The sequence below is a fragment of the Cucumis melo genome, chromosome 4 (genome assembly GCF_025177605.1).
Source record: "Cucumis melo cultivar AY chromosome 4, USDA_Cmelo_AY_1.0, whole genome shotgun sequence".
NCBI classification, from domain to species: Eukaryota; Viridiplantae; Streptophyta; class Magnoliopsida; order Cucurbitales; family Cucurbitaceae; genus Cucumis; species Cucumis melo.
Window position 1 is genome coordinate 26,618,912 of NC_066860.1, and position 129,982 is coordinate 26,748,893.

Sequence of the window (129,982 nt, forward strand, 5' to 3'; positions counted from 1 at the left end):
ATAAAGTTTTTAGAGTAGTGTTTTTTAGTTTTAAAATTGTGAAGCAGAGAGTGATAACACAATATAGGAAGAATTATATGGTTTAGAAACTTTCACAAACTAAAACGAAAACAAAAAGATACAAAAGAGAGGCGTTGGATTTTTGTCTTTGATTTTAGATTTTTTGTTTTTTAAAAAGTAGATATTTTTCGATAATCAATTAATTTTTTTTCTTCTTTTTAATTTTAAAAATGTTTTTAAAATGGTAAATGGATTTTGCAAATGGAAAATAAAAGATTTTGAATGTCAGTTTCCGTTATTTTTGGTAAACCTATATATATATATATATATAATTTTTTTAATATTTTTTTATAAAATCATCAATTAATTGAGAAAATCAATATATTATATGATGATCAAATGAGACTTGATCAAAATAATGTGTGAGTTATAAATCCTTATTGATGAGGGTTTGTCTTTGGATTTTCATGTAGTCATTTCATTAAGTACTGATTTACCATTTTGAAGATCACTTGACCAAATAGAAGCTGGAAAAATAAGTTTGATGAGATGAATTTATTCATTCAGATATATAAAAAAGATAACCATTTTGTTTTTTTATTTTTTGTTTTTAAAAATTAACAAATTATACACTTTTCACCTCCAAATTTAAAAGTTAGCAAAAAAAAAAAAAAAAAAACATCAATAACCATTTTACCAATATTTATTTTAGACAATCAAACAAAGTTTTGCTTTTAAAATTTTTAACTTCAAATTAAGGTGTTTCTTGAAGAAAGTGTGAAACCATTGTTTTTTTTTTCTTAAGAAGAAGAAATTGGAAACCATTGAAAAAATTTGGATGAAAAATAAACATAAATTCCAAAAACTACTTTTCTTTAACCAAATGTTTAGAATAATTCCACATTAATCAGTTCAACTCCCTTTGTTACTATCTCCTTGAGTAGAATATAAAGGATGTTTATTTCCTTTTTCTTTTTGCTTTAAGCTCATTATATTAGTTTAATACCCTTAATAAAAACAATTTTTTCCTAAATTTGACCAAATAAATTATAAAAAAAAAACAAGCTAATAGATTAGGTTTATTATTTCAATAAAAATTGTAAAAAGAAAAACAAGACCAGTCCATGAAATAAATAAATAAAAAAAAGATACATCTAATATATCTAATACACACAATAATTAACATACAGATGATATATTATTGATATGCATTTAATATACATTGATATACTCGATACATTCAATATACTAAAAATTGACATATCTTCAAAATAAAAAAAAGTGTGCAACGCCCTAAATATCATATTTTTAACTTGCCACCACCAACGATTTTTCAATAAAATTTAAGTAAAAAGAAATCAAGTATTTTTATAAGGGAAATTGCATAAGATACAAAAAAATTTTTTTTAGAAAAGAACAGTTCATATCACATCTTTTTTGCATATTGCGAATACGACAAATATGATCACTATGAGACGGTTATCAAAGAACTATCAGATAGTTATACACTTTTAAATTTGCTATTCCTGTAATTGACATTAACTCTATTTTTATAAACTTTTTTACTATTTTTGCAAAAGTCCTTTGTTATCATTTGGATAGTGTTGAACAAAAGACTTGGATTGGTAGAGCATGTAGATGGCTGCCCTACAAAATTGGAAAAATAGGAGAAAAAAAAATAAAAAGAAAAAGAAGAATAAAAAGAAAAGGGGTAGAAACATAAGATAATATAAAACAAAAAAAAAATGATGTTTGTTAGGCAGATTTGGGTCAACAATTTATGGCATTTAGTTAATTGGTATCATATCTTAGGAAGTTCTAGAAATACAATGACACATAAACTCACAACCCATCATCAGGTTTTTTTCCCATCTTTCTCTAAATCCCTTATAGTTGGATGTAATTATCATAAACATACACTTCTGCTTTGCTATTTTTTATATAAAACACTGTGAATAATTACAAAAAAAATAGTTGCTATACAAAGTTTTTGTTTTACTTTTTGAGATATATAAAAGTCTAAAACCAAAAAGTTATTATGGTTATAGATCCAATGAGATCTAACCTATAATAATTAATGTTTAGATTTTTTTAGAAATAATTTATTGAAAGAAAATTTTAATAACTATCTTGATTTCTATTCCGAAGTTTATATTAGAGTATATATATATATATAATTTCAAATACCAAAATTAGCAAAATTTTATAACGAGATAAAACTAGACACTGATAAATGATAGATGGTTATTCGTATCTGTCAACATCTATTAGTGGTAGATGATAGTAACCTATCGGTATCGATTAATAATAGTTATTTTTTATATTTAAAAATAACTTTGAATAATTTATATTGGAGGAAGAAATATAATTCATGAAAGATGGACACATTGTATTTACTCAATCTTCTCATTGAAAAGGGAAAAAAAACAATGGAGAGAGAAATAAAAAAGAAAACTATAAAAATCTTTATTGATATATTTAATTTAAAATCCAAGCTTTTATTCTTTAAAATTTGAAGTTTGCACGATTATTTTGTCCTAAATTTTGTAAAGTATCGTCAACAATATTTTTAGATGTGGTCTAATAGATTTTAAAGGTATGTCAGATAATATAATTCTAAACTTTCGATTTTGCATTTGGTATATTTGTAAATTTTAAAAATATTAAATTTAGATACTAAATTGATAAATTTATATAAATGTAACCAAATTGTAAACTATTTACAAAGCTCAAAGTTAGTCATTTTCTAAATATTCGTTTGCCCTTAAATCTTTTTTTTCTTTCTCGCGATCCGTCTTATGCGTGTTCCCGTGCAATTTATGTTGTTTAATCTTTTTATCATTTTTTTTCTTTTCCTCTTTATTTTTTCGCTGCAATTTCTTTTCATCGTCTTTTAACGTGTATAACAAAATAAAAAAATCTAAAAAATAAAGAATCTTGAAAAAAAATCATTTAGATTGGAATAGCCAAATGTAAACGATCGTATAAATAAATCTAAACTAAATAAATAACATAAAGAAATCTATAAAAATTATGTACCAATTTTTTTAAAAAAAAAACATTTAGATTTGGGTCCTCAAATCTGATCCTGTAACAAAATTAAACAATGGAATTGAAAATCGTAGTTATATCTAAATGATCGCAAATAAATTGTAGTCATATCTAAATGATGGCGTATATATTGAATCATATGTAAACGATATAAATTGTAGTGATATCTAAACGATCGCGTATCAAACAATAACCAAATCTACACGATCGTGTAAATTTATTACGCGTTTTTGGAATCGTGGTTGATGGGATATTTTTTGTTTTTTACACGGTGACCCTCTAGATTTCTTTCGTTTTTTGAATTATTGTATAGAGTGTAAATATTTTAGTTCTTTTTTTATATTTTTTAAAAAACCCTACTAAATTCTCATTTATTTAGTAATATTTGATTCTTTTTTTAAAAAAAATAAGGAGTTTTTATTTTCAATTACTTCTCAACGTATATATAGTTTCTACTTTCTTTCCAAGTAATTTGATTCATTTTCCAAAACTTCAGTTAAAATCAGATAACAAAATATATATAAAAAAAAAAACCTAGAGATGAAATATTTGTTTATAATCTTAATTTTTAAAATCCAAAAAATTAAAATTAACATACTCAAATGTCATAGAAAAAAACCTAAACATATAATTCTAAAAGCTAGAAGCCATATACATGCAAACTTCAAAATCCAACGTTGAAATTTCTAACATAATCTACTATTCAAAAAGATCGAAAGGGCAAATTAATGTTCTTCTACATGAACTCCAACCCTTCATATAAACCAAATCGTTATTTAAATAAAAAAATTCACAAATTAAGGGACACATTTTCTTCTTTGCCTCCCCCATATATCTTTTAAACTAAACCATTATTTAAAATTTTAAAAAAAAAAAAAAAAAAAAGGAAAACTTTTGAAGAACTTAAAGAGAAAAATTCACATTATTCATTGTGTAAGCATTGCAAGATTCATGCCTTTTTCTTTTTTTCCATCAACTGCTCCATATATTTAGCAGCCTAAGAGGACATTAACATTCAATCTTTGATTGCACATTTTCCATTTTGCCCTTTGTGGCTAATCAAAACTCTTCTTTAATTTTTTTTTTTTTTTTTTTTTATTAATTATCATTTTTAACCTTAATTATTACTAGTTTATGATATCTCTAGACCAAACCCCACTAAACTCTTATCACAAAATTACAAACCCACCCACTTATCTCATTAAACCCCATTTTGATTCCATTTTCTCTCCATGCACTTCTATTTATTTTAATTCAACCTTTTCCCCCCTCACATGCTAATTAATTTTGTTTATCCATTTTTATTATTTTATTTGAATCCATGTGCTATATGATGAATAAATCCATCAACCTTAATGTCTACATCATCTCTTCTTCTTTTTTTTTTTTTTTTTTAATGTAATCTACTATATGTCATACATTAAAATAAGCTAAAAGTGTAAATTATTAAGTCGTACGGCATTACTTGGCTTTTGAACTATGTTTTTATTACACTTATAGATTATGAAGAATTATTCTTTCCATTTTTAACTCTTTCGAAATTATTTTAAATTACTTTTTTTACTAAGAAATCTCTACTATATTAAAAAGATTAGGTAACATGTCTATTTTGTGCTTACATTTTCTTTAATAAAATTCACATATATCTCTTGTCGAGTAGTTGTGACTTTTTAAGCAATGTGCATTTTCGTTTGAAAGATAGTAGAAGTGACATTTGAGAGATAGTAAATGTGACTTTTCAATTTTTAATTTACCCAATAAATTTAAAAATAACAATAGTTGATGTTGGTGGGACACAAACTCTTTGAGATAAGGTGGTGCAATAGATGCCACTTGGATGCAACTATTCGGACTTGAGGTTTTTTCGTACATCGAATTAGTACCTTCATTCTTCCAAAATATATATATATAACATGCGAAAGATAAAAGAAAATTAATAAAAATAAATAGTCGAAGTTATATTCTTAAAAAAGTAATTTTGTGATAACCGAAATTTAAAGAAAATTCAAACAAAATAATTAATAGAGTGAAACAATGTATTTTTTTGAAGGTTGAAAATTTGATCAGTTTGAAATTGTTTCATTACAGTAAACAATTAAAAATGATGTGGTAAATTAAGGTTAATTAGACGGTGTATATGCAATGTTATTTACATTCATATATAAGATTAATATTGTTCTAACCCTTTAATTTATATCACTTCAAACAATATTATTGGTAGTATTATTTATCTAATTAATTTTTACATGTGATAGTTGCAAAACATCCATTTCCATGAATAAATTAAGATATATATTTCTTTTTACTAACACTAAACATAATCGTTAACTTTATGTACTTCATTGCCTTTCTCCAATCACTAAAAATCCATATCTTAATCTTTAGGTTTATAATATTCAACCGTATGAATTTTCTTTTTTTCAAAGGGAAACAGTGAGAATTTTAACTATTTGTTAATCTATTTCATCTTATGATGAAATAATTTGAAATATTTCTCAAGAATAATATAATTTTTTTATTTTTATTCAAAGAAAATTTCCTCACATACCAATATGTGACGAGAGGCTCCTAATAAAATTGAAATATAATATAATGTAATCAAAATTTACGATGGAACATATTAAATCTAAATTTAATTTGTTCTTACAGTTTTTTTATTAAATTCTATTTTTTATTGTTTTTACTTTCTTTGCTTTTATTTATTTTCCACTTTCAATTCGACGTGTATTTTAATGTTTTAACTTTTTAAAGTACAACAACCTGAGATCATATATCAATTTTTTTTTTTAAGAAAATTAAAATTTTCTAATTTTTAAATTGCCTAAAATTTCTGATCGAAGTTAGCTGGTGAAAAAAAAAAATGTTACGATGGAAGGGTAGAATGAAAAAAATATGTTAAAATAATTAGTGGTTGAGGAATTTATCAATTTAACTATTCAATTGTACGGATGATGATATCGAAAGCAAAGTTGTAAATTTTTAATTAAATTAGTGTGAAGTTATTTATATATATTTGAAATAATCTTATTGGATAAACTACTTTTTGCTAATCAACAAATAAGAAGAAGAAAAGGGAAGGAGAAAGAGTCAAACTTCTTTGAAAGAACACCTAATTGCCCCATCATCATATGTTAAAGCTAGAACCATGCATATGCTTTTCGTTACCAATTTCAAACCCCTAGACTTTTAGGGATGACCCAAATTTGAATATTATTAGTACATGTTGTTGACGTTTTTATGAGATGCTTCAATTTATACGTCTTTGCCTTTGTGTAAAACCATTATGACACCGACGTCTACGTAATCACCTTGTTTATGTACTTTAGCTTTTTATGTCAAAGTTAATTGTTAGTTGACTAACGAATAAGTAATATGACAATGGAACTTGAAAAGAAAAAGAATATGCTTCAGATGAAAGAATAAGATTTCAAAACAGACTATTTTCTTTGTTTTTTATTTGATCTCTTGTAAGAGCTCGACTTTTCTCATGACTTTTAAGTGAGATCATATTACTTGGTGCATAGATGGTAGAAAATAACTTTGGTCATATTGTTCAATTCATTTGAGGAGTTCACTCTGACTGAGGTTTCTTTGGCATATAGTTTGTATATAACCTGAATGTGCATATGAAAAGAATTAGGAGAAATAGACAAAAATGGACCCTTTATTTGACAAAAATGGCCTCCCTTTTTTTCTTCTTAAAGAATTGTCTTTTAAAACTCTTTTACAGGTGAAAAGCCACAAATGTCCTCCCCCGGGTCCCACCCTAAACTCATCTTTAATTTCTTTTAAAAAAATCTTATTAGTTTTTTCTTTTTAAATTCTTATCAATATTTCTCAAAATTATATTATTTGAAATTTTGAACCAAAAATGTTTTTTTCGAATTATTTATTCAATTTTAATGGAAATATTAAAAACATAAATTAACGTTGGGGTATTTTGGGACCAATTCGAATTTTTGGATTGAATTGGGTTGGTAACACAAATGACTCGAGAAGCATTTCCAACACAACCTAGCCGAACCCCAAAAATATGGGTTAGGTTTGGTTATTGAGTTGTATAATTTTATTTTTCTTATTTCTAATATTTGTTAAATTTCAAAATCATTATAATGTTATGTTCATAGATGTATTTCCTTCCGCGGAGTGGGACTTTCTTGAACGGCCAAGCCCTATACATGAATTTCATGCGGAAGACGGAGCGGCATAATAATAGAATATGATCCCTTGATTTATGGATGTTCATTGATTGCGCTTGCACGAAATTTCAGCCTGAAATTATACGCTTCTTTCTCTCGCACTCCTTCGATCATTCTTTGAGCCTTTGTTCATTGATCCTTTTATTGCCAGTCGCTTCGCTTTCGGTTAGTAGGTTCAGAAAGAATAAGAAAGAATAAGATAATCAAGTCATACCTTGAAATTAGCTGCTTTCATCCTTTTTTATTTACTACTTGAACCGCGGAGTGGGCCTTTGTAATCATAATAATCAGACTCCTCGATCATTCTTTGATCCAAAAACAAGGGTCCAGAAACAAAGGTCCTCAATGAATAAGGAAACCTGGGATTTCAGAGTCCTACGACGACATTAATACAATAACACTACACAAAGTTCTAAAACATCTAGAATTACTTAAAGAGAGTCAAATATGAACCAAAATTTCTAAAATCTAAAAACACTTCAAGCATCATCCTCTAAAACTTAATATAAATGTATATACTATCATTAATTCGGGTTGTATTGGGTTGAATCGAATTTTTCAAATTCCAACCCGAAAAGAAAAAGAACCTAGCCCAATCTTCACAATATAGATTAAATGGTCTAGGTTATTCTTACATCTCTACATCGTACGGGAGAGGTTTCAAAAAAATGAAGCAATTAATTATTTTATTTTTATGTTAGCTTAAAACTATTTATGAGTTTGACATGGTCAATCCTTGGTCAAATCAACTACTTTGAAAGAATCTAATGTGCCCATCATATTAAAGTTAGAAATGGAACCTTATGCTTTCTATTCAATTTCAAACCCCTATACTTTAGGACACACCTCAATTTAAATATTAATACACATTTACCTTACGGATGCTTTTGAAATATTCCAATTTCGGATTCTCTATATTATGAACAATTAGAACACATAAAAGTCCAATAATGCATACCTTCATTAAAAATATTATCTTAATTCAACTGCACAAAACACACTTAAGAAATCAATACTATTTAGTTTGTAATGTTAACACAAAAAAACATGTTTAAGTGCTTCTAATTCTTGAATTCATTTTAGACTATAATACTCATTTTAAAGTTTTAAAATATACGAAGAACAAAATGATTCATATTTAACCTAATTTTTTCTTTTAATTTTACGCGTACACATACACTCATACAAGAGATGAATTAGATAGGTACTAGTAATAAACACACATCGGTAGAGTGTTGTTTGAAACAAATTAAGAAAATATGACATTATTTTTGTTGTTATTGGTGCATTGGTTAAGTAAGTGGTAAAATTATTTTATCATTTTTGGATGTTTTGGATGGACATCTACACACATTCCATTCTTTTTTTCTTCCCTCTTTTTGTGATAAAATAAATTTATTTCTCTTGTGAAATTGAGGAGCACAACATCAATACAGAGAAACTATAAAATATAATAATATAATATTATTTAAAATAAAATAAAAGTAACAAAAACATGACTAAAATTAAAATTAAAATTAAAATTGTAATTGTTCTCGATCACTGGTTTAAGCTTTTGGGAGAATCGATGGTTTAATATGCTATCAAAACAGGTTTAAGTCCTTACATTGTCATTTTCTTCCCAATTAAAAAATAATTTTCTTATTGGACTTTTTAAATATTTCAAACTATTAGTGATATATAATTAAGATGTTTAATAGTATAAGACACATGGATTCTATGAAACAACGATGGTAGACACCTAATTAACATATTTATGATAACTTCTTCTATTTCATTTATTTTAAATTTAGAGGGTAGTTTAAATGTTATTGTAAAAATTAGGATTTAATTTTTAATATAGTTATTAATTTGAAATTTGAATTGAATACAAGTATATCATGTAATGTAATAAAAGTGGGTCGATTCTAGACATTAATCCATATAAAAACAATATTAGAGAAACTAATAAAATATTTAAACTATAACTGCTAAACAATTAAAATAAACAAAGACATAAAATAAAGAAATTTATTTGAACACTTGAAAACAACAAACAAAAAATTTAAATATAACGTTGGTGTAACAACTTAGTATATATTAAATTTATTCGCATTTCATATTCGATATTAACGATTAATTGAGTATTTAAATTATATTGTCCTATCATTTATAACAAAATGTCATTAATATAATTTAACTTAAAAAGTGAATCGACAGATAATAAACAACAAATTATCAATTTTTTTACTAAACATTTTTATTTTATGAATATTCAATTACTACAAACATTTTAAATATCTAATCAATTATTTGTAAAAATTAATTACTTAAGAAAAGTAATCTAATTTCAAATTTGTTTTTTCTTATATATTCATGAAAATAATTTTATATTGGTTATTCATTATAATTTTGTTTATTAATAATACTACATTTAGAAGAGAAACGTAACAGATCACCAAATTATTTACATAAAAGTTAAAAGTTAGTCATTTTTTAAATATTTCAGGTCTGTCTTTCCATCTTTCTTCGCGATAAAATCATCTTTCTCTTGCGATTTCTTTCGTCGTCTTACTCCTCGATTTCTTTCATCGTTTTTCTTCGATCTTATTTCTTCTTTCATCTTTTTTTTTCCGCTACAATTTCTTTCTATCGTATTTCTTCTTTTTTGATTTTGCGATTTCTTTCAACCATCTTTCTTCTTTTTTACGTCGTTTAATCTTTCATTGTCTTTCTTCTTTTCTTTTTCTTTCGCTGTGATTCCTTTTCAGTCTTTCTCCTTTTCCTCTTTCTTTCTTTCTTCTTTTATGTCATTTAAATTTGGATAACCAAATCTAAACGACCATGTAAAAAAAATAGCAAAATCTAAAAAATCCTGTATAAAAAATCTTGAAAAAACATTTAGATTGGAGTAGCCAAATGTAAACAATTGTGTAAAAAAAAATAAATCATCGGTAGACAAATCTAAAACGATCGTGTACCAAAAGAATTAAAAAAATCGTTTAGCCAAATTTAAACGATTGTATAGACAAATCTAAACGATCGTGTAGACAAATTTAAACGATTGTATAAAAGAAATAAACGATCATGTAGCAAAAGAATTTTAAAAAATCGTTTAGCCAAATTTAAACGATCGTGTACCAAGTTTTTTTAAAAAATAGTTTAGATTTGGGTCCACAAATTTATACCATCAAATCTAAATGATCGTGTAACCAAATTTAAACGTAACCAAATTAAATGATCGTCTAACAAAATTAAACTATAGAATTGAAAAAATAAATTGTAATCATATCGTATCAAACAATAGCCAAATCTAAACTCGCAAATATATTACGCGCATGTTGTTGACGGCGTAGTCGACGTGACACTTTTGGTATTTTACACGGTGGACCTTTGAACTTTTTCTGTTTTCAAAATTATTTTTATGGTATAAATATTTTGCTGCTTTTTTATATTTTTGATATAACACAAACTTAAATGCAAAGTTATATATTTCAATCTATTTCAAACTAGAAATCTAGGGGTTAAAAGTGTTTAATAAATAAGTCGTAAACTTCAATAATTTACTAATTTTTGGGAATAATAAATCTCTAACTAATGTAATCGATTGGAATATTTAAAATTAATAGTGGTGGTGAAACAAATTTGAGGAACTACTTTTGAGTGGCCACCTCTCCCACAAAACCAATTGCCATTTCTACTTTATTATCATTTTCTTATTATTACTTTTTATTTTTTGTTGTCTTGTTGCAGATAGTTGAACATCACAGTGGACATTTTTTTTCTTGTTAATGTGATGAAAATATAATGTAAAATGATAATGGTGTCATACGATAACCTTAATTAGTTTATCAATGTGTAGATTTTTCTTTTTATTGGTTGAGAAATTATCAATGTTTAGATTAGCATAATCCTACTTTGAACGTAGGATTGCGTTTTTAGGTATCTATGTGTTTATATTTCTATATAATAAGTTTATTAGAATGGAAATGTGTGAATATATATACAATTTATATTTTCTATAAAATGGAATTCATTTATCAATCAAACACACTAGAACAAATAAACTCATCACCAAGAACAAAGGAGACATAACAGCGGAAATATTGTTTCTCAAAAAACAAACCATCACATCTTCTAAAACAGAGGAAGAAGAGGTTGAGCCTAAAAATTAATTTCAAGCATGAGACATTGCAAATCAGACTAGCAAGTGTGTAGCCAAATTACACAACCTAGGACATTTAGAGAAAGTCACAATTCCATCAATTTCAGCTACAAACAACACTTGCACAAGGAAATGACTTAATTTAATAAAGATCATTATCTAAATTCAAAAGAGCTTGAATGCCCTCAGAAGAGTTAAGTTTTGCAAGAGCTTGAATGGTTTTGGAATTTTCATTTTTATAATTTATTTGGATTCACCTAATCTCATTTGTCTTGTAGTTAGAAATTTTTTATACCGAGAACACTCTCAAAATGACTCACAACCACCTAGACCTATTGACCCATAACCTATCTTTAGATGGAAGAGACACTTTTTTTTCCACATTAAAGCAAAGGGTGAACAGTGAACTTCAAGTAGTTGTGGAGTCTAGAGAGAGTTGTGTATTTTTTAACCCACAAGGAAAGTTGTTAATAAATCATAACATGACACTTTTAATTAGTGGAACTCACATACTCCTTAAGCCAAGTCCAAAGCGATAGAACTCACAATTTCATAGCTCCTAAGTACTCATGTCCTACTCACCTAGTATATAGCAACACTAACTAGAATCTTCTAGAGATATTAAATTAGTAGATTAAAATCCTAGAATTATGTAAACCAAAAAAGAAACCTAGAAATATTTTAGATTTTTTAGGATAAAGAATTCTAGAGAATTCTTTTAGATAAAGATAGAGAGAAATATCTAGAATTATGTAAATAAATATCTAGAATAGGTAGAACTCTAGAGATCTCTTTTTGGCTTGGGCTCCAAGGAATTCATGCCTATAAATAGAGGCGTGATCCTCATTTGTGGACCAAGCAAAATCAAAGCAAGTAAGCAAAGTGAGGAAGAGAGAAAGAGAGTTAGTAAGAAACTTTGAGCGAAAGTGAATGAGTGTTCTCTCTAAAGGTGTCCATCATTTGTAAATTGTCTTAATAAGACTTTAATTCTTCCAAGTATGTGTCTCTTTATTTAGTTCCAATTTTTTCCACAAGTGGTATTAGAGCAAGGTTAGCTTAGCCTGCAGTGTTGAAGCTCTTGCAAATCAAGTACAGTCTAGAACTGTGAAGCTTGTTGTCTAGGACACAACTGATCGTGGAGCATTCACCATTACATGATGATGGGAGACCTTCAAGTTGTTGGAGGAATCAAGAAGTTTAACACTCAAAATTACAAAACATGGTCAACATGCATGAAGTCATATCTCCAAGGCCAAGACTTGTGGGATGTTGTAGGAGGCACTGAAGTTAATCCACCGGAGGATGCTGCTGCTTTGAAGAAATGGAATATTAAGGCAGGTAAGGTCATGTTTGTAATTAAAACTACAATTGATGAAGAAATGTTGGAGCACATCAGTATTATGGAGACAACAAAAAAATCATGGGACACGTTCGCCTCACTCTTCTCAAAGAAGAATGATGTAAGGTTGCAGTTTTTAGAGAACGAGTTTCTGTCGATTACTTAAAGGGAGATGACTATCAACCAATATTTCACCAAGGTAAAATCTCTATGCCGTGAAATCTCTGAATTAGATCCTACTTCAACCATTTCAGAATCAAGAATGAGAAGAATTATTATTCATAGTCATAGAAGTTTTATTGCTGCTATTCAAGGTTGGGCAATCCAACTTTCTTAGATTGACCTAGAAAGTATGCTTGCCAATCAGAAAGCATTGGCTAAGTAAACGTCGGAGGTCACAATAAAGAGCAATAATGAAGAAGCGCTCTTTAGTGGCCAAAGGAGAGGTCATTCAAAGTTTCAAAAGAAAGTAGGGTCAAAAGGAGTTGAAGAGACTCCAAAGGGCTCTTAAGTAGGGGGGCTAGTAAAAATGATCGTCTACACGGTCATAGAAAAAAGGGTGAATGTTACAATTGCAAAAAGATAGGCCACTATGCGAGAGATTATCGCTGCAAGAAGAAGATAACAGAAAGCAATCCAGTCGCCTCCCAGGCCGAGAGCATTAGTGAAGAAGAATGGGATGCAAAAGCATGTTGTGTAACCACAGATTCCAACCCCCAGTCGACATCCAATATGGTAGAAAATGAAGTGTTAGCTCTCCATGCAGAAGAGGTAAATTATGAAAATGATTGGATTGTTGATTCAGGATGTTCTAACCATATGACAGGAGATAAGAGGAAGCTACAAAACACAATAGAGCGAGTTGTTGTAATTGCAAACAACTTGAAGTTGCCAATAGCTCACGTTGGCAAAACTATGATAGTGCCTCGTTCTAATTTCAATCAAGTGGAATTAGATAATGTATTTTATGTGCCTGGAATGAAGAAGAATTTGATGACAATATCTCAATTGACTTCAGTAGGCAACTTCGTTGTATTTGGACCTAACGATGTCAAGGTGTATCATAATTTTAAAGTAAGTGGTACACCATTAATAGAAGGACGAAGGATGGACTTCATCTACGTTATGTCAGCAGAGACCGCTTACGTGAACAAGACGCGGAAGAATGAAACAGTAGATTTGTGGAATGCAAGACTTAGTCATGTTAGCTACAGCAAATTAAAGACAATAATAAACAAGTCCATATTGAATGGGTTGCCACAACTTGATATCAGAGAAGACATGGTATGTGTTGGTTGCCAGTATGGAAAAGCACATCAACTACCATTCAAGGAGTCCAAATTCAGAGCAAAACAACCATTGGAGTTGGTGCATTCAGATGTATTTGGTCATGTCTAACAACCTTCAATTGATGGAATACGCTACATGGTGTGACCTTTATTGATGACTTCTCCATGTATGTTTGGGTGTTTTTTATGAAAGAAAAATCCGAAACAATTACGAAATTTAAAGAATTCAAAGAACAAGTTGAAAATGAGTTAGGAAAGAGAATTCAATGTTTACGTTCAGATAACGGGGGAGAATATATCTCTAATGAATTCTCTCAATACTTGCAAAAGTATAAGATATATCATTAGTTAACGTGTCCAAACACTCCACAATAAAATGGAGTGGCAGAAAGAAAGATAGACATCTTGCAGAAGTATGTCATAGCATGTTACATGCAAGTAATGTTCCAAAAAGATTTTAGGCTAAGTGTATGAGAACAACGACCCATGTGGTTAACAGGCTTCCTCAACAAAGGCTTGAATTCAAATCACCTTATGAAAAGTTGTTGAATATCAAGCCAACAGTTGGACACTTCCGAGTCTTTGGTTGTGTATGCTATGTATTTGTACCAAATCATTTGAGAAGCGAGGTTGACAAGAAAGCAATCAGATGCATCTTTGTTGGATATGACAACCAAAGAAAAGGGTGGAGGTGCGTTGATCCTATTAGTGGACGATGCTACACATCAAGAAATATTATATTTGATGAAACATCATCGTGGTGGACACTCGAATCAGAAAAGCCAACCAAGGTTGAGAAGTCTTTCAAAGAAGGATCAAAATAAGAGATAAGTCAGGTACAACAAGCTCCAACAGAAGATGAAGAAGAACAGGCTCCAACAGAAGATGAAGAAGAAAATGACAAAGATGAAGAAGAACAGGTAAGAACACAAAGTCCTTAGCAAAGTGGAATACATAATCAAGAACCACAATTATGGAGGTCAACCAGAATAAGAAAACCAAATTCCAGGTATGTAGATGCAGCATTAGCAACATTTGAAGAGCCAGCAATATACGAAGAAACGTTACAAAGCATCAAATGGAGAAAAGCCATGGAAGAAGAAGTTGATGCATTAAAAAAGAATCATACGTGGGGCTTGGTGTCGAAGCCTAAGGATGTTAAACCTATATCATGTAAATGGGTTTACAAAGTTAAAACATGAGCAGATGGAACAATCGAGAGATACAAAGCTCGATTGGTCGCTCGAGGGTTTTCTTAACAGTATGGTCTGGACTATGATGACACGTTCAGTCCAATAGCAAAGCTCACCATTGTTCGAGTATTATTGGCACTGGCTGCTAGTAAGGACTGGAAGCTATGACAAATAGATGTTAAGAATGCCTTCTTAAATGGAGAGGTGGATCGAGATATATATATATATGGAGCAATCAAAAGGATTTGAGGATAAAATTCATCATGACTATGTCTGCAAGCTAAGAAAGGCTTTATATGGCTTGAAGCAAGCGCCAAGAGCCTGGTACGGAAAGATTGCAGAATTTCTTGTTGAAAGTGGCTTTACAGTAGCTTCAGCAGATTCTAGTTTATTTGTCAAAGCTCAAGACTCAAAGGTCGCAATTATATTAGTCTATGTGGATGATCTAATCATAACAGGAGACCACATAGAAGAAGTTCGACAAATAAAGCAAAACCTACTAGTCTGTTTTGAAATGAAGGAACTTGGAGAACTAAAGCATTTTCTTGGACTAGAGATGGAGTACTCAGAAAAAGGATTGTTTCTTGGACAACAAAAATATGTGAAGGATCTTCTACAAAAGTATGGTATGAGTGACTGCAAGCCAATATCCACACAAATGGAGGTTAACAAAAAGTTCTGCATGCATGAAGGAAAAGATCTTGCAAATCCAACAATGTACCATCAGTTGGTAGGTAGTTTGATCTACCTTACCTTAACAAGACTTGATATCTCATACTCTGTCAGAGTTGTAAGTCATTACATGCAAAAGTCGAAGAAGCCTCATCTTGAAGCAGTTCGGAGAATTTTAAGATATCTTAGAGGAATAACTGAATATGGCCTTTTATATAAGAAAGAGCAGGATTGCAAGTTAGAAGGCTTCTGTGATGCTGATTATGCAGGAGATTATGATACACGACGATCAACTACTGGATACTTGTTTAAACTTGGTTGTAGAGCAGTTTCTTGGTGTAGCAAGAGACAACCAATAGTTGCCTTATCTACCACAGAGGCAGAGTATAGAGCAGCAGCCATGGCAACAGAAGAGAATATGTGGATAAAGCAATTAATGAAGGATTTGCCCCAAGAGATTAATCATGCAACAACTTTATACTATGACAACCTATATGCAGTTTGTTTAGCTGGGAATCTAGTCTTCCATGCAAGGACCAAGCATGTGGAGGTACATTATCACTTTATAAGAGAAAAGGTACTTCAAGAGGAAATTGAAATGAAGCCAATAAAGATCGAAGATCAAATTGCAGATATTTTCACAAAAGGTCTACCCGCAACCAAGCATATGAAGTTTCTGCAGCAACTTGGGATGATTGAAAGACCAATGATAGTTAGTGTTGAGGGAGAATATTAAATTATATAGTAACACTAACTAGAATCTTATAGAGATATTAAATGAGTAGATTAAAATTCTAGAATTATGTAAACTAAAGAAGAAACCTAGAAATATCTTAGATTTTTTAGGATAAAGAATTCTAGAGAATTCTTTTAGATAAGATAAGAGAGAAATATCTAGAATTATGTAAATAAGTATCTAGAATAGGTAGAACTCTAGAGACCTCTTTTTTGGCTTGGGCTCCAAGGAATTCATGCCTATAAATAGAGGTGTGATCCTCATTTGTGGACCAAGCAAAATCAAAGTAAGGAAGAGAGAAAGAGAGTTAGTAAGAAACTTTGAGCGAAAGTGAGTGAGTGTTCTCTCTAAAGATGTCCATCATTTGTAAATTGTCTTAATAAAACTTTCTTTCTTCCAAATGAGTGTTTCTTTATTTAGTTCCAATTTCTTCAAGAGTTCTCAGTCCAAAACGCTCACCAAACATATGAATTGGGTAGTTATCAAATTGTTTGACCTACCAACTTTTGATTATTTTTATTCTGAACATGTGGATAGAGACACTCAATGACAACCCTATTTGTTATATATGTTCAACTCATGCATTCCGTTCAAAGTATGTTATGGTGTTGTTAACCATAAAAATGTAAGTTTTTTAAGGTTACAAAAAATTGCACCATATATATTTCCATAACTCTAACACAACTCTATCACTGCAAACACATACAATTATTACCAATACATAGCCCATTTCTGCACTCCTCGACATATATATATATATATATTCTGCTTAACTCAAACCAAGAATTTTTCAATTTTACATATTTTCAACCCTTAATCGATGTCAACCCAACCAACGAGCAGTTTAAGTTGGTTTAAGTAATTTTTTCCATTTTAAAAGAAAAAAAGTCTTATAGTCATATAGTACACACGAATTTTCCTCATTTTCTTCCTTGATTTTGATCATCAACCCTCTCTTGATTCCAACTCGTTTCTAATGAGTTCATGTCAGAGGAGGGTGTTACATTAACCTTGAACAGCTATCTGCTTACACCAAGTTTGCGTCAAATTTGCTTTCCAGCCAGTAAAATTCCTAATTGTCAGTTCCATTTCTTGTTCACCAATATTAAAAGTTTGGTACTTTTCTTACTTTTCTTTGTTTTTTCCTTTAATGCAAACTATTTTATTTCAAGATAATGCGCGCGAGACATTAATTCAACCATCATCTACCAATAATGGGTCCAATAATACTGAACGTTTGAAAATGAAATGTACTGGTACAGCTTTCTGAAGTAATCCCAAAGAAGATTTTTCTTTTCAAAATGTTATTGAAGTGTTCTGTTTAATAAGGCGATTAGTGAAGAAATTTCAGAATTATGAGTCAATATAATAATAATATGAAAGTTAAGAATGAATCTATTGTAAGATGTGAGGTGGAGTGTTTTTTCGCCACGCCTGAATTTTCAAAATCTCACAACTTCAAGCAACTTGCGTTGTCCGTTGAATCATAGCATATAGCAGTTCAACTACTCATTCCAACACCATATACCAATCTTAATATATTAATATAATACTAGAAAAAATAAATATAAAATCATTTTCAAATATAGTAAGATAAACTCAAATATAGATTTTAAAAAAGTAGAGATATTTTATTATATTTTTAAATATTTTCGAAAACTTTTATCATTCAAAATAAATTTTTAATTATTAAAATGGATGGACAAAAATTGAAAAAAGAAATATTGTAAATCTAATAAATGATTTTTTTGGGTGATTAGTTAATATAATATAATAAGGGAAAACATTAAAGTTACTTTCATTTTTTTTTAAAATTATTATTTCAGTTCTACCCACGTGGACAAAATTTGAAATTTTTGTTCATTTTTTATATCATTGTTTTTCTAGATATTATCATCAACTTCACAATGCTTACTTTGTCTCTAGTTGGTAAGAATAAGTAGTAATGAACTTTATTTGTTCTACTTATAGTCACACTTAAAAGTTAAATTTTGAACATATAGCACTAATAAAAGTATAGTTTAACTAACATTATTAAAAAGTAAAAAATTACATGTTTAAATCTTCTACCCTAATTTATATTAAAAAAAACTTTGAATAAATACTTGAAAAGTGAAAACAGTTGCATTTTTAGAAATATTAATACACAATGATACACCAATGTTATACTTGTTGAAAATATATTTAGAATAATGATAGTAAACTATAGATACAATAATTAATGGTATACTGAGATTATTATTATTTTTAATTAATGAATATTGGTTATCTATTTCTACACTAATGTTATGTTTTAAATGAATTTTAAATGAGTGTTGATAAACTACTAAAACAGCCTATGATGTAATTGAAATTGCATTTTAAAAATGTGTGGGGTTAATTTTTAGTAATTACTAACAACTTTTTACAACTGATAATTATCCAATAATTAGTAACATTATATTGAAGTTTATAGAAAATGATATTGCTTGAATGATCACCATGGCCCACTTGTCATACTCCCTCATGAACCAATCTCAAAATATGAAATAACAAAATACACGAACAATATTAGAACAAAGAAAACACACACACACACATATATATATATATATATATATCTCACTCTATCTTCCCAATCAACCCTCAAAGAAACCAACTTCGTTAAGGTCATCATTTCTTGTATATATAATAACTAAAAGTCATCATGACTCTTAATTAGTAATTATGGTGTGTTGGTTGCTGAGTAACATGGATTGTATTATGTGATCAACATATGCTTTTATTGGTTGTTTCGAGAAACTTAAATTATATATATGTTTAAGTACCAATCAATTTACAATTGGGGAGAAATTAAAGAGTAATGGATTAATTTATTCAGGTTGTCACCAAGTGTGGGGAGCTTAATGCAAAGTGTTTATATTATATTTATGGGAACCATATTATGCTCAGTAGGTTAAGCACTTAGTTTAATTAGAATGTCAATTGTTGCAGTTAATACTAATCTGGGACTCTTGTACTCTTCACTACACCTAACGAGTGGGTTAAGTGCTTGAATAATATGGAAAGATGTCTTTTGAGTACTTGTGATGGATTTAATTTGCAACTAATTACGTCTCTTTCCTCTAAGTTAGGTAACTTCTGATTTATATTCTTGATTATATTTAATTGACTTTTCTTTTGTGCATTTTAATCAAAACCCTTCCCTAAAATTGATTTAGCTCAAAGAGTGACTTGTGAGAAACGCTGAGCATTGGAAGTCTATGCTTTGATCTTGTTTACTATTAAATAAAATTCATTTGATTGAGGTTCTACAAAAACCATTGTGACACATGGTTTTCTCCAATGGTTGTGTCTAGCCACCAAATTAGGTTTAGGAGAACAATAACTTCTCGTGAACTTGTCCATTTCTCACTTTATAATCTCGTCATTCCATTAAATTATTTTCCTATATTAAATTGAGTGTGACACTATATGTAGTAATTAAGGGAATTAGAATATCAATCATAAAGATAAATTAAAATTTGGTATTGTACACTAGAGATGTATAAAGCATTAAACCATCCTCAAAATTTTAATTAAATATTATATCATGTAAATTTATCGACCAATAATTTTAAAATTTCTCCAATAAAAAGGGATTGATATTACAAAAATAAAGTAAAAAACATAATAGATCATTATGATTGAAACTTGGAAAACATAACGATGGTATATTTCACATTAATGATCTATTTATACATATTATTTCAAAGAACATAATTACAAACATAAAACCCTAATCAGACACATATTGTTTTTTTTTTTTTTTTTTTCTTCTTTTCTTACAAACCTAAGAATGTGAAAAGGAATATATGTTGGGGGAAAAAGTAAGGAAGAATATTATAATGATAATAATAATAAGAGGTTGGTAAGAAGCCAAAGGGAAAAGGGGTTATGGCAAAGAAGAGAAGAGAAAAAGATGTGAGATTCTAATATAATCATAAACCTCATTCAAAGGTTGGGATTTGAACACAAATTAAAATGGTATAAGAGAACACAACAAACAAACAAAGAATGTAATTCCTCCACAAAAATGACTTTACACTAATTACTTTTTCCTCACGTGTTTCTCAACTCCATTTATATTTAGTTTAATAATATCACACATGGACTTGTTATTTCACACAAACACTATATATATCCCTATTCTTTTTATTCCTATTCCCTCTTCTTCTTCTTCTTTTTTTTTTTTTTTCTGATCTTTTCAAATACGATTCTAATTCTTTTTCTTAGTTACAAGCGAACAAGTTGTTTTTCTCAATCATGAGTAAATATAATATATATTTTTATAGTTAAATTGTAAAATTGATATTCCTATGATCTTTGAAAACTGCATGCATTAGGTACACTCTCTTCTCTAATCTTAGAGATATTATAAATTGTTTTCTGTAATAAAATTGTGTTCTATCTCTCCTCCATATGAACATATAGTAGATACATTGTTAGCACTAAACCACCATAAATCTGTGAATAGAATATTATTTTACTGTTTCACATTTTACTGTTTTATTTGTTGAATTCATAACTACATGGAAAGTAACTTGAGTCCATCGCATGCAGCATTTAATGAGAAATAATGAGAGTCACAAATATAAGTATTAAAAAAGAAAAGGAATAACAATACGTGGTAATTTGATATTTGATAATGATCTTGAACCAAATAATAGTTTAAAAAAAATGGAAGAAAAAAAGACGATAAAAATGAAAAAAAAAAAAAAAAAGAATAACACAATATGTGGTTTAGGGTATATTTAGACTGTTGGAATCCTAATCAGCAAAGCATATAAAAAGTGAAAAGCAGAATTGGAAAAAGTAGTTCAAAATTACTAAGCAGATGGGACACAGAAACAAAGGGTGCCACAACCATATATGAAAAAGGATCAAATTAAAGCATTCATATACATAATAACAATTAATACTATTCTAATCATTCTTAATTGTAAGGTCTTTTCCCCATTATCATCTTCTCACTTGCTTTATCACACAAACTAAAGCCCAAATATATCAATTAAATTAAACATGATTTTTCAAAAATATAACAATCCACCAACAATTTAAAAAATAGAAAAAAGTATTTCATAATAGAAAATATCTAAAATACCACCGTCAACACCCAATTAATTGGTACTCCCGAGACAATATATTTGGTACACGTTTACATTCTACTCAAATCTAAACGATATTTTTTCAATATTTCTTAAGCACACATTGAGATTTGATTATTTTTTCCAAGCATTCGTTCATTTAGATTTCATCGTTTTGATTTGGGTAGCCAAAGCTATTTAAATTTGATATACGATCGTTTAAATTTGGACATACCAATACTCAACGATTTTTTTTCAAAATCTTTTACATTTGGACAACCACATAACAGTTTGAAAAAAAATTTAAAAAATAGATATTTTATATTTGGTACACAATTTTGAATTAAATGATCGTTTGAAAAAATTTAAAAAAAAATAGATATTTTATATTTGATAATGATCTTGAACCAAATAACCATTTGAAAAAATAAAAGAAAAATTGAAAAAGAGAAAAAGACGATAAAAATGAAAAGAAAAATAATAAAAAAAAAAGATGGAAAGGAACATAAAATCTTAAATATTTAAAAAGAATAGTTGGCTTTATGAGCTTTTTGATTTTGTTATTCCGATTGTAAATATTTTTATAAAAATTTTCCTAAAGTAAATATATGTATGGATTGTTTTGTTTTGGACCGATATGAATATGAATTGATTGAATAGGGGTGTATAAAAAAATTAAGAAGTTTAATTAAATAAGAATTATAAGGTTTTACATAAAAGTGTTATTAATTTAAAATGATACGATAAAGAAAATTAGAGTTAGAAATAAAAATGATGATTAGTTTAAAGAAAATGAAAAGAGAAGAGTATGTTTGGGTTTAAATTTAGGGCAGCAGAAAATAATATATATGGGTGCATAATGCATGTGTGGTGTGGTGTGTTGTGTTGTGTTGTGTTGTGTTGTGTTGTGTTGTGTTGTGTTGTGTAGGAATCAATAATGATTTACGGCGCCGCACTTTTAAATGATGTAAATTCCATATTCACCTTTTCCTTTTTCCTTTCCTTTCCTTTTTCTTTCATTTGTTGACTATTTAAATACTCTGTCCATCCTTTAATCACATGCTCACATCCAATCCCATTTTATTTCCAACCTCTTTTTCTTTTCTTTTTCTTTTAACTAAAAGATACCGCACTTTGCAAATACCTTTAAACAAAATTATTATGATTTCAGATGCATTTTTTAAGGACCAAAAACTAAATAAATTTGAAATAATATCTATATATATATACACCTCTGCAGGTATGATCAATTTTAAGTCTCAAAATTTCAAAAGAACATTAAATGAGAAAAACGACAAACGATGTCATCATTAACAGTTGGTGATGTTTATATTAATTAGTTGGAGAAGAGAAAGGGAAAGTGTGAAAGGATCAAGAGAAGAAGGAAGAGAGACCCCCACTAAAACACAGACTATACGTCTCTACTTCGTTGTTGTTTGCAAATAGCTCATTACTTTTTAATTGAGTGGCCTTTCTTTCTTTTCTGAATTGACTGCTCCTTTTTGTTTTCTTTTACCTCTATCCATATCTAATACAGTTTTGAAATTTTAACTTCTTTTCTTATGATTTGCTTAAGGTGTCTTTTGGGATATCACTCCAAAATAAAAGGACTAATTTATTGATGAAAACTACCTATAAATATCTCCCCAACATAACAATATAATATGTTGTCTACTTAATTTGGACATAAACTCTTGTGGATTTGCTTTTGGTTTCAATCAACAAATCTCATATCAAATGAAGATAATTGTCTTCACTTATATATCCATAATCATACCATTTACTAGCCGACCTAGAATTTCTGTCGCATTCTCAATGTAATTACTTTGCACTTCTCTCCCACCACACTATTTATAGTTAAAAGACCGTAGCTACCATTCAAATTAAACGCATATTAATGACACATCTTTCATACACCAATAATACCTTAATGCCACAAATCTAAGTTCATGCCATGTCTGTCTCAAAAGAAATAATGCTGAATTAACTTTCTATTACTAAACTAACATATAGTTGCATGTCAGAGGAAGGTTGTCTGAGGCATGGGGCTAAATGTTACTTTGGGAATAGTTTATTATAGAGCTTTTGTATAGAAAACCATTCCCAATTTCTTTTTTCTTTTGGCAAAACATAAACTAAGTAAAAAAGGACAAACTTTGGTAGGACCATTTGGCAGGTAAACTCTGCAAGAAAATGGCAAAGAAAAGACAGGCAGATAAAATAAACTAATAACTTAGGCTTAATTAGCCCTCCTTTCATGTGGAGCATCCTTATATCAACTAATTATATTTGTTTACCTCCACAACAACTAAATTTGTAATGAAAATTAGTATAACCATAATAAAGTTTTGTTGATAAACCAATCATAATTGACTATAATAGCAAATATAATTGAATTGCTCTTGATGACGTTTATTTTTAAGTCTATGAATTTTGTCAAATTTACTGTTACTATTATGGTTATTTTTATATCTAAACCATAACGGTAAAAGTAAAACATTAATAGATCACTCTTTGTTCGGATTATGAATTTTATTTATAAATTTAGACGTAGGCCTCATATGTCAAGCATGCGATTGATTGATATGAGTTGATTTTCTATTACGATAAATTGACAAAAGAATAGCTAAATTAATAACTAATTCAATGCAAATAAATAACGACTTGAGTAAAAATAATCTTATCTTAAATCATTCTATGTATGTAATTATAATTAAAAAACTTGTGCTCGAAACCTTTAACCCAACTTTTATATATTTATATATATAATTAAAGCAACCCCAAACTTATATTTGCATATGTCTTAAATCTTGGAGTAATAATATTATTTTTATCATGTCTTCCTTTCCACTTTCCACTATCATTAACAAAATTACTAAATGTCATTCTCAAATTGTGATGGACACTTTCTAAATTGTTGGATGTAAAGGTCAAACTGCAATTTCTAGTTTCCCACTATCATTAACAAAATTATTATAGCAAACTTTTTGGCATTACTCATTCAAAATTATTTAAATGACTAGTAATTTTTCTATCTTGAATTATTTTTTTAAAGTATTTCGTTTTACTTTGGAACCAAATTTATATTTTGAACGAAATACAAAGATTGTCATTTTGTGAAAAGTTTGAAGTCATAGTTTATTCAAGAGAGGCTTCATATCCTCTAATTAATTGCGCTTTAATAAACGTCATTGATGTAACTAAAGCTGATTTTGTATAACAGATTGGGGATTAATGGTTTAATTTAGAATTAATGAGATCATCTCTTACTTGGAAGCTATTAAGCATTTCTCTATCATTTATTTAAATGATGAGGTCAGGAAACCATTTTAAAAAACTAATGTAAGAAGAATAGTGATTAATCGGATAATTAGTTAGAATTCTAGGTTAATCTTTTTTTACCGCATGTGATAGAACTCTATAGGAACAGAACACATTATTCATTTTAATAAAAGATTTACAATCTTGATTTCTTTTAGGATTATTTCTTGAGACTACTTAGGCTCCATCAAAAGCATACATCAAATCACACCATTTTGTTTCAAATGATCATAGAATTGTTTGTTTATTTATTCTTAGGATAGGAAAATGATAATAGAATGAGAAAAATGTGGAGTGCAAAAAGCATGTGCCCAACAAAAGGAAGAGTCAAACAACTAACTACTTCTAACCCAACAAGATCAAACTAAGATCATAAAAGGAGCAAAAGAACTCCTAGTGACAGATGGACACAAAGAGGCTTTGAACTCCCAAACTTCATCATACAAACTCTCAACCTTAGGTTACCTAAATTTTCTACTCTTATCTACTAAATCATTAAAGTCCATATGTGAGTATTAAAATCATAACATCTTTTTCACATTTTTTTTAATTGAAATATTTTATTGATAATGAAATAAAAGGGATAAACCCAACACCAACAAGTGTCTACAATTAAAAGCCTCCCATTAGAGCATAAATATGATAAGCTGAAATGTAAAAGAAAAGCAGTAAAAAGTAGGTATGCTTTGGAGTATTTCATATGACAAATATTGTTATTGTTTAGTTTTAGATAGAAACCGTTAATATTTTGTTAAAAAAAAATACGATTAGACTATTGAAAAGTTTCATAAATACCTATAACTAAAAAAGAAAATGTTAAAAAATCCAAAATTTACGTCATTCTTATTGCCAACCAAAATTAAATTCAAAATTTTAAGTTCAAACATAAAATTCCATAAAATCTCACAAAAATTTGAAAATATTCTTATATTCAAAAGTTTAGAAAATACTCTTAAACTTAAAAAAAAAAAAAAAACATTAAAAATATACTCTTGTCATTATATAGCACAAGTCGTTAATACAGTTTTACTTTTCTCTTCTTTTTTCTCCTATCTCTTATTCAATACAAATGAATAAATAAAAGTGCACACTTTAGTAAAATATGTTGACTCTAATAACAATAAAGATAATAACAAAGCACCCGTTGATTTTAGCATAGTATTTTAACGAATTTGAATGTTAAAAGCTTAGTGTATATAAACAGTCAAATACATTTTTTTATTTGACCAGTTACTATTTTAGAATATTTTAAGGAGTTAAATACATTTTTTTTTATTCAACCAAATACTTTTTTTTATTTGACCAATGATTTAGATTTGGTGAAATTTTGTGTTTTAAATTAAATTTTGTGTTTCTATTTAAATGCTGAAAATTTAGGTATAAAAATTGGATATTTTTTAACCTTTTTAATTTAAGAGTATTTATGCAAGTATTTTTTAAACAAATTTTTATGTTTTCTATCTAAAACTAACCATAGCAATATTTTTGAACCTCTCCTAAAAGTTTAATGACATTTTTTAAACTTTTAAAAGTTTAAAAGTATTTTTTATCCAAATTATAATATTCAAGAGACATTTTTTTATAATTTAGTCAGAAAAGTATGAATTCCATAAAACGATTAAAAGGGAAAAGGAGTCGTTGAAAAGAAGGTCCAAAAGTTTCAAAAGAAAGACCGCAAAAGAGTCAACCAAAGCATCTTCGAAGACCACAATAGTCTATAAAACAAAAATACGCCTCCCAAAACTCATCAACTTTGAAAGTTTGCTAAACTTACTAACCTCTTGTGAGCAATTCAAAAGCTAAATACATCATATGTTTTAGTACTTAACGTTGTAATGCTTTTCAATTTATCCTCATCATTTAAAAAGCGTCCAAATATTCTCTCATATTTTAACATCTTTCAATCTAATCTCTCATTGCATCGCAAAGAGTATCCATTATGACAACACTCTCGGAGAAACTATTCATACAAACCAAATAGGCTTGCGTAGCAGAAACACAATTACTCAAGATGAATATTTGAGAGATAATCTCATAAAAGCGGACTGAAAAGAATGTAAACGGAAAAGCATCTCAACAAAAGTTCCACTCGTGCATTTATTAACGTCAGTTGCCAGTAACAATAGCACAGCAGATTATTCCTTCATGATGCCCCAACTTTAACCAGGTCTTCGAGTGCCTTTGAGATCTGTGCCTCACTCAACCCCTCCAGACGAGCAACCCTCTCAATGCCCATGTCTGCCAAATCAAAAGGAAAAATAATTGGTTGCAGTAACCAAAACAAACATAAAAAGCGCATATTGCAGTCACAGATCCTTCAAAATTCAGCACACGATAACTCTTTCAATATCTAATCTAATATCTAATCTTAAGAAATTTAACGTCAAAAACTCGCGTGATTATTAGCATTCATAAGAAACATCTATTATCATTCACCAAATGTTCCTTGTGATCATGCGCCAAACCAGATGGTTAAAAAGGCAAAGAAAGCACGTCCACTATTTCCAATTTCTAGGTGACAATCTCCCCAATTGTTTGTGGAAGTGTCACTTTATCGCCTCCATCTTTGATCCAAAATCTCTCATTCTCATAATACCATCAAGGTAATGCCAATTCCCACGACCGCAGCTCTCTTTGTGGATTTGCATAAGAAGCCCCTCCTCTTTTTCTCTTCTTCACCTCTACAACATTATTCTAAAATTTGAAGTTTAGTAGGCATGATAATTAGCTAAAACAACAGGGAGTTTCTAAAGGTGGCTGATGATCAACTCTACCAATCATCAAAACCACTAAAGCCCCCTTAGAAAGCCACTTTCGAACTGAAAGAGGTATCAGCTTCAGGAGATTAACATGGAAGATATTGAACAAACACCAGATCCTGAGAAAACCCTTGGAGGGATACTAAAATAATGAAAGCATCTCTCTCTCACTGATACCCTCATCAAATACATGTTTAGGGTTGTGGAAGACAAGTGGTTGTAGCCAATGATTAATATATCGATGTCAATATCGATATCGAGATTTTAATTCTATGGATATATTAATAAAATATCGACATTGATGAGTACTTATGTAATTCACATTAATAATTAAGTTGTTTTACTCCCAAATTAAGTTATTGATATTGTTAGTAGAATTCCTATTCATATTGGACTAAGAAAATGATTTATAAAAGATGATGAAGATATCCATGGATGTTTAATATTGATATCAAACGCTTCAATTTGCAGTTATATGGACATACCGACGGACATTTTCATCCTCTTGTAGCTTTATGACTCGGCTCGTTTGGCTGCAAGTCCACAAGTCTCTTTTAAATGTCATCACAATGGATTCTGGAATCCTCGACCCAAACTTGGGCAAATGCGCATGGAAGGATGAAAATAGTTGTCAAAAGTTCAGACCTTTATTTTGAAGCCACTCATAGGTATTCCTAACATTCCGTATAAAAATTGAAGGTAAAATCCCAACATCTACATTTCCCCCAAGTTCACATGCTTCCTCACTTGATGAGTGTTTCAATCTCTTTTTACACAACAGTCAACAGTTAACCTTTCGAGCAGTCTCCTGACATCGAGTGTACAATTTGCTACCAAATAAATTACTAAAGAAGGGAAAAAAGGTACCTTCCCTAAAACTGAACTTTTCTCGAGAAAGAATGAAAGGCATACATGGCCCACAAAAAGAGCATGAGAGCTTGACAGAAAAACAAGAAGCAAGAAGCAAGAGGAAACCATAAGAGCTACAAAAAGGGCTTCAACCTAACAAAATCAAAATTAGAGAAGAGTCTATTAAAAAACATAATACTTCCTCACTTCATCTCTCCATTTCCCGAAAAAATTTGCCATTCCTCTCAAACCAAATAAGTCAAACAATAGCCCTTCCTAAAGCTGTTCGTTGGAACTTTTGGACAAGCCAACTAGAAATGTGAGTCACTCTACTCTCATTAACGAGAGTCTAAAAGGCAAGATAAGGGCTTTTAAAGCCCTAAGATGAAGTGATTCTTCATCACCTTTTCTCTTCTTGTTTGTGGTGGATGCGCTGAATAAGGTCTTTTTTCCCGATAATTGAAGATTAAATTATTGAGCCGTTTGAGGTTGGTAAAGAGAAAGTGTCTTATCTCACCTTCAATTTGCCAACAACATAATCATTTTTTATTCTAGTATGGAGGATTCATTCTTAATGGAGTGGGGTGTAGTAGGCTAATAGCCCATTTGAAGTAAGGTTTAATTTTAGTTGGAGATTAGGACTAGGATTTCAAATAACCCCTATTATTATCTTCAACCCTAAGTGGGTGTTCGTTTCAGGGGTTAAAAAGTTCGTCGGTCAACTTTTGTACACCACTTTGATGACCGTCACCGGCCAATCTCCAACCACCATTTCCGGTGACTCCACCGACAAACTTCTAGTAACCAATTCCGACGACCACCACCAACCAATCTTCGTTCACCACCGGTCAAACTTGAAAATTTTCAATAAAAACACTTTTAAAAGAGAGTTGTCAAACATGTTTGTGTTTTTATTTTAAGCAAAGTATTCATCAAAAGGGTTCAAATAAAAATGAACTTTTGAAAAACTTTTTTTATAAGTCATTCTAAATACACTCCTAGTTTAATTATAACAATATTTTTTTAAAATACACTCTCATTTTTCTATTTTTTCTTTTGGATTTTTTAAAACTTATAATTATTACTAGATTATCTTTTTTTTCAAATTCTCTCTTCCCTTATTTCTTTAAAATTAAGGTTTACTTCATTGTAGGAGACAGTGCTAGTACATATATGTATATATTTATATATGTATATCTGTATATATGTATATAACTGTACATATGTATATATGTATATAACACATTTAGGGAGAGCTGAAAAAGTAAATTAGGCCACATTTTTTTTATAAAATAATGACTCATTAGACTGCAATTGTGAAATTAAGTATATTTATTTAGGCTATACGTGTAGAAATCCCTAATTTAGTTTGATAACATTTTCATTTTTCCGTTGGTCAATTTAACTGGCTTGAAGACTTAAAATTAGCATATTATGATTAAAAAAGAAAACTATGATCTTTTTTTTTTAAATTGGTTAAAGTAACAAAAGTCTATGGAGTTTTATTTCAAAACCTAATAAAAATCAAAATATCAAAATATTAAACAAATTAACTAGAGAAGTGTAAGGTAATTATGAGTTATATGTTTTATTTTAGAACCCATTTTGTACGTCCAGAAAAGGAAGCTTTACGAATATAAGACATGAATTACATCCGTACAGTACACTTTCAACAATTTCATGTTAACTAAGGTATCTCCGTAAATGACAAAAAAAAAAAAAAAAAAGATAATTTTTTAACCAAAATTAAAATCCAGTTAATTTTATATAAATTAGTGTAACATATAATTTTAATTATACTTTCAAAAAATAATATTCCATGTACATAATTCTTTGTATGATAAAGAACAACAGTACAAAATAATTATACACGATCTAAAATAACCTACATTTAATCATAATTCAGACTAAACAGACTATTATAGTTTGCACCTTAAACACAAACTATAATAACACACAGATTATAATAACTCTCGGACTATAATGACCTAATCTGCATCCCAAACACCCCCTTAGCGATTGGGGGGATTTTTTTGGTTGTGATCTCGGTTCTCTCCCTTCCTCCCACCTAGGTCCCCATCTTAGAGGTAATCCTAAATTTGTTTCTTTTTGGAACAATTGTGGTTAAGCTTAGGAAGAGACTGGCCTCTCACAAGAAATGCCTTGTCTCTAATGCTTGTAGACCAACTTACAATCCCTTTGGTTCTAAGTGGTATTTCCATTTATTATTCCTCTCTATTTGGCGTTTTTTGATTGGCTTGTACGAGCACAGAGAAGTTTGTGCACGATTTCCTTTGGAAAGGGTTGGAAGAGGGAAAAACATGGGCATTTTGTTAGACGGAAGATCATTGAGAGGCCTGTGAGGGGGGCTAGAAATTGGGAACAACTTAAGGACTTGCAACAAAGCCCTCTTGGCTAAATGGCTTTGGCATTTCCACCCTTTGAGCCTGGAACACTTTGGCAAAGAACTATTGAGAGCAAGTATGATCCTCATCTCATCCTTTTAGGTTGTCGTCAGGTAGGGCTAACACACTTACCGAAACATGTGGAAGGATATTTCTTATAAGCTCTCTTCTTTCTCTCACTTGGTTCATTGTGTGGTGGGGAGGGAAAGGAAAAGTATTTTTTGGAAGATCAGTGTGTGAGGGATAGACCCCTCTGTTCTATGTTATTTTCTTTTTGGGAACCGATGCTTTGCGGCACAAGGTTATTAAGAGCAATTGTGGTCCATACGCTTTTTGCTAGGTTTCAGCCGATGAGATTAGAGGCTCCTCTAAATGTCCAGAAATTAGAGTTTTTCATTTTTTGCGCGCTGCATTAACTTCTCTACGTCTACTGAGAATAGGTGTAAAGATCCATTTTTTAGAAAATTGGTGGGTAGGTGGTAAACCTCTTTTGTTCTGTGTTTCCTCACAAGTACTAGCTTTTAGACAAAAGGTTAAAAAGAAAAAATGAATCAACAAATAAAACCCATCCTTGCATTCGTAAGAGTTTAGAAGTTTATATCACTATTATTCATGACTCATGAGTATCTCTCTTGAAAGATCAGCCACCGATATAAACAAGAGTAAGAACAGCTTGTGTTTTCTTTCAATGACAGCGATGGGAAAATGGGACACAGTGAAACTCCCGTGCTACTAATTTATCCTTCATTTATAATGTAAAACGAAGATGTCAGCGTGGGAATAGAACCAGTTGGTTTATTTTACTCGAGAAACCACCGGACCGGTCAAATTTCACAGTTCACAGAAGAAAATAAAAGAAAACTGCAAAGCTTAACAAAATAAATCTAGAACAAATTCGATTAGATGGGCATTTACAACATCCGTGGAAATGGAATCTTCAAAACACTATGACCTGACTATCTACCATGGAAAGAGTATTTTCCATAACTAATAGATGAAGAAAGTAATAATCAACTTCAAAGAAAGACCAACCAGCAGATTATTTAACATCACCAATTACGCTTATCAATCAATTCAAGTATAGCAGAAAATCTCGAAACCTAGAGTGAAGAAAATCGAAACCTAGAAATTAAATCATTCGGGGAGTAGAGGGCAACGAAGTACCATATCTAGCCCATAATTGGGGCTCGATTCCACTGCATTCGCGGATCAAAATTGGAAATTTGGGATTCAAAGTCTTGAGGTCCTTGTAATTTTTTTCAACAAAAGCCCTGACAGAGCCAAAACCATGTTAATCAAACGATGTCTGGAAATAAGCTCCGGGAAGGAGAAGGATTTTGTAGATTTAGAAGGGATCATATAGGCTAAAGGAGAGATTAGAAACGGAATACCTAGCGGGGGCGCTTGAAGGAGATGATTGGCAGAGTAAGATTCGAAGCTCCTTCAAATTCTTGGATAGCTGTCCTCTCCATGCCATTTTCCAACCTCTCTCGCTGTGATTTCGTCACTGAACTTCTTCTGATGAACGAACCCGGACCTTCCCAAATGCCAATCGGCTTTTTCGCCAATGCTAAGTTAAACAAGCAAGGGAATTTTGTTTATGAATCTTACCTATGAGCTCCTTTGATTTACTTTACAATAAAAATTCACATATAGACAAGGATTAAATTCAGTTATAAATGAGACTAAATTTTATAAAAGTAGGAACCAAATTTGTAATTTAAGCATAAACTATAGTACATATTATATTTATAACATAACATTTTGTCCTAAATGTTGTTATAGGCATCTTATATAATTTTGCTCCTTAAAATGCAAAATTAAAATTCTCAATACCATTAAGACATGAACATAAGAGATTGTTTTCAAAATTTGCATGGATTAATTACGGAATTTGAAAACAGTTTCTAGAAACAGAATTCGGTTTCTATTAAATAGACTCTGGTGCGTTTTGGGGAGGGAAAGAGTTATGGAGAAAAAGATTATAATAACCCTAGAATTATGATAATCCTAGTGTGTTATAATAATATGTGTTTGGGAAAAATGTTATTATTGGTAGTGTTATAATAATATGTGTTTAAGAGAGGGATTATGATAGTAGTGTTATAATAATATGTGTTTGGGTGAAGGATTATGATTGTAGTAATTTAAAAAATAATAATAGAATTTGGATTAGGTTATTTAGGTAGGATAACGTAGGGTTGTAAGAGAGTAAAAGAGAGGATAAAATAGGGTTATTTAGGGATTAGATAATCTTAATCCCTATTTATCATATTCCTTGGGTCAAACACGGTTTGGCCCAATTTTCTAATCTTTTTCCTCCTAAAATCCCACCCCAAACACACCCTTATAGATTTTATTATCGCCCCTTAGATTCTATTATCGATATTCTATCAATGTATCATTTATGATAGAATCTAAAATTTTACTCTATTTTATAAATATTTAAAAATAAAAAACTCATTTTTATTTATTTATTTATTTAAATCTCGTTTTACTTAAAAAAGTTATTTTAAAGAATCACTATTTATTTTTAAATTAAGCACTTGACGTAAATTGTAATTAGTTACAAAATAAATGACTAAATTTTTAAAAATTTTCTTGATACTCTTAGCTTACAGAAAAGAAGAAAAAAAATTGTTTACCTTAAAAATTGTTCATCAAAATACAATAACTTTCAACCGTTGCGCTCATTCACTAAAAAAATAATTGCATTAATATTTTTAATCTTTAAAACAAATATTTACAAATATAGTAAATTGTCACAATCTATTAACAATAGACCGTGGTAGTCGAAATATATCAAGTTGTGACAATGTATCAACCATTTTTACTATTTCCTATAATTTTACCTTTCTTTAATCAATATCATCCAACATAGGTGAAGTCGTTTTAACATAAAAAAAAAATGTGTTCTAAGGTAATTTATTTGTGTTAATATCAAATTTGATATAGTTCAACTAGTCAAAGATGTCAACTTGATTCAATGTTTTTTTCTAAATGTCCTAGAGCTTATAATATGATTGCACACTCACTAGCTAGGTTGACGATTTCTCCGGTTTGGAAATCTTTTGTACACTCGGTTTGTACATCCTCTTATTTGGAAGATGGTTTGTTTTGTTTTTGGGATGAGGATATTCCCTTTGCTGCATCCTCGGTTCTTTACGAGGCTCTTGTTACCAGTTTGGTTGTTTGCTTTAAAAAAAATTTGTCAACTTGAGCATGTTACCGAACAAGTTAAGGAACATAAATGTATTGTATCTCACTTTCCACATGTTTTTATCTTCCCTGAAAAGAGAATACTTCGTTAAGTCTGAAGGACAATGGAAAGAATCAGTATATTTTCCACCAAGGGAAATGAGCCAATTAGAAAAATTATTACACCAAACCGTAAACCCCAATCTAAAACATCCAGCTCCCTTGGCAACCTAGTGAGCAAACTACATTCACATTTCTTTTAACATCAACTAACGAAATCGTTCTAAATCCTTTAGCTAACTCCAAAATATCTTCTGTTAAGCATTGAACTTTCTAATGGGACATCGATATGTCATTCATCAGGCCATTAAACAGAGAAACAAAATACAAATCTATAAAATTTAAAAAGTAAAAACATATTGATGTTTTTTTATCTTTTATAACTAATGACGTAACTGTTTGTTCAAACATATTTCTATTATTAGATCATGACTTTTCATACTTATGATCAACATCACACTCATACATACAAAAGATATATAACTTCAACTTGAATATAGTAATAATCAAAAAGTAATGTAATTGTCCATTAAAACATCTCTCATTAAAATGAGATGTTTCATATTTGTCATCTAGGTCACACTCGTACATCAAGAATACATTACTTTTCGTATAACCACATCGACCTAAATAGTTGTGACGAAGAAGGAAATAAGAATTATGAAAAATTGTACGAATAAAATAAAGATGTAAAACTTTCTCCACTTATAGATTATATATAGTATAGATTTCTGGCACTTTTAGAAACGCTTCTAAAAAAGGAAAACAGAAAACATGACCAATTACAAAATACTTTACTTCTAAAAAAAGAATTTTTTTTAAAGGAAACGCGGAGGAACATTTCGAAACTACCTTGAACTAGTAATCACCACTCAAACACACCACCTTCAATTTCCTATTCACTGTGAGAAACTGAACCTAAATTGAGAAATATACATTATATTTTTGCTACAAACAGAAAAAATGAAGTAATTACACAAGAGTAAATGGGTGGATTTACAAATATTCTGTGAAGTTGTATAAATAGTGATCCCAAGAAAGCGATGGAACTGTTTAATAGTTACAGCAATAGCAAGTCTAATTGAAACAGAACATTAAGGAAAGAAGCAAAAATCAGTCCAAACTCCAAAGATGCCACAACTTACGACTCGCTATGCTGTTGTGCGTGTATGGCTCGTCGAGGACAATATTGCGTTCAGATAAGAACCATAACCAAAAGGGTTGAGCAATTCAGAATCATCGGAGCATCCGGATATAGTACACATCCACAGAACATATATATGGGATGGTGGCAAATTGTAAGCCCATGACAACATCTATGGCCTCAAAAGTTTCGGACCTATGTTTGAAGACATCCAAGATGTTACCACTTCCACAAGCAGGTTTAAATCCTTGGATGCTTCAGCTTGGAGAATTTTCGAGTCTACCCCTAATGTGTTTCCCACTTCCTTCGCAACGGTTTCCCAAGGTGTTCCAGCGGTTAGATTGGAAAAGAGCTCACTACCTCTATTCACAGCATCCGCCATTGCTGGTGGTATGTCGGGAAGGCCCTATAAATAAGGAGAAAAATTCTTCAATCTCAAATAAGATAAGAGAACCAAAAAATCAAATCTCAATCCCGTCATCTCTGATCTTTTTGAAAATGGTAATGACAATAAATACTAATAAGAAAAGAGTGTTTCATTGTTCATAGATGATGAAACGGGGTGAGACGGAGGACCTGCTGCAACGGTAACCCATGATTGCCAGGCAACGCCCGAGTTGACATGTCCAGCATTGAACTAATTGCAGACTCCGAGCTAAGCAACTGAGCTAGTATCAGAGTTTCATCGATTGTATCATCTTTGAACTTTATGAGAAGATTGCGGGAGATGCCATAGTATGACTTCACCTGATCAGCATTCCACAAGAACAGGTAAGAGCATTTCTACAACTAGAGTCTACGAATTTCTTTTGCCCTAATTGTGAACTGTAGACCACAGGCACTGCAGGTATTATCCATCCTAAAAACCTTGCAAGCAATTTACACTTCGGTCACAGACTCGAGAAGAACAAAATTGCTACACAAACACAAAATAATGCCACACAGTTTACAGAGGGAGTGAGTCAAGAAGCAAGAAATATGTCATATATCATTTAAGAATTCTCAAAATAATACCATGCCGGAACCCAGCTGCCATCTTTAGAGAATGTAAGGTATCTCTTACAACTATGACGTTATTGAACAAGGGAATGCTTTAAGGCAGCACATCCCTTCCCCTTTCTTAGAATTCGCTACTTAGCAAAACAATGAAAACGAAAGACTCTCAACCTCACCGTTATACTACCCTCCCTTACACGAAAAAGATTCCTCTCACTCTCGTTGGTCACCACTCCCCCAACATTCTTCCAACGTCCCTCACTCCCACAACACAACACACTTCCCTCCACAGTTACATTCCTGCCCCTCCTATACTGATGGTGGCCTAACAGATAACTTAGGCAATCTCAAGAAGTGCCAATAATTTTTCCCAAAGAAAAGTCGCTATTTACTCTTATACTTGGGTAAACATAATTGTGCAATCAGCAAAATTTATTCTATGTCCATCCAATTCTGGACTTGTATGAGCGTTCAAGTCAGCGCCCTTTTCAAATTTGATAAAAGCCAGATAATTAATTGCACAAAATCCAACAATAAAAACACAAAAACCCAGCTATAAAATTAAACGACTTAGAACCAAATGTAAAATATCAGAAGCAGCCAAATAAAATACTTGTGTCCTCGTAGAGCCACCCCCACTAAAGAATAAAAATAGAAAGCTAAACAATATGCATAAATATTTATTTGTTATTGTGGGCAATGGACATACAATTCGTCGAGTTTCCTCCGGCTTTGGAGTAAAATCTTGTCTTCCTCTCACCAAATCCATGTACAAGGGAGGCAACTGCTCAACTAAAGGAAGAACTTGCTTCACTATTGGAGGGCTAAGATTTTCTAATTGTTTCATTGTCATCTCTGCCTGCAGATGCATAAAAACAAGAGACAAGATTCTTGATTCTCGATAAAAACTACCAAACAACAAGGGAAATGAGCAAGATAAATAGAAGACACAAAAAGTGCAGAAAACTGTATAATACAATTGTCTATCATAAAGCATTATCCATCTAAAGCATTAGGTTTGAGTTCTCAAGTAGCCAGAAATCCTATAGTAGATAACAGATAGAAACTATACACCACAATTTTCGTATAAACAAATGTGTTGTGTGTATGCATGCATGTACGTAAATTTTTAACCTATTTATATACATAGGTACGATAAATTTTTAACCTTGAGAAAATTGTAACTCTATTTTTCTCATAAATGTCAATATTAACTACTAAAAAAAATTTGTATATGTATGAAAATATAAAGCAGAAAATAATTTCTTTTAACCTACATTTTAATATGAGATGATGTTTAGAATCCTAAATTCATTTTCAGAGCTCCTGTACATATCGAGCATGTAATAGTTTTAGAGTCTCAAGGGCAGCACATTGGTAAGTACAATTTCGTTCTTTTTTTTTCCAAAATCTGTAGAATGTAGACCCAGAAAGAAAATAGTAAACAGGTTAACCTAGAAAACACCCAACTCATGTTAGTTTATGCTACAACTGCTGCAAAATTGAAAATTATGATTGTGTTTAATCCACTACAAAATATAGTCATGAAACTTCAGAATATCAAATATCTCAAAACTATATTTGGAAACTCTAACAGCAAGCTTTGAAAAAACCATGCACGGTAATCACTAGGATCATAAAAAGATAAAATATCTTACCCCTAGACGAAAAGTCGGTGATGATGCAATTTGTGATAAGAGAGGCCCCATGCTTTGAGCCATTGGAACAAGTACCGGGGAGAACAAAGGAACGGCTGAGCTTGCCTCCTGAGAACAGAGAACTTTTTGTCAATTCTCTAAAAAATAAAGAGGGTGACATGAACAAAGAAACATAACGACACATGAGGAGATTCATAGATTTTTTCCTGGAGGACCATGGTAATGTTTGCTCTTGGTGAGATTTCAAGCCGCTTCAGTTTCTAGGTAGCATCATACTTGGTTGGAATCCCGTTTTTTAGAGGAATTTTTGTAGGTTTGGTTTTCTTTATGTTCTTGTATTCTTTTAATTTTTTTTTCTCGATGTAACCCATTAAAAAAATAATAATAATAAAATGAACATAAAGACATTGATTAACATATTAACAGTATAAAATGTAAATACTAATAAATAAAAATGCTATTGCATAACAAATAACTAAACAAATTTTATATTGGCATAGCATAGACTTATTTTATTAAGAAATTTAACCAGATGCCTTAACACTACTGATCCCTGATGCTAAGGTCTTTTCTCTTCTTTTCCTTTTCCAATTAAGAAAAAACTTCTAAAAAAGAACAAAAAAGTAAAGAGTACACATGCCAAAACATGACAAGCCTACATTGAAAAGATGAAGAGACCACAATCTTTATAGCTCGCTCTTTCATTGGCAATTGGAACCCCACATTTATCAAGTATGGCATCAGGGACCAAAACGCCCAATCGAAATTTCAACCAAAAATTGGGAATCTGCCTAAATATAGTGAACCCAAAGAGGCACTCACTATCATGAAGGGGCATGTTGAGGATACCCACATCAAAAAAATGAAGAAACCTCACAATCTTTACAAGATGCATGAGTTACTCCTCTCTTATTTTATTATCAAAATTATCACCATAATCATGTCCTAGATACTTCTGCCTCTAAATGTAAGGTTCAGTTTTATCAGCTACAAAATTTAGTTGGTAAATTCTACATAAGGTGTACTGTAGGTAAATTCTACACAAGGTGTACTGTATTTCCCGTCTTAAGCATGCACCTCATCCATGTGTTTAGGTGCTACAAAACCTTTCCGTTTTCATGCACTTGCCCAAACACTAGTTCTGATGACCTGGAAAAAGAAGCTATATCTACCCTTTCGTGGTAACAAATGCTCAAACCTGACAAATTGGTATTTGACTTTTCTTTATCCAACCGTATGTTCGAAACACCAAATTCATGTATATGATATATGGCAAAATTACCTTGTTATTGAATGCCATCAGTACATTTCCACTTCTTTCCACAGCATATCTTGATCCTGATGAAGAGATAAGTTAGCAATCTAACCCATTTGATTTGCTGCAAACCAAATCAGTTCCTGACATGACATAAAGAGATGTTATGATACCAATCAAAAGGTGGATGACAGATCCCAGAGAATGGCCAATACCAAAAGTGGGAAGATCTTGTACCTGTATGATTAACTAATTAACTTTTCCCTTCGAAATTTTAGGGGGAAAATGAAAAAGAGAATGTTTCACATCATAAATAAGAGAGAGAGAAGAAAGAAAAAAGAACAGAAAAACTCACTGAGTCAAGAAATGCCCGATGACACCTATCAAATTTAAACTGCACTTCATCCGCAATTAAGAAATAGTCAAATCCACTGGCATAGGGTGTTGCAATAATGAAAACTCCCCTGATTCATAATAGTGTCTGATCAAATCTTCTTCGTTTCTTATTTATAAGTATATAGTCTACAAAGATTTGAAAATCATGGACTTAAAGTCTAGCAAACAATTAAACATAGTGCTACAACTAATCTGAAATTTGATAACCATTTTAAGAAGTTTAACAGATCAAAGGACTATAAAAGGAAGTATGATCAAAAAATCTGGTGCCAGTTAAAGGAACAAAACACTCAGGAAGACAGATACCTGTTCCATCACTATCCAAGTATAGAAAAGATATGTGACCTATTGAAATATTAAATACATAAAAATGATTTCATAAAGAGAGTAAAACTAAAAGCCTCACTTCTCGGAAAGGCGCTCCAAAAACAAGCGATATGTAAGCTGAGGTGCAGCTCCAACAAATATACCCCCAACAAAATGTACAACATATTTTGGGGTTGTGTTTCGTGGTTTGAGAACCCATGCTCCCTGAAATTTTACAATGCAGATAACTTTCTTAAGAATTTCTGAGAAAAGAATGGGGAAAAAATGAAGGCTCTATTTCTTAAAATTCTTCTGTAAAGAAACGCTGAAAATATGTTGTGCCCAGTGGTTCTTCATCCTGATCCTTGATACAAACTTTTTTTTTTAATGAATAATTCAAATTTTATTCAGAGAAAATGAAAGAATACAGATACAAAAACAAAGCCCAAAAGAATAAAAAAGAACCAAAATATAGAAAGGGGCTTCAATCAAGTAGAAGTTTAAAATAAGACCTCAAAAGAATAATACAGAAAAAATTGCTACTGATCTCTAGAGAGAGATATGGAACCTTATGGAGGACCAAACATCATTCGAGGTCCTCTCAAGCCCTCTAAAAGTTCTTCTATTTGTCTCACATCAAAGAACCCACAAAACTATCTACACTCCAACTTGCCACAGAAACGTCCCCTCTTGCAAAAGGGTGGATGATGACGGAATGCTTCAATCATCTCTCTAGATCCCCTGGGCTTGGCAAAGAATAAGCCAAACACCTTGGAGAACCAACCCCTAACTGTTGTGCAAAAACATAGCTCCAAAGAATATGATCAAAATCCTTGCTGTCCTCTTACAGAAAATGCAACCTCCTTTAAATCTGATAGATCTCTTCTGTGAATGATCTGGCACATGAAGAACTTTACTGTTTTAGGAATTTTCAACTTATACAACAAGGTAAAGACAGAACCACTCGAGGGGAAGGGGTTCACCAAACACCAAGAGAGACGCTTACAAGACAAAGGACAATAGAACCCCAATGAAGGAGAGGGAGAGCTCCAAAAATGAGGAAAGAACACCTGCGACCAAGTGATTTCTCATAGACGAGAGTTATTATGAGCGAGGAATTAAAGCGTAAAAGGGTTATCCTTAACCATTTATGCTCCCAAAAATTTTATTCGTCCCACCACCGATAGAACAATGAACAGAATTGGGAAAAGAAATAGAGCTATTTAGAGATATCTTCCCAAGGATCACTGGGAGTGCCTTTAACCCACCCAAGATCCATCCAAAAGGGAGTGGTCATCTATAATTGCTCAAATTGACCTTGTATCATAAGATTTCAAACTCACTAGGGAATTCCAACAACTATTAGCCAACAAATCCTTGTTTCAGGCACTTAAGTTACCTATATATAATTCCCAAAACCCACTGGTTTTTTGTAACCAAAACACCTCTCACCTTACTAAATGAGAGTCTTTCCATTCCTCAATACCTCATAAAAAATTTCTCATAAGCTTCTCCGAGGTATTACTATTTAGTAACCTAACCCAGGATCCCAAATAGAATAATAAAATAGATTGAAGTGCACCTAAAAACTGACTAAATGAGATTAAGTGAACCTCCTATCAAGCAAAATGTTCTGTTCGTGCACCTCAAAATTGACTAAATAAGGTTCTCTTCTATGAGGAGAGCCCACTTCAAATCTCCATTGGGTCCCAAATGAAATGTGTTATTACCAAGGAAAAGCCCTGAGTGAGAAGAAGGGAAACACCCTACTTCACATCCTACAAAATCCTTCTATTGATTATATTGTAAAAGGCTTTCCATGCCCATCGTAACTTGATATATAAGTCTAAGCCGCCTTCCAAAGTTGAGATTCCAGCCCCCACTTTTGTTGTACCCAAGCAAGTTCACTGTCTTGCTGCTACATGGAAAGGAAAAAGGAGTTTTCAACGTTTTTCCACAGTGCCTCTACGGAAGAAATCCTCAAGCCAAAAGAAGAGCAGCTACCACCAGCAGTTCTGGGAGAAATATAGTTGCAAAGGAAATCTGTATGCCTTAGAATGCCAAACCAAAGACTTCAAAGCCAAGCATCAGCAAATGGAGGGAAGCTTGTCAAAGGTGACAATGGAACATTTAGCATCTCATTTTTCCAAGGTGTGGTTAGAAACTCCACAGAATTTCTAAATCCTTTAGAGAGGAGACTCTGTTCCTATCCTTGGTTAAGACTAAACCAAGCCCGCCTTTTTTTCTTTTTAACAAGAAACAAGCCTCTTTATTAAGTAAATGAAACGAGACTAATGCTCAATGTACAAAAGGAAACAAGAAGCATAAAGCTAAAATCTAGGATCAGGAGGTATACCTGGACATCTTAACTAGGTTGACACCCCATAGCAACTTAAAAGTAACATATCCAAAAACTTTAAAGAGGGCATATCCAAAAAGAAACTACAAGTAACATAACAATGTTCTTTCCATAGAACAAGACAAAAAAGTCCTAAAATTTAAAACTTTAAACAGTACAGACATAGCCATCAAAAAACAAGATTGATCAACAAAACTATGAAAAAGATCTAAAGGAAGAATTCCATCGGATCATTTGTAGCCACATCTGCCTCCAAGGACCCACCATGTCAGAATGCAGGGATTTTAATTCATGGAAATAAGAGCGCTCCAGTTCAAGCTAATCTCCTGACTTCAATGATCTGCAAAAGCCTTGGAGAGAGAGGACCAAAGGGATGCATTCAGTTGGGCTGCTTCAAATCTAGTAAACCAAGGAGTTCCCTTATCATGGAAGACTCTTTTGTTCCTTTCAAACAATTGATCTGCCAGCACCGCTTTCACTGCATTACTCCAAAGGAGTTGAATTTTTTTTTTTTTAGCTTTGGCCCCACCAATATCTGTGAAGAATTCCTCGCCCCCCATTTAAGGTTGGAAATGTTACAATCTTTCAGTTGCCAAGATGTGAGCTCCCTTTTCCAATAGGGCCTCCCGAATAAAATCACAAACCATTCTGACAATCGAACAAGTTTTTCTAGGGCTTCAAAAACCAGATGGTAATGGGAAGGGGTAGGTTCAAAAGGACCGCTGGAATGTGAGTGAGTCATCCTCTTTTGAGTAACAACTATTCCACTTACCAAAGGTACTAAAGAGTATTGCAAAACGTATAATTTCCGTGGACTATATGTACCAATACATGTATGAAAAGCAAGGGACTTCAACTCAAACATGAAAATCAATAATAATAATGAAAGATATGGTAATTGTAGTTCACCTCAACTTCTGTCCAATCTTTTAAACCACCCCAGGCCTCTTGTGATTGCCTAACTGTCTCAGTTAGTAATCTGGGAACATAGGAGAAACTTTTTCTTAGCAACGGTATGCAAGAAGATGAACATTGAAAATTAAGGACTCCATTTACTTCATACAAGCGATGATTCGTGATTCAACCCTACTAGTAATTGATGAATGATAGAATGTAAAATGTAATTCATATTCTAACTAAACTCCTTGTATGTGTTTCATCTCCTATGTTAGTTAGTTACACGGCGTTCTGTATGTGTGTGTGTATTATTTTGCGTGAAAACAACCAATTGCTACCAAACTAAATCCTGCTATCAGATCCTGCTGAATAAAAAATGCGCCCTCTCTATGATGCTACCTCTTTGTTGGGAATATTTCTAATACTACGAAAGTACATACTACTATATTATCATTTGATTTATTAAACGATAGTGCCGATGTAAACCTTAAAAGCTGTGGTAAGTAATAAATATACTACTGTAATACAAGAAATTTCCTCCCTCTTATTTATATCCTCACCTTTGACTTTTTTCACTCTCCCCATCCCAAGCCTATTCTGACTCTCTCGAACTCCACGTTCATGGATTTCTAAGGAAGACCCAATTGAAGAGGGGTCAACAACATCAATACACACACATTGCGGATGAATTAAAACAAAACTGAAAAAGAAGTACGGAAAAACGCTGAACTAGCAAGAGTTGACTTAACAAAACAATTATAACTCGCAACATATCCACCAGACAAATTGACTATAATCATGGTAACAGCAACAAAATTCCCCAAAAAAGAAAGAAGAAATGAAGCCCATAACGCAGAAGAAGGAAAAGAGAAGCGGGTACCTCTCAATATCGGAGTAGAGTTGCAAAGCAGTGGAAGTAGAAGGAGGTGGTTGTTCGTTGCCGGAGTCTTGATAATTGCAGTTGATTCGGCTGCGTTGAATGAACTGATGGCGAGATTGACGACCAACTAGAGCTATGGGGAGCTTGAATTTGTGATATCTTTGTGATTGATGATGGAGGACGGGATGGGAATGGGGATGCCGATGAGTATGCGTTGGCTTCAACAGACTGGCCATCCTCTATCTTCCTCGATTCAGATTTGTTTTGCCTTGATTTCAGGATTATTGGCCAAATCATTTCACATCGTATTCCAAATTGTTTTCACAGGAATAACAATTCTTTACGCAAAGTTTTGTTGGGATTATGGAAGTTTGGTCAAAGACTGAAAACTCTAGACGTTCCTCACAAAATAAAATAATAAAAAGTTGTTGCAAGAATAATACACTTTCTAGTCCAGATGGGATAAAGTTTATTTTATATCCCTAAAGTTTTGGAATTATTGAAGTTTTTTTTTCTGAAAACATGAACTTCATTAAATGGGCAACAAAAGCCCACCAGGAAAAAAAAAACTTGATTTTCAAAAATAAAAAATAAAAAATTAAAGAAGAATTATTGTATTTTGGCTAAGATATTGTGCTAACGAAGATAGTATGTGTTCCATTTTTCAATACAATAAAAATAAAAATGGTAAATCAAAGTTCCTAAACAACTAGTTCATATACTATCTTAATACTTCCTCAAGAAATAAAAACTACAATGAACCTATATGTACCCATTTTAAGATTTATGTGTAAGAGACGTATCTGATGTAATCTTCATTTTTCTCTATTCAAGCTGAAAACTCAACAAAAAAGATTTCAATAAACATGGACGTCGTATCAAAACTATCCATTACGAGATAGTAGATAAAAAATGAGAGTGAACTTCAATATAAGCAGAGCGTAAAAGAACCCACAAATTAACGCCAAACTTCATAAGCAAAATATATGTATATATGTATATATATAGCCGTCAGAACTCATACAATCGGAAGACCGTAAAAAATTCTATTATTTTATTTTGATATAACACATAGATTACATTAACAAGATAAATACTACTTTATGCCATGCATCAGCATGCAAAATAACATATTGGAAGAGTTAAGTTGAAACTTCAGTAGACAATTGACCGCTCCTGACTACAGATTCAACAACACGTTTTTCAACTGTACAAGTCTTCATTCGCTGCATCATCAAGTCCCTCACTTCTTGTAGATAATAACAAAGGAACGAATCTATAGTATGAAATTGTTTTTCAACTACCTTCACATTGCATTTTCAGCTGGTTGGGATTGGTATGTTCGCCTCCTTAACTGGGACTCCGTTGTTGGCTGCTGTAAGAAGATTTTGGTTGGATCATTTGGATCAACATATCTGCAAGTTAAACGGCAAGAGCATAATCAAATGACAAATTCCAACTTTCCCATGAAACAAAATTCAACATTACGTACGCATGTCTCATCATTTCATCGACAGGAGTTTGTGCTGCCTGCAATGGATCCACTCGAGGACCTGCATTCATATGTTGATTGTATTGCCTCACTGAAGACAGCAGGTTGAAGAAGAGTGGCACAAAAGTACCGCATCCCCCTTCCTTGAACAAAATCTTAAATGAGTGAGTTGAGTAGAGAGCTCTGTGCTGGTCTTCAGGCACCACCTGTAATAAGGTATTAAATAGGCAGCTAAAGTAGGACTCGGACATACTAAACAAGATGTGGTCTAATAGTTGGCATGCTTACAGGTTCAACTAATCCAGATATATTGTTGCAGAAAAATATTGGCTGGTTAAACTTCTCATCACGAACATAGAGCTGCAAAAGAAACAAGCAAAATATTAGATTGCAATGCAAGAAAATGTCAAATAGAATAACGCAGTCCAATTGCTATTTACGGCTAAAGATTATGGACACATAATCAAAACGGAATATATTACTTCAAGGTAAGGTCGTAAGGACTCAATAATAGGATTATTCTTCAGTCGCTTCAAGGTGATGCCGTGAGAAGTTAAACACATCAATGTGTTTTAACAGGGCCGCCTTTCCACAAAGACTGCCTTTCCACATGTTGGAAATATTAGTGAGATCTTATTAGGGCACAATGCTAGATATATAGAGGTAGCTTGGTTATAAATATAAGGAGCTAGAATTTGTGGAGGAGAGGTCGTATTTTGGTGCATCAATTCATAGTGGGTGGATTGTAGGAGAGACATAGTCATCTCAAAAGGCTATTGATATTGTAATTTCTATGGTATTGCAATATAATTCTTTGCATTTCATGTGCTTCTCATGACGATACTTGCAAACTGCTACAAGATCTAGAGTTCTCAAATAAAGGCAATAGTGCAGATAGTAAGACCAATACTTTTCATGTCAACAAAGCTCTACTCCGTATGACTCAGGAGGTAGGAGATTTATGCAAGAAGAGTAGGTTGTTAAAACGTGGGACGTCTTTTCTTCAAGCTCTGAAGGTGGTATCAAAAGTATGATAAGCTAAGGTTATTGCATAACATGGGGTGGATTAAGACTTTAAAGAGGCCTCGCTTAGATGATGTATAAAGAGGCAATAATTGAAGGAATTGGAGAGAGACTGAGGGTGGTTTCATTCAGTGTTATTAAAAAACTATTATTGGGTATTATTGTGTATGAATGCTCATGTGCAAGAACCCAATGGAAGGAATATTCTAAGTGAAAATTGTGATGAATCACATCCAAGGTGATTGCTGACAGGGTTTGCGGTGATCACCAGCGTTGGAAATGCACAACAATCCATTTTCACTTGAAGACTGAAACAGGTAGGATGGGATTAACGGTGAACACTGAACATTGTGGATGATTTGGCTATCAAGGGAGAAGGACGTATGTGGATAGTCACTAGGACGGAGGGTGAGAAGCTTAAATTTGGTTTCTAAGAAAACAATTGATGCAATGAATTAAAAAGCAAACCAATAGCTAACAGAAAGGAGAAAAATCAATTGGAAATTTGTAGAAGTAATGACATTTATCTTTAAAAAGGCCTATGGTTTGGGGAAATGTAAAAAGTCATAGAAAACATGAGTGGTTTGAGGGAGAAAAATGAAGTGGCATTGAGAGAAATTTAAGTTTCTAGGAAACAAGATTGCTTTTATTAGACTAAATGCGAAGCAGAGCAGTTACTGAGAAACAAAAAGGGCAGGTTAAGTGTTTTAAAGATAGGTTCACAATAAAAAAAGGACGTCAGTCAACTAATTCAGAAGAGGAAGTATTCTTAATACATCCTTCTAGGAATTTGAAAACAAAAAACCTTTTGTTTATCCTTTTGGTTATCCACAATTCAGTCCCATAGAAGACAATTACAAGAATAGTTCATCAAGAAGGGAAGTAAACATGAAGAGTGAAATCCCATACCAAAGGCATGTCGAATGCAGTAAAGACTGGATCTGGTTTATTTGAGACAAAGACCATGCGTACATTTGATAAGTAAATAGTCCCTTTAGCTTTCACACGATCACTATTAGCCCTGCAAAAAAGAGGTAAAACCCATTACGATCATGCCCCATCCCTGCCATTTACAACCTAGTTCATCCAAATTGATACAAAGGTGGTATTTATTACTAGTAAAATATGTCAGAATCGGATATTATATCATTTTTTTTCTTTGTTTCTTTTTCCCTTTTTTTTTTTTTTTTTTTGTTTTTCCTTTTCAGTATAGGGACCAAAAACTATTCAGAAGGGAAAACTGCATAGGAAAAAAAGGAGCAACAAGAAATCGTTAAACTTCTAAAATGCACATAAAAAAATGCAAAACCTTCTGAATCCCTTTAAGAGAAACAAATTTCATTGATGAGTGAAATAAAGGGGTAATAACCCTAAACACCTAATGGTGGATTACACGAAATTTCACAAATTAGGAACTAAAGAAGAATGGCTATAATCAGTGAAAGGGTGTTTACATTTACGCCAATGCAAAGCATGAAAAAGGAGCACATCCATATAATGATCAAAGATATAGGAAGTGTCCCCAAAAAATGCGTCCACTCCATTCTCCCCAAGGAAACCAGAGAAAGACTCAATTGAGAGAAAGCCATAAGATTTTCTTCTAATATGGAAAGCTGCTCCATAAGATTTATTTGCACCATTGACAATCGATTACTAATGAGCATGCATCCAGGTAATTAGTCTTGTGGTTATGTTTCTTCATTATCTACATGTGGCCTGTTTTTTTAGGTGCTCATTGTATCTAGGTTAATGTTTCTATTCAGTGGGTGTAATTATTCGCAAGAACTTATTGAATCCACCATTTCGGATCTAATAAATTATAAGTTGTTCCTGCTACTCAGCCCATAGCAAATTCAAAGACAACGAGCCAAGCAAAAACCAACCTACTAAAAGGGACTCCAAACAATCTCTAACATTGAATTGAAATAAAGTAAATAAATAAATAAATAACAAACAAGTCCCTAAATTCAAGTTCCTCCTTGCGTAGACATCATGCTAACTTCAATAATCAATCACATCGCAAACCCATCGAACACAGTATTAACAAAATAAAATTATAAACAACGTTTCCATGATAAAGGCCAATCAGAATGTCACTACGCCAAGAATCAACCAAAATTCACAAATCGGATAAGCAATTAAGCCAGGAAAAATTTAGAAAAAAACAGAAACAAAAATAAGAAACCATCAAAAAGACACAATTTAAGGAATCATGAACCCAGCAAATTCCCAACCTAGTTCAATTATAATGATCAACAGCGTTAATGGGTATCGAAAAGGAACTAAAAAGAATGGAACTGACCCGGGGATCTTATCAATCTCAAATTCAACGCCATCTCTAGCCAATACGAAAAGCTCGTTGGTGAAGGGAACGGGCATCCCATTTGGAAATAGATTAGGATTGAGAGCCATGGAAAATTAGAAGTGAGCCTGTTTACGAAGATGCGATTTTTAAAACTCAGCTCCCTGCCAACTTCCACGAGCTTCTGGATAATTCGCTCAGGCAGAAGGGAACCTTCAAGAATGGCGGATTTTTGCGGAAAACAAGCCTCTTCTTCTTGGCGAAAAATGGGGTAATTCAAGATATATCTTATTTATTTTTCGTCGACATGTCATTTATAAACGAAACCAAGATTTTACTACTCGAATCAAAATAAAAGATTCAATTTTGTTTAAATTATATAAAAATAAATGCTTCAAAACATTGTATTCCGTCTAAAAATGTCAATCTCAATATTTTCAAATAGATTGGGAAATTGCCAAAAATAGGTTAAAAAAAGAGATTTAAATGAATTTTGTGACAAGTTTTCAAAAGAAAGACTTTTAGGACAATTTGGGTGTGAATGGACAAAAATGCCCTTCCTTTCCTTTCCCTCTTCCACGTTTGCTTTCCCTTCTCTCCACGATCGATTCCTTCTCTTTCGCGTATAGTTCCCTTTCCCTTCTCTTTTCTTTCGTGTAGAACACCTGAACCTACTCCGGCCATCGTCTCTTGCCCATCGTCACTTGCCCATCGTCGCTTGCCCATCGTCGCTTCCCCATCGTCGTTTGCCCTTCGTCGGTCGTTGTCCAGTGCATTTCGTCGCACCTATTCGGACCATTCAATCAACTTCGAGCGTTTTCTCTTATTTAGGTGAGTTTCATGTCTAACCGATTTTCAATTTATCTGCTGTAAGTAAATGTTTGGTTGGGGTATTTGGTGCTATTTTCATCCGTAATTGTCTGATTTTTGGAATTGGACTTATTTGGCGTAAATTAGTTTAGTCAAAGTTTGGTTTTAGGTTCTTAGAAAGTTCAATGGGTAGTGAAAAATGAATTGAACTAGAGGATGAGGATTTAGTTGGATCAAATAGAGGAGGAGTAAGCAATAGGAATAGAAGGAATGAAGGTTTTTTTTTTTTTTATCTCGCACGTATTTTTTTTTATCTCGCACGTATCTCGCACGTTCCAAACTTTCACTATTTATTTCAAAATCAACTTGGTACACCTCCTAATCCATTTAGAGCTATTCTTTGCATGTTTAGTAACTCTCTTAGGCCCTCATGCTTTATCTCGCACGTATCTCGCACGTATCTCGCACGTTCCAAACTTTCACTATTTATTTCAAAATCAACTTGGTACACCTCCTAATCCATTTAGAGCTATTCTTTGCATGTTTAGTAACTCTCTTAGGCTCTCATGCTTTATCTCGCACGTATCTCGCACACATCTCGCACGTATCTCGCACGTTCCGAACTTTCACTATTTATTTCAAAATCAACTTGGTACACCTCCTAATCCATTTAGAGCTATTCTTTGCATGTTTAGTAACTCTCTTCGGCCCTCATGCTTTATCTTGCACGTATCTCGCACGTAGCTCGCACACATCTCGCACGTTCCAAACTTCCACTATTTATTTCAAAATCAAATTGGTACACCTCCTAATCCATGTAGATCTATTCTTTGCATGTTTAGTAACTCTCTTAGGCCCGCACACATCTTGCAGTTATTTTTTTTATTTCTTTACATCTTGCACGCATCTTGTAGGTTCTTAAGTTCAAATCAATTTTTGAAGATACAAAACTACTTAAGGTAGTTTAAGGATGGCACATGTTCGGATTTTAGTGCGTCACGGTGGTGAATGGGATGAAGGACAAAGAAAATATGAAGGAGGAGTGTTAAAAGGCATTGTTGTCCCTAAAGAAATAACACACAAAGATTTACAGTCTGAACTATATGACCTTGCAGAAGTTGACCCTACAAAGTTCGACATAAAGATAAGATGTATATATGAGATCAAAGGGGAAAAGGAAGCTCCTCCATTTGAGTTAAGCAATGACCGTGATTTGAAGTTTTATATTCTTAGTGAAAATCCATTGGAGGTCCCCCTATACCTATCTTTTGAGCCTACAAGCAATCGAAGCATGAAAGTGTTAAACAAAGATTACAATTCAGTATCTGGGAGCAACCAAGTTCAAAATTTAAACCCTCATCCTCCTCCAATTGGAATGGATACATTAGATGAGAATGAAGTTGATATTGGTGAAGTTCAGGTTGGCTTGTGTGATAACATGATAGGGACCAATTCGGCTATATGGGAATCATATGAGTCATATCATTCAATAGATGATACTTTTACATGGGAGTCAGTTGAGATGTACAATGAATTGTTTGACATCCCAGAACAAAGAGATGCTCCTACAAAAGATTGCAAAGGAAAAGGTAAAGTTGACTACAGCTCCTCTAGTCGGAAGTTGAAGACAAAAAGAAGTGTCTGGTCGGAAGAAAGCTCTACAAGTGAAGAGTTGGATGTAGGACAAATCTTTTTTTGCAAGAGAGATTTGTCAATGAGATTAAGTGTGTTGGCAATGAAAAAAAAATTTCAGTTTGTAGTAAAAAAGTCTACAAAAGAGGTTCTTTTTGTTAGATGCATCGACAACAAGTGTGGTTGGAGATTGCGAGCGGTTAGACTGAAGGATTCAAATATATTCAAGATTAAAAAGTATGTGAAAGTTCATTCATGTTCTCTTGAGTTTTTGAATCGTGACCATAGGCAAGCAAAATCTTGGGTTGTTGGAGAATTAATAAAGTCCAAATTCAAGGGACCCGGTCGCATATACAAACCACGTGATATCATAGAAGACATGAGGCAAGACTATGGCATAAATATGAGTTATGAGAAAGCATGGCGTGCCAGAGAAAATGCATATGAACGAGTGCGAGGGTCTCCTGAAGAGTCATATAATCTTTTGCGTAGATATGGTGAAGCACTCGATCGTTTAACTTTGATAGACGATCGTTTATCAAAGTTACGCGATCGTTTACTTTTATATACATGATGGTTTAACAATACATTATTTTTTTAATTTTATGTTCGTTTTTATTTGTTTATTAGAATAAAACTGAAAATCAAGGGAATGATCATACTGATCAGAATGACAATGAGTATGTTGTTCAAGAACAACATACTGAACAACAACCTACTGAAGAACAACATACTGAACATCAAGAGGAAACCCAAAGGTTAACATTTCATTCATTGTTTACTAGTTTATAAATACCTAACAATTGTATTTTTTTTCTTATTCTCATGTTTTTTCTCATTTTGTTTAGGGAACATCAAGAGGAATGTGGTAGTGATATAAGCATAGACGGTAGGGATGCAGACTTGCTAATGACTATAAGAGATATATCGGATAGTCTAAGTCATCAAATTCAGAAAGAAACAGACCTGCCACAAATGATTACTACCCTTCCATTTGTGAGCCAACCTCTTGCACTTTGTGAATTGGCTCCATTGGATCAAACTGTACAAATTGTAAATGAAGAATCTCAACTGGCATGTATACACAACAAATTTATAGTCGTTTGAATGAATAGTTTGTTACTTGTTTAATACGATTACATTGCAGGAAACAACAAAAAAACAGGTTGAGATTAAAAAAAATGATGAAGCAGTTACTTTGGTTGAAAAAGAACCAGTAACTGTGCCTGATAAAGATGAACAAGAAAAACCAATAAAGAGAAGAAAGCTATGTAAAATAGCAAATAAAGAGGTACAAGATGAAGATGAACAAGGTAATCCACCCACAACATCTGCTCAGATCATATCAGAATCTACAACACCTGTCCCAGATGTGGAAATCAGAGAAGTAGATACATATAATCCGATGTGGAAAGTGGATCCAAAATTATGGAAGGAATACATACAATGGAAAAGATCAAGAAAAACAACTCATGAACAAAGGAAAGTAGTCTCCACAACCAGAAAGAAAGACTTTTTCAGACAGCTTAAAGAAAACACATGGGTACATGGAGACGTAAGTACTCTTCCCAAACGATCGTGTAATATTAACTTAACGATCACAAATACTAAGTAAATGATCACATGTACATTTCTTAAGCGATCGCTTACTAAGTAAACGATCACATGTACATTTCTTAAGCGATCGCTTATACTCTCCTTTCATTCACTAAACGATCGTTTATTTTTTCTTTGTAGACATTGGATTTGCTATTATCCCACTTGCAGAATAAAATGTTGCATCTCAAGAACCATTGCAAGCGTTCTTTTAGAATATTACATTCTTCGTTTCTAGTAAGTTGTTATTCTTTAATTTTTTTTGTATAGAAGTTAAACTGCATCATTATATTCTGACTAAATTTTTTGACTTGTTCTTGAAGCTTGGAATCAATAAACCAGACTGCATTGTTTGGAACCATATTTTCGATACTCATCTGGTGACACCAGATAATACGAAAGCTGAATGGACAGACCCAACAACACACCTAACTATATGGACAGAAAAAGATGTGGAATACTATTTCAACACTGCTGTTGGTGATTACAACCACATACCAGGGTGGGGAGATGTCAACTACGTGATTACCTGCATCAACATAAAAGAACACTGGTTGGCTATTGCAGCTGATATGAGAAAATGCAGGATCTACGTGTTCGACTCAATGCCAAATTATGTTGAGCAGAAACTTGTTGATGAAGCTCTTCAAATGCCTGCACGATGCATCCCCTCACTCGCGATTGCAATTGGAGTCAACCTCCATTCAGATCATTTCACATATGGCCCTTGGCCAATACGCAGATCGAAGGCCACATTACAGAAAGGGCGTTCATTGGATTGTGGAATTTTCTGTGCTAAATTTGTTGAATGCCTTGTAACTGCTAGTGACCTTGGTTGTCTAACTGTGCCAAACATGAAACTGTTTAGACAACAATATGTGCTGGAACTTTGGGCCAATAAATACTTTTGCTAAATAAAAAAAAAATATTTCGTTTTTGTACTTTTGAGTTAATATTTGTATTCGTTTATATAATTTTTTTAATGTAATTTTTATAGAGAGAATAACATATTATAATTTTAAACTTTGTTATAAAATAAGTACTTTGTGATATTTTCTATTAAACGCGACCAAAATTGAGAAAGAATATTTGAGTTAATATTTGTATTCGTTTAGATACATATCACAAAATATTCGTGTAGAGAAATACTCATCGCGCACATATGTATAAACGATCTTCTTAATAAACGATGTCTAAACGATCTTCTTAATAAACGTCAAAATATTAAGCGATCGATTAGCAAAGTCTAAACGATCGTTTAGTAAAGTCTAAACGATCGTTTGGTAAAGTCTAAACGATCTTCTTAATAAACGATGTCTAAACGATCTTCTTAATAAACGTCAAAATATTAAGTGATCGTTTAGTAAAGTCTAAACGATCGTTTGGTAAAGTCTAAACGATCGTTTGGTAAAGTCTAAACGATCTTCTTAAAATCATAAAAAAATTAAGCGATCGTTTAGCTACAAGTAGTTTTGCAACATAGAGAATAATCGATACTACTAATTGAAATGTCAATTGATACTAATTGAAATGCAACATACACAATAATCGAACAGCCAATTGATACTTGTGATTTATGTTAATATTTCAATACATAGGAGTGTTGGTCCATAATTGAAATGCTAATTGTTTTCTAAAGTATGACATGTTTTCTTGACATAATGTATCTAAACCAACACCAACAGCTATGTACTCAAAATACTTAATTGTGAATACGCCACAATCACTATTATTTCGTTGAAGTGGAATTGAGTCAACAATGACAACTGGCCAAGGTTCCTTGTATGTCGATGATCTATCTCTCCTATCAAAGAAGCCAGTACTATCTAACAACTTTGGCACCAACTGTCGAATGAGCAGTAATATGTTTGTCATCTCTTCGGCAGTTGTAAGTGACGGAAGCGAATCTCATACCTTCACTTGACAACTTACCAAATCCAAGCATAATAGAACCCAATGGTTGCCATGGACATTGAATGGAGAGTAAACGTAATCAACACTTGCCCAAGGATCTTGGAAGTCCTCTTTTGACCCGACAACATAGTCAACCAACCTATACTCTTCGTCCCAGTCAAACGGACGATTCTCTTTAATACATTCTTTGTATAGGGGCCACTTCGAAACTAAAATGCACTGCAAAGAAAAACATACAAACGCAAATATCAGACCGAAAGACAAATATCAAACGCAAATACATACATAAAGTAACGCGACGATTCCAACCATAAAGATTGTGTCTGCAGTTGTGAAGTTCTGAGAAGAAGGTATCCCGGCTGCCTTAATCTTCAAGCGAATGAAAAGAAAAAGTGCATCCAAATGCTAATAGAAACAAAAGTAAGCAGTAAATGTATAGAACCATAACAATGATAAAATTATAATTGCATAAATGATAAGATAATCCCATACCTCATCCGAAAACCACCGGCGACACATAAACAAGTCTCTGAAAAAAGCCTTCGATTTTTTCCCATGAAAGGTTTCACGCAGCTCATCGTCTGTACTCTTGTCTGTAATCCAAGCTCGAAGTCTATCTAAATGGACGTCAAGTATTTTGTGCATAGGATCATAAACAATTGCTTCATACTCAGAGGTGCTGGTGGTTGATGTCAGAGACCGTTTAGGTAGAGTTGTGAATGGGGTTGATAGGTAAACACTTGCACGCTTCCTACGGGCGGGCCGAACGTGTGGTCGTTGAGTGAGAAATGGTTCTATCTCTGTGACGTCCTCATCGTCAACGACATCTATTGGCTCCTCTAAACCAATATCAACCTTCTTCTCCAACACATCTTCGTCGCCCTATGGAAGCTCATAATGCATTAGTGTGGATAATGATAGAAATTAAACATCAATATTAGCAAGAACATGGAACCAAACCTTCTTTTTAACTTCAATATGTTCATCCTCCTTTGGCATCCTCAACCAATTAGGGGTACCGCCTGTGTCAACATCTTCGGTCTTAGCATTATCCACATCTTTACTTTCTAATATATGATCTACTAAGCCTTCGGACACCTTGTGGTCCCCTTCGTCACCCTATGGAACCTCAAAATGAATTAGCGAAAACATGCAACTTAACGTATGAGTAATTACCAAATATGAAACAACTAACGTCAATACACTTAACAGTTTCATTCCTAACCTTTCTTTGAAGTCCAATGTGCTTCAATATGGTTGACATCATGCCCTTCAATTCGTCAATATCTGATTTTATACTATTAAGTTGCCCTTCAACAACTGCTACTCGATCTTGGAGATTTCGAATAGCCTTTTTCATCTTAATCTTGGACTTCTGTTTCTTACTCTTTTTGAAGTCATCTTCATCATTAACAACTTCTCTTACTCTTTTTGAACCACCATTCTTCGACTGAATAATGGTAGATGAGTGGAAGTTTTCAAAAAGTTCACCTGAAGCAATTTTCAACTGCTCCTCTTCAGGTGTCATCTCAATGACCGCCTTAATTATAAACTGCAAATAGAAAAAGGCAAATGTATTTAGGACAAAGAAATAAGCACAAAATCACGCGATCCTTAAGTAAGTTATTATTGCTTGCTACTTACCATTGGCGAGTCAAACACATGGCTTATAGTTTGGGACTTTGGTGATTGTTGGCACACCCACCTCAGCATTCGTGGTATGGCATGATCGTTTACTTTATCTACACCACATCCAATGATGGTTGGTATAGACTCATATGCCCAAACCTATTCGACATTTGACAAACAAGTTTAGGAAGTGCCACAAGATATATATAGATATATAAACAAGTGGTTATACAATCGTTTGAAAACAACTATACGATCATTTAACATAACTAAACGATCGTTAAAAACAACTATACGATCGTTTAACATAACTAAACGATCGTTAAAACAACAACTAAGCGATCATTTAAAACAACTAAACGATCGTTTAAAATAACTAAACGATCGTTTTAAAGTTTTGAAGTAAGAAGTAAGAAGTCACATACCTGTAATGCATGCGGAAATCCATTGATAGTATATTTTTTTGTCTGTGTTGATTTCTTCTTTCCCTTGGCATATTGCTTGTCCAAGGCTCTTTTCAAGGCACTTAGCGTGCGTACAAAAACAATCCGACCCCAATCATAATTATTAAATGTATTCCAATCATCAGCAATCTTGAAAAAACCAATGTCCACTTTGGTTCGCCTATCTTTTCCCAACAAAGATATCTCTATAAAGTAGACTAAAGCTAATTTCACAATATCATCGTCATCACCCTCGTATTCCAAAAATATATCCTCTAAGTCGCTAACATAAACACACTCCTTGTCTTTGAAAAACTTCTCCAACAGTCGACTATTCCCAACCAACTGAATATAGTCCTCTTTAGGACCCCATAGTCCAGTTATGATGTTAAACTCTCTCCTACCGAAAGTACAAACAACGCCCCCTAGTAAGAAACTTATAGAATCCTTTCCTTCATCTTCCACCTCCCTTAACAGTAAGTAGTGGATGAGTGGCCCATTAAAGACAATATTTAGGTCCAAAAAGTGCCCAAACTTTGTTTTCCTAAATAAGGCTAATTGATCGGGTTTGAGTTTGGCCTTAATATTATGTGTTGTCTTTTCCAAATGAGACAAACAACTTACTAGGGAATAAAAATGATGGGAAGGATTAATCTTGTACAAGGGTCCATCGGTCGATGTCGAAGTCGATGTCATGATTGAAGCCTGAAGAAAAAGGAACAAATTCCAGCAAATATATTGAAAATGGGTTACAGATAAAACTCACTGAAATAAGAGAACACGCTCAAAGTTGATTCTTAGGTTCGAAAAGGAGAAGCGACGAAATGCACTGGAGGACCGACGACAGACGAACAGTCGGAGTATCTTCGAAGAGCAGAGCGGGAAATTTCAAAAGCCAACGAAAGGAGATGTTTTTTGTTTTACTTCAGGTGTTCTATGCGAAAGAGAAGGAAAAGCGAACGTGGGTAGGCGAAAAATCAATAGAGAGCGATAGAAATTTAATGAAGGGCATTTTTGTCCATTCACACCCAAATTGTCCTAAAAGTTTTTCTTTTGAAAACTTGTCCCAAAATTCATTTAAATCTCTTTTTTTAACCTATTTTTGGCAATTTCCCAAATAGATTCTAAATCATCGTTGTCCTTGGATTTGAACAAAATTCGTTAAATTTTTGTTTTAAAAATATCTTTTAAAACTCTTGAAAAGTTACGTGAATATCCCTAAATCACCCAAAAAAATCAATTTCACCGACCAAAACTTTTGAGTTAAAACATAAAATATCAAAAAAAACTTAAAATGAAAATTTATCTTAAAAATACTAAGAACTATATATAACTATTCGAATAAAAAAAAAGTATTTGACTACCGGTATATATTAGACTTTTGAAAATATCGTTTAATTTTTATTTTTAAAAATACTTTTAAAATTTGGTTTAAATTTTTTTTTTTAAGATATGCTCTTTATCATTATGTAGTAGTACTAGTCGTTAATATTGTCGTACTTTTCTTATTGTCTCTTTTTTTTTTCCTTCCTCTTGTATAAAATAGTACCCTTTAGTAAGATATATTAACTCTAATAAGAATAAAGAAAAATACTAGAGCTTATAACTCAAGGGGCCATTTAGAGGAAGGGTTGGGTTATGGGGATTAGGGTTAACATAAACCTAGGGTTATGATATATAAGATGTGTTTGGGAGAAGTATTATGAAAGAAGTGTTATGATAAAATGTGTTTGGGGAAGGATCATGGAGGAAATGTTATGATAAGATATATTTGGGGGTAGGGTTATGGAATTTATTTTTTTTTAATTTATACTGTGAATTTGATACACAAATTTCGTTTATTTAATTTACCAGATCGTCCTAGTTTTCATGAAACAATTTTCCTTAATTTTTTTAAAAGATTTTATAATGTATAACCATTTTGGTATAAAATATTAAGTATATGTCAATTTATTAAACAATTTGCAAATATAGCAAATTTTTTATTTTTTTAAATATATTCCAATATTGCCTTGTTTTAAAAAGGAAATTAGCGCGATTTTCTCCTTCTCCATTTTCACCGCCATTCCCCTTCTCCACGATTTTCTCCATTCTTCATCTTTACCCGTTCTCTATGATTTTCTCCACTTTAAGAACACCTTCCTCTGCCTCCAACGACGCCTTCTTCCGCCTCCAACGACATTGTTTCTGTAATCAGATTTTTTTTAAAGATTTTAGATTTGATCTTTCTTTTTAGTTGTTTCCTCTAATTTTAATAATTTTTCGGTTTGAATCTCTGTAGAATTTTTTTTTTGTCGATTTCATGTTTTTAGGTTAAAAGAATTACATGTTCCTTTTATTATTATTCTTAAACATCGATGATATGACTTCATCTTCTTTGTAGAATTACATGTCTCTGATACACTATGATACAAGTCTATCACTGATAGACACTTTCTCTTCTAGCACTAATACACTATTTTTTTAATTCTACAGTAATTTGGAATTATGATTAAGCTTCCAATAGTAGTGTTTCATATTGGACAGTGGGATGATACAAATAGTTACTTGAATTACAAGACTACAGGTGTATTGGTTGATGAGATAATGTGTTTTGAAAATTTAGTGAGTTTGATATTAAGAGAAGTTTGATTTGATGCATCTCCTTCTTCAATACAATTGTCAATCTTATTGGATTATGGTATCACTGATATTCAAACTGTGGTTCAAATTTAGGAAGATAAAGATGTTACTTGGTTTCTAAGTTTAGTTAAAGGGCAAATTACAAGACATCTATTAGTTGCCCATGCTCATGTCTCTAATATGGATTTAGAATGGTCTAGTGTTGTTGACAGTGAGATGGATAATTTGTGTTCTTTGCTGCCTTCTTTTTCCATTGATGATGATTTTTAAATTCTTATGGATATTCATGTTAGTAGCTTGTCTTCTACATTCGATTTGAAAGAAAAGGATATGTTTGCTAGCAAGGAACTACTATCAAAGTCATTTTACTACATTGCTATAAAGAACAATTTTGAGTTCAAGACTGTGAGATCAAATACTAAATCTATTGAGTTTAAGTGCTCCCAAGATAATTGTCCGTGGTATGTCCGTGCATCTCGTTACAAGGGTGGGGAATTATGGCGACTAAGGAAGTATATTGCTAATCACAATTGCTCCATAAATGTTATTCAAACTACTCATAAACAAGCATTTTCATCATTGATTAGTGATTGTATTGTAAAAGACTTTAGTTCTTTTGACTGTTCGACTCCAAATGATATTATGATTCACATGCGTACTAAACTTGGTGTAAATTGCTACTACAAAGCGTGGAGGGCAAAGGAACTTGTTATGAATTCTTTGAATGGTGAAGCAAAAGAATCTTATGCCTTGATTCTAAACTTTTTTATGAAACTAAAAGAAATTAACCTAGGTATGTTTTTATTCTTACAATTTATATATCATCAATCAAGCTTTTAATGATATGGTCTATCACTGATAAGTTCTATCAGTGATAGGCCTTATAGTAAATGAGCATATCATCAGACGACTGGTGTTATAGTGGTTTACTATAGGGTCTATCAGTGATAGACCTATAGTAAAAGAACATATTATTTGTTTTTTATGTATATGTAGATATATATTAATATTTTTTTTATTTCAGGTTCATTCACTGCTTATGAAACTGATACAAAGGGACATTTTAAGTACTGTTTTATGGCTATTGGAGCATGCATTGAAGGATGGAAATATTGTAGGCCCAACATATCAGTTGACGGTACATTTTTGAAATCTAAATATGGTGGAACTCTTTTGACAGCCTCAACAATTGATGGTAATAATCAAATTTTCCCATTGGCCTTTAGTATTGTAGATTCTGAAAATGATGCATCATGGAGATGGTTTTTTTAGAATATAAAGAATAGTTTAGGGATCGGGAAGATTTAGTTGTAATATCTTATCAACATTTAAGTATCCCAAAAAGTGTTCATAATGTTTTTCCAAATGCTGAATATTGCGTTTGTTTGCAACACCTTCTAGAAAGTTTGAAGTTGATATATAAGGACCCTATAATTGATAAGCTCTTTTTTAGATGTGGAAAAGCATATACAGTTGTTGATTTTGAGACTAATATGAGATGGATAGAGTCTTTGTATCCTAGTATACGAGACTATCTTAGTAAGGTTAGTTTTGAAAAGTGGGCTCGAGCATACTGTACAAGGAAAAGATATCAAATGATGACTACAAAAATTTCAGAAAGCTTAAATGCAGTTCTAAAAGAATCTAGAGATTTGCCTGTTGCAGCATTACTCAATTCTATCAGACAAATACTTCAAAATTGGTTTTATGATCGGAGAAAAATTGCATGTTGTATGAGAATTGTTTTAACTAGTTGGGCTGAGGGAGAATTACGAATACAACATCAAAACTTAAGAAGCTTCACAGTAATTTTTTGTGTTTCAATGTTTATTTATTTAATTAGAGGGTAATGTAACAAGACCTATCAATGATAGACTCTATCGCTGATAGATTCTTATTAGTGATTGTCTATATTAGCGATAAATTCTATCAGTGATAAATCATATATGTTGACTAAGTTTTTTTTTTTAGGTTAATGCTATTAATGATGTTGAATTTCAAGTGATTGATGGAAGAAAATAATTTATTGTACAGTTAGATTGCAAATCATGTACCTGTCGCGTTTGGTATCTTGATGAAATTCCATGGGTCCACGCTCTTGCTGTTCTTCGTGGGCGTAATATGAATACTTACTCTTTTGTTTCCAAGTATTTTTTGTCAAGTACTTTGATTTCAACTTATACTGGATCAGTTCATCCGGTTGGGAACCATGCTAATTGGAAGCTAAGTCTATTGGGATCGAGAATAACATACTACCTCCAACTTTCAAGCGTCGAGCAGGACAACCGCGAAAACAAAGAATACTATCAATTGGTGAGAAGAAAAGTCACTCAAGATGCAGTCATTGTCATCGTGCTGATCACAATCATAGAAATTGCAAATTTTCACCATTTTTACAGTGACGTGATATTATGTTTTTTATAATAATCTTTTAGCTTTAGCATATAGAGCGTTTATTTTGTGTGTGTAGTAAATACTTTATATTTGTTTGACTCAAATCGTTCAATAATAATCTACCTTTTTCTCAAGACTATAAAAGTAAAAGTGACTTTATTGTAAAGTCTATCACAGATAGTTTCTATCAATGATAGATTTTATTGTGTAGTTATCACCAATAGTTTCTACCAGTGATAGAAACCAATATACAATTGAAGGAACTAGAAGGGATAATTGATGAAAGGAATAGTTCAAACCTTTCAATAATAATCTCCCTTTTTCTCAAGACTATATTGTAAAGTAGTAATATGAAGTAATCTACTATAAAGTCTATCACAGATAATTTCTATCAATGATAGACTTTATTGTGTAGTCATCACCAATAGTTTCTATCAGTGATAGAAACCAATATACAACTGAAGGAATTAGAAGGGATAATTGAAGAAATGAATGGTTCAATAAATACTAATCTCAATGCAAACAAAGACAAAAAAACTTGTAATCCAACATTTTTCTTCATTAATATGGTAAAATCAACTAACATCATATGAAGGTCCAATGTGAACTCTGTCACAAACATCCACAAAACAACTAATGCATTACAATATCTATCTACTCAATATTAAGAGATTTGTACAATAAAACAATGTGAACTCTATCACAAATATCAACAAAACTACTGCACTACAATATTCATCTACTTATAATTGAGAGATTTGCAAATCAAAACTAGGTGCAAGATCCTTTATTCTAGGAGAATGTCTTGTTGGTTTTGGAGAATCATTCTTCTTGCCTCCTGCATTCTTTTGCTTTTTCACATTCTCCAACACTTTCTTTGATGGTTTAGGTTGTCTCTCCGGCCTAGCATTTTCAATATTCGTCGCTATTTCCGTAATTTTCACTTTTGCTTTTTCTTGAACAACCTGAAAATATAATATTGAATTAGAGTTTATACATATATACATTAAGTCTATCATAAAACAACAAAATGTGATTATTATAATACCTTCACTTTGTTTGATGTGTCATGCACCATTTTTGACTTATTTTCACGATGATTATCATCTTCCTCGATTTTCTCATTATCTTCAATCTTTTGAGATATTAATATTAGTATTGCAATTAAAAGAATTATAGAAATTGTCAATATCCTATCATTGATAGACTTTTGAATCACAATTGAGATTTCAAAATAGTCTATCACTGATAGAACCCTATCACTAATAGACTTAAATCATATAAAGAACAGTCTATCATTGATACAATTCTACCATCGATACAATTCTACCATCAATAGACTTTTCACACACAAACATAATAGTCTTGGAAAAAAAATAAAAGTAAAAGAACTAGAAGCTTTAATAATTTTACCTCTTTCTCTTTATCAACATCAGCATCAATCATTTCTAAACTTATTGATGGAGGAGTATTCTTTTCCAAGGGCTCTTAAGATTGTTTTTCACTTTCACATTTGTGCGAAAGTCTTTGATTTACCACTTCTGTCAGTGAAAGTAACAAACGAACAATCTCCTCTTGTCCCTTCTTCAAGCAGTCTAAATCTTCTTTGTGCTGTTTTTTTTATCTTTAATATCTTCATGTAAAGAAGATATTCTTTCTGCCATATTTTTGTCCTTCATAGCACATGCTTCTTCATTCAATCTATCATATCTGAAGTACTCAGATTTCATTTCTTCTTCTGATGCAACAATGGGGACCACACATAGCTAAAAAACAAAATATATAATCAGCGTTAAACAAAAAAGAAACTATCACTGATATGGATCTATCGCTGATAAGGATCTATCAATGATATGGATCTATCACTTAGTAACAACAAATTTAGAAAATACTTAAAAGGAAAACAAATGAAACTTACATTTTTTTCCAGAAATATGTTATCTTCAAGATCTTGCCAATCGAGTTGTTCACTGGATTTCCAATTTAATATTCTTGGACACCATTTCCCTATTCTTGTCACATACCCGCTAGCAAGTTGAGGAAGTATTTCATATGCCTAGTAAGCTAGAACCATAGGGAAGCCTTGTAGAAAGGCATACGCTTTAGATTCTGTTTCTGAGTTCTTAGACTTTCTTTTGGATTTCACCGCATTTTGAATGAATTGCTTTGTAAGACTAAAGCACAACCTTCCCCAAGGATAATTCCTAAACTTCTCTTTATCATCCAACATTTTTACATGTTTTAAATCCAACATATTGTGATTTTGTCTCGAAATTAAAACATTGTACAAGAAGTAAAGGTTGGCTAATTTTACTAGCTCTTTTTCATCGGTGCAGGATTTACAGTGATAGTTAAAAGCAGTCTTCAATTCTTGTATACTAATGGAAGTGTTATTTCTAAAAAACAATTGTTTAACCATAGACTCATTTTCTTCCGTTGCATCTAAAACATCTTCTATAGGATATTCACCACAATTTAATCCTGTAATCAAACAAAAATCTCGCAGTCCAAACTCCACAATGTTACCTTCGATGTTGAAAAGATGAACATTGTTGTCCATTGAGACACATTCTCTTCTAATCAAGTGTGATAATAGTTGTAAAAGTATTTTTGTCATTTTTAAATTTAACAAGTGTCCAAATGGTCCTTCTTTAAACAAGTCTAGACAACTAGGTGATAAACTTTCGATAATATGGTAAGAAGTTTGTAGATTACAGTACATAATGATTCTCAAGGTTGACTTCCACATTTCTTTGGGAATAATTAATTGTTTTCCCTGTTTAGAGCAAAATAATTGTTACAAATATGCAACATACTAACTTAGAAACAAAACAATATATATATATATATATATAAATACCTTCTCTTTTTTAATCTTCTTTTTGGTGGATGAAGCTTCATGTGTTGAAGCTCTTTTTGCACCTTTTTCATTTGGTTCGCTTTCCATAATATCTTTTTTCTTATCCATCTATTAAAATTACAACAAACACATCAACCCAATGAACTAAACATCCCCCAAATCTTAGTGATACAAACATATCAGTGATACAAACATTTAATAACAATCCAACACAAACAAAGTAAAACATCCTTCAAGCTGATAGAAACATATCATCGATAGAACATAAACAACATCACATAAAAATATACATTAAACTAAATTATCTACTAACATCCCAATGCAAATAAACTAAACATCCTTCAAGACTATTAGTGATACAAATATATCACTGATCAACCCTAACCCTATACACTAACACACAAACCTAAAACAGATCAGCAAGTTATACATTTCAACATAAACCAGTTAAACATCCTTCAAATTCGTCAATCAATGATAGAAACGTATCACTAATAGACCGTAAGCAACATAATACACAAAATCTAAATTAGACTAGAGCTTTTACTAACTTCCCAAGTCAAATAGGCTAAACATCTTTTAAGACTATCAGGGATTGAAACATATCAACGATAGACCCTAGACAACAACATATAAGAAGTGCACATTAAACTAAAATATCTAATAACAATCCAACACAAACAAGTAAAACATCCTTCAAGTTGATAGAAACAGATTACTGATAGAACATAAACGACATCACATAAAAATATACATTAAACTAAATTATCTACTAACATCTCAATGCAAACAAACTAAACATCCCTCAAGATTATTAGTGATACAAATATATCATCGATAGACCCTAACCCTATACACTAACACACAAACCTAAAACAGATCAGCATGTTAAACATTTCAACATAAACAAGTTAAACATCCTCTAAATCTGTCAATTAGTGACAGAAACACATCATTGATAGACACAAACTGAAAAACAGAGCACAAATAAACAGAAAATGAAGGAATCAATTTCAAACAAATAGAAAAAGAAGAAAATCTTCTTCAAACAGGTTAATCTTCTTCAACAATATAGAATGTAGCGCGACAGAAGGAAAACAAAATAAAAGAAAGTAGTACCGACACCGAAAAACTAAATCAGAGTACGAAGAAAGTAGAAGAAAGTAGAAGAGAATAGAAAATAGGAGGAAAACGTAAAAAATCTGCTTGAAATCGTATTCCAGAAGCTTAATGTATATGTAGGGGTAATTTCGTCTTTTTTGTTAAAAATTGCCATATTTGCAATTTTTTTTTTAACTTTTGTTATATCCTTAATTAATTTAGGGCCCAATCTATATCCCCACCCAGCCCTTTTTTTAAATAGAACGTTCATTTTCAACCTTTTTTAAATAGTTGCATGCAAATAATTTTTTTAAAAAAATTCATATTCTAAATCTAATATACAAATTTCGTATATTTAATTTACCAAATCGTCCTAACTTTCGTAAAACAATTTGTCTTACTTTATTTAACTATGACGTTCATTTTCAACATTCTTTAAGTATACGTTACGTTTCAATAAATTTGTTTTTATAAATATAACACACAACTCATAAACATATAAATAAGCGCAAATAACAATTGAAAATAGGAAGTATTGAAAAAAATGAGGTTGAGATTAATATCAAATTTTAATTACCTTCTATCAACTCTATGTTCGAATTCGTACCAATATATTTGTGAAATTAAAATTTTAATATCAATCTTATAAATACAAAGAGGTTGAGATTGATATTAAAATTTTAATTTCAGAAAGATATTGATATGAATTCAAATATAGAGTTGATTAAAGATAATTAAATTAAATAATCACAATAAATTACCAAATTCAAAAGTAAAGGAGGAAATTAAAACTTTAATAATCTAGCTATACTAAATTCAACTTAAAAACAAATTGTGTTTTTAAAACAAAAAGATTAAAATTAACCGAGTCTACGTATTAAAATAAAGCCTTAGAAGTGAAAAAATTATAAATAAGATAAAAAAATATTGATTAATGAAGGGTTGAGGGGAGGTTTAGAATAAAACTAGGGCTATGATAACTTTTTCCCAAAACAAATGTTGAGTTATACAACACAATCCTCCCCTTTTATAACCCTTTTCCGAAACATGCTCTAAATGTTTTAATGAAGTCGTGTTGATAGTCAAATATTTTTTATTCGACAAATTGTTATTTTATATGTTTTAAGAAAAAATTTTTGTTTTGGAATTTTGTAGAATTTTATGTTTTAGCTTGAAATTTTGCTTTTTTTTTTTTTTTTTTTTGATACTAAGAAATTTGGTGTAAAAATTAGATCAATGATAACATTTTCAAATTTTGTCTAAGTTTAAGAATATTTATGAAACTTTTTAATAAATCATGTGTATTCTTTTAAACAAAACTTTAACTACGACAAACTTTGTTTCAGACCAACCTAAAAAGAGTTCAAAACGTGTGTAAGCTTTCAAAACGATCGAACAATGCTTAAGTATAAGTTCGTAAATCACAACCGACCAAAATTTCAAAAAGTGCAATAAAAGCACTCTAACACCCAACATGTCAACCAAGTGTGCAAGTTCAACAAACTTAGTTCCAAACCAAAATAAAAAGAGTTTAAAACCTCTGAACATTACTTAAGTGTAAATTCGTAACTCATAATCGACAAAAAAGTTCAAAAAGAGTGAAAAAAGCACCGAGGACCTAAAATGGCAACCCAACCAAGTATGTAAGTGCAACAGACTTAGTCTCAAACAAACTTAAAAAGTGTTCCAACCGAGTCTACGTATCACTTGAAACTTTAAAAACAACCTCACAAAGTTTAAGTGTAAGTTTACGACTCCCAACGTACCAAAAAGTCAAGAACCGTGAAAAAAGCACTTCAAAGACCACAAAGAAAATGACAACCAAATGTGTAAGTACAACAAACTTAGCCTCAAACCAACCTTAAAAGTGTTCAAAATGAGTCTAACTATCACTTGAATTTTAGAAACGATCTAACAAAGCTTAAGTGTAAGTTCGTTACTCATAACCTAGCAAAAAGTTAAAAAAAGTGAGAAAAGAGCCTTTCAAGACCCAAAATGGCAACAAAGTGTGTAACTTTAAGTTTAAAACAAACCTAAAAAGTGTTGAAAACATGTTTACGTATCACTTGGACCTTAAAAAACGACCTAAGACATCTTGAGTGTAAGTTCATAACTCACAACCTAGCAGGAACTTCAACAAGTGTGAAAAAAGCACTTTAAGACCCAAAGTGGCAACCGTGTGTGTGAGTGCAACAAACTTAGTGCCAAACCAACCTAAAACGCATTCAAAACATGTCTAAGTATCACTTGAACTTTCAAAACGGTCTAACAAATTTAACTGTAAGTTCGTAACTCATAACGTACCAAAAAGTTCGAAAAAGATTGAAAAGAAGCACTTCAAGACCTAGAATGCCAAGTGTGTAAGTGCAACAAACTTAAATTCAAACAAACCAAAAAAGCATTCGAAACACGTCTTAGCTTTCAAACGACCTAATGACGCTTAAGTATAAGTTTGTAACTCATAACTTGCCAAAAAGTTCAAAAAAGTGTGGAAAAAGCCCTTCGATGGCAATCATGTCTGTATGTGCAACAAACTTAGATCGAAACAACCTAAAACCTGTTCAAAACATGTCTAAGTACGATTCGGACTTAAAAAATGGCCTAATAATGCTCAAGTATAATTTCGTAACTCATAACCTACCAAAAAAATTCAAACATTGTAAAAAAAGCACTTCAAGACCCAAAATGGCAATTAAGTGTGTAGATGCAACAAACTGAGTCTCAAACAAACCTAAAAGGTGTTCAAAATGTGTCTAAGTATCACTTGAACTATCAAAATGACCTAACAAAATTTAAGTGTAATTTCGTAAACCATAACCTACCAAAAAGTTCAAAAAAGATTGAAAAGAAGCACTTCAAGACCTAGATATGAATTTATGTATTTACTACAGCACATAAGTGTCACGAAAAAGTAGAATTCGAAAACAACATTTTTTTTACCCACCAAAGATATGAATTTTGACATTTATGAAACTATTTTTCTCCTCTTTCAATTGATCAATATAGTAAGTTGCGATGGAAGTCCATTTTTTCTTGTAGCGTGTCTTCCTCCAAATTCACTTCCAACTACATAACTTTTCTTCAAATTTACACTTTCGGGTTTTTGTATGTTTTTTCTTTGTTCACAATCATTCTCCTCCTCGATCCAAACTTTGACCCAATATCCCCAAAGTTCCTTTTTCTAGGTTATTCATCGCATCAAAAGGGATACAAATGTTATTCCCCAATTACTAGGAAAATATATATTTCTTTGAAAATATATATCTATTCAATTTTATTCAACTTAACTTTATGTTTTCTTTTTCTCTCCATCTAACTTTTTCGATGATCACCTCACTCACTCACTAACACCTCACCTCACCTCTGACGGTCACACCACTTTCAGTCTCTTAAATCTGGTTGTCTCCACTCCAACATCTCTCACTTCTACCGTTACCGCCATGTCATGCCACTCTCACTCTCTCATAGCCACGATCACTTTCAGGAATTTAAAAAATATATATAAAAAAACATATGCTAATAAAAGGAAAACTGTGAAGCCAAACCAAACCGCATAATGCAATTTGATTTTCGATTTTGGTCTGATTCTATTCTAGAAAACACAAGCTCCAAAAAACTATGAACACACCCCTATATAATAGGGTAGATTATTAGTTTAGTCTCTTTTTTCACTTTTTTTCAAAATATTTAATAACACATTAATGTTAACACTATTAGGCCAACCAATATATCTCTTGTAATTCTTGAGCTCTATATATTGAACGTTTTAATTTTTCCACATCATATAAAATAAATACATTGAGAAAAATTTCATTTTAAAGTAAAAAGAAAAGGACAAAATTGCAACCATGGAGTCCACTAACTTGGAACGAGGTTGTGCAAATGTGGAATGGTCAAGAAATCTCCACCATCTAGAGCCATGTAGGACCAAATATGAAAATTAGATACTGACTTCCTAAAAACGAACTGATGCAATTTTAATTTCATAACTTATCTTCTCAAAGGACATACCTAAGAATGGAGGCATTGCAAACAATAGATCAATCTTTCCATACAAGAATCCAATGCCTGTAGGCCCACACATCTGAAGCATGTTTATTCCTTATCTTCATATGCCCAAATGTAAGGCTTGCCATTTAATTAATAAGAAAACAACCTAACCTTGTGAGAAGAAGCAACAAGAAAGTCAGCATCAAGTGTCTGGATGTCGACAACCATATGTGGAACACTCTAGCACGCATCTACAAGCACTTTTGCCCCAAAATGATGTGCCAAGCCAACTATTTCTTCAATTGGAAGAACAGAAGTTGCAGAGAAAAAAAATCAAATCATATTGAATTCCACTATTTCCATAGAGTTATTATTAGAAAGATATCAAGAGTAATTGGACACAGATCAAGAGAAGGAAAATTTTCTGACAGTTCTTTTCGTTCTTCATTCATTTGACTTTATTACTTTTATTCAGCTGCACACCTTTCCACTAGAAGTGTGATAACTGAAGTAATATGATAACACTTCAGTTTGAAATATTCACCTACTACTTGTTTTATTTGAGTAATGTTTATAAATTGAATGGTAAAAAAAAGGAAATAGATTAAAAAAATGCTAAATATCAAATAAAAGGGTGTACCCAGTACATTTTGAGACATGATAGGTAACCACAAGCTTTGTTTTTGTTGAAAACATTTTCTTTAACTCTAGTAAGTTTGGGACATTATGTTCACCTAAACTTACAAACTTCATAAAAACACCGGTCCTTTCAGCTATAAGTTGCCAAGGAACAATGGCACTATGATGTTCAGCAACCGTAAGTATGATATGCACTGAAAGAATAGATTGTTTTAGTTTAAACTTAAAGTTAAAGCAGTATGTGGCTACACATGTTTAAAAAGATAAAGGATGCAACTTCATGATGTAGGAATGTAAAACACTTTCATTAACTTAAATCGGAAATTAGAATCTTCACAAAGAAAACCTTAAAGCCTACTGTTAGAATTAGTAGGGTTTTACCCTTAGAGTATTTTTGGAAAGAATAATATATAAGATTTTATTTCCTAAATATTTCCTAGATCTTTTCCTTTCTTACTCCTATTGTACTCTATTTATTTTCTCCATTTGTACCAATTATATTCATAAGAAAAATAATAAAAACTAAAGTATCGTGGTTTTTCTCCCAATTCTCTGGTTTCCACGTAAGTCTCGGGTTGTTGTTAATTGCTTTCAATATGGTATCAGAGCAAAGCAATAACGAAACCCTAGGAGAAACTCAGATCGAAACTGAACCCGTCACTGTCGTCGTCGCCATGGAGAAATTGCTCCAGAACCTACAGAAACCGCCAATCTACCCAATGGGAGTGGTTTCGCAGCCGTACGAGCCTTCGTCTGATATGAAGATGCTTCATGCACCGCTTCTGTCCGGTGTCACAATCGTAACTTCTCAACACGATTGTGCGGTACTTGTTTAGCTCGATCAACAAGTCAGCCGTTCGAAATTCGAAATCCGCGGACAAACTCGCGGAATGACGTAGCCCCCCTTCACGTTCTTGAGAAAATGGTTTTATAAAACGTGAGAGAGAAAATAAATTGTTGAAAACATCGTAAAAGTGAGCATTGAAGACTGTCAGTTGCAAAGAAAAAGCTTAGTTTGCAAAGAGTGCGACAAGACTCGGCGGGGGTGCGACTACTCATGTACCCCCTATAGTACATATTGAGATTTTTGGCCTTGGCAGGCTTGCATATGAAAAAGCCGAAATGTCACACTGTGGCTCGGCGACACGAAAACGAAATAATTAACCTAAACTACTTTCAAGACATAAAGATAAAGCGATTTAGGGGTATTCGGGCATACGACCATAGATAAATAATACCTTGGACAAGTATGCCCCTGACATTCTCCCCTACCTAAATGGTTGCCGTCCCCGTCAACTGGCAAAGCTTGAAATCTTCTGCTTCCACCTTCAAGATCTTCGACACGTTCCCAGCTGGTTTCCTCCACAGGAAGGTTCTTCCACTTTACCAGATTCTCGTGGATCCTTCGTGTGGGTCTTCTGTCCCTTTTTACTCACTCGACCAGAATTTCTTCAACATCTTTGTCTTCTTCTGACTAAGGTCGATAATTGGGCGAGTTACGATATTCTGCTGCAGGTCCTCAGTGTCTTGATGGTACGGTTTCAAGTTACTAACATGAATTACTGTGTAGATTTTCATCCATGTGGGCAACGCTACTCTGTAAGAAGTATTCCCTACCTTTTTCAGCACTTCAACTAGTCCTTCGTACTTCCTGACGAGGCGCTGGTCTTTGCGTCCTCGAAACCTGACTTGCTCTGGTCATAGTTTGATGAGTACCTAGTCTCCTGTCCGAAACTCAAGAGGCCGTCGCTTCTTATCCGCCCACTTCTTCATCCGCTTCGACGCTTTTTCTAAGTACGCTCGGGCGATGTCATTTGTCTGTTTCCACTCCTTCGTGAAATTGAGAGCTTGAAGGTTCTTCCCTGCAAAGGGATGATCGACAAGGTGTGGCAGTACTGATTGCCTTCCAGAAACAATCTCAAACGGGCTTCTCCCTGTAAATGAACTTGTCTGAGCGTTGAAACAGAATTGGACTACGTCCAATAGCTGGACCCAATTCTTTTGCCTTGCGTTTACAAAATAGTGCAAGTATTCCTCGAGCATGCAGTTGAATCGCTCAGTCTGGCCGTCAGTTTGGGGATGGTAGCTTGAGGATATGTTCAGACTTGTCCCCAAGAAGCAAAATAACTCCGTCCAGAAGGAGCCAATAAATCTACCATCCCTGTCACTCACTATACTTGTCAGGACTCCCCATAACTTAACAACATGCTTAAAGAACAATTAAGCTGTCATTTCTGCTGAACACTGCCTGGTGGTGAGGATGAAGGTGACATCATCTCTCATATTCGGCCAAAAGTAGTCTTTCTTCAGCAAGGTGTACGTCCGCTGCCATCCGGGATGGCCAGCCCATAGAGTGTCGTGACACTCATACAACAATTTCTTCCTTAAGTCCCTTGCTCTAGGAACATATAGTCGATTGCCCTTTGTGACTAACAAGTCTTCCTCGACCCAAAACTATCGTGTTTTGCCCGCATTCACTAAATTCATGACATTCTGAGCGGCATGATCTTTTTGTAGGAACTCTCTCAAGGTGTCTCTAACCGACCCACCAATCTCGCTCCCCCAGAGGTTAGCTAACAGGCATATGGCTGCATGTTCTTGTTTTTGACTTAGGGCATCAGCAGCCTGGTTGCTCGACCCCTTCTTGTGTTCAAATTCGAAGTCGAACTCAGCCATAAATTCCTGTCATCTTGCTTGCTTCGAAATCAACTTTGGCTGGGTAAAGAAGTGGCAGGTTACACTGTTGTCCGTCTTCACTACAAACGACGAACCTAGTAGGTATTGTCTCCAGGCCCTCAAACAATGTACTACTATGAGCATTTCTTTTTCGGACACAGTATACCTCCTTTCGGCTGCATTCAACTTTCGACTTTTGTATGCGATCGGGTGCACATTCTGCAGGAGCACACCCCCAACGCATAATCTGATGCATCTGTCTCGACTTCGAAAGGTTTGGTCACATCCGCAATCCCCAGAAGTGGCCCCTCCATCATGGCTTGTTTTAGGCCGTCGAAGGCGGCTTGGCACTCGGGGTTCCAACTCTAGTGAACGTCTTTTTGCTCGTTTGGAGAATCCCTCGACAAATCAACAATAGTAATTCGCCAGCCTGAGGAAGGAGCGTAACTCCGAGACTGATTTTGGCACTGCCCAGTCGCGTATCGCAGCAATCTTCCCTTCTTCCATTCCAATTCGGCCACACTCTATCACATGGCCCAAGAAGTTTATCCGCTATTGTGTAAAAGAACATTTTTCTCTTTTGACATACAGTTGATTCTCCTTCAATTTCTGAAAAACCTTTTGCAGGTGGTCTCTATGTTCCTCCATGGTCGTACTATGGACCATTATATCATCCAGGTAGACTACTACAAATTTATCGAGATATTCGTGGAAGACCTGGTTCATCAACGTACAGAAGGTTACAGAGGCATTGGTGAGACCAAATGGCATTACGAGGAATTCGAACGCACCATATCGGGTGACACAGGTTATCTTCGGCTCATCTCCCTCTGCAATTCTCACTTGGTAGTATCCCGATCGCAAGTCTAACTTTGAAAAATACTTCACCCCATGTAAGCGATCGAACAAGTCAGTAATTATGGGAAGTGGATACTTGTTGCGAATCGTGAGCTTATTCAGGACACGATAATCAATGCACAATCGTAAACTTCCATCTTTCTTCTTCTGGAAAAGAACTGGGGCCCCATATGGAGCTTTTGCAGGCCTAATGAACCCTGCATTCAGTAACTCATCTAACTGTTTCCAAAGTTCAGCTAACTCCGGAGGTGCCATACGATAAGCATTCTTCGCAGGCGGTTTTGCCCCTGGCACCAACTCGATCTCATGATCAATCATTCTCCGAGGTGGCAAAGACTTGGGCAAACTATCGGACATCGCATCACGGTACTTCTCTAGCACGTGCATAATCTTCTTAGGGACTGTCTCCTCTGAGTTCTTTGACGAATTGAGTGGGATGGCCATAAACGTTGGTTCGTCTCGAGAGAGACCCTTCTTTAATTGCATGGCCGAGATCATTTTCAACCCATCTGGCTGACGTAGGTCAGTCTGTACAACCGAGGGGGTAGATCCAGTGATCACCAAGCATTTGGCCAAAGGCATTGGGATTACCTGATGTTCGAGTAGGAATTCCATTCCCAGTACCACATCAAAGTCATCCATCTTTACTACTACAAAGTCTACGAGGCCACTCCATCCTCCCAATCTTATCATCGTTCGTTTCACTAGTCTGATGATAGGTAGGGCAGCAAAATTCACGGCTTTCATTCTTCCTGCATCCTTCTCCCAGCGGAGATTCAAACGTTTAGCTTCTGCTTCTGTTATGAAATTGTGGGTGACACCGGAGTCAACCATAGTGCTTTTGGTTGGCTTCTGGTTGATCAAGTTGTCAACGTACATTAGGCCCCTTTCCACTGATGTGTTCGTCTCCCCCACCTTTTTCTGGAGAGAGGACAAAAATTTCAAGGCCCCCATTTGAGGGTTATCAACTTCTTCCGTCTGGTCTACTTCCCTCTCGGTTTGACTTAGTTGGTTGTCTGAATCTGAGGCTAAAGATGCCTGAAATGCATTGAAAGCAGTTTTGTTCGGGCATTCCCTGGCCAAGTGTGGTCTCTTACATATGAAGCAACTAAGAGGACGATTGGACACATTTTGGTTACTTGGTCCTCGCCAGGAGTTTCCAGTATTCGATTGATGGGACCTACGATCCATTAAAGCGTTTGTCCCCTCCTGTAGTTTTAGTAGAAATTGGGCGGTTGTTCCTACTTCCTCCAGATGAGGAACTTGGATGACGTCTCGCATCTTGAGAGTCGTTAGACAGGTCAAACAGTCGTTCGGCTGCGGCGTACGCGGACGTGAGGTCTTGAACTCTTTGTTCATATAGCTTTGTCTTCGCCCACGGCTTCAATCCTTCGACAAAACAGAAAACTTTGTCTTTCTCGGACATATCGCGTATATCCAACATCAGCCCCGCGAACTGTTTCACATACTCCCGAATACTACCGGTGTGTTTCAGCTCGCGTAACTTTCGTCGAGCCAAGATCTCGACATTTTCGGGGAAGAATTGTGAGCGAAGTTCTCTCTTCAAAGCGTCCCAAGTATCTATCGTGCAACGTCCCTCCTGCATGTCAACAAATCGGGACCTCCACATAACTTGGCATCCTCAAATAGATGCATCGTCGCCAACGTGACTTTGGCTTCCTCTGTAACCGTGTTTGTGGCCCTGAAGTACTGCTCCAGGTCAAAGATAATAGTTTTCTAGGGCCTTCGCGTCTCTTGCCCCACAGAAGGGCTTTGGTTCCGGGATCTTCACTCTACTAACCGGAATGGCTCCCCCAGCGGGAGCTTGGTTTGCCATTGCTCGCATTGTGAGGCTCAGTCTCGCATTCACATCTGCGATTTCGTTTCTGACGACATCGAGGGTAGCTCGGAAATTCTCTGACATGCCGTTTATCATCTCTAACAGTGTCTTTTGAGAGCTATCCAGCTCCTGAACACGCTCCTCAATATGGGCAACAGAGCCCGTCGAACTGTCCCCACGTTCGTGGCTACCGGTTCTTCCAACAGTTCCCTCTAGAGTGTCAACTCTTGCCAACAACTCTTGTATCAGTAATCCTTTGACACGGCCAGCTACCGCATCGATCATGTCAATTTTCTCAGCAATCTCTTCGAGACGGGACTCCAAGAAGCGGATGGAGACGGGGACTTCGACTAGGTAAAGCATCTGCTCCTCCAACTCTACTAGTCGGTCTCTCTGGGCCTTGCCCAATGGGTTTGCGGACGACATGTTTTGATTTTATCGTCAATAAGCCGATTTGGCTCTGATACCACTTGTCACAATCGTAACTTCTCAACACGATTGTGCGACACTTGTTTAGCTCGATCAACAAGTCAGCCGTTCGAAATTCGGAATCCGTGAACAAACTCGCGATATTACGTATTCTCCCTTCACGTTCTTGAGAAAATGGTTGTATAAAACGTGAGAGAGAAAATAAATTGTTGAAAACATCATAAAAGTGAGCATTGAAGACTGTCAGTTGCAAAGAAAAAGCTTAGTTTGCAAAGAGTGCGACAAGGCTCGGCGGGGTGCGACTACTCATGTACCCCCTATAGTACATATTGAGATTTTTGGCCTTGGCAGGCTTGCATATGAAAAAGCCGAAATGTCACACTGTGGCTCGGCGACACGAAAACGAAAGAATTAACTTAAACTACTATTAAGTCATAAAGATAAAGCGATTTAGGGGTATTCGGGCATACGTCCATAGATAAATAATACCTTGGACAAGTATGCCCTTGACATCCGGCACGTGGGCCGTTTCATCTCACCACCCAGCCCATTACCTTCTACGCACTGTCGGATGTCCAACCGTCAAACCCTTCCAGCCACCCGCATCCTCACACGCCCCCTATGAGCTCCGGACAGCAACCCTCAACCGTAAATCTTTGAAATCTGTACAGTAAGCATCCGCTGTACGTTGACTCTTTACAACAACCGTTGTTTTCTGGTAACGGAATTGATCAACCCCAAAACAGGTCGAACATTGAAGCGGGCGAGTCTTCGACGCATTCCAAACCAACTGAGTTGCCGATGTATTCCAAGAACCCGGTAACTTCGTTCCCTAATTTACTATCAAATTATATAACTGGCTCTTTGGGTTCGTCTACAGGGAATTTTTCAGGTGAAAAATTAAATGGGCAAAATTATTTTTCTTGGTCCCAATCAATAAAGATGTTCCTCGAAGGTCGCCACAAGTTCGACTTCTTATCTGGAGGGACTGTACGTCTTCTTCCAGGAGACGCCTTGAAACGACTTTGGAAAGGGGAGGATTCACTTACTCGGTCCATGCTGATTAATAGTATGGAACCACAGATCGGCAAGCCTCTACTATATGCTGCCACAACAAAAGATTTATGGGATACAACTCAAACCCTTTACTCGAAACGATAGAATGCCTCTCGGTTGTATACACTGCGAAAACAGGTCCATAATTGCAAACAAGGGACTCTGGACGTGACTACCTATTTTAACAAGCTCTCTCTCCTCTGAAAAAAGATGGATTTGTGCAGAGAGACAGTTTGGGACACACCAAATGACGGTACTCAATATGCTAAACTTGAAGAGGCTGACCGTGTTTATGACTTCCTTGCAGGACTTAATCCCAAATTTGATACTGTTTATGGTCGTATACTCGGACAAAGACCTCTTCCCTCCCTAATGGAAGTTTGTTTTGAAGTCCGCCTGGCAGAGGATCGCACTAATGCCATGGGTGTACTACTACCCCTACTATTGACTCCGCTGCCTTTAACGCTCGGTCCTCAAATCATGACAGTGACAAGAATAATGGGAAGTCAATTCCTGTGTGTGAGCACTGCAAGAAACAATGGCACACCAAGGATCAATGTTGGAAACTCCATGGTCGTCCCCCAAGAGGTAAGAAACGGTCCTCCAACGAGAAACAGAACTCAGGACGTGCCTACATTAGTGAGACTACCCCTGCCAGCACCTCTCAATCAACTGATCCTACTGCGAGCCAGACCAAGACTCCGACTCTAGGTGCCATTGCTCAGTCAAGTATGCCTCAGTCCCTTGGGCTTATTAGGTTGATGGGAAGAATCCCTGGATATTAGACTCAAGGGCTACAAATCACTTGACAGGTTCTTCGGAACACTTTATCTCGTATGCCCCGTGTGTCGGTAATGAAAAAATCCGAATAGTTGATGGCTCTCTAGCTCCAATCACTGGCAAAGGACAAATAGCTCCCTCTGACAGTTTTACTATCCAGAATGTTTTGCATGTCTCTAAACTGTCTTACAATTTGTTATCTATAAGCAAGATCACTCGTGAGTTGCAATGTAAAGCTATCTTCTTACCTGAATCGGTTTATTTCTAGGACATGAGCTCGGGGAGGACGATTGGCACTGCTTGACATAGCAGGGGACTTTACATCCTTAATGATGATACCTCCTATAGTAGTTTGTCTAGGGTTAGTTTACTGTCATCTTACTTTAGTACTTTTGAACAAGACTGTATGTTGTGGCATTTTCGACTGGGCCACCCAAACTTTACATATATGCAATATTTATTTCCCCACCTTTTTTCTAAACTTGATGTCTCTTCTCTATCTTGCGATGTGTGTATTCGGGCTAAACAACATCGGGTCTCTTTTCCCTCACAACCATATAAACCTACACAACCGTTTACCCTCATCCATAGTGACGTTTGGGGTCCTTCCAAGGTCACCACCTCATCGGAAAAACGGTGGTTTGTAACTTTCATCGATGACCATACCCGTCTTACCTAGGTCTACCTTATCACAGATAAATCTGAGGTTTCATCCATTTTCCAAAACTTCTATCATACTATTGAAACATAATTTCATACAAAAATTGCAATTCTTCGGAGTGATAATGGTTGGGAATTCCAAAACCATAACCTTAGTGAATTTCTAACCTCCAAAGTGATTGTTCACCAAACCTCATGTGCCTACACTCCTCAACAAAATGGAGTGGTCGAATAAAAGAACCGTCACCTTGTGGAAGTAGCTCGCTCTGTTATGCTTCCCACTTCTCTTCCGTCATACCTGTGGGGAGATGCTATTCTTATAGCCACTCACTTAATCAATAGAATGCCTTCTCGTATCCTCCACCTTCAGACTCCCTTAGATTGTCTTAAGGAGTTTTACCCCTCTACTCGCCTTGTGTCTGAGGTTCCTCTTCGTGTGTTTGGGTGTACCACTTATGTTCATAATTTTGGCCCTAATCAGACTAAATTTACCCCTCGGGCTCAGGCTTGTGTGTTTGTTGGATATCCCATACACCAACGCGGATATAAATGTTTTCACCCGCCGTCCAGGAAATACTTTGTCACTATGGATGTTACTTTCTGTGAGAACCGACCCTACTTTCCCGTTAGCCATCTTCAGGGGGAGAGTGAGAGTGAATAGTCTAACAGCACTTTCGAATTTACTGAACCTACTCCTAGTACCGTATCCAACGTTGATCTTCATCCCATAATCTTACCCACAAACCAAGTTCCCTGGGAAGCATATTACAGGAGGAATCTCATAAAGGAAGTTGGGTCCCCTACTAGTCAACTGTCGGCTCCAGTCCAAGACTTCGAACCTCCTCGAGACCAAGGTATGGAAAACCCTACAGAACCTTGTACTAATAATACGATGAGTGAGAATGACAAGTCTGATGTTGCTGTTCTTGAAAATATGGGTGAAAATAACTGTGGTGATGAGATTGAGGTTAGAATAGAAATCATTAATGATGAAGCAGAACAAGGTCATACAAGGAAACTTGATGAGTATGATCCCTCTCTTGACATTCCCATTGCTTTGAAAAAAGGTACCAGATCCTGCACTAAACATCCCATTTGCAACTATGTTTCCTATGATAATCTCTCTTCACAGTTTAGAACGTTTACAGCAAGCCTTGACTTTACCATAATACCGAAAAATATCTACACTGCTGTAAAGTGTCGTGAATGGAAAAATGTTGTTATGGAAGAGATGAATGCTCTTGAAAAGAATAGAACTTAGGAGATCTATGCTCTACCCAAGAGACATAAAACTGTAGGATACAAATGGGTGTTCTCTCTCAAATACAAAGCAGATGGTACGCTTGATAGACACAAGGCAAGGTTAGTTAAAAAGGGATTTACTCAGACCTATGGTATTAACTGTTCAAAAACCGTTTCTCCAGTTGCTAAGTTGAATACTATTAGAGTCTTCCTATCTGTTGTTGTGAACAAAGATTGGCCTTTATACCAGCTGGATGTTAAGAATGCTTTTTTGAATGGAGACCTTGTGGAGGAAGTCTACATGAGCCCCCGCCAAGATTTGAAGCCCAATTTGGTCAGCAGGTGTGTAAACTCCAAAAATCCCTATATGGTCTGAAACAGTCTCCGAGAGCATGGTTTGACAGATTCACTACCTTTGTCAAGTCCCAAGGGTATAGTCAAGAGCACTCTGACCATACTCTATTTACAAAGGTTTCCAAGACAGGAAAGATCGCTATTCTAATAGTTTATGTAGATGACATTGTTTTGACCGGAGATGATCAAACAGAAACCAATCAATTAAAACAGAGAATGGGTGATGAATTTGAAATCAAGGAGTTGGGAAATCTGAAATATTTCCTTGGAATGGAGGTGGCCAGATCTAAAGAAGGTATCTCCGTATCTTAGAGAAAATACACCCCTGATCTGCTCAACTTGAGGGGGAGTGTTAGAATTAGTAGGGCATTGCCCTTAGAGTATTTTTGGAAAGAATAATATAAAAGATTTTATTTCCTAAATATTTCCTAGATCTTTTTCTTTCTTACTCCTATTTTACTCTATTTATTTTGTCCCTCTGTACCTATTGTATTCATAAGAAAAATAATAAAAACTAAAGTATCGTGGTTTTTCTCCTGATTCTCTGGATTCCACGTAAGTCTCGGGTTTTTGTTAATTGCTTTAAATACCTACACCTTAGACAATCAACAAGAATGCAAACAAGTAAAAAATGCAAACCCATTGAAATTTACATATTATATATGAGAAAGACAACTAATAGTCATGATGGTTTGATCCAACCGTATCTATGTATCACTTGAACTTTTAAAACAACCTCACAAAGTTTCAATACAAACATTGTAAAACAAGCACTTCAAGACCCAAAATGGCAACAAAGTGTGTAAGTTTAAGTTTAAAACAAACCTAAAAAGTGTTGAAAACATGTCTACGTATCACTTGGACCTTAAAAAACGACCTAAGACATCTTAAGTGTAAGTTCATAACTCACAACCTAGCAGGAAGTTCAACAAGTGTGAAAAAAGCACTTTAAGACCCAAAGTGGCAACCGTGTGTGTGAGTGCAACAAACTTAGTGCCAAACCAACCTAAAACGCATTCAAAACATGTCTAAGTATCACTTGAACTTTCAAAACGGTCTAACAAATCTTAACTGTAAGTTCGTAACTCATAACGTACCAAAAAGTTCGAAAAAGATTGAAAATAAGCACTTCAAGACCTAGAATGCCAAGTGTGTAAGTGCAACAAACTTAAATTCAAACAAACTAAAAAAGCATTCGAAACACGTCTTAGCTTTCAAACGACCTAATGACGCTTAAGTATAAGTTTGTAACTCATAACTTGCCAAAAAGTCCAAAAAAGTGTGGAAAAAGCCCTTCGATGGCAATCATGTCTGTATGTGCAACAAACTTAGTTCGAAACAACCTAAAACCTGTTCAAAACATGTCTAAGTACCATTCGAACTTAAAAAATGGCCTAACAATGCTCAAGTATAATTTCGTAACTCATAACCTACCAAAAAAATTCAAACATTGTAAAAAAAGCACTTCAAGACCCAAAATGGCAATTAAGTGTGTAGATGCAACAAACTGAGTCTCAAACAAACCTAAAAGGTGTTCAAAACGTGTCTAAGTATCACTTGAACTATCAAAATGACCTAACAAAACTTAAGTGTAATTTCGTAAACCATAACCTACCAAAAAAATTCAAAAAGTGTGAAAAAAAGCACTCCAAGGCCGAAAAATGGCAACCAAGTGTGTTAGTGCGACAAACATTGTTTCATACCAACCTAAAAAGAGTTCAAAACGTGTGTAAGCTTTCAAAACGATCGAACAATGCTTAAGTATAAGTTCGTAAATCATAACCGACCAAAATTTCAAAAAGTGCGATAAAAGCACTTGCTAGGCCACCAATCCTATTTACATACCATAGGAAAAATAAGAAGAAACATGAAGCCAATGAAAGAGAGACAAGTGGCAAGGAGGATCGTGGCCATGAGACCAACCCAGAGGTAACACGTGTTGAAGGGGAGGAAAGCAAGGAGGATGGGGACCAGAAAGTGGGACCCACAGTTAGTTAGTCGTGGGCAATAAAAAGGGGACAGGAGGGCAGAGAGGGGTACGAATGTTTTTGAGCAGATAGGGCAGGAGCAGCCACCTCCAGAAAGGGGAGGTGCGACACCAGGTTACCGTTTATTTTGTGTGCTTAAATAGCCTTAGGTTGTAGAGCAGGAGGAAGGAATTATTCAGGGCGTTCTTGTTTTCGTCTGTGTTCTTTGTTATTAAATTCTGTGTGTGTTTTATTTCATCAGCTGGCTTTGTTCTGTCAAGCCTTGGAGAGGCTATTGTCATTAACCTTTGAAGTGTTTTATTACTTGATTTTTGTGCTGTACTCTGGTTTTTGGAAAGTAAAAGAAAAGGAACGAGGAATTGTCTTAACATTTTTGGTATCAGAGCATCATACCTGGGCAGATCATGTCAATGACGAAGGCAACAGATGAACGGTTGGAGACGGTTGAGATGGAAATGAAAAGGCTGCCGATGATCGAGGAGAACATAGCATTACTAGCCAAAAGCATCGCGGAAATGAACTCTCAAATCGATAAGCAGGCGCAGCAGCAGCAAGTGATACTGAAGTATATTGAAGGAATCGTTAAGGATGATTCTCCTGGACGAAGGACTGAAGAAGGGTCCACGAGCAAGGTCACCATGGCCGAAGCAATATATCCAGCGACTGCTGAAGAACCGAAGTTAGAAGTAAAAACAGAGGAGGAGCGACCAGTGGATCGGAGCAAATTTAAGAAAGTTGAAATGCCAGTCTTCGACGGGACCGACCCCGACTCGTGGCTGTTTTGAGCAGACCGATACTTCAAGATACATAACTTGACGGATTCAGAGAGACTTACCGTGGCAGTGATCAGCTTCGATGGGCCGGCGTTGGACTGGTACCGATCACAAGAAGAGAGAGAAGCTTTCACCGGTTGGGATGACTTGAAGCTAAAAATGCTGGTGAGATTCCGCGCGACCAGGGAAGGTACACTGGTGGGCCGATTCTTAACGATCAAGCAGGAGTCCACTGTCGAGGAGTACCGGAACCGTTTCGATAAACTACTGGCACCGGTGGCTTCCCTGCCTACGGTGGTGCTAGAGGAAACATTCATGAATGGGTTAAATCCATGGTTGAAGTCGGAGGTAGAAACCCTGGAGCCCATTGGGCTGGCCCAAATGATGAAGTTGGCCTTGAAGATAGAAAATAGAGAGCTGGTCCGAAGGGAATGCGGGCTGGTCAGCGCCTACGACAGCAAAACGGGCCATAAACAACAGCAGGCTAAGAGCCCCATCGCAGCAGCCACGAAGGAGGGAACGGTCAGTGGAAGTTGGCCAATGAGAACGATAACACTGAGAGAGGTGGGTACGGGAGACAACCGTCGGGAAAGGCCCACAAAACGATTATCTGATGCCGAGTTCCAAGCTCGAAGGGAAAAAGGGTTATGTTTTCGCTGTGGGGAGAAGTATTTCGCAGGGCATCGGTGCAAGTCAAAGGAGCATAAGGAGCTACGAATGTTGGTAGTCAAAGAAGGAGGAGAGGAACTGGAGATTGTGGAGGAAGAGTTTTTTGATGCCGAAACTGAGATGAAACCAGTAGAAGTGCAGAACGTGGAGAATTTAAACATTGAACTGTCGATCAACTCAGTGGTGGGACTGAACAATCCGGGGACCATGAAAGTAAAAGGAAAGGTGGGAGAAGAAGAAGTGGTGATCTTGATCGATTGTGGGGCGACCCACAACTTCATCGCAGAGGACTTGGTGACCAGGTTAGGATTGACATTGCAGGAGACCCCAAACTATGGAGTAATCCTGGGCTCAAGAACAGCAGTCAAAGGTAAGGGGATGTGCCGAAGTGTTGAAGTGCAATTGGATGGCTGGAAGGTGACTGATAGCTTCCTACCACTGCAGTTGGGGGGAGTTGACATGATCCTAGGAATGCAGTGGCTTCATTCTCTTGGGGTGACCGAAGTCGACTGGAAGAGGTTAGTGCTTACTTTTCATCACCAGGGGAGGAAGGTTGTGATACGAGGGGATCCAAGCTTGATTAAAACGAGGGTAAGTCTGAAGAATCTAGTGAAAACGTGGGGAGCTGACGATCAGGGATTCCTAGTAGAATGCAGGACATTAGAATGCGGGAAGTTGGAAGATGAACAGGATCAGGAGCAGGGAAAGGTCGACGCGGAACCAATAGCGACCCTGCTCAAGCAATTCGCCCGCGTGTTTGAATGGCCCGCGACCCTTCCACCCCAGCGCAGCATTCAACACCACATATACCTGAAGAGTGGGACTGACCCAGTGAACGTACGGCCATATCGATATATACGCGCATCATCAGAAGGAAGAAATGGAGAGATTGGTGGATGAGATGCTATCTTCAGGGATCATACGGCCGAGTAAAAGCCCATACTCCAGCCCTGTACTGTTAGTGAGGAAGAAAGACGGGAGTTGGAGGTTCTGCGTAGATTATCGAGCTCTGAACAATGTCACGATACCAGACAAGTTTCCCATACCAGTGATAGAAGAATTATTTGACGAACTGAAGGGGGCTAGCGTATTCTCCAAGTTAGACCTCAAAGCCGGATATCACCAAATTAGGATGTGCCCTGAAGATATCGAGAAGACCGCGTTCAGAACTCACGAGGGGCACTATGAGTTCTTGGTAATGCCGTTCGGATTGACGAATGCCCCCTATACATTCCAGGCGCTGATGAACCAAGTGTTCAAGCCATACTTAAGAAGGTTTGTGCTGGTATTTTTTGATGATATCCTAATCTACAGCCGAGGGATGGACGAACATGTTCAGCACTTAGAAGTGGTTTTAGGACTCTTACAAGACAGGAAGTTATATGTGAATATGGAGAAGTGCAGTTTCGCCAAACCACGGATTAGTTACTTGGGACACTTCATCTCGGAACAGGGCTTGGAAGCAGATCCAGAAAAGATAAGGGCAGTGAGTGACTGGCCAATTCCATCCAATGTGAGGGAAGTTAGAGGCTTCCTTGGCCTGACTGGCTATTACAGGCGTTTTGTTAAGAACTATGGAGCAATAGCAGCACCACTCACCCAGCTACTTAAGAAAGGAGCGTACAAATGGGATGCAGAAGCCGAGGGCGCTTTTAGCAAACTGAAAAAGGCCATGATGACTCTCCCTGTGCTCACCATGCCAGATTTCAACCTGCCTTTCGAAATTGAATCAGATGCTTCGGGAGTTGGAGTGGGGGCTGTGCTGACTCAATGCCGGAAGCCAGTGGCTTATTTCAGTAAGACCCTAAGTATGCGGGACAGAGCACGACCAGTATACGAAAGAGAATTACTTGCTGTAGTTCTTGCAGTCCAAAGATGGAGACCTTACTTACTAGGGAGGAAATTCACGGTGAAAACAGACCAAAGGTCGCTTAAGTTTTTATTGGAACAACGGGTTGTGCAGCCTCAATATCAGAAGTGGGAAGCGAAGCTCCTGGGGTATTCATTTGAAGTGGTTTACCAACCAGGGCTGGAAAATAAAGCAGCTGACGCGTTATCCAGGATATCCCCAGCAGTACATCTGAATCAAATTACAGCTCCCCCGATGATAGACGTGGAAATTATTAAGGAAGAAACAAGGCTTGACCCCGCGCTGCAAGAAATCACCCGACTAATCGAAGAAGGGATGGAGATACCCCATTACACCCTGCATCAAGGGGTGTTGAAGTTTAAGGGCCGGTTGGTGATTCCAAGCAAGTCTACATTGCTACCTACGATACTACACACATACCATGATTCTGTGTTCGGAGGGCACTCAGGATTCTTAAGAACCTATAAACGGTTGACTGGAGAGATCTACTGGAAGGGAATGAAGAAGGACATCATGCGGTACTGTGAAGAATGTGCAATCTGCCAGCGTAATAAGTCATCGGCTTTATCTCCAGCAGGGTTACTGATGCCCTTAGAGATTCCAGACGCAATATGGAGTGATATATCCATGGATTTCATAGAAGGACTGCCAAAATCCAAGGGATGGGATGTGATATTCGTGGTGGTAGATAGGCTGAGTAAATATGGGCATTTTCTGTTGCTTAAGCATCCGTTTTCGGCCAAGATGGTGGCTGAAACATTTGTAAAGGAGGTGGTCAGGCTTCATGGATACCCAAGATCGATAGTGTCTGACAGGGACAAGGTTTTCTTAAGCCATTTCTGGAAGGAACTCTTCCGCTTGGCGGGAACTAAGCTGAACCGGAGCTCTTCCTATCACCCCAATCAGATGGTCAGACCGAGGTGGTGAATAAGAGTATTGAAACATATCTGAGGTGTTTTTGTGGGGAAAAACCGAACGAGTGGAGCCAATGGTTACATTTGGCAGAATATTGGTATAATACAACCTATCATAGTTCCATTGGAATTACTCCTTTTCAAGCTGTGTATGAACGCCTTCCCCCTCCCTTGATTTACTATGGGGATATGAAGACACCTAATTCAACACTAGACCAGCAGCTGAAAGACAGAGATATAACATTGGGAGCCCTGAAGGAGCACTTGAAACTAGCCCAAGAAAGGATGAAGAAACACGCCGACAATAAGAGAAGAGAAGTAGAGTTCCAGGAAGGGGATCTGGTATTCCTCAAACTGCGGCCTTACAGGCAGACCTCCCTCAGAAAGAAAAGAAATGAAAAGCTATCACCAAAGTATTTCGGGCCTTATCGAGTCTTAGAAAGGATCGGAAAGGTAGCATATAAACTAGAACTCCCCGCAGCTGTTGCTATTCACCCCGTGTTCCATGTATCACAATTGAAGAAAGCTGTAGGAAGAGGAGAGACTGTACAACCACTGAATCCGTACATGAATGCAAACCATGAATGGATTACACGACCGGAAGAGGTATATAGCTATCGCAAGAATCCAGCAACGAAGGAGTGGGAAGCCCTGATCAGTTGGAAGGGATTGCCCCCACACGAGGCAACATGGGAAAGCTGCACTGACATGAAATATCAGTTTCCAGATTTTCACCTTGAGGACAAGGTGGATTTGGAAGAAGAGAGTGATGCTAGGCCACCAATCCTATTTACATACCATAGGAAAAATAAGAAGAAACATGAAGCCAATGAAAGAGAGACAAGTGGCAAGGAGGATCATGGCCATGAGACCAACCCAGAGGTAACACGTGTTGAAGGGGAGGAAAGCAAGGAGGATGGGGACCAGAAAGTGGGACCCACAGTTAGTTAGTCGTGGGCAATAAAAAGGGGACAGGAGGGCAGAGAGGGGTACGAATGTTTTTGAGCAGATAGGGCAGGAGCAGCCACCTCCAGAAAGGGGAGGTGCGACACCAGGTTACCGTTTATTTTGTGTGCTTAAATAGCCTTAGGTTGTAGAGCAGGAGGAAGGAATTATTGAGAGCGTTCTTGTTTTCGTCTGTGTTCTTTGTTATTAAATTTTGTGTGTGTTTTATTTCATCAGCAGGTTTTGTTCTGTCAAGCCTTGGAGAGGCTATTGTCATTAACCTTTGAAGTGTTTTATTACTTGATTTTTGTGCTGTACTCTGGTTTTTGGAAAGTAAAAGAAAAGGAACGAGGAAGTGTCTTAACAGCACGCTAACACCCAACATGTCAACCAAGTGTGCAAGTTCAACAAACTTAGTGCCAAACCAACCTAAAACGCATTCAAAACATGTCTAAGTATCACCTGAACTTTCAAAACGGTCTAACAAATCTTAACTGTAAGTTCGTAACTCATAACGTACCAAAAAGTTCGAAAAAGATTGAAAAGAAGCACTTCAAGACCTAGAATGCCAAGTGTGTAAGTGCAACAAACTTAAATTCAAACAAACCAGAAAAGCATTCGAAACGCGTCTTAGCTTTCAAACGACCTAATGACGCTTAAGTATAAGTTTGTAACTCATAACTTGCCAAAAAGTCCAAAAAAGTGTGGAAAAAGCCCTTCGATGGCAATCATGTCTGTATGTGCAACAAACTTAGTTCGAAACAACCTAAAACCTGTTCAAAACATGTCTAAGTACCATTCGAACTTAAAAAATGGCCTAACAATGCTCAAGTATAATTTCGTAACTCATAACCTACCAAAAAAATTCAAACATTGTAAAAAAAGCACTTCAAGACCCAAAATGGCAATTAAGTGTGTAGATGCAACAAACTGAGTCTCAAACAAACCTAAAAGGTGTTCAAAACGTGTCTAAGTATCACTTGAACTATCAAAATGACCTAACAAAACTTAAGTGTAATTTCGTAAACCATAACCTACCAAAACAATTCAAAAAGTGTGAAAAAAAAGCACTCCAAGGCCGAAAATGGCAACCAAGTGTGTTAGTGCGACAAACTTTGTTTCATACCAACCTAAAAAGAGTTCAAAACGTGTGTAAGCTTTCAAAACGATCGAACAATGCTTAAGTATAAGTTCGTAAATCACAACCGACCAAAATTTCAAAAAGTGCGATAAAAGCACCCTAACACCCAACATGTCAACCAAGTGTGCAAGTTCAACAAACTTAGTTCCAAACCAAAATAAAAAGAGTTTAAAACCTCTGAACATTGCTTAAGTGTAAATTCGTAACTCATAACCGACCAAAAAGTTCAAAAAGAGTGAAAAAAAGCACCGAGGACCTAAAATGGCAACCCAACCAAGTATGTAAGTGCAACAGACTTAGTCTCAAACAAACTTAAAAAGTGTTCCAACCGAGTCTACGTATCACTTGAAACTTTAAAAACAACCTCACAAAGTTTAAGTGTAAGTTTACGACTCCCAACGTACCAAAAAGTCAAGAACCGTGAAAAAAGCACTTCAAAGACCACAAAGAAAATGGCAACCAAATGTGTAAGTACAACAAACTTAGCCTCAAACCAACCTTAAAAGTGTTCAAAATGAGTCTAACTATCACTTGAATTTTAGAAACGATCTAACAAAGCTTAAGTGTAAGTTCGTTACTCATAACCTAGCAAAAAGTTAAAAAAGTGAGAAAAGAGCCTTTCAAGACCCAAAATGGCAACAAAGTGTGTAAGTTTAAGTTTAAAACAAACCTAAAAAGTGTTGAAAACATGTCTACGTATCACTTGGACCTTAAAAAACGACCTAAGACATCTTAAGTGTAAGTTCATAACTCACAACCTAGCAGGAAGTTCAACAAGTGTGAAAAAAGCACTTTAAGACCCAAAGTGGCAACCGTGTGTGTGAGTGCAACAAACTTAGTGCCAAACCAACCTAAAACGCATTCAAAACATGTCTAAGTATCACCTGAACTTTCAAAACGGTCTAACAAATCTTAACTGTAAGTTCGTAACTCATAACGTACCAAAAAGTTCGAAAAAGATTGAAAAGAAGCACTTCAAGACCTAGAATGCCAAGTGTGTAAGTGCAACAAACTTAAATTCAAACAAACCAGAAAAGCATTCGAAACGCGTCTTAGCTTTCAAACGACCTAATGACGCTTAAGTATAAGTTTGTAACTCATAACTTGCCAAAAAGTCCAAAAAAGTGTGGAAAAAGCCCTTCGATGGCAATCATGTCTGTATGTGCAACAAACTTAGTTCGAAACAACCTAAAACCTGTTCAAAACATGTCTAAGTACCATTCGAACTTAAAAAATGGCCTAACAATGCTCAAGTATAATTTCGTAACTCATAACCTACCAAAAAAATTCAAACATTGTAAAAAAAGCACTTCAAGACCCAAAATGGCAATTAAGTGTGTAGATGCAACAAACTGAGTCTCAAACAAACCTAAAAGGTGTTCAAAACGTGTCTAAGTATCACTTGAACTATCAAAATGACCTAACAAAACTTAAGTGTAATTTCGTAAACCATAACCTACCAAAACAATTCAAAAAGTGTGAAAAAAAAGCACTCCAAGGCCGAAAATGGCAACCAAGTGTGTTAGTGCGACAAACTTTGTTTCATACCAACCTAAAAAGAGTTCAAAACGTGTGTAAGCTTTCAAAACGATCGAACAATGCTTAAGTATAAGTTCGTAAATCACAACCGACCAAAATTTCAAAAAGTGCGATAAAAGCACCCTAACACCCAACATGTCAACCAAGTGTGCAAGTTCAACAAACTTAGTTCCAAACCAAAATAAAAAGAGTTTAAAACCTCTGAACATTGCTTAAGTGTAAATTCGTAACTCATAACCGACCAAAAAGTTCAAAAAGAGTGAAAAAAAGCACCGAGGACCTAAAATGGCAACCCAACCAAGTATGTAAGTGCAACAGACTTAGTCTCAAACAAACTTAAAAAGTGTTCCAACCGAGTCTACGTATCACTTGAAACTTTAAAAACAACCTCACAAAGTTTAAGTGTAAGTTTACGACTCCCAACGTACCAAAAAGTCAAGAACCGTGAAAAAAGCACTTCAAAGACCACAAAGAAAATGGCAACCAAATGTGTAAGTACAACAAACTTAGCCTCAAACCAACCTTAAAAGTGTTCAAAATGAGTCTAACTATCACTTGAATTTTAGAAACGATCTAACAAAGCTTAAGTGTAAGTTCGTTACTCATAACCTAGCAAAAAGTTAAAAAAGTGAGAAAAGAGCCTTTCAAGACCCAAAATGGCAACAAAGTGTGTAAGTTTAAGTTTAAAACAAACCTAAAAAGTGTTGAAAACATGTCTACGTATCACTTGGACCTTAAAAAACGACCTAAGACATCTTAAGTGTAAGTTCATAACTCACAACCTAGCAGGAAGTTCAACAAGTGTGAAAAAAGCACTTTAAGACCCAAAGTGGCAACCGTGTGTGTGAGTGCAACAAACTTAGTGCCAAACCAACCTAAAACGCATTCAAAACATGTCTAAGTATCACCTGAACTTTCAAAACGGTCTAACAAATCTTAACTGTAAGTTCGTAACTCATAACGTACCAAAAAGTTCGAAAAAGATTGAAAAGAAGCACTTCAAGACCTAGAATGCCAAGTGTGTAAGTGCAACAAACTTAAATTCAAACAAACCAGAAAAGCATTCGAAACGCGTCTTAGCTTTCAAACGACCTAATGACGCTTAAGTATAAGTTTGTAACTCATAACTTGCCAAAAAGTCCAAAAAAGTGTGGAAAAAGCCCTTCGATGGCAATCATGTCTGTATGTGCAACAAACTTAGTTCGAAACAACCTAAAACCTGTTCAAAACATGTCTAAGTACCATTCGAACTTAAAAAATGGCCTAACAATGCTCAAGTATAATTTCGTAACTCATAACCTACCAAAAAAATTCAAACATTGTAAAAAAAGCACTTCAAGACCCAAAATGGCAATTAAGTGTGTAGATGCAACAAACTGAGTCTCAAACAAACCTAAAAGGTGTTCAAAACGTGTCTAAGTATCACTTGAACTATCAAAATGACCTAACAAAACTTAAGTGTAATTTCGTAAACCATAACCTACCAAAACAATTCAAAAAGTGTGAAAAAAAAGCACTCCAAGGCCGAAAATGGCAACCAAGTGTGTTAGTGCGACAAACTTTGTTTCATACCAACCTAAAAAGAGTTCAAAACGTGTGTAAGCTTTCAAAACGATCGAACAATGCTTAAGTATAAGTTCGTAAATCACAACCGACCAAAATTTCAAAAAGTGCGATAAAAGCACCCTAACACCCAACATGTCAACCAAGTGTGCAAGTTCAACAAACTTAGTTCCAAACCAAAATAAAAAGAGTTTAAAACCTCTGAACATTGCTTAAGTGTAAATTCGTAACTCATAACCGACCAAAAAGTTCAAAAAGAGTGAAAAAAAGCACCGAGGACCTAAAATGGCAACCCAACCAAGTATGTAAGTGCAACAGACTTAGTCTCAAACAAACTTAAAAAGTGTTCCAACCGAGTCTACGTATCACTTGAAACTTTAAAAACAACCTCACAAAGTTTAAGTGTAAGTTTACGACTCCCAACGTACCAAAAAGTCAAGAACCGTGAAAAAAGCACTTCAAAGACCACAAAGAAAATGGCAACCAAATGTGTAAGTACAACAAACTTAGCCTCAAACCAACCTTAAAAGTGTTCAAAATGAGTCTAACTATCACTTGAATTTTAGAAACGATCTAACAAAGCTTAAGTGTAAGTTCGTTACTCATAACCTAGCAAAAAGTTAAAAAAGTGAGAAAAGAGCCTTTCAAGACCCAAAATGGCAACAAAGTGTGTAAGTTTAAGTTTAAAACAAACCTAAAAAGTGTTGAAAACATGTCTACGTATCACTTGGACCTTAAAAAACGACCTAAGACATCTTAAGTGTAAGTTCATAACTCACAACCTAGCAGGAAGTTCAACAAGTGTGAAAAAAGCACTTTAAGACCCAAAGTGGCAACCGTGTGTGTGAGTGCAACAAACTTAGTGCCAAACCAACCTAAAACGCATTCAAAACATGTCTAAGTATCACCTGAACTTTCAAAACGGTCTAACAAATCTTAACTGTAAGTTCGTAACTCATAACGTACCAAAAAGTTCGAAAAAGATTGAAAAGAAGCACTTCAAGACCTAGAATGCCAAGTGTGTAAGTGCAACAAACTTAAATTCAAACAAACCAGAAAAGCATTCGAAACGCGTCTTAGCTTTCAAACGACCTAATGACGCTTAAGTATAAGTTTGTAACTCATAACTTGCCAAAAAGTCCAAAAAAGTGTGGAAAAAGCCCTTCGATGGCAATCATGTCTGTATGTGCAACAAACTTAGTTCGAAACAACCTAAAACCTGTTCAAAACATGTCTAAGTACCATTCGAACTTAAAAAATGGCCTAACAATGCTCAAGTATAATTTCGTAACTCATAACCTACCAAAAAAATTCAAACATTGTAAAAAAAGCACTTCAAGACCCAAAATGGCAATTAAGTGTGTAGATGCAACAAACTGAGTCTCAAACAAACCTAAAAGGTGTTCAAAACGTGTCTAAGTATCACTTGAACTATCAAAATGACCTAACAAAACTTAAGTGTAATTTCGTAAACCATAACCTACCAAAACAATTCAAAAAGTGTGAAAAAAAAGCACTCCAAGGCCGAAAATGGCAACCAAGTGTGTTAGTGCGACAAACTTTGTTTCATACCAACCTAAAAAGAGTTCAAAACGTGTGTAAGCTTTCAAAACGATCGAACAATGCTTAAGTATAAGTTCGTAAATCACAACCGACCAAAATTTCAAAAAGTGCGATAAAAGCACCCTAACACCCAACATGTCAACCAAGTGTGCAAGTTCAACAAACTTAGTTCCAAACCAAAATAAAAAGAGTTTAAAACCTCTGAACATTGCTTAAGTGTAAATTCGTAACTCATAACCGACCAAAAAGTTCAAAAAGAGTGAAAAAAAGCACCGAGGACCTAAAATGGCAACCCAACCAAGTATGTAAGTGCAACAGACTTAGTCTCAAACAAACTTAAAAAGTGTTCCAACCGAGTCTACGTATCACTTGAAACTTTAAAAACAACCTCACAAAGTTTAAGTGTAAGTTTACGACTCCCAACGTACCAAAAAGTCAAGAACCGTGAAAAAAGCACTTCAAAGACCACAAAGAAAATGGCAACCAAATGTGTAAGTACAACAAACTTAGCCTCAAACCAACCTTAAAAGTGTTCAAAATGAGTCTAACTATCACTTGAATTTTAGAAACGATCTAACAAAGCTTAAGTGTAAGTTCGTTACTCATAACCTAGCAAAAAGTTAAAAAAGTGAGAAAAGAGCCTTTCAAGACCCAAAATGGCAACAAAGTGTGTAAGTTTAAGTTTAAAACAAACCTAAAAAGTGTTGAAAACATGTTTACGTATCACTTGGACCTTAAAAAACGACCTAAGACATCTTAAGTGTAAGTTCATAACTCACAACCTAGCAGGAAGTTCAACAAGTGTGAAAAAAGCACTTTAAGACCCAAAGTGGCAACCGTGTGTGTGAGTGCAACAAACTTAGTGCCAAACCAACCTAAAACGCATTCAAAACATGTCTAAGTATCACCTGAACTTTCAAAACGGTCTAACAAATCTTAACTGTAAGTTCGTAACTCATAACGTACCAAAAAGTTCGAAAAAGATTGAAAAGAAGCACTTCAAGACCTAGAATGCCAAGTGTGTAAGTGCAACAAACTTAAATTCAAACAAACCAGAAAAGCATTCGAAACGCGTCTTAGCTTTCAAACGACCTAATGACGCTTAAGTATAAGTTTGTAACTCATAACTTGCCAAAAAGTCCAAAAAAGTGTGGAAAAAGCCCTTCGATGGCAATCATGTCTGTATGTGCAACAAACTTAGTTCGAAACAACCTAAAACCTGTTCAAAACATGTCTAAGTACCATTCGAACTTAAAAAATGGCCTAACAATGCTCAAGTATAATTTCGTAACTCATAACCTACCAAAAAAATTCAAACATTGTAAAAAAAGCACTTCAAGACCCAAAATGGCAATTAAGTGTGTAGATGCAACAAACTGAGTCTCAAACAAACCTAAAAGGTGTTCAAAACGTGTCTAAGTATCACTTGAACTATCAAAATGACCTAACAAAACTTAAGTGTAATTTCGTAAACCATAACCTACCAAAACAATTCAAAAAGTGTGAAAAAAAAGCACTCCAAGGCCGAAAATGGCAACCAAGTGTGTTAGTGCGACAAACTTTGTTTCATACCAACCTAAAAAGAGTTCAAAACGTGTGTAAGCTTTCAAAACGATCGAACAATGCTTAAGTATAAGTTCGTAAATCACAACCGACCAAAATTTCAAAAAGTGCGATAAAAGCACCCTAACACCCAACATGTCAACCAAGTGTGCAAGTTCAACAAACTTAGTTCCAAACCAAAATAAAAAGAGTTTAAAACCTCTGAACATTGCTTAAGTGTAAATTCGTAACTCATAACCGACCAAAAAGTTCAAAAAGAGTGAAAAAAAGCACCGAGGACCTAAAATGGCAACCCAACCAAGTATGTAAGTGCAACAGACTTAGTCTCAAACAAACTTAAAAAGTGTTCCAACCGAGTCTACGTATCACTTGAAACTTTAAAAACAACCTCACAAAGTTTAAGTGTAAGTTTACGACTCCCAACGTACCAAAAAGTCAAGAACCGTGAAAAAAGCACTTCAAAGACCACAAAGAAAATGGCAACCAAATGTGTAAGTACAACAAACTTAGCCTCAAACCAACCTTAAAAGTGTTCAAAATGAGTCTAACTATCACTTGAATTTTAGAAACGATCTAACAAAGCTTAAGTGTAAGTTCGTTACTCATAACCTAGCAAAAAGTTAAAAAAGTGAGAAAAGAGCCTTTCAAGACCCAAAATGGCAACAAAGTGTGTAAGTTTAAGTTTAAAACAAACCTAAAAAGTGTTGAAAACATGTCTACGTATCACTTGGACCTTAAAAAACGACCTAAGACATCTTAAGTGTAAGTTCATAACTCACAACCTAGCAGGAAGTTCAACAAGTGTGAAAAAAGCACTTTAAGACCCAAAGTGGCAACCGTGTGTGTGAGTGCAACAAACTTAGTGCCAAACCAACCTAAAACGCATTCAAAACATGTCTAAGTATCACCTGAACTTTCAAAACGGTCTAACAAATCTTAACTGTAAGTTCGTAACTCATAACGTACCAAAAAGTTCGAAAAAGATTGAAAAGAAGCACTTCAAGACCTAGAATGCCAAGTGTGTAAGTGCAACAAACTTAAATTCAAACAAACCAGAAAAGCATTCGAAACGCGTCTTAGCTTTCAAACGACCTAATGACGCTTAAGTATAAGTTTGTAACTCATAACTTGCCAAAAAGTCCAAAAAAGTGTGGAAAAAGCCCTTCGATGGCAATCATGTCTGTATGTGCAACAAACTTAGTTCGAAACAACCTAAAACCTGTTCAAAACATGTCTAAGTACCATGCGAACTTAAAAAATGGCCTAACAATGCTCAAGTATAATTTCGTAACTCATAACCTACCAAAAAAATTCAAACATTGTAAAAAAAGCACTTCAAGACCCAAAATGGCAATTAAGTGTGTAGATGCAACAAACTGAGTCTCAAACAAACCTAAAAGGTGTTCAAAACGTGTCTAAGTATCACTTGAACTATCAAAATGACCTAACAAAACTTAAGTGTAATTTCGTAAACCATAACCTACCAAAAAAATTCAAAAAGTGTGAAAAAAAAGCACTCCAAGGCCGAAAATGGCAACCAAGTGTGTTAGTGCGACAAACTTTGTTTCATACCAACCTAAAAAGAGTTCAAAACGTGTGTAAGCTTTCAAAACGATCGAACAATGCTTAAGTATAAGTTCGTAAATCACAACCGACCAAAATTTCAAAAAGTGCGATAAAAGCACCCTAACACCCAACATGTCAACCAAGTGTGCAAGTTCAACAAACTTAGTTCCAAACCAAAATAAAAAGAGTTTAAAACCTCTGAACATTGCTTAAGTGTAAATTCGTAACTCATAACCGACCAAAAAGTTCAAAAAGAGTGAAAAAAAGCACCGAGGACCTAAAATGGCAACCCAACCAAGTATGTAAGTGCAACAGACTTAGTCTCAAACAAACTTAAAAAGTGTTCCAACCGAGTCTACGTATCACTTGAAACTTTAAAAACAACCTCACAAAGTTTAAGTGTAAGTTTACGACTCCCAACGTACCAAAAAGTCAAGAACCGTGAAAAAAGCACTTCAAAGACCACAAAGAAAATGGCAACCAAATGTGTAAGTACAACAAACTTAGCCTCAAACCAACCTTAAAAGTGTTCAAAATGAGTCTAACTATCACTTGAATTTTAGAAACGATCTAACAAAGCTTAAGTGTAAGTTCGTTACTCATAACCTAGCAAAAAGTTAAAAAAGTGAGAAAAGAGCCTTTCAAGACCCAAAATGGCAACAAAGTGTGTAAGTTTAAGTTTAAAACAAACCTAAAAAGTGTTGAAAACATGTCTACGTATCACTTGGACCTTAAAAAACGACCTAAGACATCTTAAGTGTAAGTTCATAACTCACAACCTAGCAGGAAGTTCAACAAGTGTGAAAAAAGCACTTTAAGACCCAAAGTGGCAACCGTGTGTGTGAGTGCAACAAACTTAGTGCCAAACCAACCTAAAACGCATTCAAAACATGTCTAAGTATCACCTGAACTTTCAAAACGGTCTAACAAATCTTAACTGTAAGTTCGTAACTCATAACGTACCAAAAAGTTCGAAAAAGATTGAAAAGAAGCACTTCAAGACCTAGAATGCCAAGTGTGTAAGTGCAACAAACTTAAATTCAAACAAACCAGAAAAGCATTCGAAACGCGTCTTAGCTTTCAAACGACCTAATGACGCTTAAGTATAAGTTTGTAACTCATAACTTGCCAAAAAGTCCAAAAAAGTGTGGAAAAAGCCCTTCGATGGCAATCATGTCTGTATGTGCAACAAACTTAGTTCGAAACAACCTAAAACCTGTTCAAAACATGTCTAAGTACCATTCGAACTTAAAAAATGGCCTAACAATGCTCAAGTATAATTTCGTAACTCATAACCTACCAAAAAAATTCAAACATTGTAAAAAAAGCACTTCAAGACCCAAAATGGCAATTAAGTGTGTAGATGCAACAAACTGAGTCTCAAACAAACCTAAAAGGTGTTCAAAACGTGTCTAAGTATCACTTGAACTATCAAAATGACCTAACAAAACTTAAGTGTAATTTCGTAAACCATAACCTACCAAAAAAATTCAAAAAGTGTGAAAAAAAAGCACTCCAAGGCCGAAAATGGCAACCAAGTGTGTTAGTGCGACAAACTTTGTTTCATACCAACCTAAAAAGAGTTCAAAACGTGTGTAAGCTTTCAAAACGATCGAACAATGCTTAAGTATAAGTTCGTAAATCACAACCGACCAAAATTTCAAAAAGTGCGATAAAAGCACCCTAACACCCAACATGTCAACCAAGTGTGCAAGTTCAACAAACTTAGTTCCAAACCAAAATAAAAAGAGTTTAAAACCTCTGAACATTGCTTAAGTGTAAATTCGTAACTCATAACCGACCAAAAAGTTCAAAAAGAGTGAAAAAAAGCACCGAGGACCTAAAATGGCAACCCAACCAAGTATGTAAGTGCAACAGACTTAGTCTCAAACAAACTTAAAAAGTGTTCCAACCGAGTCTACGTATCACTTGAAACTTTAAAAACAACCTCACAAAGTTTAAGTGTAAGTTTACGACTCCCAACGTACCAAAAAGTCAAGAACCGTGAAAAAAGCACTTCAAAGACCACAAAGAAAATGGCAACCAAATGTGTAAGTACAACAAACTTAGCCTCAAACCAACCTTAAAAGTGTTCAAAATGAGTCTAACTATCACTTGAATTTTAGAAACGATCTAACAAAGCTTAAGTGTAAGTTCGTTACTCATAACCTAGCAAAAAGTTAAAAAAGTGAGAAAAGAGCCTTTCAAGACCCAAAATGGCAACAAAGTGTGTAAGTTTAAGTTTAAAACAAACCTAAAAAGTGTTGAAAACATGTCTACGTATCACTTGGACCTTAAAAAACGACCTAAGACATCTTAAGTGTAAGTTCATAACTCACAACCTAGCAGGAAGTTCAACAAGTGTGAAAAAAGCACTTTAAGACCCAAAGTGGCAACCGTGTGTGTGAGTGCAACAAACTTAGTGCCAAACCAACCTAAAACGCATTCAAAACATGTCTAAGTATCACCTGAACTTTCAAAACGGTCTAACAAATCTTAACTGTAAGTTCGTAACTCATAACGTACCAAAAAGTTCGAAAAAGATTGAAAAGAAGCACTTCAAGACCTAGAATGCCAAGTGTGTAAGTGCAACAAACTTAAATTCAAACAAACCAGAAAAGCATTCGAAACGCGTCTTAGCTTTCAAACGACCTAATGACGCTTAAGTATAAGTTTGTAACTCATAACTTGCCAAAAAGTCCAAAAAAGTGTGGAAAAAGCCCTTCGATGGCAATCATGTCTGTATGTGCAACAAACTTAGTTCGAAACAACCTAAAACCTGTTCAAAACATGTCTAAGTACCATTCGAACTTAAAAAATGGCCTAACAATGCTCAAGTATAATTTCGTAACTCATAACCTACCAAAAAAATTCAAACATTGTAAAAAAAGCACTTCAAGACCCAAAATGGCAATTAAGTGTGTAGATGCAACAAACTGAGTCTCAAACAAACCTAAAAGGTGTTCAAAACGTGTCTAAGTATCACTTGAACTATCAAAATGACCTAACAAAACTTAAGTGTAATTTCGTAAACCATAACCTACCAAAAAAATTCAAAAAGTGTGAAAAAAAAGCACTCCAAGGCCGAAAATGGCAACCAAGTGTGTTAGTGCGACAAACTTTGTTTCATACCAACCTAAAAAGAGTTCAAAACGTGTGTAAGCTTTCAAAACGATCGAACAATGCTTAAGTATAAGTTCGTAAATCACAACCGACCAAAATTTCAAAAAGTGCGATAAAAGCACCCTAACACCCAACATGTCAACCAAGTGTGCAAGTTCAACAAACTTAGTTCCAAACCAAAATAAAAAGAGTTTAAAACCTCTGAACATTGCTTAAGTGTAAATTCGTAACTCATAACCGACCAAAAAGTTCAAAAAGAGTGAAAAAAAGCACCGAGGACCTAAAATGGCAACCCAACCAAGTATGTAAGTGCAACAGACTTAGTCTCAAACAAACTTAAAAAGTGTTCCAACCGAGTCTACGTATCACTTGAAACTTTAAAAACAACCTCACAAAGTTTAAGTGTAAGTTTACGACTCCCAACGTACCAAAAAGTCAAGAACCGTGAAAAAAGCACTTCAAAGACCACAAAGAAAATGGCAACCAAATGTGTAAGTACAACAAACTTAGCCTCAAACCAACCTTAAAAGTGTTCAAAATGAGTCTAACTATCACTTGAATTTTAGAAACGATCTAACAAAGCTTAAGTGTAAGTTCGTTACTCATAACCTAGCAAAAAGTTAAAAAAGTGAGAAAAGAGCCTTTCAAGACCCAAAATGGCAACAAAGTGTGTAAGTTTAAGTTTAAAACAAACCTAAAAAGTGTTGAAAACATGTCTACGTATCACTTGGACCTTAAAAAACGACCTAAGACATCTTAAGTGTAAGTTCATAACTCACAACCTAGCAGGAAGTTCAACAAGTGTGAAAAAAGCACTTTAAGACCCAAAGTGGCAACCGTGTGTGTGAGTGCAACAAACTTAGTGCCAAACCAACCTAAAACGCATTCAAAACATGTCTAAGTATCACCTGAACTTTCAAAACGGTCTAACAAATCTTAACTGTAAGTTCGTAACTCATAACGTACCAAAAAGTTCGAAAAAGATTGAAAAGAAGCACTTCAAGACCTAGAATGCCAAGTGTGTAAGTGCAACAAACTTAAATTCAAACAAACCAGAAAAGCATTCGAAACGCGTCTTAGCTTTCAAACGACCTAATGACGCTTAAGTATAAGTTTGTAACTCATAACTTGCCAAAAAGTCCAAAAAAGTGTGGAAAAAGCCCTTCGATGGCAATCATGTCTGTATGTGCAACAAACTTAGTTCGAAACAACCTAAAACCTGTTCAAAACATGTCTAAGTACCATTCGAACTTAAAAAATGGCCAAACAATGCTCAAGTATAATTTCGTAACTCATAACCTACCAAAAAAATTCAAACATTGTAAAAAAAGCACTTCAAGACCCAAAATGGCAATTAAGTGTGTAGATGCAACAAACTGAGTCTCAAACAAACCTAAAAGGTGTTCAAAACGTGTCTATGTATCACTTGAACTATCAAAATGACCTAACAAAACTTAAGTGTAATTTCGTAAACCATAACCTACCAAAAAGTTCAAAAAAGATTGAAAAGAAGCACTTCAAGACCTAGAAAAAAGCACCGAGGACCTAAAATGGCAACCCAACCAAGTATGTAAGTGCAACAGACTTAGTCTCAAACAAACTTAAAGGGTGTTCCAACCGAGTCTACGTATCACTTGAAACTTTAAAAACAACCTCACAAAGTTTAAGTGTAAGTTTACAACTCCCAACGTACCAAAAAGTCAAGGACTGTGAAAAAAGCACTTCAAAGACCACAAAGAAAATGACAACCAAATGTGTAAGTACGACAAACTTAGCACTTCAAGACCCAAAATAGCAATTAAGTATGTAGATGCAACAAATTGAGTCTCAAACAAACCTAAAAGGTGTTCAAAACAAACTAAAAGGTGTTCAAAACAAACTAAAAGGTGTTCAAAACAAACCTAAACCAAACATGGGAACAATCAAGAACAACCTCAATAAATTTCAACAATGGCATGAAAGCATGCAACAAAAACTATCAAGAAAGCAAAAATTACCTCAGGTATCCTAGAATTTCCACCAAGAATTAAAGAACGTACAAGATTACCTCAGATGATTGGAAACAAAGAAGAAGACCTTTGTATAGATTCGGATTCTTCTAAGAAAGAGGAATTAATTCCTAAATCTTCATCCCAACATTCCTGCAAGATTTCAACCCCTAACTTTGTTTCACACCCATTCACATTACAGAAACATGAATAAAAAAAGTTTCCAAGATTCAAAGAAGAATCTGACTCAAACAAAAGAGAAATGCAATTTCATCAAGATTTTCAAGTAAAAAAGATAGTTGTTTCAATATCCAATCTCAAATTTAGCAGACTTTAATTTTTTTCAAAACATTCCACAAGATTTGCATTCAAAAAAGAACCAAGATTGAATCTTATGTTTGTATCTCTACTAAACCAACATTAAATTAAGGACTATATCAAGCTTAATTTTCATGAAGTATTCTAAACCTCTCAACTTAAACAGATTAACATTACCTGTCTAGATCGACATTACTATCGATTGCAAAAGTTAAAGAAATGGGAGCCATGGAATCTCTCGCCCATTTCTAAATGAATCCAGTGCTCCTCTTGGTATGGTTCTCCTATTCAATGTTAGCTCACCTCCTTCTTCAGCCTACATCTTTTAGAAATCAAACTCAATCGTGCGATTGGAACGACCAAAATTGGAATTCAATTAAGTCACTTCATTCTTAAAAATTTGAAAGCGAAATTAAATGAATTTAGACTCATTTATTCATATATATATGTATGTGTCTACTTGACCTAACCGGTTGGACTCTAAGGGATAGGCAGGTCTGGTTTTGGTTAGGCCAAAAGTGAAGACTTCCCCACCCAAGCTCTAATACTGAGGGAGCTCAACGCATTTAACTTGACCTAACTGGCTGGAATTTAAGGGTTAGGCAGGTCTGGTTTTGGTTAGGCCAACAGTGAAGAGTTCCCCACACAAGCTCTGATACTGAGGGAGCTCAAGGCTTTCTACTTGACCTAACCGGCTGGACTCTAAGGGATAGGCAGGTCTGGTTTTGGTTAGGCCAAAAGTGAAAAGTTTCCCACACAAGCTCTGATACTGAGGGAGCTCAACGCATTCTACTTCACCTAATCGGTTGGGTTTTAAAGGCTAGGAAGGTCGGTTTTGGTTAGGCCAAAAGTGAAGAGTTCCCCACACAAGCTCTGATACTGAGGGAGCTCAACGCATTCTAATTGACCTAACCGGCTGGAATTTATGGGCTAGGTAGGTCTGGTTTTGGTTAGGCAAAAGTGAAGAGTTCCCCACACAAGCTCTGATACTGAGGGAGCTCAACGCATTCTACTTCACCTAACCGGTTGAGTTTTAAAGGTTAGGAAGGTCTGTTTTTCGTTAGGCCAAAAGTGAAGAGTTCCCCACACAAGCTCTGATACTGAGGGAGTTCAACGCATTCTAATTGACCTAACCGGCTGGACTTTATGTGCTAGGTAGGTATGGTTTTGGTTAGGCCAAATATGAAGAGTTCCCCACACAAGCTCTGATACTGAGGGAGCTCAACGCATTCTACTTGACCTAACCGGCTGGACTCTAAGGGCTAGGCAGGTCTGGTTTTGGTTAGGCGAAAAATGAAGAGTTCCCCACACAAGCTCTGATACTGAGGGAGCACAACGCATTCTACTTCACCTAACCGGTTGGGTTTTAAAGGCTAGGAAGGTCTGGTTTTGGTTAGGCCAAAAGTGAAGAGTTCCCCACACAAGCTCTGATACTGAGGGAGCTCAACGCATTCTAATTGACCTAACCGGCTCGACTTTATGGGCTAGGTAGGTCTTGTTTCGGTTAGGCCAAAATTGAAGAGTTTCCCACAAAAGCTCTGATACTGAGGGAGCTCAACGCATTCTACGTGACCTAACCGGCTGGATTCTAAGGGCTAGGCAAGTCTGGTTTTGGTTAAGCGGCAAGTGAAGAGTTCCCCACACAAGCTCTGATACTGAGAGAGCTCAACGCATTCTACGTCACCTAACCGGTTGAGTTTTAAAGGCTAGGAAGGTCTGGTTTTGGTTAGGCCAAAAGTGAAGAGTTCCCCACACAAGCTCTGATACTGAGGGAGCTCAACGCATTCTAATTGACCTAACCGGCTCGACTTTATGGGCTAGGTAGGTTTGGTTTTGGTTAGGCGAAAAGTGAAGAGTTCCCCACACAAGCTCTGATATTGAGGGAGCTCAACGCATTCTACTTCACCTAACCGGCTGGACTCTAAGGACTAGGCAAGTCTGGTTTTGGTTAAGCGAAAAGTGAAGAGTTCCCCACACAAGCTCTGATACTGAGGGAGCTCAACGCATTCTTCACCTAACCGGTTGGGTTTTAAAGGCTAGGAAGGTCTGGTTTTGGTTAGGCCAAAAGTGAAGAGTTCCCCACACAAGCTCTGATACTGAGGGAGCTCAACGCATTCTAATTGACCTAACTGGCTGGACTTTATGTGCTAGGTGGGTCTGGTTTTGGTTAGGCCAAAAGTGAAGAGTTCCCCACACAAGCTCTGATACTGAGGGAGCTCAACGCATTCTACTTGACCTAACCGGCTGGACTCTAAGGGCTAGGCAGGTCTTGTTTTGGTTAGGCGAAAAGTGAAGAGTTCCCCACACAAGCTCTGATACTGAGGGAACTCAACGCATTCTACTTCACCTAACCAGTTGGGTTTTGAAGGCTAGGAAGGTCTGGTTTTGGTTAGGCCAAAAGTGAAGAGTTCCCCACACAAGCTCTGATACTGAGGGAGCTCAACGCATTCTACTTGACCTAACCGGCTGGATTCTAAGGGCTAGGCAAGTCTGGTTTTGGTTAGGCGAAAAGTGAAGAGTTCCCCACACAAGCTCTGATACTGAGGGAGCTCAACGCATTCTACTTCACCTAACCGGTTGGGTTTTAAAGGCTAGGAAGGTCTGGTTTTGGTTAGGCCAAAAGTGAAGAGTTCCCCACACAAGCTCTGATACTGAGGGAGCTCAACGCATTCTAATTGACCTAACCGGCTCGACTTTATGGGCTAGGTAGGTCTGGTTTTGGTTAGGCCAAAAGTGAAGAGTTCCCCACACAAGCTCTGATACTGAGGGAGCTCAACGCATTCTACTTGACCTAACCGGCTGGACTCTAAGGGCTAGGCAGGTCTTGTTTTGGTTAGGCGAAAAGTGAAGAGTTCCCCACACAAGCTCTGATACTGAGGGAACTCAACGCATTCTACTTCACCTAACCAGTTGGGTTTTGAAGGCTAGGAAGGTCTGGTTTTGGTTAGGCCAAAAGTGAAGAGTTCCCCACACAAGCTCTGATACTGAGGGAGCTCAACGCATTCTAATTGACCTAACCGTCTCGACTTTATGGGCTAGGTAGGTCTGGTTTTGGTTAGGCCAAGAGTGAAGAGTTCCCCACACAAGCTCTGATACTGAGGGAGCTCAACGCATTCTACTTGACCTAACCGGCTGGATTCTAAGGGCTAGGCAGGTCTTGTTTTGGTAGGCGAAAAGTGAAGAGTTCCCCACACAAGCTCTGATACTGAGGGAACTCAACGCATTCTACTTCACCTAACCCGTTGGGTTTTAAAGGCTAGGAAGGTCTGGTTTTGGTTAGGCCAAAAGTGAAGAGTTCCCCACACAAGCTCTGATACTGAGGGAGCTCAACGCATTCTACTTGACCTAACCGGCTGGATTCTAAGGGCTAGGCAAGTCTGGTTTTGGTTAGGCGAAAAGTGAAGAGTTCCCCACACAAGCTCTGATACTGAGGGAGCTCAACGCATTCTACTTCACCTAACCGGTTGGGTTTTAAAGGCTAGGAAGGTCTGGTTTTGGTTAGGCCAAAAGTGAAGAGTTCCCCACACAAGCTCTGATACTGAGGGAGCTCAACGCATTCTAATTGACCTAACCGGCTCGACTTTATGGGCTAGGTAGGTCTGGTTTTGGTTAGGCCAAAAGTGAAGAGTTCCCCACACAAGCTCTGATACTGAGGGAGCTCAACGCATTCTACTTGACCTAACCGGCTGGACTCTAAGGGCTAGGCAGGTCTTGTTTTGGTTAGGCGAAAAGTGAAGAGTTCCCCACACAAGCTCTGATACTGAGGGAACTCAACGCATTCTACTTCACCTAACCAGTTGGGTTTTGAAGGCTAGGAAGGTCTGGTTTTGGTTAGGCCAAAAGTGAAGAGTTCCCCACACAAGCTCTGATACTGAGGGAGCTCAACGCATTCTAATTGACCTAACCGTCTCGACTTTATGGGCTAGGTAGGTCTGGTTTTGGTTAGGCCAAGAGTGAAGAGTTCCCCACACAAGCTCTGATACTGAGGGAGCTCAACGCATTCTACTTGACCTAACCGGCTGGACTCTAAGGGCTAGGCAGGTCTTGTTTTGGTTAGGCGAAAAGTGAAGAGTTCCCCACACAAGCTCTGATACTGAGGGAACTCAACGCATTCTACTTCACCTAACCCGTTGGGTTTTAAAGGCTAGGAAGGTCTGGTTTTGGTTAGGCCAAAAGTGAAGAGTTCCCCACACAAGCTCTGATACTGAGGGAGCTCAACGCATTCTACTTGACCTAACCGGCTGGATTCTAAGGGCTGGGCAAGTCTGGTTTTGGTTAGGCGAAAATTGAAGAGTTCCCCACACAAGCTCTGATACTGAGGGAGCTCAACGCATTCTACTTCACCTAACCGGTTGGGTTTTAAAGGCTAGGAAGGTCTGGTTTTGGTTAGGCCAAAAGTGAAGAGTTCCCCACACAAGCTCTGATACTGAGGGAGCTCAACGCATTCTAATTGACCTAACCGGCTCGACTTTATGGGCTAGGTAGGTCTGGTTTTGGTTAGGCCAAAAGTGAAGAGTTCCCCACACAAGCTCTGATACTGAGGGAGCTTAACGCATTCTACTTGACCTAACCGGCTGGACTCTGAGGGCTAGGCAAGTCTGGTTTTGGTTAAGCGAAAAGTGAAGAGTTCCCACACAAGCTCTGATACTGAGGGAGCTCAACGCATTCTTCACCTAACCGATTGGATTTTAAAGGCTAGGAAGGTCGGGTTGTGGTTAGGCCAAAAGTGAAGAGTTCCCCACACAAGCTCTGATACTGAGGGAGCTCAACGCATTCTAATTGACCTAACCGGCTGGACTTTATGTGCTAGGTAGGTCTGGTTTTGGTTAGGCCAAAAGTGAAGAGTTCCCCACACAAGCTCTGATACTGAGGGAGCTCAACGCATTCTACTTGACCTAACCGGCAGGACTCTAAGGGCTAGGCAGGTCTTGTTTTTGTTAGGCGAAAAGTGAAAAGTTCCCCACACAAGCTCTGATACTGAGGGAACTCAACGCATTCTACTTCACCTAACCGGTTGGGTTTTGAAGGCTAGGAAGGTCTGGTTTTGGTTAGGCCAAAAGTGAAGAGTTCCCCACACAAGCTCTGATACTGAGGGAGCTCAACGCATTCTACTTGACCTAACCGGCTTGATTCTAAGGGCTAGGCAAGTATGGTTTTGGTTAGGCGAAAAGTGAAGAGTTCCCCACACAAGCTCTGATACTGAGGGAGCTCAATGCATTCTACTTCACCTAACCGGTTGGGTTTTGAAGGCTAGGAAGGTCTGGTTTTGGTTAGGCCAAAAGTGAAGAGTTCCCCACACAAGCTCTGATACTGAGGGAGCTCAACGCATTCTACTTGACCTAACCGGCTGGATTCTAAGGGCTAGGCAAGTCTGGTTTTGGTTAGGCGAAAAGTGAAGAGTTCCCCACACAAGCTCTGATACTGAGGGAGCTCAACGCATTCTACTTCACCTAACCGGTTGGGTTTTGAAGGCTAGGAAGGTCTGGTTTTGGTTAGGCCAAAAGTGAAGAGTTCCCCACACAAGCTCTGATACTGAGGGAGCTCAACGCATTCTACTTGACCTAACCGGCTGGATTCTAAGGGCTAGGCAAGTATGGTTTTGGTTAGGCGAAAAGTGAAGAGTTCCCCACACAAGCTCTGATACTGAGGGAGCTCAATGCATTCTACTTCACCTAACCGGTTGGGTTTTGATGGCTAGGAAGGTCTGGTTTTGGTTAGGCCAAAAGTGAAGAGTTCCCCACACAAGCTCTGATACTGAGGGAGCTCAACGCATTCTACTTGACCTAACCGGTTGGATTCTAAGGGCTAGGCAAGTTTGGTTTTGGTTAGGCGAAAAGTGAAGAGTTCCCCACACAAGCTCTGATACTGAGGGAGCTCAATGCATTCTACTTCACCTAACCGGTTGGGTTTTAAAGGCTAGGAAGGTCTGGTTTTGGTTAGGCCAAAAGTGAAGAGTTCCCCACACAAGCTCTGATACTGAGGGAGCTCAACGCATTCTAATTGACCTAACCGGCTCGACTTTATGGGCTACGTAGGTCTGGTTTTGGTTAGGCCAAAAGTGAAGAGTTCCCCACACAAGCTCTGATACTGAGGGAGCTCAACGCATTCTACTTGACCTAACCGGCTGGACTCTAAGGGCTAGGCAAGTCTGGTTTTGGTTAAGCGAAAAGTGAAGAGTTCCCCACACAAGCTCTGATACTGAGGGAGCTCAACGCATTCTTCACCTAACCGGTTGGGTTTTGAAGGCTAGGAAGGTCTGGTTTTGGTTAGGCCAAAAGTGAAGAGTTCCCCACACAAGCTCTGATTCTGAGGGAGCTCAACGCATTCTACTTGACCTAACCGGCTGGACTCTAAGGGCTAGGCAAGTCTGGTTTTGGTTAAGCGAAAAGTGAAGAGTTCCCCACACAAGCTCTGATACTGAGGGAGCTCAACGCATTCTTCACCTAACCGGTTGGGTTTTGAAGGCTAGGAAGGTCTGGTTTTGGTTAGGCCAAAAGTGAAGAGTTCCCCACACAAGCTCTGATACTGAGGGAGCTCAACGCATTCTACTTGACCTAACCGGCTGGACTCTAAGGGCTAGGCAAGTCTGGTTTTGGTTAAGCGAAAAGTGAAGAGTTCCCCACACAAGCTCTGATACTGAGGGAGCTCAACGCATTCTTCACCTAACCGGTTGGGTTTTGAAGGCTAGGAAGGTCTGGTTTTGGTTAGGCGAAAAGTGAAGAGTTCCCCACACAAGCTCTGATACTGAGGGAACTCAACGCATTCTACTTCACCTAACCGGTTGGGTTTTGAAGGCTAGGAAGGTCTGGTTTTGGTTAGGCCAAAAGTGAAGAGTTCCCCACACAAGCTCTGATACTGAGGGAGCTCAACGCATTCTACTTGACCTAACCGGCTGGACTTTAAGGGCTATGTAGGTCTGGTTGTGGTTAGGCGAAAAGTGAAGAGTTCCCCACACAAGCTCTGATACTGAGGGAGCCTAACGTATTCTACTTGACCTAACCGAGTCGACTCCAAGGGCTAGGCAGATCTTGTTTTGGTTAGGCCATGTTTTCAACACATATTATTAAGTATGTACAGTATTTAAAATATTTAGAAAATGGATAGCATGTCTTCTACACATTTCTAAGCTATCAAAGAATGCATTTTCAACATATTTAAAATATTCAAATGACAAACACAATCACAAACCCGAGCTCCATGCTCAAGGGTTAGGCAGACATGCTTGTCTAAGCTAGAAAGCAAATTAGACATGGTATTTATTTTAAGAATAAAGAAATTGAAAAAGTTTAAAATTTGGACATTTTTGGCAAAATGAAAATTTCCCAAAGGACATAGAACATGCAAAGCTACAACCCTACCCCCCACTTAAAACTTTAATTTGTCTTCAAAGCATTTTAAGCAAGATTGTAAGGATAAAAAAAAGAGATAGGGAACAGAAAACTTCCCCTTGCTTGCAAAGGTTCCAAATTCGATTATACTTCATTTTCCTTTATTCCTACAAAAAGAAAACAACAATTTCTATAAAATTTTATTAAAGAAGTTAAACTAAAAATTTATGGGTATCTAGGATGTTAAAATCAACGAGAAAAATAAGTTCTGTTTTAATAAGAACATCCTCAACTATGCCTATGGGGCTAACATATAGGACCTATCCACTAATTGGATACTTACATTGATCTTTTGCAAATTATTTAACCCTAGTTCTTTTCCCACATACCCCACAAATCATCAATTGATGGGTATCTAAATCCATTTCCTCTTAAGCTTGGAATGAGAACTAAAACCACCACCTACACACGAGTATTTTTCACATGCATCAGAATAATACCATCACCCTAAATAAATAAAAGGCTACGATCTTGAGGTCTACATATAATCTATCAATTCCAATTCCTTGAAAGTTAAATTCTTCCATCTATTACAGCGAGGAAAAGGGATACTAAACATCCAAGTACAACGAAACATCCATCATACGTTCCACAATTTAATTATAGATCAAATATCATCCCAGATTCGTTAATTTGTATGCACTTCAAAATTATAGACTACTTGCTTAGTTGCTTTCACATGGGAGACTTCAGCAGCTGGTTTTTAAATGTTTGCATGTGGAAAAACTTCATAGCAGCTATGAAATATCTATTCAAGATACTTTCATTGGCCACTCTCTAATCTACTTTTTCTGTGATTTTATTATGTCAAAAGAATGGAATGATCTAGAGTTTCACTAGCGGTGCATTAAGGATCCCATCCGAAACGAGATACATAAAAGTGGACAGACAGAAAAGACAAGCATACCAGTCCAGAAGCTAGTGGCATTCCATATTCCAGAGCAGTAAGAAAATCATCATCAAGTGTCACTTCATAAGAACCATCCTCGTCTTTTTGGCAATTGAAGTCCAAAGAGTCTGTTTCAGAAACAGCTGAGCCATGCTTTTCATTGTGTTGCCTGATCTGGTTTTCTAATCATCCTCTGTGCCAATTTTGTTTGTTTTAAAAGAAAAGGATCATTACAACCATTCCAATTATCATGGAACCGAAACACTAAAACGTTCCAATAGAAACTATTATTTCTTGACATGGCACATAAACCAATAATGCACAAGTATACCAAGCAAGAAGAATAGAATGCTCATGTAGAGCTTGGACGCACATTGTTATGGAGTTAAGCACATAACACATAACAAAAACGATTCCTTTGGTAACCTTTTGACTGAAAGGGTCTATACAAGATGGAACAAAGTGTAGGAAAGTTATCTTCCAAAAGGTGATAGATTATCCAGTTTAATTTTAGTTCAATACCAATGTACTTTCTCTCTTTCAAATGCCATGAAATTGGCTAAAAAGTTTCATCATGTGTGCACCCTTCTAACATTAATGATTGATATAATCAACTCTTACTTGATAAATACGATCGATCAATTCGGAAAATGCATTGGCCAGCTCACGACCACAAATGAAAAGTTCAAATCTTTCTGTGAACCCTGCATGGCTAATAATGCACAAGAAATGAAAATTTTTAACCCCTCCCAGGTAAGAAGAAAGAAATGATAGAAAAGACATTCAAACAACTGTTGGTTGGTGTAAAGATTTGAGATCTCCATCATGGTCATCCTCCAATAATTTCCCAAAGAGGAGAATAATTGAATATTTTAGGATGGAAAACAAAATTGATAATGACCCAGAGCTTATTTCCTTGGAGTTCTTGTAGATTACTAAAGGGATTAGACAATACGACTTTGTGTTTTAACATCAAGAGTGGATATCTTGTTGTAGCACAAACTTAACTTAGAACAGTATGCTCCGTAAATTATGCTTTTATGTTTCTGCTTGAATAATTAGTTGTTTTTGTGTGTGCACTCTCACATATATATTCTAAATGATGATTATCTTTCTTGTCCTACAAATGAATCCTTGGTTACGAATGGAATGGACAAATTTGACAATAAGATTGATAGAATCTAAGCCAGCAAAGGATGAAGTTTCATACCTGGGGGAGTGGAAGAATTGAAAGAACGTCAATTGTGAAGTAAGATAAAAAGAATCTCCAAGCTCTTGTGCAAACACCATCACCGGCTTCATCAGGTTTTGCATTATAAAATGTGGAATATCTAAAATGAAAATGACAGACTATGAGAATTATGTAGAGGAAGTCTATGATTGAGCTAACAATTACAACTACTATTCTCATCTTGTTGTCAAATCCAACACATCTTTTGCCTTAATCAACCAACAAGGTGTAACAGAACAAAGGATCCAACAAGGTAGCAATCACACACAACATGACAAGTATTTCATTCCACAAATGAAGAAATATCGGGTTTCTATCACCCAAACATTTAAGATATCCCAAACCTTTACTCCTAACTTCTCGATCAAATCTTATGTTTCCAAAACTCGTAAGCCTATCAAAACTAGTAGTAAAGCTTGTTGAAATTGATCGAAATGTTCTCAGTGAGCATGTTTCTCCAATATACGAAGGTTTACTCCTGGACAGGGGACAAAGCAAGTGGAACAGATGAACCAACAGATACTTCTACTATTTGATTTTGAAGAAAAGAACAGGAGATGGGGGACATCAGAAGAATTTCAACCGCACACAGAAAACAGATAAAAAATAGTATAGTTGACAACCCAACAACCATTTAACTGCAATATTTCCTAAATGATTAGCTGGTAATTCTTTAATCTTAGAAGAGAACTAGAAATCGCCCTGGTCTATATACAATACATAGAGAAATGACAATGATGTGAGTGATTGTTACTAAAGGAAAAAAATAGTTTACTGATGATGAATTGAAGTAGCCTTTCCTTTGTAATTGAATGATTTAAAGAGTGATCTAATGAATGTTATAAAAAGTAAATGAGGGGAGAAACTCAACCATGGAGAGAAAATGGATGGTGAATGAAGTACCAAAAAACAAACTAGCAAATGCAGTCATAGTTAAAATAAAACCATTTTCAAAAGTAGTCATAACTCAACCAAATGGCACTTATTTTCTACAAACCCAACTTCTTTTCACTTTTGAAATATTCAATTTGTGTTAGTTCCTACACACAAAAAGATCTCAAACTCCTGAAATGGATAGAATTACAGGGCTACAGGTTATAGTATTTTTGTGAATCTAAAGCAATTATGAAGCATAACCAAGTAGCAAACACAAACACTTGATGAAACTACTAACAGTCACAAAAACTTTGGAAGTTAGAAGTGTAGAGAAAGAAAGTGAGAGAAGTCAATTCTGGCAAAGTGAGAGAAGTCAGTTTTGGCTTAAAAAATCCCTTTTGACTCCTTCCCAACTTCCTAGATGCAGTTGAACCCCTTCAAAATGACCATAACTGACTCAACTTACAGTAAAAAATCAAATTGAGTGAACATATGGCAAGTGGGTTCAATTCCTTTTACCACAGAAAACTATAATACAAGTTCTTTCACTACCTAAAACCTAAATTCCACAACCACAGTTATGCAAGAAGAAGAACAAGAACAAAAATGCCTCTTAAACTCCAACAAGAAGTACAGAAGAACTTGAATTCCAAAAGGGAACTTTACTTACCTCCGTACTTCCATGGCTGAATTGAGTGAGCTAGAAATTAGAAAACACAAAGAATGAAGCTGATTTTGAGGTGCATCCGGAAGGCAATTTAAAGCTTTTGGCAGTAGCTATGTAACAAGTTTCCAAAGTGAGCCACCATAATCGACTAAAAATGGAAACCAAAATGAATGAGCAATCAAAGAAATATTAAGTATATCTGAAGAAACAAACATATTATTCTGATAAACCCTGCATAATTATTCTGAGATTATAAAGATGGTGTTTAAAATTGTATTCAATTCATTTTAAAAGGTTAACCATGAAAAGGAAGAACAGTGGAGACCATGAACTACTAAAGGCATGCAATTTTTCACAATATCATGATGAGAGACTTCATGCTTTAAGTAGTCTTTGACACAAATCAAGACTATAAAGTGTCAAACATTTTCTAATCTTTATTAAAGTTGATCTTTTTTCATGCTTTAGTAACAGAACTAATTTCACTTAACAAGGTCCAATGCATACTGAAGTCAGTTCCACCAATCTACAAAATTACAATATTAAAAATATAAAGGATGGCATACAAATTATATATAGACATTTTGGACAACTGCAACTTTTTTTTAGTACACGGTTGCAGGGATAGGGGTGCACTCAGGTGCGCATATTAGCACGAGGAAGATAAAAACCTTCATTAGAAGCCGAGTAACGGCTGCCATTGTGGATACACACTCCTCTGTTAAATTTTCTACACCAGATTTTACATCTTCTCTAATCTGTGAGATGATTCAACATAAGACCAAATTAATTTTTCATATTACAGAAAAATATCATTACACCACACAAATTAAGAAAAAAATATACCAAAACCCCCATAATCACACTACGTAAACTACCTTAGCAACAGAATCAGACAACCCAGGGATGGAATTATCCGGAACGGTCTCCATACTGAGCTTCCGCTTAAGTGGGTTAGAAGATGGAGCAGGCTCTTCAACTTAGTCGGCGAGGGTTTGGAATCGGGAACCATGGAGTTGGGAATTTGGGATCTGACGGTGAAGCATTTTCTTTGGAAGACGACATAGGTTTCCTAGGGGTCTTCCGCCCTTGATTCCGGCGCCGTTAGCGCAAGGAATAGAAAATGGGCAGTGGATCGGCGAGATGGGTATTTAGCAAGATAGGGTTTCTTGGGTGGATGCTTCATTTTAGAGAATAGAAATTGAGAGAAAGGAAGAGTGAAGATTCTGAGGAAGACGAAGGAGACAAGAGATCGAGAGAGAAGGGGAGGCGGAGAGAGGGGTAAGAGGGGGGAGATAGTTGCCGTTGAGAAGAAAGATGAAGAAATTAGAAATGAGGGAGAAGCGGAGTTGCTTTTTTGAAATTTGAAATGAAATGAAACTTTTTAATTTTTAACAAGTTATTAGAGATTTTGAATTAAAAAAATAATATATAATTAAAGTTAAAAGAATATATACGTGCATACACATTTTTTGCAAAAGAATATTTAATGCACTTGTTTTTTTAAATAGTTTTTAGACAAACTATTATAAATTGTGATACTATTTTACTAATAGACATTATTTAATAAAATCTGAAAATTTAATATATTTAAAAACAAATCTAATTTTTAAAACAACTCTAATTTTATATTAAAAAAAATAATAAAACAGATAAAATATTTTTCTATCAAGTATAAAAAATTTGTCTCGTTGAAGTTTCTTATTAAACATAAATAACTATATATCATTAAAATATTTTATTTATAAATATGTTAAAAAATAAATTCAGTAATTTAAAATAATTTCTTCATAACTTTTCATCAAACTATGTTTTTTCCATAAATGATTTATTTTGTATTTTTTATAGCCACGTGGAGAAAAAAATAAAAAGTGTGAAAACGTGTCCTATCGGGCGCCGATTCGGTGTTTCGTTTTAGTGCCCGAAATTCAACCATTTATCTATTTAACTACAATTTACAATAAATCACAACTCATTTTTATTTCTTAATTCTTCCTATTTAAGTATTCCGTAATTAGTTATAAGTTTCTACCATATAATTTGATCACAATTGAGTCTTATCATATTTCATGACTCTAGTTTAATATTCATGGGGAAAATATAAAAAAGTACATAGTCATTTCTATAAAAGAAAAAAAAAAAAAAAGAAACCTGAATTCTTTTGAAACGTTACAATATTGTTATTATTGTTTACTTTGGAAATAGTTGCAAAATTGAAATTAGATTCAATAGAATCTTGAAGAAATTTCTAATACGGATAGCAAGATATTCATAAATTATTTATAGTACCTTTATTGGCTATATCTAAGCATTTCTTAAAAATTGTAAAAGAGCGCTTAAGCTCCCTTTTCTAAATAGCTATCTATGTCGCACAAATGTGAGCGTTCAAGGCATTGTGGAAATGGCTCGAAGTTGGAATACAAAGTTGGAATTCAAAACTTTATTTATTTGTTTTTCCTTTTCTATATTTGGTAATCTCCTTTAACCAAGGAACAAATTAACCCCACCCTCTATACCAACAAATTTTGACAGAACACAATAAACTCTTCTATACCCATTTCTCATTTTTCAACCCCCTCCCTACTCTTTTTACCCAAAAATAAAAGCTGTAACTCTCTTTTATATAACTTCTTCTCTAACTTTCTCAAGAAAGTTCTTAAGCTGATTTGTAAGATTAATGATTTTTTTTAAAAAAAATAAGAATAATGTTATCTAATAACTAATCAAATGGTCCAAAGTTTAACATGGTATAGTTGTCAGAAAGTGAGCATCAAAATGACAGATTGTTAGATGTATATATCTCAGTAACTAAGAGTTGTTAAGAACTTCAATGTATGATCAAGCTTTTGATTCATTATCATGTTTGCTGGGGCTGTGGATATATCTTTAGCATTCGGTAGAAATTTCAGGACATGGGTGGGTAAAAAAAGTTTCCAGATTTTATATCTGCTCTTTGTGAGAAAAAAGAAAAATGCAAGAGGGGCCTTAACTAGAAAGACAATAAAATTAAAAGTAATAGTATTAAGGGTAGAATTTTTTCATCACCTTATGAAATTGTACTTGGATTGGAAAACCACATGAACGGCTTAGGACTTGAGGAATGACCTAGGATTAAGAAAACCACAAATCTTTTTCCTTTTTTTTCACAACCACCAACCGAACAGAACACTCTATCTCCATTAATGAGTGAATATTTATAAGGCAAAGATCTCAAACTGATGCAGAGTTCATTATTTGAACTTCCTTCAAAAACTATCTACGAATCTAATCTTGCTTTTGTACTTACCTTTGGATACATGTACTCCATTTGGATTTTAAAACTAATTGTTGTATTAACTAGATTTTCAATCTACTATATTGTCTACAAAGATAGATTGTAAAAACTCAAATTGGATCATTTATGGGTCTACTCACTTACCTTCTCTGTATTTTGTTCATTCAAAGACAAGGGCCAAACTTATTCAACTACAATGTCTCTATGTTACGAGACTTAATGACAGATATTATAATTTTCTTTCTTTCTTTTTTGTTTATTGTAGTATGACTAATATTGACTTTAATAACTCTTTGCTCCACATGGGCTAAGTGACTTCAAGTGTAAAGAAGTAACTAGTAGCTGGGAGGTAGTTATACATTTCGTTGAATTAGGATACTTTATGTTTTTTTTTACTGTAGGATTCTTGTACTCAAACTGATGTTTTATTGATTTTACAATATCAGATTATGTATATGACTATTTAATTCCCCAGATCATTTTCCAATAATTCAAAAGAATGTCTATTCTTGCTACTATGAATCTATAGAACGAGAAATAATTAGGGACATGCATAATAATAATAATAATGCTTGAGAACCAGCTTCCTTTCTTTGTTCTTCAAGCTATGTATGACCAGCTGGTTTCGTCAAATAAATATTTTCCAACGAACATAACCAAGGTTGGGATGATGGAAGAAGGTGATGTTCGAAAAAAGAAAAGAAGGAAGAAAGGCATACATAGCTACGAATTCACATGAAGATGAGGAACTCGACGAACTCAAATGGCAAATCGGAGGAGTGGGTAGCAAATTAGAGAGATGGAGAGAGTTTTCGTGGAAGGGAAAGGGTAGTTTCACAAGTAATCAAAGACAAACCTTTTTTATTACCAACTCATTTTTAAAGATTTTATTAGGTATGACAAAATGTAAATTTATATTGTTACCTTTATCTATTCAATTTTATTCAACTTAACTTTATGTTTTCTTTTTTTCTCGACCTTTTACCTAACATTCCTCCAAAACATTTATTCTCAACAATATTGAATGATCTTGTATCAACAATGGGACAAGAAAAGCTCCTCTCAGACATTAATTTTCATTATTTACTCTTAGCTGAAAAATAATTCTCCAATGGAATTCTCTCGAAATATTTGAATTTGATTTTTCAATTTTTCTACCACTTTCATAATAACTTTACTTTTTGGGTTACTTTATGAATTTTTCGTTGCTAAAAGGGATTAGGGTTTGACTGTAATTGGGAAAAATATATTTATTAAAATAATACTTAAATTTATTTAGCGTTATTTTATGTATTTACTACAGCACATAAGTGTCACGAAAAAGTAGAATTTGAAAACAACATTTTTTTACCCACCAAAGATATGAATTTTGACATTTATGAAACTATTTTTCTCCTCTTTCAATTGATCACTATAGTAAGTTGTGATGGAAGTCCATTTTTCTTGTAGCGTGTCTTCCTCCAAATTCACTTCCAACTACATAACTTTTCTTCAAATTTACACTTCCGAGTTTTTGTATGTTCCTTCTTTGTTCACAATCATTCTCCTCCTCGATCCAAACTTTGACCCAATATCCCCAAAGTTCCTTTTTCTAGGCTATTCATCGCATCAAAAGGGATACAAATGTTATTCCCCAATTACTAGGAAAATATATATTTCTTTGAAAGTATATATCTATTCAATTTTATTCAACTTAACTTTATGTTTTCTTTTTCTCTCCATCTAACTTTTTCGATGATCACCTCACTCACTCACTCACACCTCACCTCACCTCCGACGGTCACACCACTTTCAGTCTCTTAAATCTTGTTGTCTCCACTCCAACATCTCTCACTCCTACCGTTACCGCCATGCCATGCCACTCTCACTCTCTCATAGCCACGATCACTTTCAGGAATTTAAAATATATATATATATATATATATATATATATATATATATATATATATATATATATATATATATATATATATATATATATATATATAAACATATGCTAATAAAAGGAAAACTGTGAAGCCAAACCAAACCACATAATGCAATTTGATTTTTGATTTTGGTCTGATTCTATTCTAGAAAACACAAGCTCCAAAAAACTATGAACACACCCCTATATAATAGGGTAGATTATTAGTTTAGTCTCCTTTTTCACTTTTTTTTCAAAATATTTAATAACACATTAATGTTAACACTATTATGCCAACCAATAATAATAACAATAAAATTTATAGCTACATGATTTTATATACCAATACTTCATTCACGTAACTTATTTGTTCAACCATAAAATATTGCTTATGCTTATGGATGTCTCTTAGCAATTGCCAAATAATATGGCTAATTAAGCAATAATTAAAATTTCATTAACTAGTTCAACGAGTCACTATAATTTTGATCCCAGGGAATTTGAGACTTTGTATTGAAAAAAAACAAAGGCAGGTAAGTGTCAACGATGTATACATCGATAATTACGTAGAAAAAATGTAGTCCATGAAACCGTTGCTTAATTAAATAATTTATAAATACACTAAAGTCTAAATTGAGCTGGGCCATATATCCGAATGTTAGGGACTGCACGAAGGTTTTCATATAGATAATTCGCCAATTCTTCCTGTTAGCATACAACACCTCCTCGTCGTTAGACTAAAGTCTTAAAACTTGTAAACATATTTATCATATCATTATGAATTTTCAGTGTTCCAGGTAACCTAGTTGATAGAAAAATAATACCTAAATTCCTTGATTAAAGAAAAAAATTCTATTACTAACTTACTATGAAGGTATTTATTTAGTCGATACCCTGATTTAGTTGCTTCACGCATTTTTCACCGCCCAAAAATTCTCAAACAAAGGGTGTATACCAAATTTCAATCAACTCAGTTCGTAACTATGAATTTTTTGCATTTCGATCCTAGATAAATAACCAATAGCAGATCCCAAACCAATTCTTCTCCAATTGCAGGCGTCCCAGCTTCAAATCTAACGAAGGGGGATATGAGTAATTAGTAGAATTAAGGACAATATTGTCCACCAAAAAGACTTTTTAATGCAAATACCAAAAGGTATTTGGATAGGAAGAGATTACATAGAAGAGATAAAAGGATATGTAAAAAGGCATCAATTAATGAATAGTTCGAATAAAATAGACATCACAAAATGTTAACACCATTCAAGAAGTCATCTATTTAAATCTCATAATGACTTCAAAAAGATGATTTATCAAGTGTCAATTATTATGAGAACAAATGAGCAAACAAATAATGCTAAATAAACGACAGTTATTTAGCTCTCTTGTAATTCATGAGCCCTATATATTGAACGTTTTAATTTTTCCACATCATATAAAATAAATACATTGAGAAAATTTTCATTTTAAAGTAAAAAGAAAAGGACAAAATTGCAACCATGGAGTCCACTAACTTGGAACGAGGTTGTGCAAATGTGGAATGGTCAAGAAATCTCCACCATCTAGAGCCATGTAGGACCAAATATGAAAATTAGATACTAACTTCCTAAAAATGAACTGATGCAATTTTAATTTCATAACTTATCTTCTCAAAGGACATACCTAAGAATGGAGGCATTGCAAACAATAGATCAATCTTTCCATACAAGAATCCAATGCTTGTAGGCCCACACATCTGAAGCATGTTTATTCCTTATCTTCATATGCCCAAATGTAAGGCTTGCCATTTAATTAATAAGAAAACAACCTAACCTTGTGAGAAGAAGCAACAAGAAAGTTAGCATCAAGTGTCTGGATGTCGACAACCATATGTGAAACACTCTAGCACGCATCTACAAGCACTTTTGCCCCAAAATGATGTGCCAAACCAACTATTTCTTCAATTGGAAGAACAGAAGTTGCAGAGAAAAAAAATCAAATCATATTGAATTCCACTATTTCCATAGAGTTATTATTAGAAAGATATCAAGAGTAATTGGACACAGATCAAGAGAAGGAAAAATGTCTGACAGTTCTTTTCGTTCTTCATTCATTTGACTTTATTACTTTTATTCAGCTGCACACCTTTCCACTAGAAGTGTGATAACTAAAGTAATATGATAACACTTCAGTTTTAAATATTCACCTACTACTTGTTTTATTTGAGTAATGTTTATAAATTGAATGGTAAAAAAAGGAAATAGATTAAAAAAATGCTAAATATCAAATAAAAGGGTGTACCAAGTACATTTTAAGACATGATAGGTAACCACAAGCTTTGTTTTTGTTGAAAACATTTTCTTTAACTCTAGTAAGTTTGGGACATTATGTTCACCTAAACTTACAAACTTCATAACAACACCGGTCCTTCCAGCTATAAGTTGCCAAGGAACAATGGCACTATGATGTTCAGCAACCGTAAGTATGATCTGCACTGAAAGAATAGATTGTTACAGTTTAAACTTAAAGTTAAAGCAGTATGTGGCTACACATGTTTAAAAAGATAAAGGATGCAACTTCATGATGTAGGAATGTAAAACACTTTCATTAACTTAAATCGGAAATTAGAATCTTCACAAAGAAAACCTTAAAGCCTACTGTTAGAATTAGTAGGGCTTTACCCTTAGAGTATTTTTGGAAAGAATAATATATAAGATTTTATTTCCTAAATATTTCCTAGATCTTTTCCTTTCTTACTCCTATTGTACTCTATTTATTTTCTCCATTTGTACCAATTATATTCATAAGAAAAATAATAAAAACTAAAGTATCGTGGTTTTTCTCCCAGTTCTCTGGTTTCCACGTAAGTCTCGGGTTGTTGTTAATTGCTTTCAATATGGTATCAGAGCAAAGCAATAACGAAACTCTAGGAGAAACCCAGATCGAAACTGAACCCGTCACTGTCGTCGTCGCCATGGAGAAACTGCTCCAGAACCTACAGAAACCGCCAATCTACCCAACGGGAGTGGTTTGGCAGCCGTACGAGCCGTCGTCTGATATGAAGATGCTTCATGCGCAGTTCCTGTCCAGTGTCACAATCGTAACTTCTCAACACGATTGTGCAGCACTTGTTTAGCTCGATCAACAAGTCAGCCGTTCGAAATTCAGAATCCGCAGATAAACTCGCGATATGACGTAGCCTCCCTTCACGTTCTTGAGAAAATGGTTTTATAAAACGTGAGAGAGAAAATAAATTGTTGAAAACATCATAAAAGTGAGCATTGAAGACTGTCAGTTGCAAAGAAAAAGCTTAGTTTGCAAAGAGTACGACAAGGCTCGGCGAGGGTGCGACTACTCATGTACCCCCTATAGTACATATTGAGATTTTTGGCCTTGGCAGGTTGACATATGAAAAAGCCGAAATGTCACATCGTGGCTCGGTGACACGAAAACGAAATAATTAACTTAAACTATTTTCAAGACATAAAGATAAAGCGATTTAGGGGTATTCGGGCATATGGCCATTGATAAATAATACCTTGGACAAGTATGCCCTTGACATTCTCCCCCACCTAAATGGTTGACGTCCCCATCAACTGGCGAAGCTTGAAATCTTCTACTTCCACGCTTCAAGATCTTCGACACGTTCCTAGCTGGTTTCCTCCACAGGAAGGTTCTTCCACTTTACCAGATACTCGTGGATCCTTCAACATCTTCTGCCCTTTTTTACTCGCTCGGCCAGAATTTCTTCAACATCTTTGTCTTCCTTCTGACTAAGGTCGATAATTGGGCGAGTTACGATATTCTGCTGCAGGTCCTCAGTGTCTTGATGGTACAGTTTCAGGTTACTAACATGAATTACTGGGTAGATTTTCATCCATGTGGGCAACGCTACTCTGTAAGAAGTATTCCCTACCTTTTTCAGCACTTCAACTGGTCCTTCGTACTTCCTGACGAGGCGCTGGTCTTTGCGTCCTCGAAACCTGACTTGCTGTGGTCGTAGTTTGATGAGTACCTGGTCTCCCGCCCGAAACTCAAGAGGTCGTCGCTTTTTGTCCGCCCACTTCTTCATCCGCTTCGACGCTTTTTCTAAGTACGCTCGGGCGATGTCGTTTGTCTGTTTCCACTCCTTCGTGAAATTGAGGGCTCGAGGGTTCTTCCCTGCAAAGGGATGATCGACAAGGTGTGGCAGTACTGGTTGACTCCTAGAAACAATCTCAAACGGGCTTCTCCCTGTAAATGAACTTGTCTGAGCGTTGAAACAGAATTGCGCTACGTCCAATAGCTTGACCCAGTTCTTTTGCCTTGCGTTTACAAAATGGTGCAAGTATTCCTCGAGCATGCAGTTGAATCGCTCAGTCTGGCCGTCAGTTTGGGGGTGGTAGCTTGAGGATATGTTCAGACTTGTCCTCAAGAAGGAAAATAACTCCGTCCAGAAGGAGCCAATGAATCTACCATCCCTATCACTCACTATACTTGTCGAGACTCCCCACAACTTAACAACATGCTTAAAGAACAATTGAGCTGTCATTTCTGCTGAACACTGCCTGGTGGTGGGGATGAAGGTGGCGTACTTTGAAAAACGATCAATGATGACTAAGATGGCTTCAAAGTCGCCTACCTTAGGAAGATAGGTGATAAAGTTCATAGAGACACTCTCCCAAGGTCTTGTTGGAACCGGTAGAGGGTCAAGAAGTCCAGCAACCTTCACTTTCTCTACTTTATCTTGTTGGCAGATGAGACACGTCTTAGTGTACTGCATGACATCATCTCTCATATTCGGCCAAAAGTAGCCCTTCTTCAGCAAGGCGTACGTCTGCTGCCATCCGGGATGGCCAGCCCATAGAGTGTCGTGACACTCATACAACAATTTCTTCCTTAAGTCCCCTGCTCTAGGAACATATAGTCGATTGCCCTTTGTGACTAACAAGTCTTCCTCGACCCAAAACTATCGTGTTTTTCCCGCCTTCACTAAATTCATGACATTCTGAGCGGCATGAACTTTCTGTAGGAACTCTCTCAAGGTGTCTCTAACCGACCCACCAATCTCGCTCCCCCAGAGGTCAGCTAACAGGCATATGGCTGCATGTTCTTGTTTTCGACTTAGGGCATCAGCAGCCTGGTTGCTCGACCCCTTCTTGTGTTCAAATTCGAAGTCGAACTCAACCAGAAATTCCTATCATCTTGCTTGCTTCGAAGTCAACTTTGGCTGGGTAAAGAAGTGGCAGGTTGCACTGTTGTCCGTCTTCACTACAAACGATGAACCTAGTAGGTATTGTCTCCAGGCCCTCAAACAATGTACTACTGCGAGCATTTCTTTTTCGGACACAGTATACCTCCTTTCGGCTGCATTCAACTTTCGACTTTCGTATGCGATCGGGTGCTCATTCTGTAGGAGCACACCCCCAACGCATAATCTGACGCATCTGTCTCGACTTCGAAAGGTTTGGTCACATCCGTAATCCCCAGAAGTGGCCCCTCCATCATGGCTTGTTTTAGGCCGTCGAAGGCGGCTTGGCACTCGGGGTCCCAACTCCAGTGAACGTCTTTTTTTAGTAGTTCAGTCAGCGGGCTTGCTCGTTTGGAGAATCCCTCCACAAATCGACAATAGTAATTCGCCAGCCCGAGGAAGGAGCGTAACTCTGAGACTGATTTTGGCACTGCCCAGTCGCGTATCGCAGCAATCTTCCCTTCTTCCATTCCAATTCGGCCACACTCTATCACATGGCCCAAGAAGTTTATCCGCTCTTGTGCAAAAGAACATTTTTCTCTTTTGACATACAGTTGATTCTCCTTCAATTTCTGAAAAACCTTTTGCAGGTGGTCTCTATGTTCCTCCATGGTCGTACTATAGACCACTATATCATCCAGGTAGACTACTACGAATTTATCAAGATATTCGTGGAAGACCTGGTTCATCAACGTACAGAAGGTTGCAGGGGCATTGGTGAGACCAAATGGCATTACGAGAATTCGAACACACCATATCGGGTGACACAGGTTGTCTTCGGCTCATCTCCCTCTGCAATTCTCACTTGGTAGCATCCCGATCGCAAGTCTAACTTTGAAAAATACTTCGCCCCATGTAAGCGATCGAACAAGTCAGTAATTATGGGAAGTGGATACTTGTTGCAAACCGTGAGCTTATTTAGGGCACGATAATCAATGCACAATCGTAAACTCCCATCTTTCTTCTTCTGGAAAAGAACTGGGGCCCCATACGGAGCTTTTTCAGGCCTAATGAACCCTGCATTCAGTAACTCATCTAACTATTTCCAAAGTTCAGCTAACTCCGGAGGTACCATACGATAAGCATTCTTCGCAGGCGATTTTGCCCATGGCACCAACTCGATCTCATGATCAATCATTCTCCAAGGTGGCAAAGACTTGGGCAAACTATCGGGCATTGCATCACGGTACTTCTCTAGCACGTGCATAATCTTCTTAGGGATTGTCTCCCCTGAGTTCTCTGACGAATTGAGTGGGATGGCCATAAACGTTGGTTCGTCTCGAGAGAGACCCTTCTTTAATTGCATGGCCGAGATCATTTTCAACCCATCTAGCTGACGTAGGTCAGTCTGTACAACCAAGGGGGTAGATCCAGTGATCACCAAGCATTTGACCAAAGGCATTCGGATTACCTGATGTTCGAGTAGGAATTCCATTCCCAGTACCACATAAAAGTCATCCATCTTTACTACTACAAAGTCTACAAGGCCACTCCATCCTCCCAATCTTATCATCGTTCGTTTCACTAGTCCGATGATAGGTAGGGCAGCAGAATTCACGGCTTTCATTCTTCCTGCATCCTTCTCCCAGCGGAGATTCAAACGTTTAGCTTCTGCTTCTGTTGTGAAATTGTGGGTGGCACCGGAGTCAACCATAGTGCTTTTGGTTGGCTTCTGGTTGATCCAGGTGTCAACGTACATTAGGCCCCTTTCCATTGGTGTGTTCGTCTCCCCCACCTTTTTCTAGAGAGAGGACAAAAATTTCAAGGCCCCCATTCGAGGGTTATCAACTTCTTCCGTCTGGTCTACTTCCCTCTCGGTTTGACTTAGTTGGTTGTCTGAATCTGAGGCTAAAGATGCCTGGAATGCATTGAAAGCAGTTTTGTTCGGGCATTCCCTGGCCAAGTGTGGTCCCTTACATATGAAGCAACTAAGAGGACGATTGGACACATTCTGGTTACTTGGTCCTCGCCAGGAGTTTCCAGTATTCGATTGATGAGACCTACTATCCATTAAAGCGTCTATCCCCTCCCGTAGTTTTAGGAGAACTTGGGCGGTTGTTCCTACTTCCTCCAGATGAGGAACTTGGATGACGTCTCGCATCCTGAAAGTCGTTAGACAGGTCAAACAGTCGTTCGGCTATAGCGTACGCAGACTTGAGGTCTTGAACTCTTTGTTCATATAGCTTTATCTTCGCCCACGGCTTCAATCCTTCGACAAAACAGAAAACTTTATCTTTCTCGAACATATCGCGTATATCCAACATCAGCCCCGCGAACTGTTTCACATACTCCCGAATACTACCGGTGTGTTTCAGCTTGCGTAACTTCCGTCGAGCCAAGATCTCGATATTTTTGGGGAAAAATTGTGAGCGAAGTTCTCTCTTCAAAGCGTCCCAAGTATCTATCGTGCAACGTCCCTCCTGCATGTCAACAAATCGGGACCCCACCATAACTTGGCATCCTCAAACAGATGCATCGTCGCCAACGTGACTTTGGCTTCCTCTGTAACCGTGTTTGTGGCCCTGAAGTACTGCTCCAGGTCAAAGATAATAGTTTTCTAGGGCCTTCGCGTCTCTTGCCCCACAGAAGGGCTTTGGTTCCGGGATCTTCACTCTACTAACCGAAATGGCTCCCCCAGCGGGAGCTTGGTTTGCCATTGCTCGCATTGTGAGGCTCAGTCTCGCATTCACATCTGCGATTTCGTTTCTGACGACATCGAGGGTAGCTCGAAAATCCTCTAACATGCCGTTTATCATCTCTAACAGTGTCTTTTGAGAGCTATCCAGCTCCTGGACACGCTCCTCAATATGGGCAACAGAGCCCGTCGAACTGTCCCCACATTCGTGGCTACCAATTCTTCCAACAGTTTCCTCTAGAGTGTCGACTCTTGCCAACAACTCTTGTATCGGTAATCCTTTGACACGGCCAGCTACCGCATCGATCATGTCAATTTTGTCAGCAATCTCTTCGAGACAGGACTCTAAGAAGCGGATGGAGACGAGGACTTCGACTAGGTAAAGCATATGCTCCTCCAACTCTACTAGTCGATCTCTCTGGGCCTTGCCCAATGGGTTCGCGGACGACATGTTTCGGTCTTATCGTCAATAAGCCGATTTGGCTCTGATACCACTTGTCACAATCGTAACTTCTCAACACGATTGTGCAACACTTGTTTAGCTCGATCAACAAGTCAGCCGTTCGAAATTCGGAATCCGCGGACAAACTCGCGGTATGACGTATTCTCCCTTCACGTTCTTGAGAAAATGGTTTTATAAAACGTGAGAGAGAAAATAAATTGTTGAAAACATCATAAAAGTGGGCATTGAATACTGTCAGTTGCAAAGAAAAAGCTTAGTTTGCAAAGAGTGCAACAAGGCTCGGCGGGGTGCGACTACTCATGTACCCCCTATAGTACATATTGAGATTTTTGGCCTTGGCAGACTGGCATATGAAAAAGCCGAAATGTCACACTATGGCTCGGCGACACGAAAACGAAAGAATTAACCTAAACTACTATTGAGACATAAAGATAAAGCGATTTAGGGGTATTCGGGCATACGACCATAGATAAATAATACCTTGGACAAGTATGCCCTTGACATCCGACACGTGGGCCGTTTCATCTCACCGCCTAGCCCATTCCCTTCTATGCACTGTTGGATGTCCAACCGTCAAACCCTTTCAGCCACCCGCATCCTCACACGCCGCCTATGAGCTCCGGACAGCAACCCTCAACCGTAAATCTTTGAAATCTGTACAGTAAGCATCCGCTGTACGTTGACTCTTTACAACAACCGTTGTTTTCTGGTAACGGAATTGATCAACCCCAGAACAGATCGAACATTGAAGCGGGCGAGTCATCAACGCATTCCAAACCAATCGAGTTGCCGATGTATTTCAAGAACCCGATAACTTCGTTCCCTAATTTACTATCAAATTATATAACTGGCTCTTTGAGTTTGTCTACAGGGAATTTTTCAGGTGAAAAATTAAATGGGCAAAATTATTTTTCTTGGTCCCAATCAATAAAGATGTTCCTCGAAGATCGCCACAAGTTCCGCTTCTTATCTGGAGGGACTGTACGTCCTCTTCCAGGAGACGCCTTGAAACGACTTTGAAAAGGGGAGGACTCACTTACTCGGTCCATGCTGATTAATAGTATGGAACCACAGATCGGCAAGCCTCTACTATATGCTGCCACAGAAAAAGATTTATGGGATACAACTCAAACCCTTTACTCGAAACGACAGAATGCCTCTCGGTTGTATACACTGCGAAAACAGGTCCATAATTGCAAACAAGGGACTCTGAACGTGATTACCTATTTTAAAAAGCTCTCTCTCCTCTGGAAAGAGATGGATTTGTGCAGAGAGACAGTTTGGGACACACCAAATGACGGTACTCAATATGCTAAACTTGAAGATGCTGACCGTGTTTATGACTTCCTTGCAGGACTTAATCCCAAATTTGATACTGTCTATGGTCGTATACTCGGACAAAGACCTCTTCCCTCCCTAATGGAAGTTTGTTTTGAAGTCCGCCTGGAAGAGGATCGCACTGATGCCATGAGTGTACTACTACCCCTACCATTGACTCTGCTGCCTTTAGCGCTAGGTCCTCAAATCATGACAGTGACAGGAATAATGGGAAGTCAATTCCTGTGTGTGAGCACTGCAAGAAACAATGGCACACCAAGGATCAATGTTGGAAACTCCACAGTCGTCCCCCAAGAGGTAAGAAACGGTCCTCCAACGAGAAATAGAACTCAGGACGTGCCTACATTAGTGAGACTACCCCTGCCAGCACCTCTCAATCAACTGATCCTAATGCGAGCCAGACCAAGACTCCGACTCTGGGTGCCATTGCTCAGTCAGGTATGCCTCAGTCTCTTGGGCTTATTAGTGTTGATGGGAAGAATCCCTGGATCTTAGATTCAAGGGCTACAAATCACTTGACAGGTTCTTCGAAACACTTTATCTCGTATGCCCCGTGTGTCGGTAATGAAAAAATCCAAATAGCTGATGGCTCTCTAGCTTCAATCGCTGGCAAAGGACAAATAGTTCCCTCTGACAGTTTTACTCTCTAGAATGTTTTGCATGTCTCTAAACTGTCTTACAATTTGTTATCTATAAGCAAGATCACTCGTGAGTTGCAATGTAAAGCTATCTTCTTACCTGAATCGGTTTATTTCCAGGACATGAGCTCGGGGAGGACGATTGGCACTGCTTGACATAGCAGGGGACTTTACATCCTTGATGATGATACCTCTTATAGTAGTTTGTCTCGGGTTAGTTTACTGTCATCTTACTTTAGTACTTCTGAACAATACTGTATGTTGTGGCATTTTCGACTGGGCCGCCCAAACTTTACATATATGCAATATTTATTTCCCCACCTTTTTTCTAAACTTGATGTCTACTCTCTATCTTGCGATGTGTGTATTCGGGCTAAACAACATCGGGTCTCTTTTCCCTCACAACCATATAAACCTACACAACCGTTTATCCTCATCCATAGTGACGTTTGGGTCCTTCCAAGGTCACCACCTTATCGGAAAAGCGGTGGTTTGTAACTTTCATCGATGACCATACCCGTCTTACCTAGGTCTACCTTATCACAGATAAATCCGAGGTTTCATCCATTTTCCAAAACTTCTATCATACTATTGAAACATAATTTCATACAAAAATTGCAATTTTTCGGAGTGATAATGGTTGGGAATTCCAAAACCATAACCTTAGTGAATTTCTAACCTCCAAAGGGATTGTTCACCAAACCTCATGTGCCTACACTCCTCAACAAAATGGAGTGGTCGAACAAAAGAACCGTCACCTTGTGGAAGTAGCTCGCTCCGTTATGCTTCCCACTTCTCTTCCATCATACCTGTGGGGAGATGTTATTCTTACAACCACTCACTTAATCAATAGAATGCCTTCTCGTATCCTCCACCTTCAGACTCCCTTAGATTGTCTTAAGGAGTCTTACCCCTCTACTCGCCTTGTGTCTGAGGTTCCTCTTCGTGTGTTTGGGTGTACCACTTATGTCCATAATTTTGGCCCTAATCAGACTAAATTTACCCCTCGGGCTCAGGCTTTTGTGTTTGTTGGATATCCCATACACCAACGCGGATATAAATGTTTGCACCCGCCGTCCAGGAAATACTTTGTCACTATGGATGTTACTTTCTGTGAGAATCGACCCTACTTTCCCGTTAGCCATCTTCAGGGGGAGAGTGAGAGTGAATAGTCTAACAGAACTTTCGAATTTACTGAACCTACTCCTAGTACCGTATCTGACGTTGATCTTCATCCCATAATCTTACCCCGCAAACTAAGTTCCCTGGAAAGCATATTACAGGAGGAATCTCAGAAAGGAAGTTGGGTCCCCTACTAGTCAACTGCCGGCTCCAGTCCAAGACTTCGAACCTCCTCGAGACCAAGGTATGGAAAACCCTACAGAACCTTGT

The 129,982-nt window shown here is 35.7% G+C and overlaps 6 protein-coding genes and 1 long non-coding RNA gene across 12 annotated transcripts; all 7 read right to left on the reverse strand.

Annotated features, from left to right (window-relative positions):
• Positions 1-26,935: 26,935 nt before the first annotated feature.
• LOC103502835 (NADH dehydrogenase [ubiquinone] 1 alpha subcomplex subunit 2) lies at positions 26,936-32,809 on the reverse strand. The gene is made up of 3 exons (XM_008466947.3): positions 32,454-32,809; positions 32,227-32,333; positions 26,936-27,287 (listed from the first exon to the last, which is right to left on the reverse strand). The coding sequence occupies exons 1-3, from the start codon at positions 32,537-32,539 to the stop codon at positions 27,193-27,195; spliced, it is 288 nt and encodes a 95-aa protein (XP_008465169.1). The 5' UTR covers positions 32,540-32,809; the 3' UTR covers positions 26,936-27,192.
• A 2,434-nt stretch (positions 32,810-35,243) lies between these two features.
• LOC103502836 (uncharacterized) lies at positions 35,244-44,649 on the reverse strand. The gene is made up of 10 exons (XM_008466948.3): positions 44,212-44,649; positions 43,344-43,413; positions 40,176-40,300; positions 39,729-39,837; positions 39,547-39,610; positions 39,401-39,456; positions 38,119-38,226; positions 37,170-37,319; positions 36,041-36,211; positions 35,244-35,870 (listed from the first exon to the last, which is right to left on the reverse strand). The coding sequence occupies exons 1-10, from the start codon at positions 44,445-44,447 to the stop codon at positions 35,637-35,639; spliced, it is 1,323 nt and encodes a 440-aa protein (XP_008465170.1). The 5' UTR covers positions 44,448-44,649; the 3' UTR covers positions 35,244-35,636.
• Positions 44,650-45,240: 591 nt separating this feature from the next.
• LOC103502837 (uncharacterized) lies at positions 45,241-49,357 on the reverse strand. Its single transcript, XM_008466950.3, has 5 exons — positions 49,029-49,357; positions 47,636-47,747; positions 45,992-46,063; positions 45,704-45,909; positions 45,241-45,626 (listed from the first exon to the last, which is right to left on the reverse strand). The coding sequence occupies exons 1-5, from the start codon at positions 49,136-49,138 to the stop codon at positions 45,518-45,520; spliced, it is 609 nt and encodes a 202-aa protein (XP_008465172.1). The 5' UTR covers positions 49,139-49,357; the 3' UTR covers positions 45,241-45,517.
• Positions 49,358-62,798: 13,441 nt separating this feature from the next.
• LOC127149050 (uncharacterized) lies at positions 62,799-63,770 on the reverse strand. Its single transcript, XR_007820276.1, has 3 exons — positions 63,482-63,770; positions 63,117-63,196; positions 62,799-63,023 (listed from the first exon to the last, which is right to left on the reverse strand). It is a non-coding gene; the product is annotated as an uncharacterized LOC127149050 (long non-coding RNA).
• Positions 63,771-64,000: 230 nt separating this feature from the next.
• LOC127149051 (uncharacterized) lies at positions 64,001-101,930 on the reverse strand. The gene is made up of 3 exons (XM_051083782.1): positions 101,818-101,930; positions 64,929-65,036; positions 64,001-64,844 (listed from the first exon to the last, which is right to left on the reverse strand). The coding sequence occupies exons 2-3, from the start codon at positions 65,034-65,036 to the stop codon at positions 64,125-64,127; spliced, it is 828 nt and encodes a 275-aa protein (XP_050939739.1). The 5' UTR covers positions 101,818-101,930; the 3' UTR covers positions 64,001-64,124.
• A 2,160-nt stretch (positions 101,931-104,090) lies between these two features.
• On the reverse strand, positions 104,091-114,476 carry LOC127149052 (uncharacterized). 6 transcript variants are annotated; one of them, XM_051083784.1, is made up of 5 exons: positions 114,006-114,476; positions 113,799-113,885; positions 113,131-113,237; positions 111,564-111,684; positions 108,827-109,571 (listed from the first exon to the last, which is right to left on the reverse strand). In XM_051083784.1, the coding sequence occupies exons 1-5, from the start codon at positions 114,057-114,059 to the stop codon at positions 109,566-109,568; spliced, it is 375 nt and encodes a 124-aa protein (XP_050939741.1). In that variant the 5' UTR covers positions 114,060-114,476; the 3' UTR covers positions 108,827-109,565. The 6 variants fall into 6 exon arrangements, 2 of the variants coding, with proteins under 2 accessions (XP_050939741.1, XP_050939740.1); XM_051083783.1 differs by lacking the exon at positions 108,827-109,571 and adding an exon at positions 110,484-110,546; XR_007820277.1 differs by lacking the exons at positions 108,827-109,571; positions 111,564-111,684; positions 113,131-113,237; positions 113,799-113,885; positions 114,006-114,476 and adding exons at positions 104,091-104,978; positions 107,305-107,748; positions 108,301-108,427.
• Positions 114,477-123,234: 8,758 nt separating this feature from the next.
• Positions 123,235-123,986, reverse strand: LOC127148978 (uncharacterized mitochondrial protein AtMg00860-like). Its single transcript, XM_051083416.1, has 2 exons — positions 123,690-123,986; positions 123,235-123,420 (listed from the first exon to the last, which is right to left on the reverse strand). Exons 1-2 carry the CDS (start codon positions 123,984-123,986, stop codon positions 123,235-123,237), a joined length of 483 nt encoding a protein of 160 aa, XP_050939373.1.
• Between the last annotated feature and the right edge of the window lie 5,996 nt (positions 123,987-129,982).

Bases quoted from the DNA above. Each gene is read 5' to 3' on its own strand.
- LOC127149051 (XM_051083782.1), bottom strand. From the start codon at position 65,036: ATGGATAAGAAAAAAGATATTATGGAAAGCGAACCAAATGAAAAAGGT. The intron at 64,845-64,928 runs GTATTTATATAT...TGCTCTAAACAG, and splicing joins AGAAGATTAAAAAAGAGAAG to GGAAAACAATTAATTATTCC.
- LOC127148978 (XM_051083416.1), bottom strand. From the start codon at position 123,986: ATGGAAGAAGGGAAGATTGCTGCGATACGCGACTGGGCAGTGCCAAAA. The intron at 123,421-123,689 runs GTGTGCTCCTAC...GAACACAAGAAG, and splicing joins CGTCAGATTATGCGTTGGGG to GGGTCGAGCAACCAGGCTGC.
- LOC127149052 (XM_051083783.1), bottom strand. From the start codon at position 114,059: ATGGAGACCGTTCCGGATAATTCCATCCCTGGGTTGTCTGATTCTGTT. The intron at 113,238-113,798 runs GTTTTTATCTTC...CTTGTTACATAG, and splicing joins TTACTCGGCTTCTAATGAAG to CTACTGCCAAAAGCTTTAAA. The intron at 110,547-111,563 runs GTATGAAACTTC...AAATTGGCACAG, and splicing joins CAATTCTTCCACTCCCCCAG to AGGATGATTAGAAAACCAGA.
- LOC103502837 (XM_008466950.3), bottom strand. From the start codon at position 49,138: ATGGCTCTCAATCCTAATCTATTTCCAAATGGGATGCCCGTTCCCTTC. The intron at 47,748-49,028 runs GTCAGTTCCATT...TCTTTTTTGCAG, and splicing joins GAGATTGATAAGATCCCCGG to GGCTAATAGTGATCGTGTGA. The intron at 45,910-45,991 runs GTAAGCATGCCA...ACCTTATTACAG, and splicing joins TATCTGGATTAGTTGAACCT to GTGGTGCCTGAAGACCAGCA.
- LOC103502836 (XM_008466948.3), bottom strand. From the start codon at position 44,447: ATGGCCAGTCTGTTGAAGCCAACGCATACTCATCGGCATCCCCATTCC. The intron at 37,320-38,118 runs GTAAGATATTTT...ATGCATCTGCAG, and splicing joins CACCGACTTTTCGTCTAGGG to GCAGAGATGACAATGAAACA. The intron at 36,212-37,169 runs GTATGTCCATTG...AATGCTGATCAG, and splicing joins CGGAGGAAACTCGACGAATT to GTGAAGTCATACTATGGCAT.
- LOC103502835 (XM_008466947.3), bottom strand. From the start codon at position 32,539: ATGGCATGGAGAGGACAGCTATCCAAGAATTTGAAGGAGCTTCGAATC. The intron at 32,334-32,453 runs GTATTCCGTTTC...TGGCTCTGTCAG, and splicing joins CCTTCAAGCGCCCCCGCTAG to GGCTTTTGTTGAAAAAAATT. The intron at 27,288-32,226 runs GTACTTCGTTGC...TTGATTTGGCAG, and splicing joins CCAATTATGGGCTAGATATG to ACATGGGCATTGAGAGGGTT.